Source organism: Mauremys mutica, chromosome 5, assembly GCF_020497125.1.
Source record: "Mauremys mutica isolate MM-2020 ecotype Southern chromosome 5, ASM2049712v1, whole genome shotgun sequence".
NCBI classification, from domain to species: Eukaryota; Metazoa; Chordata; order Testudines; family Geoemydidae; genus Mauremys; species Mauremys mutica.
The window spans coordinates 140,671,089-140,811,321 of record NC_059076.1 but is presented as its reverse complement, the minus strand read 5'-3'; the positions used below and the strand labels follow the sequence as shown (position 1 = coordinate 140,811,321).

Below are 140,233 nucleotides of genomic sequence, written 5' to 3'. Positions count from 1 at the left end.
CCCGCAGAGGTGTTGCGAGGATCAGTCAGCTCACAGAGTGCTTGGAAGACAAAAAGCGTTAACAATGATTCATGTTTTTTAAAACGTCTTTATAAACTGGATGACATTGCACCTTATGCTGGGACTGTGTCAGATTCCCCAGCGGAGTGGAATTGAACCAGGCCAGTACTTGGAGGGGAGATTCCCGCCCCCGCCCAGCCCAGGAAAAACCTAAATGCTGCAAGAAATCTTCTGAAGTATTTTGCAGTGTTGTAGTAGCCGTGTTGGTCCCAGGATATGATAGAAACAAGGCAGGAACTTCTGTTGGTGTAAGCCGGAAGAAGAGCTCTGTGTAGCTTCTTTGGGGCCGATAACAGATATTCCATCACCCACCTTGTCTCTGACATGAAGTCATATAAGAACATAAGCTCGGCCCAACTGGGTCAGAGCAATGGTCCATCTAACCCCACCACCCTTCACTCTCAGTCAGTCCTGAGATAATGCCCCTGGGTGCTGCTAGCTGCCAGAGATGTCATCTGCAGGAGGAGAGGTCATATCACGATGATGAGCGCGTATAGTCATTACAAACCTGCTGATCCTTTCCGTGAAGGGCGCGGTGTGAGTCTGCTGTCCCGTGCGAACGCCAGCTTGGGAAAGAACTCGGCGGTTTCCCTACCTTGAGCCCCACTAATGTTTCCAGTCAGTGTCAGCTTATGCTGCTCATCAAAATGAATCTCTTGTTGCTAAAAGGTGCCTGCTAGCTGGACTGCCAGCCCCATCTGTCCGTCTGTGTGTCACTGAGGCACCTGTCACCATGATACGTAAGCACTGTGGAGAGTGAATTTAAGTACAGAACAGGCACATGAGAGGCAGCAGCAGAGCAGATCTCCATTGTCAATGAGCATCAAAGGCTGGGGTGGGGGCAGGAAGAAGACTGAGAGGGCAGCTCTGTCTCCGTCGCCCCATTAGATCCCTTGCTCCTTTGCAGAGTCTGAGGAGCCAATAAACTCCAGGAATAAGGGAAATACGAAAGAAAGTGCTTTGAGGTTCTTGACTAGACAGAGCAAAGTACTCTAAGGTGTTAAGACAACATGGTGAGCATAGGAGTAGTATCAAAATATGCAACCCATGCTCTGGGGTCCCTAAGCCTCTGACTGCCAGGTGCTGGGACTGGGTGACAGGGCAGAGATCACTTGATAGTTGCCTTGTTCTATTCATTCCCTCTGGGGCACCTGGCATTGGCCACTGTCGGCAGACAGGACACTGGGCTAGATGGGCCATTGGTCTGACCCAGTCTGGCCGTTCTTCTGTAGATGGATGTCTGGGGATGGAGGAACTGATAGACAACTAGATGGGGATGTATGGGGATCGACAGGAGGGTGGTTATGAAACATGCCTTTGCACACCTGAAAAAGTCAAACCATCTGTACAGAAAACGTAAGAGCTGAAAATACACTATTGTCATTGCTCAGGCATTTTCTGTCCATTCTGGGAAAAGCATGGCAGGATCCCAGCTCTGCCAGCCAGGCACTTCAGGATCCTTCCTTCATTTGATGCCAAATAATAACATAACGAAAAAAATAAAAACCAGACACTGATGCCAAGCCAAGTTCTGCTCAGCTGCTGCTCTGGATTTCCTTCTGGGAAGAGGCCCAGGAACCTCTAGGACACATCCATGTGGCTCAAAGGTCAAGTGGTCATAATATCACCCACCATGAACCACATCGTGAAGGTAACACATGGAAAGAGGGTCGTGTCGCCCAGACCTCAGCTTGTTCCCAAGTAGAATCACCCAAAGGGGCAGGAGAGGACAGAGCCAGTGAAAGTGATGGACAGAAAACAGCGTGGGACTGATCAGTCTGGGCTTGAGATCTGGCGGGACTCAACTTGAACGGGAAAGTGGCAGCTCAAGGGAGTTGTGGGGGAGGGACAGGCTGGAGGAAAGATCTGAGTCCTGCGCGTACTTACCTGCGTATCCTGCTTGCCGTGGAGATGATAAATGCTGGGGCATGAGCCCAGGTCGGGGGACTGGAGCAGAGCTTCCAGAGCAAGCACATGTTTTAAAAGAGGTGTTACCAGAATGGCCAAACCCTCCATCTAGTCAGCTGGTCTGTCTCTGAGAACAGAGGCAGGCGTAAGCCCTCCTTGTGCAATAGGAAACGAAGGCCTGATCCCCATTGGAAAGACTCCCATTGACCTAGATGGGGCCCTTGTCTCCGGACCCCAGCTGAGGATCAGTTATGTATGTCCCCACGCATGAGGTGTGCGTTGGCCCTTGTCACCGTATCCTCCGGTTACGTCATTGCACGGGCTGTGCATATCAGCAGAGGGTCCTATTCGACTCGGGAGCTGGGATTCAAAGTGGATCTCTGTAGGTACCAGATCTACCCACTCCCCGGAGCGCTGCTGAGTTTGTATCTAGTGGGATTCACTGACATCACCAGTCATCCAAGCAGCCCAGTGGGTGGGTTGCAAATGGGGCAATGTAGAGATGGATGAACTAAGCAGCTCCACTGAGCTCAGGCGTTAGGGCAAATGCGTCTCAAGGGCGATTAACCCTGGTGCTTCTGGATGGGAGCCAACCTCCTACAAGGACCAGGGAGGAATTTCCCCCCTCTCACAGGGCATCACATTGAGCTGTTAACACAAGTGCATTGTGGGAGGGCAGGTGCCCTCTGAAGACTCCCGTGCTGGCTGTTCACAAGACCAGTGTTGTGTCTTTTGCTCTTTACACAGCACTACCACTAATCCAAGCGTGGTGGGGTCCAGAGAGCCATGTCTGCTGCACTCGCACCACGGGGAAGGCCTAGCAATGTAGACACACTGCAGTTCTGGCTGCTTTCTAAAATGTGTGAGAGCCCCCGCAGTGAGAGCCAGGAGAGGGCTCGCAAGCTATTGAAAGGCACGCTGCCCTATTCGTATGCACTGCAACAGGAGACCAGACTAGAGGAGAAAATGGTTTGACGTGATAAGGCAGGGAAGGGAGCACCGGAGTACGCGGGCCATTGAGCTGTAAGGCAGAAGGTCGGGTAGCCGAGCACATGGTCAGACTGAGTCTGGCAAACCAATATTCCTGCCATGCTGGACACTGGTTGGGCTGCCACCTGCAGGGCTGCCCCCGATGCCACCTGCACAGGTAACCGGCTTCTGAAAACTGCATCATTCGAGGCGGAGCCATCAAGGCTGAGGTCAAAGGGCGCGCTCTCCCGGCCTGCGAGAACAGGTTTCCCAGTACGGAGCCGTGCAGTGGGACGGCTGCCCCACTCCAGTAGAACAGGGGTTAAAAGCAGCCCTGGAGAGGGCGGCCGCTGGGAAAAGCAGTGAGAGCAGCTGAGGGAGTAGCTGGCCACAGGTGGGGCCAGCTCAATCAGAGCCCAGCTGGCCCTGATAAGAGGGCAGGGGGGCAGGACCTGGTAAAACCCCAGGCTGAGGCCTTGTCGACGGCCTACGAAGGTCCTGGGGTTACAGAGGTGCAGCCCGGGGTTAGGCAAAGGCGGCTGGTCCAACCCCCTTGCCAGTGATGAGTGGCCATGACGTCTGCCCCAGGGAGCGGGGGCTGGATGGTGACTGGCAGTAGCCACTGAGGCGAGGGGAGTTTAGAAGATTGGGGGTTCCCCTGGGAGGGGAGACCTAGAGCGTGGGGACTGCCGTGGGGGCAGAACCCCTAGGGCAAAGGGGCCCTGGGGTCCGGGAGGCACACAGGGCCTGAGGCAGGTGAGCCACTGGCCAGCAGAGGGTGCTCTGGAGCTGGAGTTGAGCTAATTCCCAAGGCGACCAGCAGGAGGTGCCATGCCGGTGAGTCCGCGGTCTGCTACAAGGCAGCAGCGGCTCCGCAATCCTGCAGGGCCAAGTTCTAAATAGATGACCCACGTCAGGCAGCCAAAACCCTGACAGCCTCTGGATTCGTGCTGGCCTGCAATCAAAGGGGTGCGTGTGCGCGTGTGCGCTTAATGCCGTGAGGTGTAGTAAGGTTCAAGTAATGTTTGTAAGGCTCCTCGAGGCCCTAACATGGAAGGCAGAGACGAGCCCAGTGGGGCAAGGCGTAGATTACTCAGGGGCAGGTTTTTTCATCACTTTGCCATTGCTTGCTGCTCAGGACTGGGCTAGAAAGTACCCTGGAGTCTGACGCCTCTCACACCAGCTTTATGCCTGGCTGTGACTCTACTGGCGTCAGCAGAGTTACGCCCGATTTACACCAGGGGAAGTGAGGGCAGCGGTACAGAGAAATGGAGAGCACCGCTCTCTGGGAATGTTACTTTAGCATCTAGAGCAGCGGTCCCCAGCCTTTTTGTCTGACGGGCGCCAGATGAAGGACCGTGGCAGCGGTCGAGCATCCGCCGAAATGCCGCTGAATTTCAGTGGCATTTCGGCGGCTGCTCGACCGCCGGCCAGAATGCGGGCGTGTTGGGGACCGCTGACCTAGAGGCTCCAATATGCTAGGTACTGCATATCGCAAGAGACAGTCCTTGCCCTGAAGCTCTTGCAGCCTGAACAGACAAGGTGGGAGAAAGGAAGGATTATTATCCCCATTTTACAGGTGGGGAAACTGAGGCACAGCATGATCTAGTGACTTGCCCGAGGTCACACAGGAAGTCTGTGGTAGAGGCACAAGACCGTCCAAACTACAGAGGGAACCAAGGCACAAAACTCAGCTTCAGAGCCAACCTCCCTCCCAATCCAGGTGCGTCTGGATCAGGGGATCTGTCCTGGCCCGATGCATTAGAAAGGCCAGGTGCAAAGATAGGATCAGGACCTGAACTTTCCCAGAGCTCTGGAGTGACAGTCTGGGGCCATCTCCAGCCAAAACCTTGGGAGACTTGTGACTTCCTCAGTCCTTTGGGCTGAGCTGCATCCAGAGCTTTGGGTTCAAAAGAACCTGAGATTCCCAGGGAAGCTCTGAGACTATAAACCCCTGGGAAACAAAACTGGGGCAAAGGCCTTGCAGAGAACCACTGATCTCCTTGCAGCCTGTCTATCAACCTCCAGATGGGCCCCCACTGCAAACTCCGAACCCAGATTTCAACTGCTGAGCTAGGTTTGGGGCTCTTTTTTAGAGGCTCACCTGGGCTCCACGCTGCACCCGTTTGAAATGGTGGGTCTGCTCTGTATAAATGGCAGTGCGGGGCTGGGTGGCGATTGTCTCAGTGAAGCCAGATCACACGTGTTTCATTTACAAGTAGAAAGATGGATTTTTTTCTAACAGCTGGGCCTGCAGCCTTCCCCCTGGCCGGGCTGCACAAAGCTCTTCCTAGCATGCTGGCCAGTATTCTCCTGGTTCACGTGTAGTCCTCCATCTGTCTGCATCCATCTGTTGTCTCTTGTCTTGTACTTAGCCTGTTAGCTCGTGGGGGCAGGGACCATCTTTTTCTTCTGGATTTGTACAGCACCTAGCGCAGTGGGGTCCTGGGCCATGACTACGGATCCAGACACTGTCATAATACAAATAATAACGTTTGGTTTTCTTCTAATGGCCATACCCACAAGCTGCCCCCTGGGATCTGAGATTCAAGCTGGTATCATTCCATCTCCCAGCTCGCCGCCAGGAATAGAGGTTCCACAGGCTAAACCCCGCCCCTCCGTCCTGTGCAGCCCCATTGTCCTCCTGCCCCCACCTGTGCACCTCCACTTGCCGTCATGGGGTTGCCCAGGCGTGGGTGCTGGGTACACAGCCTTGCTGGTGATGCACAAGTCCGGCTCCTCCTGTCTTTAACCGAGGTAGCTCCAGCAGGAGGAACAAGCAGCCAAAGCGCCAGCGGATCTGGCATCGCTGAGCCCAGGGAGCGGCTGAGTAAGAAGGTGCCATTTCTTTTTGAGAGCGAGAGCCACTTTTCACAGCTTCCGACAAAACCACAGTGACATTTCTGAAGTGCTAAACTAACTTGTCGCCCAGTCACTCCACTGTCACGGTGTATGATGTCACCAGAGCCCTGCCATGGGGCTACAGCCGGGCAGCTGGCGGGGGCGGCGCCGTGTGCCCTCGTGAATTACACTCCAGGCAGCTCCACCGCCTGGGCTTGGGGGAGAGGCTGACGTAGGTTTCTCCTTCGCTTCCCTTCCAGCAGCGTTTGCGAGTTCAGTGCCTGGATTTTCGGTTGCAGCCGGGGTTGGTTTGGCCAGTGGGGGAGGAAACAGCCCCCTTTTGGGTGAAGGGGTCTGAAATCTGACTAACCCATCCCCCCACATCCCCCCTCCCCACCTTTGCCGCGGGGCAGCCGGGGCCTGGGGCTCCCAGATGTGCAAGGCCTAGTGGGCAGGTTGTGACCTTTACAGAAATGGTGGCTATACATGTCAGAACTAATGGACTTGACGCTGCGAGAGGGGGGCAGGGGAGAGAGCGCATTCAGGAAGAGATCAGCACACGTGCGGCTCTCGTTGCTGGAGGAATTTCTGGGTCTGGTGCCTGGGCGCACGGAGCTAGGGGAAGGGGATGGGCGCACCCTGCAGTTCTTTGCTGAAGGAGCTCTCTGGAGCTCGCTTTAGTTCACTGGCGAAAGGGGAGCAGAGTCCAGCGTGACAGACCCACCGTGGGGATTTTCAAAGGAAAGCAGCCATCTCTCCTCCTGGAACAAATCTCTGCTCACCTAGCAATGTCACAGGTGTCACTAAACCGCACACCGCAGCCACCTGGCTCTTCATGGTGGTAACGGGGATAAATATCCCTGCTCCAAAAGCCTGGCCCCTGCATGCTTGAGCTAAAGGAGAACCTCCGCTGACAGTACAGAGCCTATGACACACAGCTGGCCAGTTCTGATTCCATCCGGTAGAGGGCAGTTTGCCATCTAGCTCGCTCTCTCTCTCTCACCCACACACATGTCAGTTCCCTACACATGTCATGGACCAGCCTTTTCACAGTGGGCTGGATGCTGAGTTCGGGGCATCTCTGTGGGCCGTGTGCAGACATATAATTCCAGGTCCTAGAACCCAGTCCTGGCTTTAGGATTTAGCCATGAAGCCAGTCATGGGGTTACACAGTCAGACAATTAAATAAGATAATGGCTCCCCTCTTACTTGAACTTCAATGACATCTCAAGGGGGGGCACCCCCAGAAATGGTTCAGGTGGTACGTCTGCCCCTCCCACTGCGGTTCAGGGAGGAGACCGGCAGCCGCCTCGCTGCAGTTAGGACTCTGGCTCAGATCCTTCGGCCCATGCAGTGCTAAAGAATCCCCCCACCCTGTCTTGGGGATGGGGGCGCCAGCTGCACTGACTACAGGAGGCCCCTTTGGACGGCTCTGAGGCTGCAGAGACCCAGCGAGCACTGCTTCCCCTCCCAGCCGTGCCCCAGACACTATCAACCGGCTAGAGAAGATTGCGCAAGAGCTTTTATTTGCATACCACAAAGACCAGGAGGCATTCAGTGAAATTGAAAGACGGTAGATTCAAAATTGATGAAAGGAAATATTTTTTCACACAGTGTGTAAGTCGCCTGTGGAACTCATTGCCACTGGATGCAGTTAAGGGCTTAGAAGCTAGACAGCCAGAATGTTTTCATAGTTAACACTCACCCAGATTTTGGAAGGGACAAACCCTCATATTTAAGGGGTTTAACTAATCTCTAATTTACTTTATCAGCTCTTTGAGGGACAAAGGTGTGTTTGTACAGCACCTAGCGCAGTGCGGTCCCAGCCCATGACTGGAGCTGCTAGGCACTACCACAATGTAAATACTCTTCATAGGAAGTAGGATGAGACCTTAATAGGGGGCAGATTATCTCACTGCTGCCTGCTGTGGGGTTCTTACACCCTGCTTCTGGTGCTAGCGACTGGCAGCGGCAGGAGACTGGACCAGTGACCCAAGGTTCAATCTACTCTGGCAGGTCCTAAGATTTACAGCTTTGACCTTTCGATAGCCTGGCTGCTGCCTTGATGTCCCCGGGGCCATCCCTGTCTTGCCTGATCCTGGGAACCAGCCTATTCCAAGTCCGTTTCTAATGCCGTGCTCTTTGCTCTGCAGCGTACCGGACGGTGTGCGGGGTCAACGGGCCGCTGGTGGTGCTGGACAATGTGAAGGTAACCGAAATGCATTCCCTGGTGCTTTATCCTATGCCAAACGACTGGGCAGCATGTCACTGCGTCAGCCTTACGCTTTCTCCCACATTCTGCTTTGGGCTCTCCCTCTCGCTCGCACACAGCCCTTGGCCCCCGCCTCTCCCGTGAGCGGCCCCGTTTTCTCCGTCTGGTCCCTCCTTAGTGGTACCGTAGGAACAGCACTGCTGTGCCGGCCCGTTGTGCCAAGTCATGTGCTTTCACTTTAACTACAGACACACACAACGCTCCGGGCTTGTTGTCGCCTCTCGGCTGAGGTGAAGAGAGAGTTTTCGGGGAGATCTGTTGTGTACAACCTGCAGGATCCTGAGGGGCTTAGGGTCTGTCCGTCAGGTAGTCCACCCCGGGGGGGTCATGTCCAAGCTGAGTTTGGCTTAACCTTATCTTCTCCTGAGGCAAATGCACTTGGAATCTCCTTCCTTCGAGGTTTTTAAGGTCAGGCTTGACAAAGCCCTGGCTGGGATGATTTAGTTGGAGATTGGTCCTGCTTTGAGCAGGGGGTGGGACTAGATACCTCCTGAGGTCTCTTCCAACCCTGAGATTCTATGATACGAGTCTAAGCCGGGGAGGGGAGCAGGAGATGTATTTGAGTTCCCCGGGGGAGGCATCTCTCTGTGCCCCCCATGCCAGTAAGGCCCTGACTTGGCCCATCTTGGAATGACTGAAACCCCCAGCCCAGGGCTCGGGGGCAAAGAGAGGCACCCACAAGCCGAACCCCTTCCCCCCTGGGTTTCCCCAGCCCCTAAGCCGCCCAAACTCCACATCCCACTCGTGGGCTGGGGTGGGAGAACGGGGACTGGGATTAGCTCTGCTGAGCCCTGATGCCTTCTCAACAGGCGCCTTCTCTCCCAGCCCCCACAGGCAGCGCCTGGCTCAGCGCATAGGAGCCATTCGCTGCCGCAAAGACACGGCGCCCGCCCAGCCGCGGCCTCGCGCAGAGAGCCCCAGACCTCAGCCGGGGAGAGGTTTCCGATCTGGCTGCCTCTGAGCTCAGCGGGATCAGGATCGGGCCCCCTGTGTGGCATTTCCCCTCCAATGCAAAGCGGGAGGGAAGCTGCCTCCGGGGTTTGTGCCCATAATGAACAGAGGCCTCCCTAGGGCCGTGTGATTGGCCTCCTCGTTACTGCTTCTCCTAATGACCCTGCCTGACAGGCTACGGGGCGAGGGCCCATTCAAGGGGCTCCCGGGGCCTGGCATGGTGAACCTCCCACTTAGCTTCTCCGGCTGGCCGAGGAGGGCCAGCAGCGCAATCGCCTGGAGCAGGGGGTTTGCCCCCGGTGCGGGGAGCAGTGAGTGCACAAGAATGAACCTGACCCCCTCGGGCCCCCAGCAGAGGACCAGGCTGCTGCCCAGCTGAGTGTGGGGGGGAAGGGTCTGGTTCCCCCCACGTCATCTCCCCCAGCCTCCCCTCACAGAAGCACGTGTCTCCCCTGGGCGTAAAGGGCCATAAGCGGGGCCTGATTTGAGCTGCGTTCAGTGAGCAAGGGGGAGCCAAGGTGGCTTGTAGCTCTGCAGCTCCTTGATTTCCCCCTTTGCAGCTGCTGGGAGTAGCCAGAGCGCAGGGACGCTCAGCCCATGCCCCTTACACCTGGGGCTGCCCGGGGGGTCTGGTGCAAACAGAGCTGCTGTGCTGGTGATTCCAGGGGGGCTCATGTGCAGCTGGATCCACGGGGTTGCTGGTCTTTCTGCCCCCGGGGAGTGGGCCATAGCAGAAGGAAGGATCGAGGCTCAGGTGCACGGCAGTGGGAGTCAGGCCATGTGTGTAGGAGTGGGAAGGGGACTCTGATTCTGATCTACATCTGGACTGGGCAGCTGGGCTGGGCCCCGGGAGGAGGGGTGGGGTTAGCTGGATTCTCCTTCTTGTGCAACAGAAACAGGATTATCTGCCTCGCTTCAGGTAGTGATGCCCTTCTTCCCCCCAACCCCCCGTCAAGCCCACAGCGACAGCTGGGTGGCACAGGTGTTGCTACTGGCAGAAGGGTGGGGGAAAGCTGTATGGTGGATTAAGGTCGAGGCATTACAAGCCTGTACCAAGGGTGCCAGCTCCTGGAGTCACGTGAACCAGGGGTGCAAAGGAAAGCTTGAAAACATGACCTAAGGGTAACTAATGCATCAACTTTATCCGCCTGAGTCTGCTGAGAGCCTGCACCAACAGCTCTGAGAAGTGGGAATTGCCCTATACATCTCAAGGGGGTGTTAACCCCAAGACCCACTGTTCAGCTCAGCAGTGGAGCCTTCAGGCAGCAGGGCCGGCTCCAGGGTTTTTGCCGCCCCAAGTGGCAGGGTTGGGGGGAGCCGCAATCGCGATCGGCGGCAGCTCCACCGCGCTGCTTTCTTCTTCGGCGGCAATTCGGCGGCAGATCCTTCCCTCTGAGAGGGGCCGAGGGACCCACCACCGAATTGCCGCCAAAGAGCCCGACGTGCTGCCCCTTCCTCTTGCCGCCCCAAGCACCTGCTTGCTGCGCTGGTGCCTGGAGCCAGCCCTGTCAGGCCGCACAGTGGGCCTGGGGCACTCACCCAAACATTTACACCCCTGACGGTTAGGGTGAGTCCTGGGCAGGCACCCTGCTACCTCTGCTCCTGTTCCCCTGAGGGTGGGTGGTGTGGGGGGGAATGAATCCCAGCTGTTGTCCCCGATGCTCCTGGGGGAAAAGGGCAGCTCTCTGGGAAGGGGTGGGCCCCCCTGCCACCACCACTTTAAGAGGGGACCAGAGACACTGGAGTCCTTGTGTCATGCCCAGGGCCCCCGAGTGGCTGAATCGGACCCTGCCCAGGTGCAGTGAGGGGAGGAGGAGAGCAGGGCATCTCTCAGGGCCCAGCGATGACACGGGACAGGGAGAGGGGCCCTGATCCTGCCAAACTCCCATGGGGTGGAGGTGCCTAAATGCCTTGGAGGACGTGGGCCTGAGATCCCGACGGGGGAAGGCAGCTGCAGGGCACGGGGGGTGGTGGATCTTGCAACTGGAGCCCATTTGGTGTGGCCGGATCAAGGGAACCAACAAGGGGAGCCCTGCAGTGCCTCCCCCCAGCAGCTGATCTGTGGTACGGGTTGCCCAGAAGCACCTGCTGCAGGTGGGCTGTAACCAGAGAGGTGGGATCTACGTGGGCCCTGGGTCTGAATTAACACTCATCAAGGGGCGGAGAGACGGCCTGTCCTGGCACAGCCAAAGCCCCTCTTGGGCCGGGCCGAGAACAAGGGAGCCGTACAGTCCTTTCGGAGCCCTCCCTGGATTCTGTCCCCTTCCCTTCTTGGCACATGCTGCCTGCTTAGAGCTCTCCCCGCTGGCTGGATGACATGATGCAGCCATGCTGGAAAGGAACCATGGTATGTGGCACAGACACATGCAAAATCACGCTTAGTTTGTGTTTGGCCAAATCCTATGCTAAGCAAATGGTGTGTGTGTTGGTGGCACACAGCTAAAAGGTGACACATTTTATAAGTCCTTATGTACAAATGCTAGAAGTCTATATACTAAGATGGAGGAACTCTAGTGCCTGGTATTAAATGAGACTATGGATATAATGGGCATCACAGAAACTTGGTGGGGGAGTAGCGCTGTATGTGAAAGAAAACAGAGAGTCAAATGTAGTACACATTTTAAATAAACCAAACTGTACCATAAAGTCTCGATGGATAGAAATGTAGTGCTTGAATAATAAGAATATAGCAGTAGGGATATACTACCAACCACCTGACCAGGATGGTAATGGTGACTGTGAAATGCTCAAGGAGAGGAGAGGCTATAAAAATAGAAAACTCAGTAGTAATGGGGGATTTCAGCTATCCCCATATTAACTGGGTACATGATCCCCGTATTAACTGGGTACAAGTCACCTCAAGATGGGATGCAGAGATAAAGTTTCTAGACACCATAACTAACTACTTCTTGGAGCAGCTAGTCCTGGAACCCACAAGGGGAGAGGCAGTTCTTGGTTTAGTCCTAAGTGGAGCACAGGATCAGGTTCACAAGGTGAATATACCTGAACTGTTTGATAACAGCAACCATGATATAATTAAATTTAACATCCTGGAGGGGAGGACACCAAAGAAGCCCAGCACAGTAGCTTTTAATTTCAGAAAGAGGAACTACAGAAAACTGAAGAGGTTCGTGAAACAGAAATTAAAAGGTACGGTGCCAAAAGTGAAATCCCCGCAAGCTGAATGGACACTTTTTAAAAACACTATAATAGAGGCTCAAATTAAATATACCCCAAATTAAAAAAATATAGTAACAGGACCAAAAACCTGCCCCCCTGGCTAAACAACAAAGGAAGAGAAGCAGGCAGAGGCCAAAAGGCCTCCTTTAAGCATTAGAAGTTGTATCCTACCAAGGAAAATAGAAAGGAGCCTAAACTCTGGCAAGTGAAAGGTAAACATACAGTGAGACAGGCCAAAAAGGAATTTGAAGAGCAACTAGCCAAAGACTCAAAGTAATGGCAAAAAAAAAAATGTTAAGTACATCAGAAGCAGGAAGCTGCCAAAGAACCAGTGGGGCCACTGGACCATTGAGATGCTAAAGCAGCACTCAAGGACGATAAGGCCATTGGGGAGAAACTAAATGAATTATTTGCATCGGTCTTCATGGTTGAGGCTGTGAGGGAGATTCCCAAACCTGAGCCAGTCTTTTTATGTGACAAAGCTGAGGAACTGTCCCAGATTGAGGTGTCATTGAGGAGATCCTGGAACAAATTGACAAACTAAACAGTAATCAGTCACCGGGACCAGATGGTTTTCACCCGAGAGTTTTGAAGGAACTCAAATGTGAAATTGCAGAACTACTAACTGTGGTATGTAACTGATCATTTGAATCACTTCTGTACCAGATGACTGGCGGATAGCTAATGTGATGCCAATCTTTAAAAAAGGTTCCAGAGCTGACCCTGGCAATTACAGGCCTGTAAGCCTCACATCAGTACCGGGAAAACGTACAGAGATGAACATGATTTGTTGGGGAATCTTTGAGGGAGTCAACAAACGTGTACAAGGATGATCTGATGGATATAGCGTACTTGGACTTTCAGAAAGCCTTTAACAAGGTTCCTCACCAAAGGTTCTTAAGCAAAGTAAGGAGCCATGGGTTAAGAGGGAAGGTTCTTTCATAGAAGATTAGGGCTGGAAGAGACCTCAGGAAGTCATCTAGTCCAGTGGTTTTCAAACTTTTTTTCTGGCGACCCAGTTGAAGAAAAGTGTTGATGCCCACGACCCAACGGAGCTGGCTATGAGGGGTTTGGGGTGTGGGAGGGGGCTCTGGGCTGGGGCAGGGGTTTGGGGTGTGCGAGGGGGATCAGGCTCTGGGCTGGGGGTGCAGGAAGGGGCTCTGGGTTTGGGAGGGGGCTCAGGGCTGGGGCAGGAGATTGGGACATGAGGTTGGGGCACAGTGTTACCTCAGGCGGCTCCTGGTCTGCGGCGCAGCAGGGGCGCTAAGGCAGGCTTCCTGCCTGTCCTGGCACCATGGACAGCGCTGCGCCCCAGAAGCGGCGAGCAGCAGGCCTGGCTCCTAGGCAGAGATGTGGAAGTGGCTCCGCGCGACCCCCACCTGCAGACACCTCCCCCCCAGCGAAGCCGGTGCTCAGGGCAGGGGCAGCACCCGGAGCCCCATGCCCTCTCCTCCCCCCGCCTAGGAGCTGGACCTGCTGCTGGCCACTTCTGGGGCGCAGCGCGGTGTCAGAACAGGTAGGGACTAGCCTGCTTTACCCGGGCAGCACCGCCGCCGGGACTTTTAACGGCCCGGGACTTTTAACGGCAGTGCTGACCAGAGCTGCCGCGACCCAGTGCCTGACTGTACCCAGTCCTGGGTCGCGACCCGCAGTTTGAAAACCACTGATCTAGTCCAACCCCCTGCTCAGAGCAGGAGCAGCCCCATCTAAATCATCCCAGCCAGAGCTCTGTCAAGCCTGACCTTAAAAACCTCTAAGGAAGGAGATTCCACCACCTCCCTAGGTAACCCATTCCAGTGCTTCACCACCCTCCTCGTGAAATAGTGTTTCCTAATATCCAACCTAGACCTCCCCCACTGCAACTTGAGACCATTGCTCCTTGTTCTGTCATCTGCCACCACTGAGAACAGCCGAGCTCCATCCTCTTTGGAACCCCCCTTCAGGTAGTTGAAAGCAGCTATCAAATCCCCCCTCACTCTTCTCTTCTGCAGACTAAACAATCCCAGTTCCCTCAGCCTCTCCTCGTAAGTCATGTGCCCCAGCCCCCTGATCATTTTCGTTGCCCTCCACTGGACTCTCTCCAATTTGTCCACATCCTTTCTGTAGCGGGGGGCCCAAAACTGGACGCAACACTCCAGGTGTGGCCTCACCAGCGCTGAATAGAGGGGAATAATCACCTCCCTCGCTCTGCTGGCAACGCTCCTACTAATGCAGCCCAATATGCCGTTGGCCTTCTTGGATCAGTCAGTAACTGGTTAAAAGATAGGAAACAAAGGGTTGGAATAAATGGTCTGTTTTCAGAAGGGAGAGAGGTAAACAGTGGTGTTCCCCCTAACGGCCATCCTGCAAAGCCAGCTAGATTTCTTTGCTTATAGAATTGCTTTCTCACGGGGTGTGTAGATATTCACCTCCACCTGTGATACCCAGTATGTAAAATGCCTGTATTTCCCCAACGCCAGAAAATCTGGCATGTCACCACGGGCTCTGAAAGAAATTCCTCCCCATTGACACCAGTGCCCAGAGGCAGTTCCATCCCTTGTGCGAACTGACTAGCTCTGTTGGGTGTAGCTCCTGTTACCGGGAGGTTTTAGTAGCCGGGGGAAATGCTGCTGCTTGGTTTGACAAAGTGACCTCTAGTGGACACGGATGTGCTCATCCTGCATTTTCAGGGCAGATTGAGCCTGGCTGAAAGCTCTGTGGACACGGATGGGCTGGAGTTGTGTGTCCACTCACACCAGGCCCCGGTATGCTCACCGTCTGCTCAGTTATGGGGGCCATGATCTTCCGGCTCGGGCGCGGGGCTGGGCGTTCAGCGTTCTGTGTTTGTCACCAATCTCGGTGCTTGCCTAGAGACCAGGGATCGAACTCCCCTGTCTCAATGAGTCACTGTTATTGTAACCCTGGTATCCAGGCCCTCGTCAGTGGCATTAGGGCAGCTCTCGAGTTAAAAGCGGCCAGCGCTGAAGCCAGGAAAGCTGCATTCCATAAGTAGCTGCCCCTGGCTCCAGAGGAAGGGTTATGCCTGGTAATAAATAAATGCTTTGTTGATCAATTGCAACATCCTGGGTCGTGGCGATAGCGCCTTTCACTCTGACACGTGCAGGATGGAAATGAATAAGATCAGTTAAAGAGCTGGGCCACGTGTTCGATTGTTTTAAAAGAAGGTTTTTACTGGAGATTTAAAGTCCAAAGTTCACAGGCGTAGATGCCCAGTGGCCGGGGAAACTGCACCGTCCTGGCTGAGGCTAAGCCAGCAGGCCGGTGGCTGGTGCGTGGAACAGGACTGCTGGAGGTTTGGCGAAATGCCCATCCCTTGGAACGTACACAATTCGGCAACTTTAGGGAAGGAAAGTGGGCCAATGCCAGAGCTTAGGAAGCAACGGAGGGTCTGGGGGGCGCCATAATGGGATATAGGCCCATCTGTGCTAGCTTTAATCTAGCTAGCATGGGTAGGGTGACCAGATGTCCCGATTTTATAGGGACAGTCCCGATTTTGGGGTCTTTTTCTTATATAGGTGCCCCCCGCCGACCCAATTTTTCATATTTGCTGTCTGGTCACCCTAAGCATGGCTAACAGCAGTAGGGAAGATACGGCAGCAGACTAGCAACCTGGGTACGTCCCCAGGCCCCCAGCAGCCTTGTGCTGTGTCAGCTGGCCCATGTTGAAGTCGGAGCCGCCACGTCTCTGCTATGATCGTTACCTGTGTTCGTTAGAGTCAAGCCTACCCGCACTACAGCCTTCACGGGCTATGTAGACGTGAGCCTTGGTTCTAATCCAAGCCAGGTCAGTAGAGAGTGACCATGGTGCATCTCCCTCCCTGCTGTAACTACATGGGGGTTAGTCTGGGGGATGTAGCTGTAGCCAGAAGGTGAACTACTCCCTTGCTCAAAGTGGGGGCTATCGGAGGGCAGGGCAGTGTGTGTGTGTGGGGGGGGGGGGTAGCTTGCCCTGCTCTGTGGCGAAGGAGAGGCTTTCCGATGTGGCAGCTTTCACCAGCCTGGCATTGACTGAAGGGCCATTTCAAAGTACCCAAGTGCAGACTATGATTCTGAGCCAATTTCCCTGCTACCTTTAGCTGTTTGGACATCTTACGCCCTAGAGTCTGAGCCCCGCCCCCACGAATGTGCATGAATTTATCCTTGCAGCACCCCCGTTAGGTAGGGACGCTCACGCTCTAAATAGACATGGGAGTGGTGTTAGCCCCACTTTACAGATGGGCAAACTGAGGCATGGGGGCATGAAGGGACTTGCCCAAGGTCCCCCAGTAGGTCAGTGGAAGAGCTGGGAACAGACCCCAGATCTCCGGCGTCCCAGTCTGGTGCCTTATCCATAGAAGTGATGAATACGAGGCGTGAGCATGAAGAAAGGATTAGAATGAAGAGAGACCTTTGTCCAGGCGGGGCAGGAGGGAGCTCCAGGCCTAGGGGCTGCATGGCAGGGACGCAGGGGCAGGATGCAAAGGGCAGAGTGGTGCAGGAGGTTTGGTCGGGAGCAGGGGAAGAGAACAGGATGAAATGAGCACGAAGGGGTGGGGGGAAGCCGAGGAGCCCTGTGAAAGTGTGGGACGAGGAATGGGAGGTAGGCACAGCATGGGCCGCTCATCTAGGGCAGTGCCCCGAGGCAGCGAGCACCCAGGCAGCGCTCCTGCTGCCAAAGGAACACACAGATATATTTCCGATTGTTCAGCTGGAAGCAGGGTCCGGGGGGCACCAGCCCAAGGGGTTACACCAAGGCCAGGCTCTCCCATTGACACTCCCACTGAGCTAGGGAGGGAGCCGGGCATTGCACAATGGTTGTACCAATGCGGGGAGCTGGCTGGAGTCTGGTTGTGTTGTGAAATTCAGCCGGGGCAGGATTTGCTTCCCACAGAATAGCGACAGCTCAGACATTAACCCCAGCCTTGCTTCTCTCTGCGCAGTTCGCCCAGTACGCCGAGATTGTCAACTTCACCCTCCCCAATGGCACCAGCAGGAGCGGGCAGGTCCTGGAAGTGGTGGGCTCTAAAGCTATCGTGCAGGTGAGTGCACAACGTGCAGCGGGTTCCTTGTCACCATGTTCACGGCACACACACACAGAGATCAGCTAAAACCAGGAAATCCTCTTGCTGGAAGCTTGCGATGTAACATGACTTTGGTTCTTCAAACCCAGAACCTTAACACACAAGAGCCAAAACCAGATAGAGACAAAGCAGGCTGCTCCCTAAGGAAGGATTCACCCACCTTGCTCTAAGCTGGCTCTTTGTTGAAGACTCAGCTTGCATGCCTTGCAGCGCCCCCTTGCAAACAGATCATGAAAATCTCTGAGACTCACTGGGATAGCTTATCATTTTAATACAGTCTCAACACACCACAACTACAACTCACCCGGCCCATTCTGCTGCTGAGCGTCCGTATTGATTTTCTGTAGGTTCCCTTTTCCAGTTCGGTTCCATATGAGTTTCACTCTTTGCAAAGCGCATTGTCAGAGTGACTGGATGGCTCAGGAAACTGAGAAGGATATCAGTGTATCTGTGTTATGGTAGCACCTCTAGGCCATAACCTAGATCAGGGCCCCATTTTGCTGGGCGCTGCACAAACCCATAGTGAAAAACCAGCCCTGCTCCAAGGAGCTTGTGAGCATGCAGGGGCCACAATGTGTCTCCACAGCCACTAGACACCGCGGCTGGCCCGTGCCAGCTGACTCGGGCTCCCGGTGCTCGGAATGTGGGGCTGTTTCATTGCAGTGTAGACATCTGGGCTCAGGCTGGAGCCCGAGCTCTGAGACCATCCCACCTTGCAGGATCCTAGAGCCCGGGCTCCACCTGGATCCCAGACATCTTTACTGCAATGAAACAGCCCCACCAGCCTGAGTCAGCTGCCATGGGCCAGCCCTGGGTTTCCATTGACGTGTAGACCTACTCTCAGTACTCCTCTCCTTTTACACACCCCCTCAGGAGCAGGGCCGTAAGAGCAGCTGCTGCAGAGATTGGATTGTGAGTGTCTTTGGGGAAGTCAGGCTCTGTACCCACAGTGGCACAAGAGTGGGTTGAACCCCCACGCGGGAGAAGGGAGGTGATTTTCTCTTCCCTTTTCTGCCACCGTCCACTGAATTTTCTTCCTCCCGCTGACCGCTAGCCCTGGAGGAGACATTGCCAACTGTATGGTGTGCTTGCAAAGTGCGTGTTATGGTGGCTGGTCCACCCAGAATCATAGAATATCAGGGTTGGAAGGGACCTCAGGAGATCATCTAGTCCAACCCCCTGCTCAAAGCAGGACCAATTCCCAGCTAAATCAGCCCAGCCAGGGCTTTGTCAAGCCTGACCTTAACAACCTCTAAGGAAGGAGATTCCACCACCTCCCTAGGGAACCCATCCCAGTGCTTCACCACCCGCCTAGTGAAATAGTGTTTCCTAATATCCAACCTAGACCTCCCCCACTGCAACTTGAGACTATTGCTCCTTGTTCTGTCATCTGCCACCACTAAGAACAGCCGAGCTCCATCCTCTGGAACCCCCTTTCGGGTAGTTGAAAGCAGCTATCAAATCCCTCCTCACTCTTCTCTTCTGCAGACTAAACAATCCCAGTTCCCTCAGCCTCTCCTCATAAGTCATGTGCCCCAGCCCCCTAATCATTTTTGTTGCCCTCTGCTGGACTCTCCAATTTTTCCACATCCTCCTTGTAGTGTGGGGCCCAAAACTGGACACAGTACTCCAGATGAGGCCTCACCAATGTCGAATAGAGGGGAATGATCCTGTCCCTCAATCTGCTGGCAATGCCCCTACTTATACAGCCCAAAATGCCGTTAGCCTTCTTGGCAGCGAGGGCACACTGCTGACTCATATCCAGCTTCTCAACCACTGTAACCCCCAGGTTCTTTTCTGCAGAACTGCTGCTTAGCCAGTCGGTCCCCAGCCTGTAGCAGTGCCTGGGATTCTTCCTTCCTAAGTGCAGGACTCTGCACTTGTCCTTGTTGAACCTCACCAGGTTTCTTTTGGCCCAATCCTCCAATTTGTCTAGGTCCCTCTGTATCCTATCCCTACCCTCCAGCTGTTCCCTGTTCTCCAGAAGAGACCAGCCTATTCCTGTGAGCAGGTAGCTGAATTGCTGCTTCATTCTAGTGGCAGAGGGCTTTGCTGTAACGGGCTGGGCCCTCAGTTCAAATCCTAGCAGCAGCACTTGTTAGTCCTCATTCCCACTACTAAACCATTCTGTCGTTCATTCTAATATGGGTAAATGTACATATCTACATCTGGGAATCAAGATACGGTCACACATACAGGAAGGGGGACTCTATCCTGGGAAGCAGCGACTTTGAAAAAGATTTGACAGTCGTGGTGGATAATCAGCTGAACAGGAGCTCCCGGGGTGACGCTGTGGCCAAAGGGCTAATGCGATCCTCGGATGCATAAACAGGGGAATCTCAAATAGGAGCGCGGAGGTTGTTTTTCCTCTGTATTTGGCACTGGTGTGACCACGGCTGGAATCCTGCGTCCAGTGCTGGTGTCCACAGTTCAAGAAGGATGTTGATAAATTGCAGAGGGTTCAGAGAAGAGCCATGAGACTGATCAGAGGGTTAGAAAACCTGCCTGGTAGCGAGAGACTCACAGAGCTCCATCTATTGAGCTTAGCAAAGAGAAGGTTAAGGGGAGACTGGATCACAGTCTATAAATAACAAATATTCAGTTACGGGCTCTTCAGGCCAGCAGAGGCAGGAATAACACAATCCAGTGGCTGGAAGTTGATGCTCAACAAATTCAGACTGGAAATAAGGGATAAATTTGTAATAAGGAGGGTAATTAACCATTGGAACAACCTACCCACGAGTTGTGGTGGGTTCTCCATCACTGGCAATTGTCAAATCAAGATGGGCTGTTTTTCTAAACTCGGCTCTAGGGATTATTTCGGGGCACTTCTCCGGCCTGGGCTATGCAGGGGTCAGACTAGAGGATCGCAGTGGTCCTGTCTGCCCTTGGAATCGATGTGTCTCTGACTGTTGGGTGGGGGGTCTGATTCCAGCTCCTTGTGACGAGGCAGCCACAACACACTCACAGAACCACCCTTGCAGCTGGCTCTCGGCGTACAAGCAGGCCGGCACTAAGGGGACGGGCAGGGTTTGAGGACTGTATGTAGCGCCTCTAGTTAACACTTCCTGTTATAACACCCCGTTGTCAGTGGCTTATAACTTTGCCAAACTGTAACCGTTGGGCTGGAATTTACCCTGCTGAGCGTCTGCCTCGGGCTGAAGTTATTTTCCGCCCAACAAAAATGGTTCCGCCTTTTCTCAGAACAAGACTAGGGAAAAATCGGCTGTTTTTGCCCATGTTAATAAAACTCTCAAGCATTTTGTTGGGAAGCTGTAGCCCCATCATGCTCTGGAGCAGGGACTTGGCATTTGGCTGCTGGGGCCAACACTTGCCCTGTCATTGCGCTTCCCATCTGCTGAGGGGCCAGGCACAGAACCCAAGAGCAGGAGACTGTGTGTCCTGTGCTCCCAACGGCCACCGCCCGGCTGGCCCCCAGGCAGCAAGGAGGAGATGACTCTGTCTGCTTGGAGAGGAGAGGAGTCTGGGGGCAGTGGAGGGAGGGCAGGTTGGACAAGGAGCCAGACAGGTGGTGGGTGAGACTGGGACAAAGACCCAGGTGGGCAGCATGGAGAAGAGAAGCCGAGGGTTTGAGGGCACTGGGACAAGAAGCCAAGGGGGTTGGGGACTGGCTGGGGTGTGCTGCTGGGCCATGGAACCAGTGAGCGTGGGGACATGGAGCCAAGGGGGCCAGGGAGCTGGGGGATATTGGGACAGGAATGAGGACTTGAGACGGGGGGTGGAACTGGGACAGTGGCCTGGAAGGGTCAGGCTACAGGAGTCAGGCCAGGCGGGCGCAGGGGCTGTGTAACCACTAGAGTAGATACTCCCCTCGGCCCTAGACTAGAACCCAGGATTCCTGAGTCTCAGTATCCCTCGTCTGCCAGCCCGTAGCAGTGAAACCCACTGGCAAAGTGTGTGTCTCATCCCCATCTACTGGTTGGTTCATGTTGGGGATGACAACCTACTAGTGCTGTCAGTTGCTCCGGGACAGAGGTCTGCGCTATGGAACTAACAGTTCGGACCCTTCCGGTCACCCATGTGGGTACCCGCCTAGTTCCACAAGCTGGCGCTCCTGTTTTGTCAGTTTGGTTTCTTCAAAAAGCTACGAAATACACACCAAAAACTATGTTAAAACGCACCGTTCAGGTGGCGAAGTCAAGCACTCAAAAGCTGGGAAATGCCAGAATGAGAGTTGCCTCTTCCAACCTGAATTTGGCCCCGTTGTGTGGGCACAGCCGGTCTGTTCCCTCTGCCTCACGTCATTTCCCCCTAAAATGTGCCTTTGGCCTGGCCCTGCTGGAGCTTTTCTCTCTCCAGTGACCCCTGCTGGAGGTCCCCGGAAATGCCAGTTTCAGGTCCCATGCCCCCTACTTCTCCGCCCAGTCAGCAAACTCTGCATTGTCAATCACCTGTTCACCCCTCACCCTCGCAACAACTGGCACAAAAGGTCTCGCCCTGTGAGATCCTTATCGTGGCCCTGATCCTGCACCCTCCATGTGGGTGGATTCTGTGGGTCTCCATGGGGGCACCAGGGCCCGTCCAAAATAGAAGTCACCGTTTTCTCTAAAAGCGTCCTGACCTTTTGTAATCTAACTCCCTGTCCCTTCCAATCAGCCCACCTTCCCTCCTGGCTTGCCCCTCTCTAATCATTAACGCCTTGAGCTCAACCTAGTGAAACTAGGCAGCTGCACAGTTGACCTGCCTGGGACCTCTGCCGGCGAGCTGCGAAACTTCACTCCTCCAATGCCGCAGAGACCTCGGCAGTGCCCTTCTAATCCTATTAGGGAGTCAGCCTCCAAAAACCTGAGTCTTTTGCAGAAGCGGCTTAGGAAGGGCCTGACCCACACACATGCACTGGGGTAGGGCAGCCTTTTCCTTTCTTCCCGGCTGCCGCAGCTGCAGCTGGATGAATGAGCCTGCTTGAATGTGCCACATTCTTTCACAGTCCGGTCTTTCCAAGGGGCCACACGGCTCTAATTAAAGCAGCGGTCGGGAGGTTAATTAATACAAATGGTGGCAAATATTATACCAATCAAAGTGCCTTTGGATTCCCTCCTCTGGTAGAGCACACTGCTCTGGTAGGATCTCGTTAGCGGGCTGGGAGAAAACACAGCCCTTAAAGCCCCTGACTGTTACCTCCACTGCATTAATGAGACTGGTTTATGCTTTCTTTATTCCGGCCTCTCCCTGACTCATTTTGGAATTGCAGGGATCTCCAGAGCTGCCTTCTTTGAGCAAATCTAGGTTTCAAAGCAATTTTAAAAGAACGATTTCTCATGTGGCAGGAGTTGGAATGGAAAATTGCAGTGATCTCTTAGCTAGCTAAAGAAATTGCATGTAAATACTGGTGTGTAATGTTTATATAATAGATGTGCGTGATATATAAATATGCCCCTGACCCTGAAGTTGGCTCTGCTCAAGAGAATCCCTCCACCCATGCCGAGTTCGTTGCAGAATCTGGGCTTGTGTGCCATATATGCTACTGAACTTCCCAGCAGGATAGCTGGTCTGATGATAACTCTTGAGACCCAGGAAATACAGCTCGTTATATGCGAGCAACACATGTGCCACTTTCTCCCATAGCGGCTGGTCGACTACTCAGCTGATGTTTCTTCATTTGTTCACATGGCAGAGGTCTGTACTGCAGCGAGCGCTGAGGATTCAGACCCCACTGGTGACCGGGTAACTGCACATTTAAATGCAGAGGGGAGCAGGATATTCTGATGCCTGCTTCCATTTCCTGTGTCTCAAACCACAACAGGGGCTGGCTTCCTGTCTGATTGCTAGGGGTTCGGTTTGTGTTGTACTGAAGACGCAGCTTGTTCACGCGCATGTGCGCACACGCGCACACACACACAACCAACAGATCCCTGGCTGAGGACTTTCACAGCTTGCAAGGGCCTGAGCTCTCTTCCCCCCTGCGAAGTCAAATCTGAAAGGTGGTGCCATGCTCCAGTTCTGCCTTGGCTCAAGAGCGCCACCCATTGAGACACAAACTCCACTTCCTGCAGCACCTGGACTTTTGCCGCAAGGTCTCTCATCCAATTGCTGACCCGGTCCTACCCTGCTTAGCTTGGGAGATGTAAGAATTCTAGCAGCAGCTAGAAAGCAAAGGACCACCGTGCGCTTCGTGCCCAGCACAGAGCTCTGTGCCCAGAGGCGAAGAAGCAGAGCACTACCCTGTCGCTTTGTGAAGGCAGGGCTGCTGAGCAGGGATGGACAGGTGACCTGCTTTTGAATCTACATAGTTACATTTAGGGGGCAGGTCCTGAGCTGGTGTAAATCAGACCAGCTCCACTGGTATCAGCTACACCAGTAGCTACGGCTCGGGCTCCTTCTGGAACAGTGACCCACCGGTCAGTGTGTGCGACCTGTCCGCCTCTGCATCTGATCTACACAGGAGATGAATCTGTTCCAGGAGTGCAGCTGGAGGGACGGGTTCTTTCGCTCATGTCATAGAGGGTTGTGTATTTAGCTCTGGAGGGCCCCACTTCAATCCCCACTGTTGGCCAAGATCACCAGGCCCAGATCCAGCCATGACTTAAAATCGACTGCAGTACTGATTACGTACCAGCTTTACAGAGTCATCCCTGTTCGACGGCCCCATCATTCTCCAGGCCAGCCGGGTCTGTGAGGGTACAGGAAAGGGACAGAAATCTCCCTGGGGTGGTCCTGCAGCCTGGAGGTTTTATGCCGTAAGACATGAGGGAGATTGTAGGTTTAAATGGAGGGGTAGCCAGGTGAGCACCAGTTCCCCAGATCCACGCGCTGCTGCTGCATTAAGGCCATAAACTGGGAGTTGTGCAGCTCTACGCCAGGCTAGAGAGGGGGCATGCTGAGACACATGCATACGGGGTCCAGTTACATTGTGGAGTAAAGGTTTGAGCCAAAGCCCATTGAAGTCAATGGAAAAACTCCCCTTGACAGGCTTTCGATCAGGTCCTAAAAGAGGAGTTTTCTTAATACCAAAGCTTCTTTCCTTCCTTCCTTCCCGGTCTCCCCCACCCCTCTCTCTGGTGCATCTTTTTAAACAGTGCAGATCACATAACATTATCTTCTAGATTCCCTTCCCCTCCGTTCATTTGAACTCGCCTGGCCCTCTCCTGCCATTTGCCGTTAATCCCCACTAATTGCCACTAATTCGATTCCTGTCCCCGGGTCTGTGCAGGTGTTTGAGGGAACATCTGGGATCGACGCCAAGAAGACATCCTGCGAGTTTACCGGGGACATCCTCCGGACACCTGTTTCCGAGGACATGCTAGGTAGGTCCATGAGAGCAGCTGAGAACGAATTTATCTCAATACATGGATCTCAGTGGGAAAAATAAACAGCAACAAGTTACTGCGCCTGCAACAAGGGGCTGCCAGAGCCTGTAGCCTGCTGCTGATTTTACATTTGCAACTTGTGATTTGTCTGCATAGAGATTCACTTTCCTTTGCACAATATTTACCCTTGTTTCACCTGCCCTGAGATAGGGGCTGCAGGTAGGGTGACCAGACATCCCGATATGTTTGGGACCATCCCAATATTAGGGGCTTGGTCTTATATATGCAACTATGCTCCCATCCCGAAAAAAAAGTGTCCCGATTTTTCACCCCTGCTCTCTGGTCACCCTAGTGGCAGGCGCTTTGGGAAATGGATTGAAAGGCTGGTCCGGTTCCACTGGAGCTGTTGGAAATGCTTCCTGACCTCTGCTGAAAAGCTGCTGGGTGACTTTTGATAGAAACCCTCAGTGAGTCTGAAAAGCCAAATTCCAAAGGCGCCAGAAGCAGCCAGTGAGTCTCTATTCAGGACCGGCCCCGCAAGCAGAGGGAAAAAGAAGCAGTAATGGAAACAGAGAAGGGAGGGGGGAGGAGAAGTGGGGGAGGTCACACCGTCTATAAAGGCTGGTAGGGGAAAGCGGAAGGCAAAAAACCTGAATTAATGCTGCCAACAGGTTTCTGCTGATGCCACACATGGGCCCAAGGTGACGGGCTGGGATCTGGGATCTGATCCCATGTTCAGGGGGTGTCTGGTGCCATTAGAGAGAGAGGGAATCTATCCCGGCCAGCAGTGACTCTGAAATAGACTTGGGATCATGCTGGCTAATGAACATGAGCACCCAGTGCAACCTTGTGGCCAAAAGAGCTAATGCAAACCTTGGGTGCATAAACAGGATTATTGAGTAGGAGCGGGGAGGTTATTTTACCTCTGTATTTGGCGCTGGTGCGACCCATGCTGGAATCCTGTGTCCAGTTCTGGTGCCCACAATTCAAGAACAATGTGGATAAATTGGGGAAGGCTCAGAGAAGAGCCACAAGAATGATTAAAGGACTAGAAAACCTGCTTTATAGCGATAGACTCAAGGAGCTCGATCTATTTAGTTTAACAAAGAGACGGTGAAGGGGTGACTTGATCACATGAGTACCTACAGGGGGAACGGAATTCACAAGTGGGCTCTTCAGTCTAGCAGAGAAAGGTCTGACACGATCCAACGGCTGGAATTGAAGCTAGAGAAATTCAGACTGGATATAAGGTGCAGAGATTTAACATTGAGGTTAATTAACTGCTGGCTCAACTTCCCAAGGGTTGTGGTGGATTCTCCATCACTGTCAATTTTTAAATCCGGGTCGGATGTTTTTTCTAAATGCTCTGCTTTGGTTCAGACAGGAATTAGTTCTCTGGCCTGTGCTGTGCAGGAGGTCAGACTAAAACAGTGATGCCTTCGAGCCTAGAATGGGCATTCTGGGGAGATTAGGCCTTGTGGTTATTATGCAGATTTCATGACTATCCCTAGGGCTAGTCCAGGCCCCCTTTGGGCTTGTGTTAATGCACTGGGCTGGGACTCAGGAGCTGTGAATTCGAGTTCCCAGTTTGTCACAGACTGCCTGGGTGACCTCTGGTAACATTTTTCTGTGCCTCAGCTCCCCATCTGTAAAGTGGGTATAATAAGCCTCTCTTTTCTTGTCTAGATGTCAACTCTTCAGAGCAGAGACTGTCTCATAGCAGGTGTATGGAACAATTTGTATAGTGGGGGTGCTGAGAGCCACTGAACCAAACTGTAAACGTGGTATATAATGGAGACCAGGGGGTGTGGCAGCCCCCCTAGTTCCAGCCCCTATGGTATGGACACAGTGGCCGATTAACACATGGGGCCCGTGCCTATGGCCCCGGTCAATTTAGGGCTCCTCACAGGAGCGCTGGAACCTGCGTAGAAGGGGCGGGGCCACTGGTGCTGAAATGGTGGCCCTGCCCCCTGCTCCCTCGAGGCCCTGCCCTGTGACCAGGCCAGAAGCCAGAGCCAGGTGGCGAGCAGGGTGCCCAAGAGCAGCCCCCACCCATGCCCCTGCCCCCTGGGTGCCACCCACGGCAGGTGGAAGGTCTGGGGCTTCCCACAGCAGCCCAGGCTCCCTGGGAAGCTCTTACCACAGCCCAGCTCCAGCTTCCAGCCTGGCCAGGGAGTGGGCCCTCAGGGGGAAGACGTAGGGTTGCCAGGCATCTGGTTTTCGACCAGAATGCCTGGTCAAAAAGGGACCTGGGTGACTCTGGTCGGCCTGCCCTAGCTCCACACGGCTCCCGGGAGTGGCCGCCAGGTAGTTGTGGCCCCTAGGTGCATGGGTGACCAGGGAGACTCCGCGTGCTGCCCCCGCCCTGAGGGCCGGCTCCGCAGCTCCCATTGGCTGGGAACTGTGACCAATGGGAGCTGCAGGGGCGATGCCTGTGGGCGCGAGGGCAGCGCATAGAGCCTCCCTGGCCACCCATGTGTCCAGGGGCTGCAGGAACCTGGCGGCCACTTCCTGGGAGCAGCGGTAAGTGCCACTGGGACCCCGCCCCCCAAGCCCTCTCCCACACTCCAACCCCTTGGCCCAGCCCAGAGCCCCCTCCCTCACCCCAAACTCTCATCTCCTGCCCCACTCCAGAGTCCACACTTCAAACCAGAGCCCTCTCCCCCTCACCCTCTCCCACACCCCAACCCTCTGCCCCAGCCCGGAGCCCTCTCCCATACCCTGAACCCCTTATCCCCAGCGAGCCCCACCCCAGAGCTCGCACCCCCAGCCAGAGCCCTCACCCCTTCACACACCCCAATCTCCTGCTCCAGCCCAGTGAAAGTGAGGGGAGGGTGGGGGAGAGCAAGCGACAGAGGGAGGGAGGATGGAGCAAGTGGGGGTGGGGCCTCAGAGAAGAGGTGGGGCCTCAGTGAAGGGGGGGCGCTGGGGGTGGGGCTGGGCTATTCGGTTTTGGGCAGTTAGAAAGTTGGCAACCCTAGGAAAAGAAGGAGGAGGGGATGTGGCTCCGTGGCGAGGGGAGTGTGGTTGGCCCAAATGTTGTTTGTGCCCAGGGCCCCAGTAAATCTTCATCCACCTCTGCGTGTACAGCGCCTGGCACAGTGGGCCCCTGAGCTCTACTTAGTGCCTCTCGGTGCTAACTGCAGGGTTACTAATGATGACTGGCCAGGTGTTTCTTTCATTTGAAACAGTTGCATTAATTCTGTTCCATAAACACCAGCCCGTAGCGCCTGAGCTGCAAGGGTTTTCAGAGAATCCCAGAATCGTAGGACGGGAAGGGACCTCGAGAGGTCATCTAGTCCAGTCCCTGCACTCGTCGTGGCAGGGCTAAGGATTATCTAGACCGTTTTCAATGAGCGAGGGTTTCCTTTGAAAAATGCAAACCTTCCCCTGCAACAGCCTTGGGCTAAGACCTGGAAATCAGGAAGTGAAGGTGACCGGTCTGGGTTTCATTGCTCACCGGGGGTGAAGGATAAAAAGCAGCTAAGCAGCCTCCGTGCTGAAAGGTGAATGTGATTTGTCCAAACGTCTCTCTGTGTTAATAACTCGGCTTGTTAGTAGTAACCCAGGAAAGGGCCTTTTACTACTGGGTTTTGGCCTCCATTTTCAAAGCGACTTCAATCGTTGGGTGGTGCCCAAGTTGAGACACCTTAAAGAGGCCTGATTTCCAGAGGACGGGCGCGTGGCCCTTGCTGCTAATCAGGCCTCTTTGAGGCGCACGGAGCGGGACACCCAAAACCCTAAGCCCCTTTTGAAAACGTAGGCCACTATTTTTATCCTGATGGCATCCCTGCGAGTGCTGCAAAGAGTGTGAAGCCTGTCCAGGCAGCGTACCTCTCCAGGCGGTCCGCACAAACCCGGTTCAGCCCTAATCTGCTCTGCTGGGACGTACTGATCAGGGGAATCGTACGTAAATCCCAGGTCGTTACAGTGCTGCGCTGAAACTCCCTTTGTCCCACCTTTCTCCAAGCCACTCACCCATATTCTCTGGGGGCAACACAGGAGGGGAAACAGTGTAGCAGCCACTGCACTGGCCATTGACCACCCAGAGATTCCCATACGGAGGGGAAGTCCTCAGGGAACTGGATGATCCAAGTTTCCAGTGGCTTTGCGCTGCCAGAGCAGTGCAGCCTCAGCAGAGTCCAGGATCCGGGCCAAGGCCAGTGCCTCGCTCGTCCTGAGAGTCCAGGAAGGAGAGAGGAGAATGGGAGAAGGGCCAGAGGAGGGATACAAAGGCAGGGGGGTCCGTGTAGACTGTGGAATCTAGGCAAGGAAGGGCTCTGTGTAGACTGAGATATGGCCACAGCCTGTACTGTCCCCTTGGGCGCACACCGCAAAGGAAGCGACGTGGTGCACTCTCCCCAGAGCCAGCTACCCAAGGAGCAAGGAGCTGTGGCTAAGGCAGGGAAAGCTTAGCCTGCGTCTTCAGGGGGAGCCCCCCCAGCAGGGCAGCCTCCCAGACGGTGAAGACGGTGGTGGGAGCAGCTTGACTGAAGAGGTTCAAGGGTGGGGAGGGAGACCTGGATTAGAGGGGGGAGAACCACCTTGCTGGGGGTTACATGTTGGTGTGAAGGGAGGAGTCCAGCCAGGGGTCAGGTTGGGTGACCCTCCCCATCCTTCCCCTGGGCTCCCATGACCCTCGTTAAGTTCTAGACCAGTGAACGAGGCGCTCCAGCGAACCGGCCTCAGCGCACAAGTGTTCTCCCAAGAGAGCGAGTGAACGTTCGCGCTCTGCGCCTCTTTCTCCTGAGCACGCTCCGCCGGTGCTCCCACACTGAAGCCCCATTATAGATCTGCTATCAGCCATTGCCGCACTGGGGAATCGATAGCACTGCGTCAGTGCTCCCCCGCTTCAGCCCTTTCTCCCCCGTACGCCGGCGATTACCCTATAGGACTCTCTTCCGGCCCTTTAAGAGGGCCGGGGAAAGCATTGTCCTTGTCACAGCAGATAAAGATCAATACTGAGATGGCGCTGGGAAGAGGGAGCCACTGACCATGAAAGGTCAGTAATCTTGGTATTCACTGCGCCTCTATTTGTCTTAGACACACAGCTGTTTAATTTAGCACCGAAGCAAAAGCAGAGGCGGAGCGGGGGGGTGAGCTGCTGAAGGAAACATCCAGTAAAACAAAGCACCTGGCTCATTAGGGCCCTTCGAAGTAGGAGGGGAGACCCCATTGATTTCAATGGGCTGTGGGTCAGGCATTGAGCAACCAGCTGACCGCTGCCTGTTGGATGGGCAGGTGTTGCATGCAAAATGGCTTCCATTTTCAACCAGCCCTGGGGAGAGCCCAGGCTCTGCGGGAGAGGGAGGATGGCTCAGTGGTTAGGATGCTGGCTAGGGACTCTGAAAACCTCGCTTTGATTCCTTACTCTGCTATGCTCTTCTGGTGTGACCTGGGGCACGTCCCATCTGGGGACGGGAGCCGCGTTAAGTGGACTAGCTGGGTCTGCAGCTTTTCTGAGCCTAGGAAACAAGCGCTGGAACCGGCGCGGTTCTCAGTGAAGGGTGCAAAGCCCAGCAGGGATGAGGGGGTGTCCCCGACACATGTTGTTTGCTTGCAGCAAGTTTACCAAGCAGTCCGGCTCTCTCTGTATTACTGACCTGTCCTCTGTGTTATTTACCACTCCCCAATCTTTGTGTGGTTAGCAAACCCTGTCAGTGATGACTTTGTTATCCTCCAGTCCATTGGCGAAAACGTTAAGTAGCGTTTATTTCCCTTTGCAGGTCGGGTTTTTAACGGTTCTGCAAAACCCATCGACAAAGGCCCAACTGTTATGGCCGAGGATTTTCTCGATATTAACGGTAAGCCCGATGCAAGAAATTAAGTTGGCAAGAGATGTTGAGCGCATGATCTAAGGGGCAGGGACCGTGTCTTCCTGTGTGTTGGGATGACAGTGAGTGGCTCTCCAGCTGTCAATCATAGCAGAGAGGCCAAGGAGAATAGGTCCATCGATGGCTATTAGACAAGATGGGCAGGGATGCAACCTCATGCTTCTGGGTGTCCCTAAACCTCTGACTGCCAGAAGCTGGGACTGGACGACGGGGGACAGATCACTCAATAACCGCACTGTTTTGTGCATTCTTTCTGAATAGGGTGACCAGCTGTCCCGTTTTTAAAGGGACTGTCCCATTTTTTGGGACTTTTTCTTATATAGGCGCCTATTACCCCCCACGCCCGTCACCAACGTTTTTTCACAGTTGCTATCTGGAAACCCTATTCTGAAGCACCTGGCATTGGCCACTGTCGGCAGACAGGATACTGGTCTAGATGGACCATTGGTCTGACCCAGTCTGGCTGTTCTTATGTTTGTACTTTGCAAAGGGGGGCAGGCAGATCCCAATTTTACAGGTGGGGAAACTGAGACTGAGACGGGCCATGACTCGACCAAGATTACAGAGCAAGTCAGTGGCAGATCCAAAGAACCCAGGTCTCCTGGCTACCAATGGCCAGACCCTAGTCCCTGGACTACTAAGCCAGCACTAAAGGTTTCAGATCACGTTAGCGAGAGGCTGCTGGGCTTGAATTTGACCAAGTTACCAAGGTTTTTTTATTCATAGGTAATAAATTCCAATGTGAACAGTTATTTTTGTGAACAAGTAACCATTGTACTTTGGTGTTTGCAATACAAACATTGCAGCACTGGGCTTGTGCATGAGACTCTGCAGGTGAAATTGTCTAGGGACTGACAAGAAGGACCAATTAAATGGACCAAGCTGTTTTAATTGCCCAAGCCAAGTGAAGGGTAAGAAGGGAACTGATGTCAGTGGGGAGATCTTCCTGGCCAGTGTGAGTTAGATGAGGCTCCAAAGAACAGTGTTGCCTCTTTGGTCCCGGGGGTTAGCCAACATCCGGGGCCTTGCTGGGCTGTTTCGGTGAGGATGAGAAATCGAAGCTTGGACTCGGGTATGTTCTTTGGTGAAGGGCTGTTTGTTTACAAAAACTGTACGCAGAGTCCTGCTTCCCAGAGCACAGTGGGAACAAACAGGAACAGGTTCCCTGCTCGGAAATCCCTGACTGCCCCTCCAGCCAGCTCTGTGCCCAAGAAGCTTTGTCTCTCTGTTTCCTCTCTGCATCACACTCACAACACCTCCCTCTGCCTCCAACACCCACAACCCGCAATCAATAGTCAATCAAAGAGTCAGCCTAGGGCGATTGTGGAATCTTAGTCACTGGAGGTTTTAAAGAGCAAGTTAGACAAACACTTGTCGGGGATGGTCTGACTCTAGATAATCCTTAGTCCTGCCCTGAGTGCAGGGGATTGGACTAGAAAGACTCGAGGGTCCTTCCAGGCCTATGATTCTATGAATATCCAGCCTCTGCCTTTGCAATCAGCGAAACCTCATTGAATCTAACGGGGTTAGCTCTGTGCTGCCATGCGGCCTGTTGCCTTGCACGGTTGCAGCTGTTTTTACTACGTAAAGGGGCTTGATTGTTCCGTCTGTTGAGTCAGGTGGAGAGCCTGGCACCACTGGCTTTAACAAGGTATGTGATTGTCTTTGGATCTAAGGGCTTGTCTACACTGAAATGCTGCAGCTGCACTGATGCAGCCCTTCAGGGAAGCCGCTACCTACGCCAATGGGCGAGGTTCTCCCGCTGTTGTAGGCGCTCCACCGCCCTGAGAGACGGTAGCTAAGTCCGCATGAGAATTCTCCCGTCGACCTAACGCTGTCTACAACAGGGGCTAGGTCGGTGTAACTGCGTCACTCTAGGGTGTGGATTTCTCACACCTCTAAGTGTAGTTATACCGACCTAATTTCCTGGTAGCCCAGGTCATAGACTCATCTGATAGCGACCATTGGCACATTTCAATGTAACAGTATGTTAGGTTTCTCAGTTCCATTCAGCAGTAGTAATCTGAGGTGGTGTTAGAGCCAGAAGCCCTTATGTAGCTTTTATTCAGGCAAAACCTCCTTCCGTGAAGCTGAGTGAGGTCTACACGACTTGGCCAATGAACCTCTAACAACAGCCGGCTCTTTACTACCTTCAGCTATGTGCTTGCAGCTCCCACTGACTTCACTAGCATAACCCACCGTGGAACAGCCCCCGATGGGCCCCCGGTTGAAATGACACCACTGTGTGGGTCATCTCTGGGGACTGAACCTGCGTCTAAAAGCACAAACCTCACTGCTTGATCTAAAAGGCCCAGTCTGTTAGTTCAGAGGCGGTAGCAGACTCATAACCTCTATATGGCCCAGCCACTGGGGAGATCTGGAACTGTGTCCTTCCTGCCATGGTTACATTTACATGGGTGTACCTGAGGGGGGGCGATGTCAGCCTCCAGGGGGCACATTTACACACATGGGCGTCTAAGTGATGCCTGTGTAATAACACACAGGCTGCCCCCAGGGACCTGGATTCCTGCCCACCTGACGGGACTGCTCAGTCACCTGATCACCCTCATGCAACCCCTGCCCTATAGATTTTAAGGGGCCATTGTCCAGGTCAGCAGACCCAGAACGACACTCATCTTTCTGGGCCCTTCTCTCTCTCTCTTTGGACTATTTTCCCCCTCTATGTGAGGTTTTTGTATTTTTTCATATCTAACAGTTCATTTCCCTATCCCCACAAAACCATCCAGGTCTCTTAAGTGACCCTACAATAACAAATCAGGTCCATGAGTGTCCCATGCAATAACCCCTTCCTGCCTTCTTGCTTCAGGTCAGCCTATCAACCCGCATGGTCGCATATACCCTGAGGAGATGATCCAGACTGGCATCTCGCCCATCGACGTCATGAACAGCATCGCCAGGGGGCAGAAGATCCCCATCTTCTCTGCTGCTGGACTTCCTCACAACGAGGTAGGACCTCGTCTTTCTGCCCATCCCTCCCTGTCCCCTTCTGCAGCAGGGGCGGCCAGGACACGTAGGGCGAGGGCGGACCCGTCGCTACTTTATGCTAACATCAGACGTGCTGGATGTTGGGTTCTCGTGGCATTGCAAGTGCTGGGACCACCGGGCCCCCGGTAACCATGGACGTTTCTTGCAGAGAGGGGTGGCTGGCCCGGGGGATTGGTAATGGTGGCCACAGTTTGAACCCCGTGTTCCTAGCTGGCCCAGTTCGCCCTTCCCAACAGCTGTCCTTCATTGGCTGGCTGTGAGATGCACCTCAAAGCCTCCTTTGCCAGCAGGCCAGCAAAGAACCCCCCAGCACCACTGAATCCCCCCCCCACCCCCGGCTGGCAGCCTCAACAGGGGTGCCAAAAACTGGGTGGGCCCTGAAGAGTGAACAAGACCTTAGAGAAGGTCCTTCTGAGTCAGAGCTGAGACCCCGGGCAGAGCCGTGTGTGTGTGAGAAGCCTGCCCTGGCTCTGCCTTGTGTGCTGCCTGCCCTGTGTGGCACCTGGCTGCACGCCCAGGCTGTCGCCATGACACCATCTACAATCCATCCATTCGTATTGCTGCTCTGCAGCAGGTTCTGCAGGCAGGGTGCTGGCCTGGCACTCAGGAGACCTTGGTTCTAGGCCCAGCTCCGACCTGCTGGGTGACATCCAGCAAGTGGCTTCTCCTTCCACCCTTGTCTCTCCTAGAATCATAGAATATCAGGGTTGGAAGGGACCTCAGGAGGTATCTAGTCCAACCCCCTGCTCAAAGCAGGACCAATCCCAACTAAATCATCCCAGCCAGGGCTTTGTCAAGCCAGGCCTTAAAAACCTCTAAGGAAGAAGATCCCACCACCTCCCTAGGTAACCCATTCCAGTGCTTCACCACCCTCTTAGTGAAAAAGTTTTTCCTAATATCCAACCTAAACCTCCCCCACTGTAACTTGAGCCCATTGCTCCTTGTTCTGTCATCTGGTACCACTGAGAACAGCCAAGCTCCATTCAATCAGGGAACAGAGCACATCATGTGACCCAGCTGGGCCTCCACACACCACAAGTAAGAAACAGCGAAAGCTCGGAGCAAACATTTTGTAAGTGTTGCACTGGCTGAAGGCCTGTGGTCCGAACGGTTCAGCAAGTCTTTAGGAAGAACAGGTGTGTTTGCAGGAATTATTTCCCAAACAGTTTCAGGCTCAGTACTAAGTGACTAATCTCTACAATGGACAGTTTGACCAGCTGTAAAAGCACAGTGTTTTCCTAAGGGAAGGCCTATGTAAGCAAGATACATCAGGAATTTTGGATTCAGTGCCCTACTCTGTGGGCAAGCCACTTCCCTGCTCTGTGCCTCAGTTTCCCCAACTGTAAAATGGGGTTAATGCTACCACACCTACTTTTATGAAACACCTTGAGGTGATAATAATATATAACAAATGGAAGAAAGGGGAAGTTGACAACAATCTATCAGTCAGAAGCTAGGACGTATAGAAAATTGATAAGGGAGGCATAGAGAAATCTATGGCCAGCAGAGTTAAGAACAACAAGAAGGAGTTTTTAAAGTATATTAGGGACAAAAAAATACACATGTAAACAGTAGAATTATCAATAATAATGCAGAAAAGGCAGACGTGTTCAAAATATTTCTGTTCTGCATTTGGAAAAAACAGATGATGTGATCTCATTATATGATGATGATAACTCTCTTTCCATTCCACTGGTATATCAGGAGGCTGTTACACAGCAGCTATTAAAGTCAGACACTTAAATCAGAAGGTCAGGATAATTTACATCCCAGAGTTTTAAAAGAGCTGGCTGAGGAGATCACTGGATCATTAATGTTCATTTTCAATAAGTGTTGGAACAGTGGAGAACTTTCAAAAGCTAATGTGGTGCCAATATTTTAACAGGGTAAACAGGATGACCCAGATAATTCTAGGCCTATCAGCCTGACATCAATCCTAGGCAAAATAATGGAGTAGCTGATATGGGACTCAATAAAAAATTAAAAGAGAGTAATATAATGAATGTCAATCAACATGGGTTTATGGGAAATAGATCCTACCAAACTAACTTGATATCTGTATTTGATTATATTACAAGTTTGGTTGATAAAGGTAACAGTTCTGACATTATGCACTTAGACTTCTGTAAGGCGCGTGACTTGGTATCGCACAACATTCTGATTAAAAACACTAGAATGATATAAAATGAACATGGCGCTTGTGAAATGGATTAAAAGCCAGCTAATGGAGAGGTCTCAAAATATAACTGTAACGGGGAAATCATCATCAAGCAGGTGTGTTTCTAGTGAGGTCCCACAGTCATCTAGGCTACACCATTTTAAACATTTTTATCAACGAGAAGAAAACATAAAATCATCACTGGTAAAGTTTGCAGATGACACAAAAATTGGGGTAGTGGGAAATAATGAAGACGAGATCAGTGAGTAATACAGAGCAATTTAGATTGTTTGGTAAACTGGGCACAGGTAAATGATATGCATTTTAATACAGCTGCATGCAGAAGAATGGCCATATTGGGTAAGACCAATGATCCAGCTAGCCCAGTATCCAGGCTTCAGACAGTGATCAATGCCAAATGCTTCAGAGAGAATGAACGGAACAAGGCAATTAGTGAGTGATCCATCCCCTATTGTCCACTCCCAGCTTCTGGCAGCCAGAAGTTAGGGACAGCCAGAGCATAGGGTTGCACCTCAGACAATCTTGACTAATAGCCATTGCTGGACCTATCCTCCAGGAATTTATCTAATTCTTTTTTGAGCCCAGTTATAGCTTTGGCCGTCACAACATCTCCTGGCAAGGAGTTCCGCAGGGTGACTACATCGTGTGAAGATGTACGTCCTTAGGTTCGTTTTAAACCTGTTGCCTGTTCATTTCATTGGGTGACCCCTGGTTCCTACAAATATATACCTCTAGGAACAAATAATTTAGGCTATACTTACATGATGGGGGACTCTATCCTGGGAAGCAGTGACTTGGAACAAGATTTGGGGATCGTGGTGGATAATCAGCTGAACAGGAGCTCCCAGTGTGATGCTGAGGCCAAAGGGCTAATGTGATCCTGGGATGCATAAATGGGAATCTTGAGTAAAAGAGGTTATTTGACCTCTGTATTTGGCACTAGTGTAACCACTGCTGCAATCCTGTGTCCCGGTCTGGTGCCCACAGTTCAAGAAGGATGTGGATAAATTGGAGAAGGGTTCAGAGAAGAGCTGCGAGAATGATGAAAGGATCAGAAAACTGCCTTATAGTGATGGGCCCAAGGAGCTCAGTCTATTTAGTGGAACAAAGAGAAGGTTAAAGGTGGAGTGATCACAGTCTATAAATACCTACATGGGGAACAAATATTTGATAATTGTCTCTTCAGTCTAGCAGACAAAGGTCTGACACGATCCAGCAGCTGGAAGCTGAAGCTAGACACATTCAGACGGGCAATACGGCGTGCATTTTGAACAGGAGAGTAATTAACCATTGGAACAATGTACCAGGTGTTGTGGTGGACTATCCATCGCTGGCAAATTTTAAATCAAGACTGGCAGTTTGTCTAAAAGCTCGGCTCTAGGGATTACTGTGGGGCCAGTCTCTGGCCTGGGCTAGGCAGGAGGTCAGACTAGATGATCACGATGGTCCCTTCTGGCCTTGGGATCTATGAGATTCCGCATGGAAGATGAAAGATGTTGTTTTTGTTTGTATCTCTCTGCACCTCCGGCACCAGTGCCCGCACTCATCGGCCAATCTCTAAAAACCAGACCTGGGTTTGGAAGGGCAGGGTCTCCTGAGCTCTATGCACTGAGCCCAGCAAGGCCATCAAAGCCAGTGAGAGCCGAAGCCGGGCTGCGCTAGAAACGTCAAGTGGAGTTTGTGCTGAAATGCCAAGCTGCATCAGCCCCGATCAGAACCACTCGGTCGTGAACTTTGATGAACTCGAAATATCAGGTTGATCTATAAATGCAACTGGTGCTGCTGCTTTGGCAACGAACCGGAGATCCGCGGCCCAAGAGGTAATCAACCAACTTCCTCCTCTGACAGCAGCCGCACACGCCAGCCAGAGCGAGACAGTGATGCAATCGGATGGAAAACCTGGCCTGACAGATCGGGAGTGACAGACGAAAGTTAATATAATAAAGTCAGGGCCCAGTGCAATGGATGCTGCGGCAGCGCAAGCCAGAGGTGGGGAGGGATCCAGGAGCAGAGCCGGCCGATAAAGGAGGGCAAGGAAATAGCTTCCACCTCAGCCCCTCTTTTTTGGAGATCAGGGGGCACTAGTAGGCCTGGGTCCCTGTTTTAAAGCCAGGCCTCCAATTGGTGCTACCATGATTCTGAAGCGGATTGAAAGGCAGAGTTAGTGGAGCAGATGCCCATGGTGGGTACTTACAGGAAGGATCAGGTTAGAGCATGAACTCTCATTACAGGGAGCGAGTTATAGGTCCTTCCCCACCCGCCATAACTGCCCTCTGCCCCCCATCCTCCATCACTTCCCTCTGCCTTCCCCCCACCCTCCATCCTCCATCACTGCCCCCCACCTTCCCCTCACACACCACCCAGTTCCCAACAAGGTCCCACCCCATTAGCAGAACAAGTATTATCAACCCGGTGCAGGGCATCGGCGAAGCTGCCGGCTGTCTGATGGGAAAGCAGCCCCCTGAGCCCTGGCCTGGACAAGGGCAGTGAGTGCAGGTCAGGCGGGCCGACTTGGTGGGGAGCGCCCTCCCTCCGTAATACACCTAATAGCAACAAAACTGTACAGCACCTGGCGTGTTGGGAACAGCACAGCCAGGTCTGAGCAGGGCTCTCCCCTCCTGCGTCACCGGCTCCCCAGGCTTTTCAGCTCGTGTTTCTAGCTGGAGCTCCTGCCTTTTTGGTACCAGCTGTTTAAATGCAGGCCGCAAGAGATGGGACAGGCCATGGAACTATACTCTTCTAGAGGCCAAGGCAGGCTCCTCCCTACGTCCATTCTCCAGGGCTTCGTCCAGCATCGGTTTCAACAGCCCAACCATCTATCCCTCTTCTGCAGCCTACTAGATCTCACTAGGGAATGGCAGCATGAAGGCCACTAGCTCGGCTCATGCTAGGGATTGAAGACAGGCCCTTCCCAGCTGGAAGTTCGAGTTGAGCAGAAAGCCAGGCTTCAGAGCCGGGGCTGCCGCAGACTCGTCTCCTCTGTGGATCAGGCACAGAGGCAGGCAGACACATGACCCCCACAGGCCTGTGGATAATTATTATTATTATTGATGTTATTTATTATTTGTACTGCCTGCAAACCCTAGTCATGGGCCAGGGCCTCACCGCGCCAGGCCCTCGCTGCGCCAGGTGCTGGACAAACACAGAAGAAAATGTTAGTCCCTGCCCTGAAGAGCTCACAGTGTAAGACAAGAGACAACAGATGGATACAGAGAGATGGTGGCGTACAAGGAAACAATCACAGAATCACAGGACTGGAAGGGACCTCGAGAGGTCTTCTAATCCAGTCCCCTGCACTCATGGCAGGACTAAGGATTATCTAGAGCATCCCTGACAGGGGTTTGTCTAACTTGTTTTTAAAAACCTTCAGTGACCGAGATTCCACAACCTCCCATGGCAATTTATTCCAGTGCTTAACCACCCTGACAGGAAGATTTTTCTAATGTCCAACCTAAACCTCCCTTGCTTCAGTTTAAGCCCATTGCTTCTTGTGCTACCTCAGAGGCAGTATTAGCCAGCAGGAAGGCCGGGGTCCCGTTTTTTGTACGTATTGCTGCAAAGGAGCATTTCGGGGTGGGGGGAGGGGGAGGGGGAGGAGGTTCAGGGCTGTTTACGAGGAACTCCTCCCCAGCACGTGGAGCAGCAGGGGAGGAAGCACCAAGGGGCTTCTCTGAAAATGTAACAAGTGGGTGCTGGTGACAGACATCAGGAGCCGTTTGGAGATGAGCTTCGACATCTCAGTAGTAGAGAGGTGGTAGGAAGGATGAGGATTGGCCAGGTGGGGCCCTGACTGTGAAAACAAGCAGCTGGTGTTGGATGCTAGAGAAGGGGGAGGCAGTGGAGGGAGGCAAAGACAGGGGTGACGTGGTCACAGTGCCAGGCTAGGAAAACCACTTTTGCCGCCATCCTCTGCGTGGAGCTGAGCGGGGCCAGGCTGCCGTTGTCCAGGCCAGAGAGAAGGCTGCTGCAGCAGTCAAAAGACGCCCGGCGATGGGAGTTCTGGCTGTGCGGAGGGACAGGAACGGCCGTATCATAGAGACACGGCACAGGCAGAATCAGCAAGGGTGAGCCGTAGCTGGAGGTGGGGACCTAGAGAGATGGCCGAGCCAAAGGGGGCGCCCGGTTCTGCACCTGAGTGACAGGCAGGACGGTGGTGGTGGTGTCCACGATGCTGGAGAACGGCAGTGCTTGGGAGGAGATTAGGATTCAGCCTCCATTTTCCTTTCCTTAGCAACATCCTGTGACTCAGCCCTCTTCTGTTACCTCCCTCAAATACTCCCAGAGGCAGTTTCCATGCTCCCCCTGGCTCTGTATTTGCTGTGGTTTGACCAAGCTTCAGTCTCCGTCAGCCAAATTCTTCGCTGGCGTAACGCGGCTGGCTTCCGTGGAGTTACGCCAGCATGCAGTTTGGCCCCCGGATCTGAGATGGGCCGGATCCAGAGCCCAAGTGAGCTGGCGGCCTGGGCGTCGGGCTCTGAGGCCGGGCTGAGGTGCCCGTCTCTGGGTCTGAGCCCTGCGTCTCTCCCCCGCCGCAGATCGCCGCACAGATCTGTAGACAGGCCGGCCTGGTGAAAAAGTCCAAGGATGTGATGGACTATCACGAAGACAACTTTGCCATCGTCTTCGCAGCCATGGGGGTGAGTCCAACCGGGGGCTGGTGGGGACGGCGCAGGCCTCCCAGCTCCGTGCAGGGCCTTGCCTCAGGCAGCAGGTCCCGGGGCGAAGGGCTGGGGACAGTCTCAGCAACACAGGCTGCTGGGAGGGTGTCTCACCAGCTGGGCCCCTTGCAGCCCCATGTAGCAAGGCTCTGAGGGTGCCCTGGACTAGGGGTTTGGGTCAAACCCAGAGCCAGGTGTCCAGACCTTGGCTGGGGACCTGGGGGTCACAGTCATCGTGCTGGGGCTGGGTTCGGAGACAAATCTGGGGAGCTCGGGCTCAGGGCTGAGTCTGGGGCTGAGCTTTGGGATCAGCCAGGGCCCTCGGGCAGGGGCATCCCTGCGGCCCAGGGTTTGGGGCTGAGCCCAGGCCAGCGGGTTCGGGGACAGCCCAGCCACTGGAGGGTCAGCACGAGCGTGGGAGGATCCGACGTCCTGCCTTGGTCTCAGGGCCAAGGGCTTTGAGAACTGCTCCTCGGCGGAGCGAGTGGTCAGTGGGGAAACAGGCTAAGCCCTGGAACTGCCTCCCGGCCCTCTCGGGCTGGACCCGGGGCCAGGGAGAATCCCCCCTGTAAAGAGCCGGGTGGTCGAGATCGGCAGCACTGTGCTCCCCCCTGCTGGACAGCTGTGTCCTTGCAACCTGCTCTGCTCCCCGGCCCCACACCGCTCCCTGCCCCTGGCACCGGCTGCTTCCTCCAGAGACGGTGCCCGGCGACCCAGCGCCACGCGGAGAGGTGCCCTGCAGCCAGGCCAGTGCCCCGAGGCGCTCCGTGCCACAGCAGCCTGCCCCATCCTGGCAGGCCCTTGTGCTGCGTCCCCAGGGCGACATGGGCCCAGAGGAGTAAGAGCAGAAAGGAATTAAAAGAGACAAGTTATACTGAAGAGGCTGGGGTGGGAACCAGAGTCTGGGACTCAGGACACCTGGGTTCTAGTCCCTGCTCTGACTCCCTGTGGGACTGTGGGTGAGTCCCTGCCCTCCCCTGGCCTCAGTTTCCCCATCGCTACAATGGGGACTGTTGTGTTGCTCAGCCCCGCCCCGCTGTGGATGTGATTGACAGGTGAACATGGAAACTGCCCGTTTCTTCAAGTCGGACTTCGAGGAGAACGGCTCCATGGAGAACGTGTGCCTCTTCCTGAACCTCGCCAATGACCCCACGTGAGTACAGCCCCTGCCTGCCATCAAGAGAACTGCACCAGATCAGGCCCCATTAACCATAACACGCCCAGCCCCCTGCCTTTTGTTCTGCACGTGTGCAGCGCCTAGAGCAACGGGGTGCAGTCCATGGCTGGGGTGCCTGAACACTACCGTAATACACCTAATAGCAACAAAACTGTACAGCACCTAGCGCAACGGGGTGAAGTCCATGGCTGGGCTCCTGGGCACTACCGTAATACACCTAATAGCAACAAAACTGTACAGCACCTAGCGCAACGGGATGCATCCATGGCTGGGGCTCCTGGGCACTACCGTAATACATCTAACAGCAATAAAACTGTACAGTGCCCAGCGCAACGGGATGCGTCCATGGCTGGGGCTCCTGGGCACTACCGTAATACAGCTAATAGCAATTAAGTCGTACAGCGCCAAGCACGATGGGGTCCTGGTCTATGTCAGGGTTGCCTGGGCCCTATTGTAGTACAAATAATTAAAGATACTGAGACCTGGGCGGCTACAGGCATCCTCGTCTTGGCTCTGATCTCCCTCACTGTGGTGTAAAGCTGGAGTAACCCTGTGGAAGTTGATGGAATTGCTCCGGTGTAAGTGAGAGGAGGATCAGAGCCACTGGGCCTAGTTATCTCTGGAGTAATTCTACTGAGGTCAGTAGGCCCAATCCCCCATTGCATTATGGGCCCAAATGCCACTCTGGAGAGGAGCTCCTCTCTTTGGGCGGAGCTCACACTCCTCTTCCGTACGGTTCATGCCACATGGGTGCTACAGATCGGGCAGCCCTCCTCCTGCATCAGGAGGAAACCACCGGTAACTAGAAGGTGCCTCCACTCCTGCCAGGGGCACCAGTCCTGCTGAGGGGCCAATCTAGCATTGACTCCAATGGGAGCAGAGCCTCGGCTCCCCTTGACTCCAGCTAGAGTGGATGCTGCCCGGCCCCTTGCAGATTTCAAGCCCTTTCGCAATGCCCATCCCCATTCCCCCTCATCCCTTTGCTGGGTGGGGCGGCTAGGACACATTGCAATGCAGCCTGGTGGCCAGTGGCGGAGAGGGAACACAGCCAAGGGTTGGCTCACCCAGATCAGGGTCCCTGCCATGCCAGGGGATGGCCCAGTTCCTACTGAGAGTGTAGCATACGGGCTGGTGTGCGTACGCGGCTGCCCTCTGCTAGATAGACTCAGCACTGCTCCCCGGCATGTCCTAGCCCAGCTGCGGCTCCCAGCAAGGGGAGCCTCATCTCCTAGCTCAGTGGGGAGGGGCTGGTTTGCGGGGCAGGAGGTTCTGGCCTCGCTCTGCATGGCCCAGGGGTGCAGCCGTGCCGTTCCAGCTCCCCGCCGGTGTGTGCCGATGCTGTCCGCAGGCTTGGGGTGCTCGCCATTGGGGGAAGGGGAACTACGAGGTGAGCGAGAGCGGGGCCATCTGATGCCCAGAGAGGATTGGCCCCCTGGTAACCTGGTCTCTCGGGGGAACGGCGTGGCTGTGGTGAACGCGCTTTCAGGGGACGTCCCAGACCAGCCTCCGCTACCGGCCGTCTCCTCCCGCAGGATCGAGCGCATCATCACCCCGCGCCTGGCGCTGACCACCGCCGAGTTCCTGGCCTACCAGTGCGAGAAGCATGTCCTGGTGATCCTGACCGACATGAGCTCCTACGCCGAGGCCCTGCGGGAGGTCAGTACGGCGACGCCTCCCATCCTGATGCCGCAGCTGGACTCAGGCCCCAGCCTTCCCAGGAGCTGGAGGCGCCTGTGAACGGGCCGCACTGGGTCCCACTGCCCAGGGAGGGCCAGACTGTCCCCGGCGATCAGCTCCCAGCAACTCCCACTGGGGCAGGTGAACAAGCAGCGGGAGCTGCCGGGAGCTGAGGCCTTCATCAAACCCAGTCGCTTCCTTTGAGCTCCTAAATGAGAGACAAATGCTTTGGAGACTCTGCTCCAAACGGGAAACTCAGGGGTGATGTGACCCTGTTCCCCTGCCTGTGTCAGGCTCCCGTCCACTCCCTTCCAGCTGCTCCCATCCCCCTCCCGACACACATCGTCACATACACCCGGGGGGGTGGGGGCTGGCAGGTTGGGGTGAACGCGGCCAACTCTCTCCCACAACCTTCTGGGACTCGCTTTCCTCACTACGCTCCTTCCTTCTGGCTCCTCGGGCCTCACCCCCCGGCTGCACCCGGCATCCAACGGCCGCAGGGTAACGTGCATTGCAGGGCGCTGGGGAAGGGGAAAGTGACTCCAGTCCACGCTTGCCTCTGTCCTGGGGCTACATTCGTGGTTCCCGTCGGGTGTCCTCCCTCGGGCCCTGAACCTGGAGATGGCTAATCTGAGCAAACCGCCTGGCTGGCAGCCCAGTGACCAGCCAGCGAGGGGTCCTAGGCAGTGCCAAGGGTTTTCGGAGGCATCGTGGCAAAGGCGAGTTTTCAGGAGGGGTTTGAAGGAGAACAGAGGTGGCTCTGTGGGTGTTGCTGGGGAGCTCCTCCCGAGCGCGAGGGGCGGCAGGGGGGAAACGCAAGGGGGCTGGTGTGAAAACTTGCCGGGTGGACGATGGTGGCGCACGCCCATCGGAGCCGAGCGCCCGCAGCGTGACGGCAAAGGAGAGGTAATGGAGCCTCAGAAGCGAGGACAAGCAGCTTGTGTGCGATGCGAACAGGCCGGGAGAGCAAAGCAAGGGGGGACGGGCTCAAAGCAGCTGGCTGGGAGACTGATCTTTGCAGCAGACCCCGAATGGGTCTGAGCGGGGCAAGATGGCGTTTGTCGAGGCCGGCGAGAAGGACGCTGCACGTGGGCAGTTTTACGGTGTGGCTGCAGGAAAGGCAGAGAGAATCAGCTGGGTTTATCCATTCACACTAACAGCCCGGGCTCAATAGCTCAATCAGTCGGGCCCTGTCCTGTTACCCCTGGAGGCCCTGGGCTCGGTCCCCACGCAGTGACCCTGCCAGGGGGCATCCACCAATGGAATGGCCCGAATGCAGGTTACACCGTGCCCCCGGGTCAGCGGGCTCCCTGTGGATGGGAGGCTTTTCAAAGCTCTGGCAGAGGTGCGACCCGCTGTCCTTTGAAACATCCATCTCCGCTGGGAGGGCGGTTTCCCTTCCCGGGGGGAGAGCTGAGCTTCAGGGGCTGGGTTTTATTTTGCCGGGGCATCTTCTCGCCCCAGAGCCATTTACCTGACCCAGTAAAACAGAGCACTCAGCGATTCACATGCACCCAGCCCCAGCGAGCGCTGCTGACCAGCCCTCTCCTGAGCGAACCCGGCACTGGGGGAAGGGGCCAGCCCGCTGGATCGCAGTGGGAGGAGGACAGCATGGGTTGTCCCTCAGGCAGAAAGAAACTGGGATGAACTAAGCGCAGGGGGAACCCAAAGGCAGGGCAGGAATGCGATCCGAGGTGCGGCAGGAGCGTGCCACTGGGCAGAGAGCTGTGGAGGGGGCAGGCTCACCAGGCCTGGGGGCGGAATCGCACAGGAGGGGCGCTGCTCAGTCACTGCCCCCAGCCGGGATCCACCAGAGGGGGGCGCTGCACCTACGGAACAGCCGGGCAAGGGGAGCATCCTGCTCCGTGTCACAGACCCGGTGATGGGGCCGAAGCTGGGACAGGTCTTCCCCACGCGGCCCCTCAGCGGATCCCAGGAGGGTGGGACCCACGACCGCTGTCCTGCAGCAGTCACTCTTGCTCCTCGCTCTTCCTCTTAGGTGTCGGCAGCCAGGGAGGAGGTGCCAGGCCGCAGGGGCTTCCCTGGCTACATGTACACCGACCTGGCCACCATCTACGAGCGCGCCGGGCGCGTGGAGGGGAGGAACGGCTCCATCACGCAGATCCCCATTCTAACCATGCCCAACGACGGTGAGCGGGCACACGGCGGGCCAGCCCACGGCCCCCCCAGCAGTCAGGCCACAGGGGGTGCCGGGGGCATCAGCACGTTGCTCAGTGATTTGCTGCTGCTGCATTAGCAGCCAGGATCCCAACCGGTGGCCATGACCCACACCTGATGGGGGGAGGGATCTCAGCAGGCGGCTGTGCCTGCGCACCCGATGGGGAGGATCCCAGCAAGCTGCTGTGCCCCCATGCTCTCCCCCACATTGATTTTGATCCCTGCAGAGATGTGGGGGTGTCGAACTCAGCTGATGCCCCAGGGAGCAGGGCGAGAGCCGGTCTCCTTCAGCACCCAAAACACCAGCTGTGGGCTAATGGACACCAGCCTTCGCTTCGGCTAGCAGTGGTAGATCCTTTATCCTCTCCGCGGCCCAGCCACCAGAGGGCAGCGCTGCTCACTGACTCCTGCCTGCTGCACACAGGTCTCCCAGGGCCCTCTGGGGGACCCGGGCTGCGGCTGCTTCTCTCCTGGCGGAGCCTGGCCCTCGAGCGTAGGAGAAGCAGGAAATGGAAAGAGGGAAGCTGCTGCCCAGGCATGACTTCCGCCCCCGCCTCCCAATTCCTTATCTGAGGTCCCACAAGTTCCCCTATTCGCAAGAATCACTCAGGCTGCGGCCCTCCCTGCCACCCCCCCCCTTCCCCCCTCCAGCCGTCAGCATCCTGTCAGGAGGGAGGGGATGGTGGCCGAATGCGGCTCCAAAGTCCTTTACACTGGGCAGCGCCCTGGGGAGCTGCCAGAAGGTGGAGCCCACGTGGGCTTTTCCTGGGATTGTTCCAGGGTGGTGTTCTCCCCTGAGCTGCAGCTCTGCCCCCCACAAGCCCTGCATCCCCTGGGGCCAGCAGGAGGCCAGGCTGTTTGCACTGGGGCCCTGCATCAGCACCGGGCCCCGATCCGGCTCCCTGATCACACGGTTTCATGGCAAGCACCGAATTGTCCATCCACGGTAACATATCTGTCAGCTGGGGGCTGAGCCGTCCAGTCAGGGAGAAGCGCTGCCATGTGACTGGCATCTGTAACAATCCGTCGGGAATGGAGACGGTCCAAGAGCTAATATTTGCGCCCGCTTCCCTACCTGCCAGGGCCGGCGTCCTGGCTGAGGGTGCCGGGTGGTCTTGTGGGTGGGGTGGTCCTGCCCAGGGCAATTCCCTCAGGCCGGGCATAGGCTGGCATCCAGGGCCTGGTGAAGTGAGCCACGCCAGCTGTCAGAGGGTGGGGTCCTTGCGGCGGGGGCCCTTGGCAGGCCTCACAGGCTACCATTGGCTCTGTCTTTTCCTTCCCAGACATCACCCACCCCATCCCCGACTTGACGGGCTTCATCACGGAAGGGCAGGTGTACGTGGACAGACAGCTCCATAACAGACAGGTTCGCCGCCCCCCGAATCCGAGAGCCCCTCCTTCCGCCCGTGTCTCGGGGTGGAGCAGCGGGCTCAGGCTCTGACCGCAGCCAGGGAAACCCACTGCCAAAGGGGACGACGCCAAGGCTGGAACCGCAGGGGCGCACGGAGCCGTGGCTTTGGGGGTGCTGACTGGCTAGCGAGGGAGCACATGATAAAGAGAGGCCAGATCTACTGCCCAGGGCACAAACCTGGGTGCCAGGAACTCCACCCTTCTAACGCCAGCTGGCCACTGGCCGCTCCTGTGAGCCTGGGCGAATGGCTGTAAAACGGGGCTCACAATCCCCATCTCCTGCCGGGGTTTCTTGGGGGGGTTCACTAGCGGGTGTCCGGCCGGCACTTACCACACCCGCCGCGCAGGGCGTGCTAAGGCCATCGTGTTCGTGTGCTTTCTGCCCCCACAGATCTACCCCCCCATAAATGTGCTGCCCTCCCTCTCCCGCCTGATGAAGTCGGCCATCGGGGAGGGCATGACTCGGAAGGACCACGGTGACGTGTCCAACCAGCTGGTAAGTGCAGCAGTAGGAATAATTTGCTACGTCAGCCCCACTCACTGAGGGATTCTCCATCCCGACCCCTCTCTCCTTCCCCTTCATACGGACAGCTGGAGGCTGCCCTCAGCCACACCGGCAGTGAACCAGGGTAAGTGCGCTGACGTCCCCAGAGGAAGTATGGTCCAGTGGTTAGGGTGATAGCTTGGGACCCTCAGGTCAATTCCCTGCTCTGCCCCAGACTTCCAGCATCCTAGGATCGGGTCACTGCCTCGGTTCCTTACATGCAAATTGAAGATAACAGCCCTGCCTGGGGGATAATGGATTTCTCCCCACGCGCCCCTGTTGCGAGTTCTCCGGCACCCCATTCACCGGCCCATCCTTTCGCTCGCACCCCCAGTACGCCTGCTACGCCATAGGCAAGGACGTGCAGGCCATGAAGGCCGTGGTCGGGGAGGAGGCGCTGTCGGCCGACGACCTGCTGTACCTGGAGTTCCTGCAGAAGTTTGAGAAGCAGTTCATCGCCCAGGGTAAGGAGCCCGGCTTCCAGCTCCACGCACGGGCGCCCAGCAGGCAGGCAGAGCCCACGCGTCTGCAGCAGGGCGGGGAAGGGCGCGGCTGAAGCAAGCCACTGTGTTTGCTACAGAGGACGGGCTCGGGGTCCCCGCTGGCAGTGCCTTGGCTCGCAGGCAGGCCTGGCGGCCCGGCGCCCCCCTTCCGCAGAGAGCCCACAACCGAGTGGTGCTCAGTGCAAAGACACCCGCGGTGGAGCCGATGTCGGGCTTTGCAGGCACCGCCTACGGCCAGCTCGGGACAGCAGGGCCTGAAAGCTCCCGTCATAAAAAACTGTGTAGCCCTAGTCTCCAGAATCCCATTGTCCAGCCTGCCCCAGGGCCCCCTGGCCATTCTCCAGTCTCTCCTGGGGCCCGGGGCCCCCTGGTTGTTCTCCGGCCTCTCCCAGGGGTGCCTGGCCGTTCTCCAGCTCCTCCTGAGGCCAGGGACTCCCTAGCCATTCTCCAGACCGTCCTGGGCCCCCCTGGCCATTCTCCAGACTGTCCTGGGGCCCCCTGGCCATTCTCCAGCCCCTCCCAGGGGCCTGGGTGTCCCTGGCCATTTTCTGGGACTTAGAGGGGTGTGAGGCTCTTTAGCCCTTTCGACCCTCCTGGTGCTCTCGTATCTCTAGCCGTTCTCCAGACCAGCTTGGGGTGCAAAGGTCCATATTCATTTCTAGCCCCTCCTGGGGCCTGGTTTAGGTGCCCACCCTTGGGCCCCAGGTGTCTGCAACCAGTCTCCCAACACGCCTCTGTCCCACTCGCCAGGCCCCTACGACAACAGAACCATCTTCGAATCGCTGGACATTGGCTGGCAGCTGCTCCGCATCTTCCCGAAGGAGCTGCTAAAGCGGATCCCCGAGAGCATCCTGGCCGAGTACTACCCGCGGGAGGCCAAAGCGCCAGGCCTGCAGCACCACGACACCGCCCTGTAACCGCCTGCTCCGCTGCGGGCCAGCCCCTCGCTCAGAGCCCAGTTACCAGCTCCTGTCACCCCCTTTGGGCCCCGCGGCGGGTGTATTTATGTCAAGGAACAGCCCCTGGTACTGATGAGATGGCTCTGCGGCTGGGTGGGCTGCGTGGTATTTACTCAGCCGGCAGCTAGTGTGCTCTGTGCTGTCACAGAGTTGCTGTCCCAGCACGCCCCCTTGTGGCTGGAGGTAGTGATGCCACAGATCTGCCTCAGTTTCCCCATGGCAATTTTTGGCCTGCTCTGGCTGTAAAGGTGACTGGCCCTCTGGCCCAGCCACTGGAAAGCATTCCACTTCCTTTGGGGGGTTGCTATTATTGGAAACCAAAGGTCTTTTCAGCCAACGAGGTCCAAATCAATACCCGAAAAGAGCCCTAGAGTGCCCCCCACCCCTGTCCTGGAGTGCCTGGGTCCCTCCCTCCCAGCTCTCCTCCCTGTGCTTCTGGCTCCAGTCTGCCCAGCACGGCCACAGCCCCTGTCCCCGCTTGGCCTTAAGCCACAGCAAAGCAGCCTGTTGTACCGCACAGTCCTGCCAGGAGTCCTTCTCATGGAGAGAGATCGCTTCCCACCACCTGCCCTGGGCCAGGAATCCCGGTTTGCGCCCCCTGGCCTCAGCAGCTCCAGGCCTGACCAGCCATCGCTATTTACAATGTACCATGGGCTGGGACCCGCAACGGCGAGCGGCTAATTAACCTTCAGTAAAAAAAATGTCGGGGGAAAAAATCTGTCTCTGGCTCTTTAATTGGGACATGAGGGACCCTGTTTGGAAACGACCCCCAGCCTTTAGGGGGTGTTGAAAAAGCGCCATCCCACCCGGGTGGTCGGCTCTCACCAGCTAACCCTGCATCCCCACTTTCCAGCTGATCACAGGGCGGTCGCACAGGTTTAACTACATCAGGTCTTAGCCCGAAGGCCGTGAAGCCAAGGCCTGGCAGAGGGTGTGGGTCGGAACGAGGAAGTTCCAGCCCGTCCCGGTCTCTGGAGTTCTGCCGAGTGACATCAGAAGTGAAGGGGAGGAAAACAGGCTCCAAAAGCTGCTGGCGCTGGTTGCTCTGGAGTCATACGAGAACTTGGGGATGTCCCGGGCAATTGTGTCCACCCTGACCTGGCGCACTGGCCGGTTCCTGAGCAAAGGAACAAACGCCGTGGTGTTAGAGAAGCCTGGTGGGGCACGTGGGGGGCACAACACATATTGACGACAGCTGATGGGTTCATTGCCTGAGGCAACATGCCACTGTGTGGGCCCTTCCCACTTGGAGCCCTGCTCCTGTGGGAAGCTGGAAGTGAGCAGCGTTTTGTACATGAGGGAACATCTCAGACCTGAGCTCCATCCACCAACAGAACGTTGCATGGCCTTGGATCTGAGCAGGGGAGACTTTCCTATAAACATTGGACATGTTCAGCACAGTCCCCACTGCTGGCCTCTCCCCAGACACAGCCGGGACCAGATACTCCCGGTCCACTTTCCCTTGCAGCTCCACACGCTGCGTCTCAGCCCAAGGACAGTTACAGTACTTAGACTGGGATGCTTCTGAGATCACTGTCGGTCCATGTGGGGCTTGCAGACGCTGCCGTGACTGACGGGGCCAGGGCAGGTGGACCTGGGAGCTGAGTGGCAGAGAAGCCCGGGCCACCTGGCACGGAGGAAGAAGAGGGCACCGTACGGCTCCTGAGGGTTTGGCCTAAGACTTTATGCTCTGAAACGAACACAGCACGTATAACCCGATGCAGGGAGGCTTCGGCGCAGGGAGGCTTATGCACAGACTATTTCAAGGGGAGACGGCTCAGAAGCTGGGTGGAGCCTGGGCTCCGCCAGCCGCTCGGCTGCTGTGGACTTGTGATGAAATCAAGCCCAGCACTAATGAGTGAGGTGCCCATTGCCAGTACTTAGTGTCAGGGAACAGGGCCTGCAGCAGAGCCCGTCTCCGGGCTACCGAACGAACACAGCTGGCCTGGAGTCAGCTGCCTGATGGGTGCACCGCCTGGCTGGCCGGTGGGAGGAGGCAGCAGACCGGCTTCTAAACCCAGCAGCAGCAGTTCAGTGGCTGCTCAAAGCGCTCACCCAGGGCTGTGATAGCTCCTGTGCTTGCCTTGGTCCAACCTTGCCCCGCCTTGTTGCCCTCTAGGTAACCTGGCTCTGGCCATCCGCCTCTGGCCCTGCCGCTGACCATGGGCTGCTATTCCTGACTAAAACAACCAGGAGTCCTTAGAGACTAGCATTTATTTGGGCATAAGCTTTCGAGGGCTAAACCCACTTCATGAGGGTATGGCTACACTGGCGATTTGCAGCGCTGGAAAGCCTCCACCAGCGCTGCAATTAGTAAGTGGCCACACCTGCAGGGCACTTCCAGCGCTGCAACTCCCTGGCTGCAGCGCTGGCCGTACACCTCACTCGGCATGGGGAATAAGGATTCCAGCGCTGGTGCTGCAGCGCTGGTCATCAAGTGTGGCCACACACCAGCGCTGTGATTGGCCTCCAGGGAATAAGGTGTATCCCAGAATGCTTTTATAAATTACTCTGTTTGTTTTGTTATGCAGCCTCTCTTTGTTTTGTTGTGAACGAGCTCCGATCAGAGCTCCGAACAGAGCTCCTGTTTGCTGTGATCATCTGTACCTGGCTGTAAACAATCAAATGAGAGGCAGGCAGGGAGAGTGAATGAAACAGAACCGATCGGAGCTCCGTTGAACTGCTAATCTAAAACAAACACTGATCACAGCAAACACCACAGGGAGTGAGTGAAACAGCGGGGGGGAGTCCGTGTTGGAGGCAGGCTGTATGCAATTAAGAGTTAAGACTAAGGGTTCATGAACATTTTGTGATTTTTCCAATCCAGGAAGCTAACACACAACAGTGTTGGCTCCAAAAATCCACTCTATCTTCCCCGCTCCCTGTCACAGTACACCACCCTCCACCCCCCTCTTTTGAAAAGCACGTTGTTGCACTTGAATGCTGGGATAGCTGCCCATAATGCAGCACTCCCAACAGCGCTGCTAATACTGCAAATGTGGCCACACACCAGCGCTGGTAGCTGTGAGTGTGGCCACACACCAGCGCTGCTCCTACACAGCTGGATGACCAGCGCTGCAAACTGTAAGTGTAGCCATACAGATGCACAGAGTGAAAAATACAGTAAGCAGAATATATAGCCTAGCACATGAAAAGATAGGAGTTGTCTTACCAAGTGTGGGGGTGGGGGTTCAGTGCTAATGAGCCAGTTCAATTAAGGTGGAAGTGGCCTATTCTCAATAGTTGACAAGAAGGGGTGAATACCAAGGGAGGGGAACTTACTTTTGTAGTGCTAATGAGGCTAATGCAATCAAAAGGTGGCCCATTTCCAAGAATTGATAAGAAGGTGTCAGTATCCGCAGAGGGAAAATTACTTTACTGACTCCTGCCCACGGCCTGATCTCGTACACCAAGGGAGAGCAATTTGCCCATGGATCAAACACATAATGTGAAGTTTTGCGGAGCACATTGCTATTATTAGCAGGTATTCAGCACTGACCTTGCAACATAGGAAGCCACAGAGTGGCTCAAATCCGAGTAACCCCTCTGTGGCAGTGGCTAGTATCAGGTATTGCAGAGGAAGGCATAAGAACCCAGCAGTAGCAGCTGAGGGATAATCTGCCCCCATGCCATGAAGGCTTCCTGTCATGATCCCTAATGTTAGAGACTGGCTTAAGCCCAGAAGAAGGAGGTTTTATGCCCCTGCAAAATGAGTTCACATTAGCTGTTACAACTGGCTGTTCGTTATATGCAAAATCCAGTCCCACTTTGAATCTTGCTAAATTCTAGGTTTCAGTTACATCCTGTGGCAGTGAGTTCCACCGGTGAATTGGCTGTTAGATGACAAAGCGCTTCTTTTTAGTTCCCGTTATCTGATGTAAAGGTCCTGTTTAGTCCCTGGAGTATCCCAGCTCTGGCTCCCCTATTCTAGTCATGAGCCTTAGCCGTGGGGAACCAGCTTGGCTCAAGAAGAACAGAGGGGGAAGGCTGTCTGGTATGAAGAACACCCTGGAGATGTACCAATTAAGGGCCAAAGTTATCCTTGATGTAACTCACTAAAGCCAGCACAGTTGCCCCAGGGATGAGTTTGATCCTGAGAGAGGAGTGATTGTGCAGCTCGCCGGGGGTGCAGAGGGAGAGATGCGATTGCTGTTACAACTAGATTCGATCTGAATTCCACTTGCCCCACTGCCCTTTCCCTGGAAATCCGAGCTCCCGAATGCACCGTGCGCCCCCGGGAGTCCTATGTTACGGCACCCCCTGCTGATTAACTAGCATGAACTCAGATTTCGGAGGATTTCCAGGGTTGGGGAGAGAAAAGGGGAGGGAAAGGGGACGTAGCCGCAGGAGACAGGAGCCACTTCCAGGCACTGGCAGCCCCAGGCGCTGCAGCGACAGTACAAATGGAGAGGGGTATGACCGGCTGCCTCCAACCACGGGCCACTGTCAGCTTGATATACTCTGCAGGGACCTTTCAGGGTCCATAAACCTAGTGAGGGCTTGTCAGCCCTGGACTGTCCTTGTGCCTGTGCAGTGCCTGGCGTAACGGGGTCCCAATCTCAGCTGGAGCCTCCAGGTGCTACTGAACTATAAAGAATACGATGAAGCCTGCCAGGGGCTGCTGTAGCCGTTGCATGGGTTAAACAAAACTGTAGCCACTCACTGGAATGTGAATTGTCAGACGGATGGACGATACCTTCGGCGAGTAAGAGAAACCCTAATGGCTTCTAAACTCTCCTAGGGATTGCCAGACTGGCTCAGCCCCAGACGCTGCGGAGGAAGGTGTGAGAACCATGCAGCAGCGGATGTGACATAATCTGACCCCACGGAGGGCTCATCCTGTTCTGTAATAATCAGATATTGGCTTAAGCCCTGAAGCAGGAGGTTTCATATCTCTACCATTATTTTAGTCAGCATTAACTATTCTACCTCTGGATGGTCTTGTTATCCATAGAAATGTCCAGTTTTCCTTTGAACTTTGTTAATTCCTTGGCCGCAACATCATCATGTGGCAGGGGGTTCCACGGGCTAATTACTCACTGTGTGAAAAACTTCTATCTGTTTTCAACTGCATTGTGTGTTTCCCCCTCCAACCCTCTGTATCTCTGAAACTCCTTGCTTGAAAAAACACAGACTATCCTCCAAAGCTGTCCTCTTGCGGGAGATGCCCAAAGAGACAAGTCAAGAGGAAACAGGTATTTTAGAAGAAGTTAGAAGTACAGGGGAGGGGAGAGGTGATGATGGCGCTGGCAGCGTAATGGACAGCTGGTTCAAATCTCTGTGCTGAGCTTCCTGGCGAGACTGCACAGTGAAACGGCAGGAAAAAAGGCCCATGCAATGATGGGCTGCCTCCACAGGGCATCCCATCATGGGCAAGGGAGGGAATACAGCTCTGATCCTGGAATATTCTTCTGGGCACCTCCTCCCCAGAAGGCGTTCAGAGAAGGGCCACAAAAATGGCCAGGGATCAGCTCACAAGGCAAGACCTGGATCTGCTCAGCGTGGCTCAGGGAGGGGCCGTAACAGCTGCATACAGGTATCTGAACTGTGTAAAGCCCCTGGAGGGGAACAGGTGACTGGGCTGGCACCGAGCGGGATCATGAGGAGCACTGAGGTGGGAGTAAGGAAAGTGCGTGTAGATTGGGCAAAACTTTGGAGGAAGTATCGCGGGCAATGATGTGGTGCTGGCTGCGCGAGGGGCTGGCTAAGGGACGCACTCGGATGAGGCCTGATTCATTCTTGTGATCACTTATGATTTGTTGTCCCCATTTGGTATTGGTGTAAAACGGGATCAGATCAGATCGGTGGGGCCCAGGTCTCATTTACACAAAGGCCCCGTCTCGATGCTCTGGCAGATTAAAGGGGCCGTAGAGCAGGTGTATTCACTTTAAAGCCACTTCAAGGCTAGCAGTGTAAACGGTCTAGGGGCTTGTCTGCGCCATTGACCGGAGTAGCTATTGCAGGGTAAATTATTCCACACTAGCGACGCTGGCATAGCTCCTGGAGTGGGTGCTCTGCTCTCTCTTTGGACTAGCGAGCCGTTTACATTCACTCCCCTGCCTTCCGCTGGAATAGCTTCCCCCTGCAGACGAGGCCTTAGTGAAAAACAGAATCTCTCCCACAGTATTTGGTGCCCCCTTTGCACCTTGAGATCACAAGGTTCAGGGCTCCTTTAGACCCTCATCATTCCTGCAAGTTGCTGGTGAAACAGCCCTGTCGTGTCACAGCAGCTGAGTCCCTGCATTGATATAATTGCTCCAGGTTGCATGCACCACTGCAGCTGCTGGTTCACAGGAAGAGGGAAGGTTTCGGTTCCCCATGTGGCTGAGGAATGGAATACGCCCAGCCTCCTGGGCAGATGGGGAAGGAGACCAGTCGACTCACATCAGAGGCAACAGGCAGCACCAGCGTGGCGACACAGCTCAGTCAGCTCGGATCAGAATGGATTGTGCTGACGACAGCATTAGCCAACTGCCAGGTAAGGGCCCCCCGCCTCTGAGTGCATGTGAGAACATGAGCTGCGAACCACTGAGCAGGTTCTTAGAAAAGGATCAGAGTATTTGTTAATGAGAATACACATGTGCAGTTGCACTTGCAAGTTACAAGGGTGATCCCATGCTCTGCGGCATCAGCTGATCATCAGCTGAGTCAAGGAGAAAGGTCTCCGCTGTGTGCCGCACAATGAGCCGTCTACTGGAAATGGCTCTCTTCCTACGAGACATCTGGCATTGGCCCCTGGCAGATTGGGCTGGCTAGTGGTCTGGTCCAGTGTGGGAGCTGCTGGTTGTATGGGGATCTTAACCCCACTGCAGTCTCATTGATGTCAGGGGAAGGGGTGAGGCTGGAGGAGTCTGACCAATCCATCTAGGTCTATCTGCATTGCTAAAGTAACCACACCTGTAGAATCCAGATAATAAGGACAAATGCAAAGTCCTCCACTTCGGAAGGAACAATCAGTTGCACACATACAAACTGGGCAATGACTGCCTAGGAAGGAGTCCTGCAGAGAGGGATCTGGGGGTCATAGTGAATCACAAGCTAAATATGAGTCAACAGTGTAACACGGTTGCAAAAAAAGCAAACATCATTCTGGGCTGTGTTAGCAGGAGTGTTGTAAGCAAGGCATGAGAAGTAATTCTTCCGCTCTGCTCTGCCGTGCATAAGTCTCAACCGGAGTGTTGTGTCTAGTTCTGGGCGCCACATCTCTGGACTTTCTCCACATCTTTCCTGAAAAGAGCAACAAAAATGATGAAAGGTCTAGAAAACAGGACCTAGGAGGGAAGATTGACAAAACTGGGTTTGTTTAGTCTGGAGAAGAGAAGACTGAGAGGGGACATGATAACAGTTTTCAAGTACATAAAAGGTTGTTACAAGGAGGAGGGTGATAAATTGTTCTTCTTAACCTCTGAGGACAGGGCAAGAAGCAATGGGCTTAAATTGCAGCAAGGGAGGTTTAGGTTGGACATCAGGAAAAACTTCCTAACTGTCAGGGTGGTTAAGCACTGGAATAAATTGCCTAGGGAGGTTGTGGAATCTCCATCACTAGAGATGTTTAAGAGCGGGTTGGATGAACATCTGTCAGGGATGGTCTAGATCAGTGGTCCCCAACCTTTTTGGCTGGCGGGCGCCAGCCGAAGGACCACTGCGGCGGTGGAGCACCCGCCGAAATGCTGCCGAATTTCGGCGGCATTTCAGCGGCATTTCGGCGGCGACGCCTCTCGATGACGTCGCTTGCCATCGACAAGTGACGTCATTGAGAGGCGTCCCCGCCGAAATTCAGGAGCGACGCCTCTCGATGACATCACTTGTCAGCGACAAGCGTTGTCATCTTTTGGAAAATCCCTTAAACATGTTGAAAGGAATACATGAAAACACACTTTATGTTAAAGGGCCTTGCTATACTGATGTTTCACAGTTAATGCCTGTAAACAGCGTTGCAACTTTTCACAGGGAAAAATACATTCCAGACCTGATGTGCTGTATGAAAGGGGAAACTGAGGCACACTACCATATTGCTTTCATGGCTAAATGCCAAGATTCCTGTACTATGAACAACCTCAATATCTACATTGGTTTAATGTTATTTGGGTTCAAAACATTGGCCAGAACTGGTATGGATAAAGTAGCTATTTTCTTTAGCTCTTGGCAAGATCACATGAAACATACAGGAACCATGCTGCAAAAGCTAACCAAGTTATACCTTGAGTTTGTAAAGAGATCCATTCATGTTATTGAACATGACTTTGATAAACCATTTCGGTTATACACTGGTACGGCCTCTAGCCCAACACTAGCTGTAGTGAGACAGACCCAAGGAAAGGGGGCTCTTGGGATGCAGTCAGCGATGTTTTGTCATCCCTTCCTGCATCAATTTTGCGTTGGGGGTGTGACGTTATTGATATAAATGGGGACCATATAGAACATGGGTTGCAACCAAGGTCCTGTAGTGGCTCCAAATCCTAAGTAAAGGGGGTCATATAAGGTGTCTAAGACCAGGTTCTGGGTTGCTGATTATAATTATGCTGTCTATATGTCTGTATCATTTTTAGTTGAAGTTATGAATGTTGGCTCTATGCTGTCTGTATTTCAAGTTTGTGCTGTGCTTCTGGGGGAAGCCTCCCAGACAAGCTGGTGTTAGCTCTGCCTAGCCTGTTTGATGGCCCATTAAGGACCATTAAGGACACAATGGACCCATGGAGAGAAGGCAGACACGCCTTGTGACTCAGCAAAGTATGCAGGGACTGGCCCATGTGACTCCAGGCTCCATCTTGCTGTAAATTTCCACAGTGAAGACAAAGAGATTCTTACACCTGGAAAAGTCTATATAAGGCTGATGCATCATCTCCATCTTGTCTTCAATCCTGCTTCTGACCTCTGGAAGGACTTTGCTACAAACTGAAGCTTTACAGAAGGGACTGAATGACCCATCCCAGCGGGGGATGTTCCAGAGACTCAATTTGAACCTGCAGTTTACTCCATCTCTGCTGCAAGCCTAAACTAAGAACTTTGCCATTACTGTATGTAATTGATTCCATTTAACCAATTCTACCTCTCATCTCTACCTTTTTCCCTTTGTAAATAAACCTTTAGATTTTAGATTCTAAAGGATTGGCAACAGCGTGATTTGTGGGTAAGATCTGATGTGTATATTGACCTGGGTCTGGGGCTTGGTCCTTTGGGATCGAGGGAACCTTTTTCTTTTATTGGGGTGTTGGTTTTCATAACCATTCATCCCCAGGACGAGTGCACTGGTGGTGATGCTGGGAGACTGGAGTGTCTAAGGAAATTGCTTGTGTGACTTGTGGTTAGCCAGTGGGGTGAGACCAAAGTCCTTTTTGTCTGGCTGGTTTGGTTGGCCTTAGAGGTGGAAAAACCCCAGCCTAGGGCTGTGACTGCCCTATTTGAGCAATTGGTCCTGATTTGGCACTCTCAGTTGGGTCCCGCCAGAATCGCTCCGTCACAGAGGCGTCCCCGCCGAAATTCAGGAGCGACGCCTCTCGATGACATCACTTGTCAGCGACAAGCGTTGTCATCAAGAGGCGTCCCCGCCAAAATGCCGCTGCAGCATTTCGGCGGGTGCTGTCCCGGGGGCCAGGATGCGGGTGCATTAAAATGCCCCCACGGGCGCCATGGCGCCCGCGGGCACTGCGTTGGGGACCCCTGGTCTTGATAATACTTAGTCCTGCTATGAGTGTAGGGGACTGGACTAGACGACCTCTCAAGGTCCCTTCCAGTCCTATGATTTTATGATTCTATAATTAATACTTTGCGGGGCTCCAGTATGCAGGGTTTTGGTGATGTGTGGGGGTCGTGGAGGGTGTTAGCCCAAGGTAGGCGAAAACCCTGCAATGCCAATGCAAAGTACAGGGGTGACCACATGAAATATACCAGTCGTGAGAACCACTATGCATAATAATGGGAGCCACTTAAATTAACCACTAGCTACTTCCTTATGTGACTAGATGGTGTGGGGCTTAACCCAAATCGCAGCCAAGCAGTGAGGCACAGCAGGGTAAGCATGAGGTATTAGCCGGAATCACTGTCAGGACTCAACCTGTAGGCTCCAGCAAGAATGATACTAATTGAGTCTCATTAACACGAAGGAATGGAGTACCTTTAAACACACCTCCATGCCCATGCAACCTAGATGGAGCTACTATAAGGTGGATGCAAAACTGGTTGGAAAAACCATTCCCACAGAATAGTTATCCATGGTTCACAGTCATGCTGGAAGGGCATAATGAGTGGGGTCCCACAGGGATCGGTTCTGGGTCCGGTTCTGTTCAATATGTTCATCAATGATTTTGATAATGGCATAGAGAGGACACTTATAAAGTTTGCAGACAATACCAAGCTGGGAGGGTTTGCAAGTGCTTTGGAGGATTAAATTCAAAATGATCTGGACAAACTGGAGAAATGGTCTGAAGTAAATAGGATGAAATTCAATAAGGACAAATGCAAAGTCCTCCACTTAGGAAGGAACAGTCAGTTGCACACATACAAACTGGGCAATGACTGTCTAGGAAGGAGCACTGAGGAAAGGGATCTGGGGGTCATAGTGGATCACAAGCTAAATATGAGTCAACAGGGTATCGCTGTTGCAAAAAAAGCAAACATCATTCCGGGATGTATTAGCAGGAGTGTTATAAGTAAGACACGAGAAGTAATTCTTCCACTCTACTCTGCGCTGATATGGCCTCAACTGGAGTATTGTGTCCAGTTCTGGGTGCCACATTTCAGGAAATATGTGGACAAACTGGAGAAAGTCCAGAGAAGAGCCACAAAAATGATGAAAGGTCTAGAAAACACGACCTATGAGGGAAGATTTTAAAAATTGGGTTTGTTTATTCTGGAAAAAAAGACTGAGAGGGGACATGATAACAGTTTTTGAGTACATAAAAGGTTGTTACAAGGAGGAGGGAGAAATTTTTTTTTTCTTAACCTCTTAGGCTAGGACAAGAAGCAATGGGCTTAAATTGCAGCAAGGGAGGTTTAGGTTGGACATTAGGAAAAACTTCCTAACTGTCAGGGTATTCAAGCACTGGAATAAATTGCCTAGGGAGGTTGTAGAATCTCCATCAGTGGAGATTTTTAAGAGCAGGTTAGACAAACACCAGTTAGGAATGGTCTAGATCAGTGGTTCCCAAACTTGTTTACCTGCCGCGTCCGCAGGTTCGGCCGATCGCAGCTCCCAGTGGCCACGGTTTGCTGCTCCAGGCCAATGGGAGCTGCTGGAAGCTGCGTGGGCCAAGGGACATACTGGCCGCCACTTCCAGCAGCTCCCATTGGCCTGGAGCAGCAAACCGCAGCCACTGGGAATCGCGATTGGCCGAACCTACAGACGCGGAAGGTAACCAAACCGGCCCGGCACGCCAAGGGCTTTCCCTGCACAAGCGGCGGAACAAGTTTGGGACCCACTGCTCTAGATAATACTTAGTTCTGCCATCAGTGGAGGGGACTGGACTAGATGACCTCTCAAGGGCCCTTCCAGTTCTATGATTCTATGTTATACAACTGTAATGACCTTGCTGGTGTTTGCATACCACTGCCCTCTGCAGGATGGAAGCTGAACTGCTTCACTGTGTGTCATGGGCCCTATACTGCTAGCAACTAATGGAGATTACCATTTTGCCCAGGTAGTGGGGGGCTTGGCGGATCAGAGCTCTGTCTCTGCTCTTGCTCTGAAGTTTGGCCTGGCTGTGGTATGGAGCCACATGGCAGCCCTGAACGGCCCCGGGTTTGTTACCCTATAGTCTGAACAGGAGGGCACTGGGAATCCAGCATATCCGGGCTGCCCAGTAATGTTCTGAAAGCTGCTTTCCAATTTTTCAGTAACCTTTTTGAAGTGTAGATAACCAGAATGGGACACAGTGTCCCAGTAACAGTCCCACTAATGCCATATACCAAGGCAATGCCACCTCCCTACTCCTACTTGATATTCCTCTGCTTATGCATCCAATGGTCATGTCCTCCCTCTTAGCTACTGCATGGCACGGGGAGTCCATGTTCCACTGGTCATCTGCCGCGGCCCCTAAGTCCTTTTCAGAATCACTGCAGTCCAGGATACAGTCCCCTGTCCTGTAAATGGGACCCACATTCTTTGCTCCTTCACATATGGCCTGGGTAGGCAGTAGCGGCCTATGAATTGCAGCACTTTTCACCTACGCCAGGATGGGTCAGAGTCACTGGGTCTGCTCTTTCTCATAGAGTGGGGGAGAGTGTTTCTTTGATGGGGAGTTCACCCCAGAATTCTATCCCTGGGGGCCCCAGCTACTGCGGTCCCCATTCCAAACCCCACCACCGGTGCCCCCAGCTTCCTGCATCGCATCAATCAGAGACGTTAAGAGATGGACAAGTCACGCGTGGTCTGTCTCCCCCGGATACTCCTCCAGCCCATGTCGGAGAGATAGCTCAGTGGTTTGAGCATTGGCCTGCTAAACCCAGGGTTGTGAGTTCAATCCTTGAGGGGGCCATTTAGGGAACTGGGGTAAAAATCTGTCTGGGGATTGGTCCTGCTCTGAGCAGGGGGTTGGACTAGATGACCTTCTTAGGTCCCTTCCAACCCTAATCTTCTGTGATTCTATGGATTGTTCCCTGCTAAACCCAGATAACACCGTACATGGAGCCTTCTTTCCTGGGCTCCCAGCTGCTTCCATTGGCCAGCGTGGCTCCCAGGGCTTCACTTCCTTGCACGCTTCTTTAAGCACTGCGGTCAAATCCTCGCAATGAGGAAAGGTGGTGTAGGGAGCTAGGGTGGCTTCCCTCTGGACCTGAGGGTAAAGAGCCGCTCTCTCAGCCTGAGGGGTGGGGCCAGACCAAGCTTACTCCACCCCCCGGAAGGGGAGGGGTGGAACAGGAAGTATAAAGGGCGGGGCTCTTAGCCCAGTCAGACCAGCACCAGGGAGGGAGGCAGATGCAGGTGCTGGCTGCTCCCTTCAGACCCTGCTGCTGAGCCAGGGGAGGCCCTGGACCAGGAGAAACCTGACCTGGAGGAAGGACTGGGGCTACCAGGGCTGCCCGCCACTGAGTACCTGGAGGAGCCTGAGGCGGAGCTGCCTGCCACCGAGTGTCGGGAGGCACTGGAGGAGCCTTAGGTGGAGGCAGAGCTGGAGCTGCCAGCAGCCGAGTAACCGGAGGAGCTGGAGGAGCCTGAGGTGGATGGGGAGCTGGAGCTGCCAGCAGCAGAGTACCCAGAGGAGCTGGAGGAGCCTGAGGCGGAGATGGGAGCTGGAGCTGCCAGCAGCCAAGTACCCGGAGGAGCTGGAGGAGCCTGAGGCACAGGGGGAACTGGAGCTGCCAGCAGCCGAATACCTGAAGGAGGTGGAGCTGGAGCTGCCAGCAGCCAAATACCCAGAGGAGCTGGAGGAGCCTGAGGCACAGGGGGAACTGGAGCTGCCAGCAGCCGAGTACCCGGAGGAACTGGAAGGACTGGAGAGACTCGGTCAAGGGGCTGGGTAGGAAGGGGCCCAGGGATAGAACTGCCCAGTGCAATGAGTCTGTTTGGTCAGCCTGTTGCAGAGGGACCCCCCTGACCCGGTGGCGGGACCCTCGCCCCGCCACTGTCCGGGCCCGGGGCTGGAATGCAGTGGAGTTGGGTGGGCCTGCGTTCCCCTACCCCGGCCAACCCACCTCGGGTAGCAAAATCCCGGTAGCGCTATAGACTCTTGCCAGCACTCCCCTGCCTAAGGGCCGCATAGACCTTTGCCGGCGTCCCTCCCTCCGCTAATTCCCTAGTGACAGACGGCCTGACACAGGCCGGCGAGCAGGACAGTAGCTACCCACCGCCCCCTAGGGCTCGTGGGGCCCACTGACACGGGTCACAGGTGGGTAAAGTGATGCAAAGCGCTCAGCACCGCCAGCCCCAACCACGCCACAGTCCTGAGTCAGGCCCCTAAAAACTCATGAGATTGGCTTGGCAAGCTGTCGTGCGTGGGCTCAGGGGGCGTGAGGACCAGCCTCAGGGCAGGCTGCTAAGAAGCAGGGAACAAACCCCAAACTGGCTGTGAGTTTTATACTTAGATTTCACTAACCAATTATCAAGTGTAAACTTCTCAGATGCTATAACAGCCTGAATATGGAGTCACAGACAGTCCCTTTGGGTGCTCTGATCTCTCTTGCCACCCAGGTGAGCTGCCTTTGTGACAGATAGTCCCTTACACCAAAGATCACAACAATATCCAGGTTACTCCCACTCCCAAAGGAACAGTCACTTACTCCAGATCAGTTGCACCTTAGATCTGACAACGTTTGTAGCCAATCCTACAATAAACTGTCTAAAGATTAAGTATCAGAGGGGTAGTCGTGTTAGTCTGGATCTGTAAAAGCAGCAAAGAGTCCTGTGGCACCTTATGGACTAACAGACGTATTGGAGCATGAGCTTTCATGTACCCAGAAGCCTCCTACTGCAAGACAAGCAAGAAAGAAACCAACAGAACTCCAGTGGCCATCACATACAGTCCCCAGCTAAAACCCCTCCAACGCATCATCAGGGATCTACAACCCGTCCTGGACAATGATCCCACACTTTCACAGGCCTTGGGTGGCAGGCCAGTCCTCGCCCACAGACAGCCTGCAGCATATTCTCACCAGTAACTACACACCGCACCATAGTAACTCTAACTCAGGAACCAATCCATGCAACAAACCTTGATGCCAACTCTGCCCACATATCTACACCAGCGACACCATCACAGGACATAACCAGATCAGCCACACCATCCCTGGCTCATTCACCTGCACATCTACCAATGTAATATACGCCATCATATGCCAGCAATGCCCCTCTGCTATGTACATCGGCCAAACTGGACAGTCCCTACGGAAAAGGATAAATGGACACAAATCAGATATCAGGAATGGCAATATACAAAAACCTGTAGGAGACACTTCAACCTCCCTGGCCACACAATATCAGATTTAAAGGTGGCCATCCTGCAGCAAAAAAACTTCAGGACCAGACTTCAAAGAGAAACTGTGAGCTTCAATTCATCTGCAAATTTGACAACATCAGCTCAGGATTAAACAAAGACTGAATGGCTAGCCAACTACAAAAGCAGTTTCTCCTCCCTTGGTGTTCACACCTCAACTACTAGAAGAGGGCCTCATCCTCCCTGACTGAACTAACAACCTCGTTATCTCCAGACTGATTCTTGCCTGCATATTTATACCTGCATCTGGAAATTTCCACTACATTCATCCGACGAAGTGGGTATTCGCCAATGAAAGCTTGTGCTCCAATACGTCTGTTAGTCTATAAGGTGCCACAGGACTCTTTGCTGCTGTCTAAAGATTAGTTAAGTAGGAAAAGGAAATTAGAGTTATTTACAAGGTTAAAGCAGGTAAATACAGATACACACATGAGTTCCGATCTTAAGTTTCAAAAAGTCATAGAAGTTTCTATAATAAGCAAGCTCTGTGTGTCTTTTAGGGCTAAACCAGGCCAAGAACTGGGGATCTTTTGCTTATGCTTAGTAATCCTTGCCCCTCAGAGTCCAAGCAGCATGAAAGCTAAGTTCCTCCTTGTCAGGGCTTTTTATTCCTTCCCCACATCTGCTTACAGCTGCAAATTCAGCTGTTGGGAGGAATTCACTCGCATGTCTCCTCTCCGTGGGGTGGAGAGCAAACAACAAAGTCTTTTATCCCCTGATGTTCCACAATAGCTCATCTGGTGTTGATGGGCCTCCTTTGAGGGACAGGAGACACCTCCTCCTGTTGGCCCCTAGTATTTCATGCTCGTTAATGCTCCTCTCCCATCTGGTGATTCGCAGTTACAGAGCAAACACTTAAATGTCACCTTATCACATGGGATACGGGTATTGTAAATGAGATTAATGCAGGCAGCAATTTACAAGCAGTCCATAAAGTCTGTATACCAAACACATTCTTATCATTCCAATCCCTATCTGAACAACACTAACACACAGCTGAGCCAGATTGGTTTCCAGCTACGTCAGTGTTCAGGTGAGACCTAGGGATCTTGGCATGACATGGCTTAAAAATCAAGAGACGTTTTTAAAAAACAATGAACGGTGGATTCTCACATGACTCCAGGAGCTGGGGCTTTAAGGAGAATACTAAGACTTGTGGTACAATCGCAGGAGTTGGCAATACTGTGGTATAAATGCATAAAGCTACCAGTGGTGGCTGCTTTTCTGGAGCAGATGACTTAGTCCCAGGAAATGGCCCTAAAAGGCACAAGGCACTCTCGACTCCCATAGATGTTGGGGTATTTGAGGGTGCTGGGTCCCTCCCGGGGGGTTGGAACACACATGGGGACCCTTCAGCTGAAGGCACTGCAGGCATGTAAGTGTGATGACCCACAGCTTGAATGCTGAGCGCTCCTGCAAAGGTTTCATGCTTCTTGCTGACTGTGGTAACTTCCTGCTCTGCTTTCTGTTCCCTGCAGCCATCCCGGAGTCTGACAGCGAGTCCTCTGAGGATGAAGAAGTGGCTACGGTACAGAGTTGTTTTCTGTTTTGTTTTTATTCCTCAAGCAGGGATTTTCCTACACCCCCCCTGAATTTCCCCAACCCCCCCCCCCCCAGTTTTGTGAACTAGTTACATGCAGTGTTGCCAATTTAGTGATTGTTTGGACATTTGAATTATAATTGAAACATTAATACACACTTTAAAAGCATATAAAGTGTATGATAAAATACGTGTATCTAAAAAAGTATAATAGATTTGAAAAGTATGAACATAGACTAGCTTCCGTATACAGCTGTTGTTTTTTATGACAATGTCAGTGGATTCATTCAGTCTAACTGAGCTCTCCCTGACAGCTAGTGATGAGCTGGGGGGAAAGGCTTCAGGACCAGATTGTATTTACATTCACACCTAATCTACCCAGGTATCCAGCACATAGAGCTGTGTTGCCCAAGTGATAGATTTTGGCTGGGGCTGGGTTACAAATCACTTGAATGCGGGGGGTAATGAAATGTCGTTGTTCTTATTGTATGAGTAAAGGGCAGTAGAGCTGTACTTAGCCTGTGCTGATTGAGGGCATCCAGAGAGAGGGTGGGGACAGGTGTTTCGCTTGATGGTCTGCCTGAGTCACAAGTACTATCTGACCTGCCCCTCTCCACTGTTTAAGCACAGAGCTGATTAGGCTCCATAGAGAGTCTTTTCTTCTGTTAAGTGACCACTGCACTGAAATCACTGATAATCAGGTCTAAGTGCTTAGACCTGCTGTGGGACAGTGTTCCTGTGGAAGAGACGGCCCAGTCTGCATCAGCAGCGAGGTTCCTCCACTGAGAGCTCAGCTGACATCAGTGAGAGCTAGTTGGAACCTCAAGAGACCGACTAGCAAAGGTCACAGTGGCAGGTGGCAGCAGAAGGTGACGGCGCAGGGCCATTGGCAACAGAGCGATGGAGTGAACGGTGGCACAATGAACAACAGTGGCCAGAGCAACAGTGAGCAGCTGGAGGAACGAGCAAGGTGCCTTCTTGTCCCCCACCTGGGAGATGAACTCATGTGAAAGCACCTCTGAACTCTGAGTCTCCACTGACCCAGGACAGCACCGGTGAGTATTAATAGGCTGTTAAGAATGCTGGAGACACAACACAGTTCATGCAAACAAACATGGCTGTGGCATCATACTTTCTATTTATGCAAGAGATACCACACACTACAAACTGAAGGCCAATGTTAAGTGCATTGTCACTTGTTCATCCTGAAGTTGAACACTGGTTCTGAACAAGACCAGCAAATGCTCACTATCTTTCTGCAAGAAACTCAACTGACTTGCTAGAAGCATGTGGTGCAACAGTGAAAGACACAACAGTTGAAAAAGTGAAGAACTCTTTCACCACATTAAAAAAAATTGCATATATGGCTGATGAATGCACTGATACAAATGGGCATCAAGTGTTAAGTCATTGTGTATGTTATCTTGATGTCAGTGGTAGGCCAGTAGATGCATTTCTAGATGTTCAAGTTATAGAAGACACATCGGCTGCATCTGTGAAAACACACATCTTAGAGTTAAATGCTTGTCACCTGGACCCCAAACAGATGGCTGCTTGTGCATTTGATGGAGCTGTAAACTTCTCTGGAAGACATGGTGGAGTACAAGCTTTGCTCGGAGAAAAGTGTAAGTCTAATCTCTCCTATACACACTACAGAGGCCATCTACTCTAACTAGCACTAGTACGAGCTGCAGAATCTTCAAAAGATATTTAAAAAGCTATAAAATTAATGTCTTCATTATGTTCTTTTTTCAGCAAGAGTCCAAAAAGACTGAATATCTTGGAAAATATAGAAGATACACTGGGACTGAAGTTCAAATTAGTCCAACCTGGGAAAACCCTCTGGCTTTCTCATGAGCAATCCCTGGTTGTTGTCTTAAAATTACTCCAGCTGTTATTACTGGCTTTGGAAAGCATCTACCAAGATGGGATGGATCTAAGTAGTGAGGCTGGTGGATTACTTTTGCTACTACATTCAGAGAAGACTATTGCCATTCTCTCTCTCGTAAGTCAACTGTTGAAACCACTTGGGTCATTAAACAATGTCATCCAGGCATCTGCTTCAACAGTAGAAGAGTCTTTGTCCAGCAATAGACGCTACATTTGGATCAATCAGAGAGCTATCCATTGAAAAAGTACTGGAAGAAGCAAAGACTTCAGGCCAGAAGTTGACTAATGAAGGCATTTATATTGAATCCTTAAGTGAAGAGGACCAGAAGTGTGTGTTAAGACAATTGAAAAAGTACACAGACTTGATTCTTAAAAATCTACAAGAGCGACTTCTAGATTCTACTCAACCTCTACGTAGCTTTTACAGATGCCTGTCCTATAAAACACCAACAGTTGAGTGGAGTGAGGCACTACCAGCAATGGGGCTGCCATGTGTTCAGGACAGAATAAAGAATTTGAACACAGAGTGGACTATCATACAATGAATGAATGAAGATTTGACTTCAACTTCTTTTTTATCAACACTAGTGTCTCGATGCGACCTTTATGCTATGTTTCCTGGGATGAAAGAAGTAGGAATTCATCTCTTGCTACTCCCAGTCACAACAGCTACAGTTGAGCGTTCTTTTACCTCATTGAATAGAATTTTGTGTTCTGAAAGAAGTCGTCTTCTGCTTGAGCATAACAATTGAAGGAATGGAAGTACTGGACACACGAGAAGCCACCAAAGATGAACGCATTGCATTCAAGGAGTTCATTAACAGAGTTGTGCAAAATTATGAGAAGAAACCAAGAAGGATGTAGATGTCGTGCTTCATAGAAGGCTTGAGTAGCCACCTTTTATTTGTGTGATAATTTTAAAACATGAGTTAAATCTAATAAAATGGTCATGAAACATTTTTCAGTTTTTACTATGGTGCCATACATCCCACCTTCACCCTCACGGTCTCATCCCTCATCGGCCCTGACCCCCTCCTGTAAATTCAAACACACACACACCCTAATTTCAGTTCCTGGGGAAAGCACTGTCCCCAAATCCACACGTTGGGCAGAGTTCACAAAGTGCTGGGCAGAGTGTCATCAGCCCCTGCCTTTGCGTTGCATGGCGGAATACAGGGGCCGTCTCTTGCTGGGTGTTCGTACGGAGCCTGGCACGAAGGGCATAATCTCTCTGGGCATAATCATTCTTAAATGGAGAGACTTATTATTTCAGCAGAGTCTCCATCTTCCCCAGAGGCCCCCCTTTCCACTCAAAGCCCTCCACCGGTGCAAATGGATCAGGACCAAAATAACTAACCCAGCCTGGCCCAGAGACGGTAGAGCCCAGGGGACCGATTATGGGCCAATAGTCCCTCTCTCATGGCCCTGTGCCATGGGGGGCATTGGACGAAACACAAAACCAACGTCCTGATCAGTCATGGTCAGTGAAAATGACTTAACTCCAGAGCAGCAGGTAGCCCACTAGTCTTGACCAAATCCTAACTCGGGTGACTAAGTTTCCTTCCTCAAAACCCCTGCAGTTTGAATACAGGATCCTTTGCTTCCTGTCCCAAACTGTAGCCTGGTGTTAAACAAAGGTGCCATACACCACCCCAGAGGTGGCTGCTTCTGAGTGGTGGGTGAAGTGCTTTGGAATCCTTTGGGACAAAAGGTGCTGTGTAAATGAAGTGTTGTCTCCTTGCTTCTGCCTGCAGCATGAGGCCCTCCTCCAGGAGAGGGATGAAGCTAAAGAGAAGCTGTCTGAGTTTGAGCAAGGTGAGTCCTGTTCCTTGGCCTCCCTCTTCTTCCTCTCCTTTCCCCCCAAAATTCCCAGGAGAGAGACACGGACATTTAGGAGGTGTGTAGTCTCCAGGGTCATTAAAGATCGCGGGATATGGAGGCTGGGAAGTAGATAGCGGGCCTGGTCTCCCAAAGCCAACCTCCCGCCTGTGCAGGCAATAGGGCAGCATGCTGTGAGCCAGGAGACGTGGGTTCTCTCCCTAGCTCTGCCACCAACCAGCTGGGTGCCTTTAGACAAGTCACATCCCCTGCCTGTACTGCACCCAGCACAACAGGGCTCTGAACTCAGTCAGGGCCTCTGGTGCTACTGTACCATGGTCAGAGTACTGGTTAAGCCAGGGCATGGGAGATTCTAACCCCCATGTTGTCCAGACCTGTTCCTCTCATCCGGCAGCCTGGGATGAGCAAAATCCTGGTTTGGTGAATCCATTTTTTCTGCCTACCAGACAAGCTGTGGATTAAAGCCATGGGGTGCACTTACTGCCCAGTGCATCCGACTTGAGGATGACGATGAAATCTGGCCTCCTGCCTGCAGTTCCTTGTGACCACCGGGGGACACCTGGGAAAACAGGCTGTTTGCCTGGCTGGCTGAGCCGTTCCACTCCTCCTGCAGCTCAATATCATGACTCATGTTTATTATAGCAGTGCCACCGGGCCAACCATGAGGAAGGCCCTTTGTGCCAGGCGCTGCACAAACACCCTGATGTGAAGGGCCCTGCCCCATAGAGCTGGCAGTCCCAGGGTATGTCTACACCAGTGCTGGAGCTGTAATTTCCAACTCAGGCAGACATATGGGCACCAGCTTTGTTCAAGCTCGTATGCTAAAAATAGCAGCCGAACGAGCAGAGGGACACACGAGCCCAGGGCCGGCTCCAGACACCAGCCGAGCCAGAGCCCTGCATGAGCCGCCTAAGTACAGATCTAGGGTTTCAGATGGGATCATATTTGGATGGCTAACCCGTCCCACCACTCACGCCACCCCATCTATACGGCTATTTTTAGCACTCTGACTCAATCAGAGCTAGCCTGGGTATGTCTGCTCAAGCTGAAGAGGACACCCCTGGCTTCAGTGTGTAGCCATATGTTAATAGACCAGACAGATAGCTTCCTCCCACCCTGCCCTTTGGGAGCAATGCACGGCCCACTCTGTGCACTGTGCGGCTACAGAATCGGGGCCCCTCCTGCATCACAGGGAGGGGAGGGGCCCAACAGCTGAGCTGCAAACACGTGCCCTGTGGTTGCACAGACAAGCGACCCTGTGGTGCTAGGAGCAGGAGTGCGTTCTAGTCAGGTTCCCTGCCCAGATACGTGGGACCTGTGCTGCTCCATCACCCCCCTTCGCTACCCTGGGATGGTGCGTTGCACAATACTGAGTGTCCCCAGTGGCTTTCCAACCTTGCCCACCTTTGCTCTGATCTCCCGCACCCTCTTCTTGAATAACCACGAGCTGCAGACGGGTCCTCGCCTGGGTAGCTGGGGGAGAGCTCAGCCCAGCCCCCAGCCCCTCTTCGCAGGAGCGTATTAGGGTGACCAGACGTCCCAATAAAATCGAGATCATCCCGATATTTAGGTGTTTTTCACATGACGCACAGTCAGCCTGTGGAACTCTTTGCCAGAGGATGTTGTGAAGGACAAAACTATAACAGGGTTCAAAAACAAACTAGATAAATTCATGGAGGACAGGTCCATCAATGGCTATTAGCCAGGATGGGCAGGGATGGTGTCCCTAGCCTCTGTTTGCCAGAAGCTGGGGATGGGCAACAGGGGATGGATCACTCGATGATTCCCTGCTCTGTTCATTCCCTCTGGGGCACCTGGCATTGGCCACTGTTGGCAGACAGGAGACTGGGCTAGATGGACCTTTGATTTGACCTACTCTGGCCATTCTTATGAGTTTATCTGGAGGTCAGCAGACCCCTTAGCCCAGCTTTTTCAATGTGAACAATCCAGTTTGACCCAGGCTCTGGGTCTCCAACTTTTGCTGACTTACATAAAATTGTTTATGAGGCAGAGCGGGGCTTGTGCACTGGGCCCTGGCACTGGCCACCGTCGGAAGACAGGATCCTGGGCTAGATGGACCTTTGGTCTGACCCAGTCTGGCCAGTTCTTATGTTTTTAGTACTGGGAAAATTCCATGAATGAGTGTGGGGCTGTAGTGATGAGGGCTAGAGCCAGACCCCCGGAGGCAGGCTGTGTGGAGGGAGCGCTCTGTTAAGAGCCCTGTGTTGAAGGTGGAGCGTGGTGCTTGAATCCTGCCTCTGCCAGCTTCCCCTTCTCATTCGCAGCTTCGCAGAGGCTGCTGGCGGAGCTCTCGGCGCTGGAGGTGGAGTATGAAATTGAAATATCGTGTCGCAAACAAGCCGAAGTCTACGCAGCCCAGGTAAGGCCCAGGGAGCTGCGAGGGCAGCGTTAGCCAGCTGCCAGTCTTTGCTCCCCAGCACGGGGCCAAAGCAGGCAGGGGAGGGGAAGCACCACTCAGCAGCAGTCACACCGCTCCTCAAAGTGACCCCTGCCTGCTTCCCGGGGCTGTCAGACCCAGTGCTAGGGCTGCTTGAAAACTGTCCAGCTAAACTGGGCTTTCCACAAGATGAAATGGTTTGAAAAGAGTGGGAAACAGAATCTTTTCGCTGAAAAACCAAGCACCCCCAACATTTATTTGGAAATGTTGCCATGGCACCTCATGGGAGCTGTAGCTCGGGTGCCTCATGTGCTCATTCTTGTCTATAGGCTGGGCTCCTCAGCTGGACTACATCTCCCATGATGCACCATGTCCCAGGACTCCCTGAGAGGGGAGATTATGTTGCATTGGGAGATGTAGTCTAACCAGGGAGCCTGGCCTATAGAGGCAAATGTGAACATGAGGCGACTGAACTACAGCTCCCATGAGGCACTGTGGCAGATTGCCAAATCTACATATTTTGGTTTGGCTGAGATCTTTCTGGAATTCAAATTTCTGCTGAATAGTTACAATTTTCCAAATTAAAATCCTCACCAAGAAAATGAAATTTTCTTAATTTTCATCAGTTTTCCTTGGGGAAATTTTACAACTAGCTGTATTTTATGATGCAATTATTATCACTGTCTGCAGTGTAAGCAGCATGGGACACCTGGTGAGGGGATAAAGGGAAACAGATGAGAGAAAAATTGTTGGTATTAAAATGCAGCCAGTTCAAAAGTGAGAGGGGGAAATATGTGTCACGAAATGCACAGTTGGCCTGTGGAACTCATTGCCACAAGAAATTATTGAGGCCAAGAGCTTAGCGGGATTCAGAAAGGGACTGGTCAGCTATGTGGATAAAGAGAACATCCAGAGTTGTCGTCATAATAAACACTAAAAATGTAACCATGGGTTTCAGAACAGGGTTGCATGGTATGAGGAGACAATAACTATAACATGCTAAAAAGAAACTTTCCTTTCCTGTGAAGCAGCTGGCGCTGACCACTGTCAGAGACAGTTTCCTGGGTTAGATGGTCCTTGTTCTGATCCAGTCTGGCCTATGCTCCCATTTCCTCTGGGTGTAAGAGCCGCTCCGGGTTCTATGTCCAGCAGCCTCCCTGCACTCTGCCTCAGTTCAAAGGGCTCTTGTCTGTTCTTCTTGTACCCCGGTGGGTAGGTGAACAGGGAGAACAAAAAGCTGAAGCGGATCAGCGTGGCACTGCTGCCCATGTTGAACCAGCTTCCCGAGGATGTGTTGAGTCTGGCCACTGAGGAAGACTCCCCCTCCGACCCAAGCCGAGATCCAGCGTATCCGTACCTGCAGCAGATCAAAGGTGAGTCACGTGCGTCTGCCCCAGGGTCCCGGACCGAGGCTTGGAAACAACCAGAGAAGAGGCTCTCCCCTAGGAATCCATTCCAGGTGCTTACACTGAGCCGGTGCTGGGATGGGGTTTGGGCATTTAGCTAGAGCTGTGGAGCAGAGCGGAAACCTCATGCTTTACCTGACTTTAGACGTAACAGTGCAGACACCTGGAGATCCATGCCTAGGGAGTGGTGTGAGGGGTATTCCAGGACTTAATTAATCTGAATCCAGTTTTTAAACTTGGACGCTAATATAAGGTCTTTCACTTTGCCGTTGAGACACCCAGATGCCAATTCGGAGCCTGTTATTGTTATAATTTATTGCTTGTATTACTGTAGTGCCTAAGACTGTAGCTCTCAACCTTTCCAGACGACTGTCCCCCTTTCAGGAGCCTGATTTGTCTTGTGTACCCCCAAGTTTCACCTCACTTTAAAACGACTTGCTCACAAAATCAGACATAAAAATACCGAAGTGTCCCAGCCACACTAGTACTGAACAATTGCTGGCTTTCTCATTTTTACCATCTAGTTATAAAATAAATCAATTGGAATATAAATCTTGTACTTACACGTCAGTGTAACGTATAGAGAGCAGTATAGACAAGTCATTGTCTGTCTGAAATCTTAGTTTGTACTGACTTCGCTGGTGCTTTTGATGTAGCCTGTTGTACAACTAGGCATATCTCTAGATGAGTTGATGTCCCCACTGGGAGAGCTCTGCCTGCCCCCGGGATAGGCACACCCTGGTTGAAAACCACTGGCCGACCTCGGCATGGGCCAGGACCCAGGTGCTGTTGTGTTAGGGTGGGGGGGGGTCTCAGGCCCGACACAGGATAAGTTAAGGACACCCATGTTCACTCTTACAACAATCAACCCTTCAGTGAGGTCTGGATTCCAGTGTCACGTTATGGCTGGCGACTCCGCCATTCAAATCTTTTTACCCTTTTACTAAAGACACAGAAAGAGAGAGGACAACAGTTAAAGCCCTTGAAACGTAAGACTTTGATTGTAACAATTTCCCTTATTCTCCGTCTAGAGAGGTTGTCATAGGAGGAACATCCGGTTTGACAGGCTTTTCTATGGCACAGACGGGCTGGCCCCATGAAGAGGGAGCAGACCCAGTCCACCTGTGCCTGGTTAACTGCTTTCTAAGGGGACTGGAGATATAAAGGGTCAGGCGGCAGCTGGGAAAGGAGACAGGAAGGAGCAGATGGAACTGGCAGAAAGGCCACAGAGCAGACGAGCTAGGTGCCTGGCTAGCTGCCAGCGTTCCCCCGGGGAGGAGTTATGGGGAGCAGCCGGGTGGAGAGCTGGGAAAGCTTAGGGCCAAGCGGTCAGCGGAGGGAGATCTGCCTGCTGATGTCCTTGAACCCAGGGCAATGGAAGGTCCAATAAGGGAATAATCCTGTGGTTGGGGAGAACCCAGGCGGGGCTAAGAACATAACCCAGCATGGGCAGAGCTTGGTTACTTCACATTTCTGTTAAGTCCTGGGTGGGTGGATGCTGCTTACTTTGTGCGTTTCATTTGGGCTTTGGGTTTGGGTAGGGGCCATCTGAGAACCCGCTACTCCAACTGAAGAGGGAGGCGGAAGAAGAGCCCGGCTTTGTATGATGGTGATGGTCTCTAGACTTTGACTTTGGAGGGGTTAGTTGGAAGCATTTGTGTTAATCAACTGGCCTGTAGCAAGGACATGATTGAACTAAAGAGCGAATATGGACTTTGAGGAACTTTATGATGGAGAAACTGAGGAAAGAGAAGGCATAAGAGATGACACATGAAGGATGGAGTGAGAGCAGGAACCTCGTCTACCATCCCACGAGCTGTTGAGGATTTAGCCAAAGCCGGTGGAGGAGGCGATCTCATCTGATTCGCTCTCTCTAGCCTGATCTCGTCAGGAGGCCTTGCAGGACCAGGACAATGAAAGCCCAGTGGTGTCGTGGTGCATCCTGGGAGATGGTGACAGTGGAAGCACTGATGATGAACAGCTGAAACACGTCAGATTTCAGCTAGTCACATGTTTCCCCAGCTCAGGGATTGTTCAGCTTGTTGCCATGCCAACCTGTGAGTTTGTCATGCACTGCACAGTCAACCTGTGGAACTTCTTGCCAGAGGATGTTGTGAAGTCCTGTGGGGGAGGGATAGCTCAGTGGTTTGAGCATTGGCCTGCTAAACCCAGGGTTGTGAGTTTAGTCTTTGAGGGGGCCACTTAGGGATCTGGGGCAAAAATCAGTACTTGGGCCTGCTAGTGAAGGCAGGGGGCTGGACTCAATGACCTTTCAGGGTCCCTTCCAGCTCTATGAGATAGGTATAGCTCCATATATTATAACAGGGTTCAAAAAAAGAACTAGATAAGTTCATGGAGAACAGGTCCCTCAATGGCTAGTGGCAGGGATGGTGTCCCCGGCCTCTGTTTGCCAGAAGCTGGGAATGGGCAACAGGGGCTGGATCACTTGATGATTCCCTGTTCTGTTCATTCCCTCTGGGGCACCTGGCACTGGCCACTGTTGGAAGACAGGATATTGGGCTAGATGGGCCTTTGGTTTGACCCACTCTGGCCATTCTTATGAGTTTACCTGGAGCTCAGCAGACCCCTTAGCCCAGCTTTTTCAATGTGAACAATCCAGTTTGACCCAGGTTCTGGGTCTCCAGCTTTTGCTGACTTACATACAATTGTTTACGAGGCGGAGCAGGACTTGTGTGCTGGGCCCTGACTCCGGTGGCCCAGTTGCTAAATCAGACTCCATTGGTGCACTTCAAGTAACCAAAGGGTTGAAATTCCAAGGGTAGAGGTGACCGAAAACCACAGCTGGGGATGCGTTTGGGCTAAGGGCATCTGTGCCTGTCTGACCCCAGGTAGGGGGCACTGAATGTGCCAGCCACACAGAGAATGGAGTACAAGGTACCTCGAGAGGCCAGGCTGAAATCCAACCACAGGCCGGTAGGAGCTGTATGCAGCTGCTGGCTGTTGGTCGCTTATGTGCAATGAGTTGGTGGGTCTCATTCCAGTTCCTGGCAGGCAGTCGGACACATCCCAAAACCCACCCTGGTGCTGGGGCACTGCTTAGAGAGGCTGAGGACAGCCTGGGCCATGGACACTGACTTCCCTTCCTGTCCGAGGGGGGTTTTCTCCAGGTCACCAATGGGTGTGCGTCCATTACCTTTCATTACCCACTGGGCATGGCCTGCAGTCGCCAGAGCTGCCAGGATGGCACCTTTCCCCTGGAACATGGAAATGCTTGGAGGAACCTAAGGCCTATCTCCCTACCGGGCACCGTTCATATGCCCCTCTCTCCCCCTGCCAGCCCTGCCCCCTTAAGCCCTGTGTGGCCCCACACGTCCTCTCCCTTCACAAAGTTCAGAGATGACTAGGATGACTTTGCTTTGGAGGCAGCATGCTCTAGTGGATAAAGCAATGACTTGGGTGCTTAGTGAGCTCGGGCAAGTCACCTCCCTGCTCTGTGCCTCAGTTTCCCACCTGTCAAACGGGGAGGGTGCTAGTGACCCAGCTTCCTGAGAGCGGGGGATGAAAAGCACACTAGGAGAGCTATGGTCTGAAGCACACGCCCTGCCCTAGACAGAGAGCAAGGGCCTGTAGACACAGAGCGGCTCTGGCCCTCCACTCAGGCCTGGCTGCCTTAGGCCCAGCGTCTGTTGCACGAAGCAAGGAGGGAGAAGCCGCCTCGTTTTATTTCCCTTCCTCTGGCTCCAGATTTGCAGGAAAAGGTTTCCAGGCTGCTGGGGGAGAAGAAGGAGCTCACCATCCAAGTGCAGGAGCTGCAGAGCCAGATCAGAGAGCTCGGGGACCAGGTACGGTGCCGACGCCGGACCCTCCTTGGCGCTCTGCTCTGCCGCGGTGCTCGCTGAGCTCGGCCACTGCTGCGCTCAGACCACCGCTCCCCTCGCTGGCGCCTCTCGTTACCTCGTGCTCCCCTGTCTGTCGCCGCCTGTTGTCTGTAGCCTGACGTGCTGATTGTAAGTTTGCGGGGCAGGGGCTGTCTCTTTGCACTGTGTCTGCACGGTGAGGTGCTCAGTGGTACCGTAATCCAAATCAATAATCAGTGCACAGGTGGTGGGCTGAGCTGCTGGCCCCCTCGCTATCTGGGGAATGCCCAGGCCTGGCTCCCCTTTCACTCACCCTGGGGTCAGTCCGGAATAGCTCCCCTGAGCTCAACGGGTTTGCACTGGTGTATGTCAGAAAATAAAGGCTGAATTCCTCCCTGGCCTTGGCTCAGAGCCCCAGGGGGCTGGGAGATTCCTCCTTTGTGTGTCCCCGATGCTGGGGCTGCCCAGGGCAACTCCCCTTCACCACAGTATAGAGCAGCCTGAGGGCTGCCCTGAATTGCACTCAGCTGCCCATGGCCTGTACGGGCCGCTGCTGCATTTGGGAATAGCCAGACTGCAGCAGAGCCCCGGCTCGCCCCTGGGGGTGACGCAGAGTCACCTACGCTGGCTCCATACCTGCTGGGGATCCCCCTCCACCAGGGCTAGTCCCCAGGGGCCAGGTCGAGCTGGCTGAAGGCCCCTTGATGCTGGCAGTTGCTCAGTCTAAGCCACTGGCTTTGGCCAGCACAAGCCAGCAGCAGACGCCTTTCACAGCGAGAACTTTTCTCCTCGGGGCGGAGTGATGGCTTCAGTATCACCGCTAACGGCAGAGGGTTTGACACAGACCCTCCCTGAGCCCCAGCCCCATAGAGCCCAGTACAGAGCTCACTCCATGCCACCCTCAGCCGAGTCAGCCTTCAGCCTGCCTTAGGAAGCTGGTGCAGTTACAGGCCTTCCCGGTGCCTGACTGTCCTCACAGCTCTTTGGCTGCAGATTCCCTGGATGTCTGAGCCAGGGAGGGAGGGGGGAGCCTGCCAGATCCAAAGGCCTCTCTGTGCACAGCCACCTGCCCTCCCTGGGGTGAACGCTGCCCTCCCATAGGTGCCGGGGTTGGATCAAGCCCGGGATCTGCTCAAGCCCACGGGCCACTGAGGTCAATGGGGCTGAGTTTGGTGCAAATAAAGAACCGGCTGCAAACACCGGGTGTCCCACGCAGGTGGAAGAGGAGCGAGCGGAGAGGCGGTCCCTGCAGGCCGCGATGGACCGGAGTCACAAGGCCCTGAAGCAGTACAAGCGAGGTGAGTCCGCTGCACAGTCGTGGACAGAACTGCTCCAGACTTCTCCGGGGCCGTGTTTTCAGTGAAACACTGGCCTTCCTGCCACACTCCCAAGTTTCCCAAACCGTTGTTTTTTTAATTTCCCTTTTGTTGTCCAGTGAAACTAACGATTGAAAACTTTAGCCATTTTCGTTTGTTTTTTTCCTTTGTTTTTCAGTTTAGCATTTTTCCTTTTTTCCTCCCCCTTTTCCATGGCGGGGGGGGGGGGGGGGGCGGGGGCCGGAAAACCAGAGAAACATGAAAAAACATAATCTCTCCCCCCCGCCCCAAAGGTGAATCAGAGCATTTTCAAAAATGAATATTTTCAGTGCGAGGTTTTCTCAAAGAAAAAAACCCACCTGGGAAGTGGGAGCTGGGCCTTTTGGAAACCGGTGGAATGAAAATCCAGTTCTGAATTTTCGACATGTTTCACGAACATTTGCCCCCATTTTCCAAGCCCAGGGCACCGAGCACGACTTGGGCCAGGTCCATCCCGGCTGATGAAGTTTCCTGTGGCCCTGCTCCCATGTGGGTTTTTTCCTTTCTGCATCCTGTCCCCTCTGCTTGCTCCTCGCGTCCCATTCGCCGGCTGGCTCATTCCCAGAGCTCGGCTGGAACTTGGGGGGCGGAGGGGTGGGATCAGTGGGTTTATTTTGATGAGTACCTAGACGTTTAGCTGTTGTGCTCCAAATACCTTCTCCAAAGCACCAGTGTGACTGATCCACACGTCCCATTGAGCACCTGATGAAAATCCATTGCTAGAACTCCTGTCTGAGCCCATCAAAGAACCTACCTATAGGACTTATCTTCTTCCCAAATTCAACCCGGCAAGGCCGATTTCAGTGCTAATCCCCTCATCGGATTAAAGAGCCTGTTAAAAAAAAAGGGTTTCGTTGTGTGGCCGGGTCCAGGGTTAAATCGAGGTAACCCTGCTAAATTCGACCTAAACTCATAGTGTAGACCAGGCCTTGGAGCAGGTCACTGTCAATCCAGTGAGGGCCGGGCAGCTGGACCAGGTCTGAGAGCTGCTGGTGTATTACTGATCCTGCAGTTCTTACTCAGGCAAAGCTCCCAATGACGGCGGTGGAATTTGTGCCGAGGGAGGAGGGCAGGATCAGACCCTCCTCACTGCCCCAGCCCATGCGGGTGCTGTGGCTCTAGAAGCCAAGGGTTGAATGTGCCCCCGGTGTCTCACGGAGCCGGCGATTGGTTGGTCGGTGCCGTGGCTGGTGCCCCGGAGACGCACGTGGGGAGAGGCTGAGCCACGGCTCCTCTCCCCCCGGGCAGTGTCCCAGATGGTCGCTCAGGAGTACAACGAGGCCGTGCAGCAGCTGGAGGTGGAGCAGGACCTGAGGCAGCATGCGGAGACCTTTGCCCACAAGGTACAGGATGGCACGGGGGCAGCGATCTCCTGTGCAGGGGCTGCTGCGAGGACCGAAGAGGGAGAGGAGGGAGGTGTGGGGGGTAGGAGGAAAGGATAACACCCCTTGGGTCCTACACCCAGCTCTGCTGATGCCCCTCAGTCCTGTCCTGCAGCCCCCCTGCTACCTCGGTCCTGGGCTCTCCTCCTCCACCCCCATCCCCACCGGGGCTCATGCCCCTCCGTCCTGTCCTGCAGCCCCCCTGCTCTCCCAGCCCTGGGCTCTCCTCCTCCACCCCCATCCCCACCGGGGCTCATGCCCCTCAGTCCTGTCCTGCAGCCCCCCTGCTACCTCGGTCCTGGGCTCGCCTCCTCCACCCCCCTCCCCAGCGGGGCTCATGTCCCTCCGTCCTGTCCTGCAGCCCCCCTGCTCTCCCAGCCCTGGGCTCCACCCCCTGCTCAAGCTGGCCCAGCGGGGCTGACAGAGACAGGCCCCGGCTCCCTCACCTGGAGCCAAGCTGGCCCGGCGGGGCTGACGGAGACAGGCCCCGGCTCCCTCACCTGGAGCCAAGCTGGCCTGGCGGGGCTAACGGAGACAGGCCCCGGCTCCCTGCTCCACAGTCGGGCTGGCCCGGCGGGGCTGACAGAGACAGGCCATGGCTCCCTGCCCCACAGTCGGGCTGGCCCGGCGGGGCTGACGGAAACAGGCCCCGGCTCCCTCACCTGGAGCCAAGCTGGCCTGGCGGGGCTAACGGAGACAGGCCCCGGCTCCCTGCTCCACAGTCGGGCTGGCCCGGCGGGGCTGACAGAGACAGGCCATGGCTCCCTGCCCCACAGTCGGGCTGGCCCGGCGGGGCTGACGGAAACAGGCCCCGGCTCCCTCACCTGGAGCCAAGCTGGCCCGGTGGGGCTGACGGAAACAGGCCCCGGCTCCCTCACCTGGAGCCAAGCTGGCCCGGCGGGGCTAACGGAGACAGGCCCCGACTCCCTGCCCCAGGGCTAACAGGAGTAAAAATACAAATTCCTGCCTCTCCAAGTGCCTGGCCCGTGTGCACTGAAGTTAGCGGAAGCCTCCTGTTGCCTGGAACGGGCCGCGGGGCCCAGCACCTTCCCCGCGTTCCTCTCCAAGTGCTTCCCAATGGAAGCACCTTACAGATGCAGAGCGCGCCCCGGAGAGGAGAAGAGACTTGCCCAGGGTCACCCGGCTGGTCAGTGGCAGAGCCGGGAACGGCGCCTGGTGACTGCTCCGTTCCAAAAGCAGCAGAGAGTCACCTCGTGTGCTGTGACGCCGGACACCCCTGGGGGGCAGAGCTGGGAGGGGCCGTGGGAACAGCGGCGTCGATGCAGGCGTTGAAGGACGGCTGGGTCACTCGGCCAGCGGGCTGAGTTCAGCAGCAGATACGGTGCCCACGAGCCCTCGACTGAACCCTCCCCGATCTCTTGGGCGCAGATGCTGGTGAAGCAGAAGGAAGCCAACAGGCAGAGCATGATCCTGCTCCAGAACGTGGGCCCCGATGCCCAGCTGCTCCAGGCCCTGGACGAGGTGGCCAGCCTGACTGGGATGCTGGAGGAAGCCAAGCGGGAGCACCAGGAACAGGTTAGGGACTGTCTCGGTAACCAGGGACGGCCTGGGCTAACCCCGGCGTTCGCTTGGATCATCCCCACCTGCGCCCCGTATCTGCTTACTGAGCTGTGGGGCTCCCCGTGACCCCCTCCCTATAGAGCAGCAGGGACCTTTGTATGGGCCCGTGAGACCCAGTGCTTGCTGCTCCATAGTGGAGGTGGCGTGTGTGGGGGGGGGGATCTGGCCATGAGCTCCCCCTCCCTGGAGAGCCCAGCTGCTCTCTGAAAGGCCTCGGCCATCAGGAGTATCCCGCTGCAGCTTGGGCGGTCCCGACACCCAGGAGTAGGGCTGGTTGTCAGCCCCTCCCTCTTCCCTTCTGGAGCCCTGTGGCTCCCGGGGCGGGGGTCAGGGCTAGCTGCTCCTCAAACCCTTCTCTCTGAGTGCTCCCCTCAGGGTCGGGCCCCGGGCTGCCACCTGCCCCAGGGTGGAGTCCTGCCCTTCTCCCACTCTCAGGCCAGGTCCCTGGGCTCCGGCCCTGTGTGCCCCCGTGGCTGCCCAGCAGGCGCCATGGGCTCCGGCCCTGGGAGTCTGCCCTTCGGAGCTGCCACCAGCAGGGACTACGGAGACCCAACAGCCTGTTACCCCAAGTGCTGCTGAATGGACACGGCCCAGCAGAAGGGTCAGCCCACATCTCTGTCACCCAGAGACTGGTGGGGCGGGGGTCTGCACTGCACTGTGAATCCAGGTCTGGGGGACCCCGGCTTGTGACTCCACCCTGCATTGTAAACCTGGGTAGGCAGTGGCCGGAGCCAGGCCTCACAGCCAGGCTAATGCGTCCACACTGCACTGCGCAGGCCTCCTGACTCAGATCTGTGGCTCGAGCTGTGTCCACACTGCAAAATGACAGGGCCTGGATCTGAGTCACAGCAGCCACCCCGCTAGCAAGGTCCTAGGACGAGGGTCCCGGGTGCTCGCTGACCCAAATCAGACTGAGGTGTGTGTGGACAGACGTGGGGCTTGGGCTCAAACCTGAGTCAGTCAGAGCCCGGCTTAGTGTGCAACATAGACACACCCAGGGAGGCCTAGCTTATCCCAGGCACCCTCAGCTGTGGGTATTGGGGATCAGTCTGTTCCTCAGGAGTCCCTGCCTCCCCCTCTGCCGCAGCATCTGGAGAGGGGCTGTTTATCCCCCACGCCCCGCAAAGTTCTTGGCTCCAGTCTTCCCCACTCGGATCCTCCCTGGGCCAAGCCGGACTCTCGAGCTCAGCCTGGTCGCAGGGAAAACGCTGGAGTGGTCCCATATGTCCTGCTCAGTGGGGCAATCCGGGCTAAGGGCCCCACTCCTGCATATGCCCAGGTCACCCCTGCTTGGCTGCCCCCTCCCTGTGTGGTCCTAGCGCAAACCACACAGACAGATGGAACGTGTAGTATTGTATGTTCCAGGCAGCCCCACGGGTGTCCTGAGTGACCTCTCCCCACGCAGCCAGGCCGTGGCCGCAGGCACGTGCCCTGGTGCTGGCGTGGCTCCCTGGGTGGAGGGCCAGGGAGCACAGCGTGGCTCTTGGGTGGCTGACTGGGGGACTCCTGGACTGGGACGAGGCCAGCGCTTCCAACCCTCCTGCCCCCTGCACTCCACTTCTCTTCTGCCCTCAGGTGAAGGGTCTGGAAGAGCAGCTGGAGGGGAGCCAGGAGGAGCTGGGCGCCGTGCGAGCAGCCCTGGCTGCAGCCGAAGCAGAGAAGCTGCAGCTGGGGGAGCAGCTGCACCAGGCGGAGGAGAGGAACGTGGTGTTGGAGGGGAAAGGTAGGTGCTCTCCTCACTGCTCCTGTGCTGGCCCCTCCACCTGGCGATTAGCACCCAGCCCCCCCTCGCTCCCTGCTGGGATCTGACGGACACTCCTGGCGAGGGGGCTGGCTGCACGAGAGCCATCCCTGCGGAGGCTCTCTCCACCCTCTGGTGTTACAGGGGACGTTACAGCTGCTGGACTCCAGCGCTGCTATTCAGAACCTCAGACCCTCCCCCGGCCCCCACGTCTCAGGCTGTGTGGACGAGACCCCAGCACTGGAGCTGGATTTCAAACCTCTCCAAGCTTCGGGGGCATGCGGATCCGATTGCGGGGGGGTGACTTGGGCCGATCTCTTTCCTAGCTCGACCCCCACAGCCTCCCCTCCCCTCCCATCACTGGGTCCTGCCTCCCCTCCCATTCCCCCATCGCCCAGCCCTGCTTCCCCCCCCCCGCCATTCCATGGCCCCCCACCTCCCTTCTCATGTACAGTCGCGTCACCTCCGTCCAGCCCTCACTCTCGGCCCCCAACAGATGTGGTGTATTTTTTAATGCAAATTAGCAGCTGGGAAGAGAACAGAGGAGCCAGCACCATGTGACCAGCCAGCTGTCCAAGGCGGGTTCTCCCCAGGACAGCATCTCGGGGGGAGGGAGACATAAGAACGGCCCTACTGGGTCAGCCCGCTGGGCCACTAGCCCAGGATCTGTGGCCCCACCGCGCTGACCGTATTCCTACCTGCATTCCCTTTCAGTGGCGGTGCTGGAAGAGAAACTGGAGAGGGCTGAAGCCCCGCCTTCTGAACCTGATTCGCCAGAAGTGGCTCCTCCCCCACCCCCACCCCCACCACCCCCACCTCCTCTGCCACTGCCAGCATCTTCCGCCCCCGTGGAGTAAGTGCCACCCACCCCCAGACCTTCCCCTACAGAGACCCCTGGCCCTAAGGGAGTCGTTCCTCTAGCGGGGCATCAGCAGCTGCCTGTCAGTCAGAGCCCAGCCACTGGGGGGGGACATGGCACACGCCTAGTCCATGCGTGGCGTATGCCTGTGCCAGTGTTTTCTGCAAACCGGCGGTTCTCAGCCTTTCTGGACTCAGGACCCATAGGTGACCCTAGATGGCTTTTCAGGAGCCACTCGATAGCTTTAGGGCAAAAGCCACCTGGGTTAGTAAATACGTCTTACCCATGATATACAGCATACGGGTTAATGTAAAGTGCTAATAAGTACCCGGGCATCCCATAGCCGGAGCTCCTGTCCTGCAGGGCTCTCTGGGTGTGACTCCCCACTCCAGGCCTTGCGACCGCCTGGTCCTGCGGGTTTGGTCCAGCCCCCGGCCGAGGACCGGCCAGCGTGGCATTGCAGCCCGGTGCATGGGGCCGGGGCGCCACTCGCTCCGGTTTGGCCCAGCCACTCTGCATCACCATGACAGGGGGGCGGCTGGGCCAAACCTGAGCCGTGCTGCAACCTCGTGCTCTGGGTCGCAACGCCCGGAGCGGGCAGCGGAGCCCAGCCAGCCCATTGGAGCCACAGGAGCTGCCTCTGCAGGGTGAAGACAGGGCAGGCTCTGCAACACACTCCTGGGGTCCCCAGGCAGGACCCACCCTGGATCTCCCCCCCACACCCCCCTCCTTTGACACATTCTGGCAACCCAATTTTGGGTCACGAGCCATGGGGTGAGAAACCTTGCTGTGAATGCCTCAGGGAGGCAGGGGGAGCCCAGCGGGGTAATGAATCGTACAGCCTCTGTCCTTCATGCTGCCTGGCTCCATCAGGTCAGCAGCCACTGGAGGTTCTGATGTTAGGTGGCTTGTGTGAAACAAGTTTGCTGGGTCTCAGCTCAGTTCCTCTCTACGTGGGTAGTCCGAGGGTAGAACGGACCACAGAGATGGGTCTCCCCATTGGCTGATCAGGGACCCCAGCCCCCTTGTACACAGCCAAGTGGGGGAGCCTGCCCTGCTACAGATTGCTGGGGCGGGAGGGGTCTTCCTCGGGGGCTGTAACCAGCACTAAATGCAATTTACATCTGCCCCCAGCCCTGTCTACTGCTCTCCCAGCCTCGGGTCCCACACGGCTTCCCTGTTCATTCACGCTCCTCCCCTGCACGATCCTGTGCCTGCCGACAGGGGAGACATGGAGTTACTGGGTGGGGGACAAAGGGCATACGGAGTTCTGGCAGGGGCATTGTCCAGCTGGGGGTGGGGTGCAGAGATCCGGGCCAAGGGGCGCATTGTGGGTGCTCCAGGGAACTGGCGGGGCATGGAGGGCTGGAAGAGGATGGGGGGATGGAGGGCTCGCTCAGGGGCATCAGAGGGTGTGGGGGTCTTGCCAAGGGGCAGTTGTGAAGGGGCTCTGAAGGGAGCACCAGGGACATGGACTTGAGTGGGGAATATGGGGAATATAGGTGGTGTGGGGGTCTGGACAGGCAGGGGGAGTCTGGGGCTCTGGCAGGGGGCACCAGGGATGTGTTGAGGATGAGGGGTTCTGGCCAAGGACTGGGGCATTTGGAAAGCCTGGCATAGGTCGGGTAGGGTGTTGGGGTTCTGGTGGGTCGGTGTATCAGGGCACAGGGCTCTGACAGGGGGTTGGTCACACTGGAGTCAGTCTGGGAGCTATAATTGTGGGGGCCTGGGACTCCCCTCCAGCGAGCCATGGCCTGTCTGTCGGCTGGAAGATCCAGGGACGCACAAGTGCTCCCTTGCCTTCTCCTCCTGCAGCGCTGGGTTACTCCTAAGCACCCTCCATTGGCCTCCACTCTCCCAGCAGCCCTCCAGCGCCTCCACTCCTGGGCTGCAGGAGGGGCCTGACACCCCTTAGAAACCAAGGACTGCAGCTGAGAGTCCTAGAAAACACCAGCTGGGGCCTCGTCTGTGACATGCTCCCGCCCTGGGGGCATCGTGTGCCAATTGCCTGTCAATTCCCAGGCTTTGAACCCTGTCCTGAGTGTCAAACCCGACCTGAGCTAGGGGCCAGAAAAGAAAACCAAAATGTTGCCATCTTTGAAGTGCTCTGGGACACCCTCTGCTCTGTGGTGATGGGGCCATACAATGACCTGGACAGACAGGAGACACTAGGGTTAACTCGGTCCTTTGCGGGATTTTCTGGAGAGACTCTCCCTCCCTGGTGCCTCTGTGATGCTCAGGGGGCTTCAGGGAGTTGGAGGGCTGGGAGAGGATGGTGGGGTTGGGATGGAGGCAGAGGAGCGGAGTGGGGCCGGGTGGGGCCCGGGGTGCTGTCCGTGGCAATGGATTCATACGTCTCTCTCCTTTTCAGTCCCCTTTTGGCGATCAAGCAAAGGAAGGGGATGCGACAACAGAAACCCAGTAAGCCAGCCCGGACCGCTGCCCGGCCCTGACTCGAGAGGCATCCCTCGTGGCGCTAACACCGAATCCCCTGGCGCTCCGCTGGCGTGGGGGCACGGCGCTCTCGAGTGTTCTCGGCCCTCGGGGCACTGGCCTCTCCGCACGGAGAGGGAGGTGATGGGGGTCGAGGCAGTTTATCATCCAGGCTGCCTCTCTGGAGGGCTATTGGCCTCTAGGCTGAAACCAGCCTGCTGCTGCAGGGATACAGCGCGTCACCGGCTTGGGGCATTTCAGGGGTGCTTGGGTGCTGGAGTGAACGTATTGAACGGGGCCAAGCTGGTCACAGCTGCTGAATGGGCAAGGTGGTTACAGTGCTGGCCTGAGACTCAGGTTTGATGCCCTGTGTGACCTTGGCCAAGTCACTGAGGCCCAGATCCTCCAAGGTATTTAGGCACCTCACTCTCATTGATTTTAACCATTGGGCCTTAGTCTCTTTGTGCCTCGGTTTCCCTACCTGTAATATGGATTGTGAGAATAAGTACATCAAGATTGTGAGGTGCTCAGATACTTGGGGAGGGGAGGCAGAGCATAGAATCATAGAATATCAGGGTTGGAAGGGACCTCAGGAGGTATCTAGTCCCACCCCCTGCTCAAAGCAGGACCAACCCCGACTAAATCAGATAAGTACCAGAGATAGATACAGATCCACGGGGGGACTAAACCAGTGTGGAAGGGAGTCTTCCCCCCTGCTCAAGCGCAGAGAGGCTACCAGAATACGCAGCTATACAGGAGAGCAGCTGGGCTTGTGCTTAAAGCTCGGATCCAGGAGTTCTGCCACTGGCTTGCTGTGTGTCCTTGGCCAAGTCCCTCCCACTCTCGGCTTCCCCCAGGTAAAAGAGGGCTGACAATGCCTGCGTCATTCTGAGGGAGGGTTGTGAGGCTGGGATGTGTGACGTGCTTAGAGATCCTCAGATGAGAGACACGCTAGAAGGACAAAGCGTTACATCGGAACTGCCAGAGTGGATCAGCTCTATGGCCCATCTCGCTCAGGATCCTGTCTCTGACAGGCACCAGCACCAAATCTTCAGAGAAGGGTGTAAAACCCACAGTACAGATATGGGATACTCTGCCTGCCTTCCCCCCACATGCACTAGGTCTCATCCTGGCCTCTAACTGAGATCAGCTTAAGTCCTGAAATACAACGTTTAATATCTCTTCCAAACTTTGTTATCCGTAGAACCATCCAACCCCCTCTCTGAATTTTACTAAGTTCTTAACCTCAACGGCATCTTGTGGCGATGAGTTCCACAGGTTAATTACACACTGTGTGAACAACTATTTCCTTTGCTAGTTCTGGCTGTGCCACCGCTCAGTTTCATCCAATGTCCCTTTGGTTCCTGTGTTCCTGCGATGTCATGTGGCCAGTCTGTGCCTCTCAGCAGGATCGCAGACCTCCTAGTGGGGCTCTGAACCACCCCCATTGCTGTTGGACATAGAGCGAGATTTAAACACTGGCTCCATTTTATTTTCCTTGATCTTTTACTCATCACACTCTTGGGATGCACTCCCCATAAAGTCACCTCGTCATCTACTGTTAGAAGTCTCCTTTGCCATGCTGCCTATAAAACACGGGGCAATGGCCAGGCTGCTGGAGTGCAGAGACCACTGCCTGTTGTACTGACCAGTGCTGAATCATGGTTTCCTTGTGCTCCCCATGTCTGTCTCTGTCTGTTGTCTCTTGTCTTATATTTAGAATGTCAGCTCTTTGGGGCAGGCACCATCTTTTTGTTCTGTGTTTGTACAGCACCTAGCGCACCGGGGGCCTGGGTCATGACCGGGACTCCCAGGTACTGCGGAAATACGAATAATACTGAGCTTCATTCTTCCTACGCCTGCAGGCGAACCTGCTACCGATGACGTAAAAGCTCGAGCGGTGGAGGAAATGATGGCCAGGATCAAGAGTGGGGTTGCCCTGAGACCAGCAAAGAAGGACAGGGCTGCGTTGTCCCAGGTAAACAGTGGCACTGGGGTGTAGGAAGGGAGGCTTTGGTCCCTGGCTTCCACCGGGGAGTGCAGCCCCCTGATATCAGTGGCGCTTGTAATAGCCAGTGTCACAGGGATGGCTGAGGCAGGGGAGTCAAGGAGACGGGTATTGGGCCTTTCGCCTTGGTTCCAATCGAGCCATGGATTCCAGGGGCAGTTGGCTGGCTCCAGGAGGGAAACAGAAGGATGGGACAGGGCCTTTCATCTGTAGGGCCCCAGATCCAGCCGGCCCGGGCTTGGGGACCAGGCTGTGGAGCCCTTCCCCTCTGGCACACCAGTCTGACTCCGGCACGGGGCAGATAGATGCCAAGGTTCTTTACCAGCTGATAAGTGCCCCTGTGATGTGAGGGGGTGGTTTCCCAGGGGAGGGGTGTCCATGTCACTGAATGCCAGCCCTAGCTGGCCGGCTTCTTTGGCAGCCTCGGGAACAAGGCGAAGGACCCCGGGCCATTGGGATATGAGCCCCGGGTGTGTCTGTGCTGGGGGAGGGAGAGCAGAATCCTCTCTCAAGAGATCTCCCCTCTCAGGATCGCTCACCAGCAGCCAGCAAACGCAAGAGCACCGTGATGGAGCTGCAAGGGATCCTGGTAAGCAGCTTTAGCCCTCAGCTTGCTGTGCAGAAAGGCACCGGTGCCTTTACATTTGCACCCAGGACAGGACAGGTGCAGAAAGCTGAGCACGGTGGGGCATGCAGGGCAGCCCCCCATCCTGCAGGAATGTGCCTTCATCAAGCTACTCCAGGACAGAGCCGTTCCCTTACTGAGTAGCAGGATGTGCATCACGCTTAAGCAGCTGCTCCTTCACCCCCCTTCCTTGCTCCTTTTTCCTCTGGGCCCTTATAATGCGCTCGCTCCGTGCAGAGAGCCTGATCGTTAACTTTACTCACATGCCGTGCCCCGCCTACCCCGGCTGCTCACCGCAGGGCCTTGAAGCTCTGCTCTAAGCGTGTGCAAATTGGGGAGCCTTTTTTTTGTTGTAAATGAACTCCCCCCCCCTTGGAAACTCTTGAGGTGAGTTTCAATTCCCCCCCTCCCCTTTAAAAAAAAATTAAATTAAAAATAAAAGCGTCTCTCCGCTTTGGAAGGTTCGATGTTTCCCCAGTACGACGTCTGAATGGATATTGAACGGCTCACGCTGGGAGGACCTGAAACATCCAGCTGTTTACTGCATGATCCCTGCCCTGTTCACATGTTGGGAGGGGGGGAAGAAAGCAAACTGGACAATTTTGCCATCACTTCATTTTCCTGGGTTTGGAAAATCCACAGAATCAGATTGACAGCAGAGTCTGGAGTGCCACTCACTGAGCTTTGACCCTGACTGTCTGCGAACCTGTCTCGCTAGACGGGCTGAGACTTGTATGTGGGGGTGTTTTCTGGCTTGAAAGCTTATCACAGTTACCGTGTGTGTCACTTACCTCTCTTGCAGCTGGATAATAGCCTGCTATTGCTGCGTTGGGCTACACTACAGAGTTAGGTTGACATAAGGCAGCTTATGTCAACCTAACTATGTCAGTGTCTACGCTACAGCCCTGCTCCTGCCGATGTAAGTTCCCTACTACACCAACATAGAACTCCCCCTCGAGGAGCGGTGTAGGGCTTGTGTTGGTGTAGTTAGAGTGACGCAGTGTCTGTGTAGACTCTGCATTACTTATACCACTATTAGCTGTCTTGTCAACTTCATGGCTCCAAAATTGCTAAGAAAGCCAGCTCCCGGCTCCCCAGCCGGCTGCTGCCGGGTCTCCACTGCAAGCCAGGCTGCCAGCCGGGCTCTTCACTGCCTGCTGGGAACCTTGCTGAGCCCCGGGGTCCCAGCTCCCTGCTGGGAACACAGCAGCTGACCCGCCTCCGGGGGCAGATTTCCCCACTGGAGATGAGAGGCCCCACGCGGCAGCTAGGCTCCTAGAGGGGATCTGCCTGGAGTGGAGAGCCCTGGCGCTCAGCCCCCCACACTGCCCCTCCTCAGTCAGTGGTCGTGCTCCTGGTGAGGATGCGCCCACCAGCGGGAGGGTAGTGTGGACATCAGCCACCACAGCAATTAGGCTGGAAGTTGACCTAAGTCGATTTCAGATTGTAGTCTAGATATGCCCCCCACACACAGTGGAGCTTCTCCATCAGCTCAAGGGGTTGAGGTCTGAGCAGGGGCCTTTTTTTTTTTTTTGGACAAATAGTTAATTCGAAGAAAAATGTAGCTTCGGGTGACTGGAAACTATTCTCAAACGTGACATAAATAGTTTCAGCCATGCCCAAAACAGTCAGAGGAGGAAGAGGAGGTCATGCAGCCCCTACACGCACACGGAGACTCAGCCTCTAACTTAGTGGTTAGCAAACTCGCATGGGGCATGCAGGTTCAAATCCCCTCTCTGCCACAAACCTGAAACAGGTGTTTCTGATTTGCTGAAAATTTTGCAAAATGTCAGATTCGGTTCCATCCATACCAATTTTTTTTTGAACTGCCACCAAACCGCAACGCTGGTTCCTTGCCAAACTCTAGCCCTAGGTTCAAACCTCACTGCTGGTCCACGCAGCCCTGCTGGGAAGTTCAGCCCCTCTAAGCAACTGGAGGCTCAGCCCCAGGGCATCCCTGAATGTGAACTGAGATGACTGCGCATGCAGCCACTGGGTGGGTGGGAACTGTGCTTCTCGGTGGCTGAGCCGTCCGCTAACGTGCGCCGGCTTCTCTCGTCAGGGCACGATGAAAAGGCCGGTCAGAAAACAGAGCTGGCGTAAACACAGCCAGAAGATCAATGACAACCAGCTGCAGTCCGTGCTGCAGAGACGGCGCAGGATGGTGGACTCTTCCACTCCCGCCCAGCCCTCGCCGCTGCGGGCCGAGCTCAGAAAAGAGGTGCAGAATCAAGGTGCAGTGACTCCTCCTCAGGTCTCTCAGATCCAATACAGGAAGCCATCCTGCTGCAATACCAGGTCCCAGCATGCTCCTCCACAGCCAGGGTAGCCTTCTGCTTAGTGGAGCACTGCATGCTGGGAGCCGTGGTTGGGGCAGGCCACACCTTGCTATTTGAGAGAGAGTTGACAGAGGCCACATTGTAGGTCTCTATGAGTATTTCTACCCAGCAATTAAACACCCACAGCCAGCCCATGTCAGCTGGCTCAGGCTAAGGGGCTGTTTAATTACTGGCGCTCTCCTGGGTTCTGTTTGCAGCTCTGCCACTGACTTGCTGTGCAGTCCCAGGCATGTCACTTTGCCTCTCTTTGTCTATCCATAAAATGGGATGATACTGACCAACCTTTATTTAGTGCTTGGAGATCTACTGATGCAAAATATTCTCATCAGTTCATTATTTGTTAGTTTTGCTTAACACTGTAAGTTTCAGATGAGGGATGAGTAAAGTCCTATTTCTGTGGCCAGTCTGTCATAACAGGGATGATTCAGCAGAGCAAATCAGGGCAAGATATTTGAGTGGCTGCTGATTTTAGCCACTGTTGGGAGGCAGGTTTGACAGCTGTGGAATCTCAGAATACATACGTGCTGGAACTATGCGTGCAGGGGGATGCTGCAGCACCCCTGGGCTTGAAGCGGATTCCATTAAATACAGGGTTTACAGTTTGGTTCAATGGCTCTCAGAACCCCACTATACAAATTGTTCCAGCCCCCCGTCAGAATAGCAGCATTCTGTGAAACACGGTCTTGTCACACAATATCTATGAGACTTTCTTATCTTCTAAGGTGACGGTGAAATTTGCAAAGCTGTGTCCAGCCCATGCTCTGAGGAGAATGTAGCTGTCGTCCAGTTAAGAGCGAGATCGGTGCACCTTCAGAAAAGCAGGCGACAGGCTCTCCTGAATGAAGCAGAGGACAAGCCGGCACAGAGAGAGACGACCTGAAAACCAGCCATCCTGTAAGAAACAGCCATGACAACCCACCTCATTGGGGTATTAGGAAGGGTTGGATCTGGGACCTCCAGCACTGAAGCACAGGCACCTCTCACTTGAGCTAAAGGAGTAACTCCACTAACAGGCAGCAGTAGTAGGTGGTTATCCTCCAGGTAGACCAGCCACGCGAGGCAGGGATGCCAGACATGCTGCACACATGTGTTACAACGGTCACTCTCTGTGCATTTCGTTCTGGTTAGTTTCAGTATTTTCCCCGGAGGCTAGCCTGTGCCTGTTACACCAAATCGTGACAGTTTCTGTGTGGTGGAAGGGCAGCCGGCCTCAATAATGGGTCCGCAAAGCACTCTGGAGTGCAAAGAGAGGGAGGCCAGCTAGGGCTGTCTGCAGCACCCCAGGCTCCAGGAACGTGGCAGAGCCCTGCCCCCACATGCTTCCAGTCTAACCATCAGCTCCCATGGAATTCAGTGAGCGCTTTGGCACTGACTCCAGTGGGCGCAGATCAGAGGCTGTGGATACAATCCAGAAAGGTGCTAAGCCCCCACAGCCCCAGGATAGGTGCTGGGAGATGCTGGTGCTCCTGGAGTTGGCCGTTTATTGGCTATGACCAAAAAGGGTGACATCATACAAAGGGTGAAAGGAGGGGTCATGAGAGGACAGGGGTTGGTTGCTACGGCAGAAGATCGTGAGTCGAGACTGATGTGGTCACTTCTCAATCGCTCCTCTGTGGGTGTGTGGGGACAACGTCCGGTATGGAGGCTGCCAGTCTGGGTCCTGACCCTGTGCCCTCTGAGGGCAATGTCAAAGCTCTCAGGGGCTTCAGTGGGCCAGGATCTGGCCCCAGAACTTTTCTTTGGCTCTGTGTCAGCCTTGAGCGTTGACTAGCACAGCAGCGCGACAGCCTGCTATAGCCCAGCCTTGCCTTTCCCCGCCAGTTACAGACGGTCGGCTGCCATCTGGGACTCCAGGGGTATCCCTGCCACAGGCAGCTGATGGTGTCCAGTGGGGTGGAATCAATGGGAATTGTGCTACTGAGGCCAGAGTTTCGTCCAGAGGATTCAGTTGGGACTTACATTTGTGGAAGTTTGGTGAAGTTACTGTGAATAAGCTACATCTCTGAAAGGGAAGATGGGTGTGTGGGTAAGGCTTTAGCACGGGACTCCGGAGTGCTGGGCTCTAGCACTGAGTGCACTGGTCTCTCTGTGCCTCAGTTTCCCATCCATAAAATAATCCTTCCTTTGCCTGTTTAATGGCAAGGTCTGTTTCTTATGACGTGTTGGTACAGTACAGTGGGGTCCCAATCTCCGCCTCCTGGCACTACCGCACTGCAAATGGACTCTCATGCTTTTGTTCTAATGTTCTAAACATGCCTCTCTTTCAGGTTGGACCACAAGACACTGCATGGCTGCCTGGTCTCACACCCTGCCGATGCTCCTTGCAGTACCTGCCCCACCTGTGTATCTTTCAGGCACGCAAACATTCAGATCCTGAGCACAGCCTGAGGATGCGGTTCTCCAGTCGAGCTTGTTAGCGCCAAGTGCAGCCAGATGCACAGCCTGCTTGTTACGCATACTAGCTTGCTCCACTTGCCTCGGTGGTTGCTGGGAGGTGCGGTCAGGAATCTTAACACTGACAAGCTTCATATTGTGGTCCTAGAGTGGATTTGTCATTGGCCAGTGGAATGTGGTTTTGTTGACAGTGGTTTGTAAAGATCGTCCATCCCTCCTCTTTCAAAGGCCAGACATAATTTCACACTCTTCCTGAGGACTGCTGGGCTGCAGATAAAGAAGGCTGCCGCTTTCGAGCCCATTCTTTTCTAACTGAGCTGCTCTGACAAGAATAGATCCAGCAGAACCGCGTCAGCTGCTGAGCTGAGCATCTTGGGGGATCTGAGTGTCCTTCTAAGAAGCCCCACATTTGAAATTTGAGCTCTGTACCTTTTAACTAGACAACCTGTTAGAGAAAGGGGCTAAAGAGACAGAAACTGAATTTGGATGTACTAAGTTCTGTGTCCACATTTCATCAACCAAGTATCAAATCTGAACTCCTCAAGGACTGTGACAGCCTTAACATGGAGTCACAGACAGTTCCCTTGGGCACTCCGGTCTGTCTTGCCACCCAGGCAAGCCTGCCTTTGTGATAGAAGGTCCCTTACACCAAAAATCACAACGATATTCAGATTACTCCCAGTCCAAAAGGACCAGTCACTTACCGCAGATCAACTGCACCTCAAATCTTATGCTTGTAGCCAATCCTATAACGAATTAAAGATGTATTAACTAAGAAAAAAGAAGTGAGAGTTATTTACAAGGCTAAAGCAGATAAACATACACACACACACGTGTTACAATCTGAGATTCCAAAAGGTAATAGAAGCAGCTGTAATATTCAAGCGCTACGTGTCCTTTAGGGCTATCCCTGGCCAAACAGTTGGGGATCCCTTGCTTATGCTTAGAAATCTTCACCCGTCAGAGTTCAAGCAGCATAGAGATATGGTTCCTTCTTGTCAGGGATCTTTATTCCTTTCCCCCAGAGTTCAAGGGTGATGGGACAAGTGCTTGTGCATGTCTCTTCCTCATGGGTGCTGGAGGAGCAATCAACAGAGTCTTTTGTCCACTGATGTTCCACAATGGCTTGTCTGGTGTCCATGGACCTTCTTTTGTTGAGCAGGAGATGATGCCTCTTGTGGTAAACCAGTATTTCACCCTTGGTAATGCCTCTCTACTGAGTCGGGGGGTCACAGTTTTAGAGCAAACGCATGTATAGTTACAGAGCAAACCCTTCTATATTGCCTTACAGCATGGGGCACAGCTGTTATAAGTCAGATTAATACATGCAGCAGCCTACCAGCATTTCATAAAGTCTAAACACATTTTTTTATAAATCTAGTACCTATGTTAACAATACCAACACATGGGTGAGTCAGACTGGCTTCAAGCTGTGCATTTGTCAGTGTTCAATGAGGCTTAGGGGCCTTGGCATGAGCTGGCATCTGGTCTGCCAGTGTCACAGAGAGCTCTTGCTATACCATGAATAAAAAGGTACATTGCGAGACCTCCCTAAAGTTTCAGTGGTGGTCCCACTGTGTCCTAAATCATCATGGGCTGGAAGTCATCCCAGAGTCCTATTTCACCTTGGTCACTTCAGCCCCCTTGCCTCTCATCTCACTTTCCTGCAGACAAGAAACTCCCGCTGCTCTGCTCAAGTTAAGATCTGCTCTGGGTCCCTTTCCTGGCTTCCCCATCAAGTTTACACCCCTCAGCCTCACACTCAGGAGCTGTCACGTGTCTGCTCATGAAGCAAGAAATTTGTGGCTCTTGTCTTTTCCCCCTTTCCATGGTCCCTGTACCTCCCCTTCCCTCTCATCATTCAAACAAACCCATCACCCCAGCCGCTGAAAACACACACCTCCTGTGAGGGCTTTGAGTGTTAACACCCTCCAGTACAGCAAGCAGATGTATCCACCAGAAGGTAGGCTGAATCTGCTGAATCTGGTATGGGAGGATCTCATTTTGGGCCATGAAAGACCCCTTAGTGTGTTAAGAAATGACAGAGCTTGCAATCGATTCAAAGAGATCACGCTATTTACCGTAACACAGAGACAGTTCGGGGGGAGGGGGTGACGTGATCACAATCTATAAGTACCTGCAGGGGAATCAAATATTTAAGACTGGGCTCTTCAGTCAAACAGAGACATTCATAGCACACTCCAATGGCTGGAGGTTGAAGCTAGACAAAGTGAGACTGGAAATAAGGGGTAAATGTTTAAAGGTGAGAGCAATTAACCATTGCAATAATTTACCAGGGATTCTCCAACATGGACCAGTTTAAATCAAGATTGGATGTTTTACTAAAACATCTACTCTAAGAATTATTGTGGGGCAGGTCTCTGGCCGGAGTTATACAGGAGGTCAGACGATGATCACAATAGTCCCTTCTGGCCTTGGAATCCATGAATGGGTCTTTGGGCCAGCGAAGGCTGATGGGCTGTGAAAGGAGATAAGAAAAAGCCGACATCCGAAGCTCTCCTCAGAGCAAGCCTGCAGCAGCAGGCAGCGATCAGTGTCTGACTGCAAACAGCCCGGGCAATGCCTGCCCTGAAGGCTGAGGGGCCTCTGCTCTTCCAGCCCTTAAACCAGAGTGGCACACGTTAGCCTTCCCCTAAGCCAGTGGTTCTCAACCAGGGGGGTACGTGTACCCCTGGGGGCAGGCAGAGCTCTTCCAGGGGGGACACCAACTCATCCAGAGAGTTGCCTAGTTGTACAACAGGCTACATCAAAAGCACTAGCGAAGTCAGTACAAACTACAATTTCATACAGACACTGGCATGTCTATACTGCTCTCTATACGATACACTGACATGTAAGTACAAGAGTTATAATCCAATTGATTTATTTTATAATCAGATGGCAAAACTGAGCCAGTAAAAGCAATTGTTCAGTACTAGTGCGGCTGGGACACTGCGGTATTTTGATGTCTGATTTTGTAAGGAAGCAGTTTTTAAGTGAGGTTAAATTTGGGGGTGCGCAAGACAAACCAGACTCCTGAAAAGGGGACAGGGGTCTAGAAAGGGTGAGGACACTGCCCTAAACTGTGGAACGTGACGTCCCAGCCAAGAGCAATGACCCTGCCCCATCACTGCACAGTTTCCTGCCCCTCTGCACTAGCATTAGCACACGGACCCCAACGCACTTACACTGTATGGTCACAAGCTCAGTGAGAAGCATAGTCACCCACAGACCTGTCCCCGTGGGACAAGGGGGGGCCCAGGGGGAGTGCACTCACCCACAGACCAGCCTCCCTTGGCAGAGGAGGGGGCTGGGGGAGTGTGGGCCCCCCCCAGACCAGCCCCCCAGGGGAGAGGAGCGGGGCAGGGGGGAGTGCAGATCCCCACAGACCGGCCCCGAAGGGAGAGGACGGGGCCGGGGAGGGAGTGCAGATCCCCACAGAGCAGCCCCCCCCAGGGGAGAGGAGGGGGGCGGGGGGGAGTGCAGATCCCCACAGAGCAGCCCCCCCCAGGGGAGAGGAGGGGGGCGGGGGGGAGTGCAGATCCCCACAGACCGGCCCCAAAGGGAGAGGAGGGGGCCGGGGGGGAGTGCGGCTGCTGAGCTCTTGCCGTCGGCCAAACAGTACGCAGCCCCCCCACCCCTTTATCAGCGGGGCGGCCCCCAGCCATGGCTCACTGGACTGGCTCCGCCCTCAGGTCAGTCCCGGGGAGCGCCCCGGATTTGGGGGAACGGCAGGCAGCGCTCCTGTGGAGCATGGTGCTGTTGCCATGGCAAGCAGCTGGGCTAGGAGGTTCAAGGGTGGGGCCATGGGGGCAGTGAGCGGGGTGGGGGGGTTAGGGTGCCAACTGTCTATTTGCAGAAAACCCAGCACCCTTGCCCCGCCCCTTGCCCCATCCCTTCTGAGGTCACACACCCCAGGTCGCTCGCTTTCCCCCGCCTCGCTCACTTGCTCATTTTCAGTGGGCTGGGGCAGGGGATTGGGGTGCCGGAGGGGGTGAGGGCTCTGGCTGGGGGTGCGAGCTCTGGGGTGGGACCGGAGATGAGGGGCTTGAGGTGCAGGAGGGGGCTCCAGGCTGAGGCAGAGGGTTGGGGCCCAATGGGGGGTGAGGGCTCCGGCTGGGGGTGCAGGCTCTGGGGTGGGGCTGGGGATGAAAGGTTTGGGGTGCAGGAGAGGCTGGGGCAGGGGCAGGGGGTTGGGCACCAGAGAGGGTGCGGGCATCTCTCTCCGGCTCCTAGGCACAGGGGCAGCCACATGGCTCTGCATGTTGCCCAGGCCGTCAGGCACCGCCCCCTCAGCTCCCATTGGCTGTGGTTCCTGGCCAATGGGAGCAGCTGAGCTGAGCTGGGGGTGGGGGTAGTGTGTAGAGCCCCCATGGCTGCCCCTGCACCTAGGAGCCGGAGGGAGATGCCGGCAGCTTCTCGGGAGCCACGTGGAGCTGGGTAGGGAGCCTTAGGGCGTTCCGGTCGAAAACCGGACACCTGGCTACCGGTGGGCTTGGGGGTGGGGCATTGGGGGAGGCTTTGGGGCTGGGGGGTCGAGAGTAGGGGGTTGAGGGCAGCTGGGGGGGTGTTTGGGGGTGTGAGTTGGAAATGGAGTGGCTGGAGGGTTGGGGTTTGTGTGTTTGGGAATCAGGGTAGCTGGTGGATTGGGGGTGTGAGTTCGGGAGGCAGCTGAGGGATTTGGGGGTCATGAGTAGGGGGTTAAAATCAGCTTGGGTTGTGGGTGTGGGAGTTGGGGTGGGGGGGCGGCTGGGTGTGTTGGGGATGGAGGTAGGTGGGGGTTGGGGAGTGGCTGTGTGTTTAGGGTGTGATGTGGGGATGGGGTGACTGGGGGATTGTATGTTGGGGATAGAGGTGGCTGAGGGGTTGGGTGGCACTGGAGATGTGGGCGGTTGGGGGTGTGATCTGGGGTGGTTCCTGGGGGTGTGAGTTGAGTAGTGGCTGTGGGTTTGGGAGTGTGAGTTGGGGATGGGATGGCTGGGGGGTGGCTGGGGGTTTGGGGAGGTGGGTTGGGGATTGGGTGGCTGGGGGTGTGAGCTGGGGGGTGGCTGTGGGTTTGGGGGGGTGAGTTGGGGATGGGGTGGTTGGGGGTTGTGTTCGGGATGGCAGTGGATGGGGGGGGGTTGCGTGCAGTGGGGGTTGGTTGAGGAGCTGGGGGACAGGCACTGTGAGGAAGCTGGAGATTTGAGTGAGTCGGGGATGGATGTGTGTAGGAGCTGATGAGTCACTGGGGTAGTTCTGGGTCTGAGATATGCCGGCTAGCCTGTGGGTGGGTCTGGGGACTGTGATTGTGTAAGTGTGTCCGTGGGGTTGTGTGTTTACATGTCACAAATAAAGTTTCCCCTCTGCCCACTTCCCGAAGATAACCATTCCCGCTGTGAGATATTTCATCCTCTGTGCTTCAGGTGTTGTGGGGTCAACAGACACCAAACCACCGTATTTTCTCATGTCATTATTTATATTGCGCTCACACCTCAATTGTGTCTGGCCCCTTTGCGCTAGGTGCTGTATAGCGAGCAAATGACAGGCTCTCACCAAGGAGCTTAAAACCTAAAAGACAAGACTCAGAAGACAGGTCAGCAAAGCCAGCTCCTGTGGAGCTTCAGCCATTCAGTACATGATGTGTGGGATAACAATGGACCATTCATTTCTCTTCAGACCACACAGGTGTGCAGCAGGGAGAGACCTCAGATCTTTAGGCTTCACAATGCAGAGCCCTATCGATATCTATGTGGGGTTTCCAGTCAATATAATAGTCTTCCCTTCCTGTCCCAAATTGTGTAGTGTTGCTGTGCATTGTTAAATCAGCTGCTGCCTTTCAGAGATGGCTGCATTTCCCCCTTCCACTGCCTCCACCGCCCTCTCCAGATGAAAGGTCCTCTCAGGGGAAAGGGGCCATCATCATCTCCCCTTTAGCCCCCTGGAAGAGGCCCCAAAAATTAATACATGGAATCATAGAAGATCGGGGTTGGAAGGGACCTCAGGAGGTATCTAGTCCAACCCCCTGCTCAAAGCAGGACCAACACCAACTAAATCAGCCCAGCCAGGCCAGGGCTTTGTCAAGCCTGACCTTAAAAAACCTCTAAGGATGGAGATTCCACCACCTCCCTAGGTAACCCATTCCAGTGCTTCACCACCCTCCTAGTGAAATAGTGTTTCCTAATATCCTGAGGACCTTTGCTCCTTGTTCAGCCCCAAGCCATTTTCCCCCAGGGTCTCTGGAAGCTGTGGCAATCGGAGGGTGAATCCCAAGTAACTGGAGAATGACTGGAAGCCAGAGCTATGGTTTTTCACTTGGGAGGAGACAACGTGCCCCTCCACTTAGTTAATTTTAAAAATTACTGAATTTCTAGTCACTTGGCACCTTTTTAAATTCAATTTAACTTGACGCAGGGCACTTTGAGGTTAGAAGAAAACCTCTGTTGCTTTGTGTGCATCCAATATGGAGCATAGCTGACCTTGCTGTCCAAAGGAACTGGCGGGCTGAAGCCAGCTTGTGTGGAGATTAACATGGAACATCTAAGGGACGATGACCTGCCCCTACTCATTAAGCTTAGCTCCGTGAGCACAATTCTAGGCCTTGCGCAGCAGTGAAGACGACGGTGGGCCAGACAGAGTGATGGGTCTGTGTGTCTGGTTCTCGTTTAGCGGCGCTCCCAGATCGGCCAGAGTCTGTAAGAAGTTGTATGGAGGAAAGTATGAGCATATGGCAGCCTCCGTGGGAAACCTGTACTGGCTCCAGGAATGTCTGCAGAAAGCTGAGTCGCCCAACCAAGCCGATATCAATGTAAATCCCGTTTGTTAAGTGACCGTCAGGCCGGTGACAGATGCCAGCCTGTTTGCTAACTGGGGAGACGGGCGTTCAGGCTCCCCTGGCCCATTCAGGCCTTGGTTTCTCCGCCAGAGTGACAACACGGGGCCCATTGTGATGGACAATTGTGATGCTGGTTTTGTGAGCTGGACACTTGTCTCTTAGCAACTGCTCTGAGACCCAGACTCATTGCAGCGTGGCACAGGGACTGAGCAGGGGAAGGGAGCCAGAAACTCCTGAGTTCTGTTTCCCCAGTAATACTCTCTGTGATCCTGGGCAAAACATTTGCCTTCTTTGTGTCTCTCAGTTCCTCCATCTGTAGAATTGGAATAATGCTTACCTACCCCACAGAGTTGTCGCAATTAATGTTTGCACAGCACTTGGAAGATATAACTAAAAAGGGTGTTTATAATCCAGTGATCTCAACCCCCCTTATAAAGATTAGAATAATTAGCCACATATTACAGATGGGGAAACTGAGGCACAATCACTTGCCCAAGTGAGTACAGTAAGTCAGTAGCAGAGCTGGGACGAGAACCCAGGTCACCTGATTCCACAGCCCGGGTGCAAGCCCTCTCACTGTTCTTACAACCCCACCAGACACACTTCAGAAGAGAGCTTCCAGCTTTGAACTAGCAACCTAGAGGCAAAAGGTTCTGTGTACTAATCCTTTGAATCAATGGTTCTTCACTTGTGCTCTGCAGAGAGGTGGCTGCTCACTGGGGCTCTGATCTAGCAAAGCATTCCCACTGAAGCCCCTTGCTTCCAGGCTTTTAAATTTGCTAAAAAAATCCAGGTTTTAATTTTCTTTAAAACAGCTAAAAAGTGCATAAATCCTTCATTCTTCCAGATGAACAACTGCTCTATGGCTGCCACAGGGATGTTATGGGCTCCAGTGGGAGCAGAGGTGGTCTGTACAGCTATGAGTGAGAGGGGCGGTATTCCCAAGATAGTCTCTGTTAAGATTTGATCTGCCTTTTAAGACACTCGCTGTGAGCCATGCAGGCCTCAGTCCCATCTTTTGTCCTGCTTCCAATTACATCAAGGAACTGTTATCTAATGGGAATTTATTCTGTGGCATCTGGGCGCTCAGCACCTCTGAAAAATCAGGCTAGCTGTTTAGGGCCGGATTTTTAAAGATATTTAGGCACCTCCAGATGGAGATGGGTGCTGCATGGGATTTTCAAAAGCTTCTAGGTGCCTCATGCCCATGAGACTCAGTGAGACTTAGTTTCAGAGTAGCAGGCGTGTTAGTCTGTACCTGCAAAAAGAACAGGGGTACTTGTGGCACCTTAGAGACTAACAAATCTATATGCTCAAATAAATGTATTAGTCTCTAAGGTGCCACAAGCACCCCTGTTCTTTTAGTGAGATTTAGGTGTCTCGGTGCTTTTGAAAATCCTACCATGCACCTCTGAAAGGCACCCAAATACCTTTAAAAATCTGTCCCTTTGTTTCCAATGGTAGACACCCACATTTGAAAATTGTATTCCCCAGAGCCCTGCCAAGCTGAACCCTACCTAGGGTGACCAGACAGCAAATGTGAAAAACTGGGACAGGGGGTCAGGGGTAATAGGAGCCTATACAAGAAAAAGCCCCCAAAATCAGGACTGTCCCTATAAAATCGGGACATCTGGTCACCCTAACCCTGCCATACCTGCTCAGAAATTCCCTATATGTGCAGATGAATTTTTTTCTACTGTTTACACAGTCAGCATGTCACAGAGTAGGGAAGTTAACAGACTCTTCTATCCAGCTGAAGCGAGGTGGCCAGCTCATAGAATGCCACATTCAACTCTGGGATCTTTATTGCCAGAAAAAATGTTATGTAAATTGGAGGGAATTTCAGAGAAAAAGCAACCTAAATAATTAAGGGGCTAGATGGATTGAGAATATGTAAATAACTGACTCTGTATAGCTAAGAGACAACTCAGAGAGGAACATAACTGTGTGTCTATCTTTGAAGGGTGTAATTGCCAAAGAGGCAGAGGAATTGTTTGGGTAACGCAGGGGCTATAAATAGGAGAAATGGAACGGCACTGAGACAGTCAGCCTAAATTCACCCATCAGGGAGGACTTCCTGACAATCAAACCTGTAGCCATTGAATTAAATCTCCAAAGAGAAGCCCCAGCACTTGAGACATAAACCAGGGACCGTCAATTATTTTTTTGTCAAGGCTCAAATTTCTTGGTCAAAAGGTGTAGTCAAGGTCCAGACTCCAGAGCAGATATTTTAAAAATAACAATAATGATAATAAGTAAATAAAAAGATTTTGGGGTTCATTCAAAAGCGTCTGGTGGTCCGGATTTGGCCGTGGTCCACCTGTTAACTACCCCTGCTCTAGACACTAGATTAGATGAGAAATACTAGCAAATAAACTGTAAGGAACCATCCAGCGCTGTCCAGGTTGCAGTGAGGTTAACATGGATTTCAGTGGGATTTGTGCTTGAAAACCAATGGCACGATACTGCCCCACAAGATGGACAATAGGAGTTACTAGTTGGGGGTTTCCATATGTAAGTGCTGTGGTCTTTTTGCCCAAAGGACAATGGAACCTCCTTGCCGTGGGAAGTATTCTTCCCGCCGTGCTCCTGCCTGCGAAGGAGAACGTAACTGACGGAGTTCTAGTCTTCATGGCAGCCACAGTGAATTAGCCAGAAAGATTCTCTGGTTTGTTTCATGCACGGCTTGATTGCAGTGTGCAATTCAGGCACTGCACGTCTAGTCGGGGCCTGATCGAAAGCCCGTTGCAGTCACTGGAAAGCTTTGCATTGACTTCAGTGGGCTTTGGATCAGGCCCCTAGTGCGAGATGTAATTTCATTGAGAGACGAGGTATCTGAGTGTGACTCTTTGAAGCCAAACGCTTGGAGCTTGAGCTCCAGATCACAGGCTTGCTTACGAACGGGCCCCTCCGACAGCACCGCTGAACGGAAGGAGCTGGGACTTAGCAGCCTTTTTGATCCGCGCTCATGCAGAATAAATGCAGAGTCATTTAGCTGAGAGCACAGTCCTATTAAGTGCTTCCTCCTTTGCCACCAAATGTTCCCACTGTGAAAATTAGGGCTGCTTTCACTGCACCAACGCAACGGTGACATGACCGCGGGAATCAACTGCACTCAGCCCAAGGCTGTGTTTGTCCTGAGCGTCTGGTGACAAATAAAACAATTCAGCTTCGCTCTTGGGATCTTTGCTTGTCAGCAGAAACCAGACAAAACAATACGACTGCTTCATGAAAGGGCCTGATCCTGCCAAGGGCTTCCTGTGAGATGCCGAGTGTCCTCAACTTCCCTTGACTGGAGCAAAAGGTGTTCAGCACCATACAGGATTGGGCCCTATTGTGAGAGGACAGATGTAGCCCCTGTTTCCGCTGAAGATATTGGAAAGATTCCAACTGACTTCGGAAGATCAGGATCACGCCCTTGATGATAATGCTCAAGAATCAATAACCATTCCCCGGCCTAACTGGCTGAATGTAAAACTTTTTAAAAGACACTATCAGGGTAGGGCCTGATCCTGAGAAATGCTAGGCACCTGTAATCCCCATTGAAATAAATGGGAATTGCAGGGCTCAGCTCCACTCAGGACCAGAGCCTTTGGTCCCCAATCCTGCAACTGGATCCACACAGCCGGATCTCTGCACCTGTACAAAGCCCAAGTGGGGATCCGCGTGAGTGCCCTGTTCTCCCTGACACAGGCCTGGTTGCAAAATTGGGACATTAGCTTGTGGTGACACAAATGAGTGAGAGTGGGTGGGTTTAAAAACCCTATGGAGAATAGAAATGTTTCAGGAAACAAAAAATATAGTGAGGGGGTATTTAAACATTTCCCTGCAGTGTGTCCTGCAAGTAAACGAATAGGCACTGAAGTGAAATTGACTGGACACAAGTAGAACTGATGGGTCTACTTTCACTGGCACAGAAAGATGAAAAGTAAATCTGGATTTGTATTTTGTCACTCTTTCCGGTTCAGTAAGCTACGGTATTTAAAGTAACACCTGAAAAGACAGGCATCTTAAATAATATAGAGTTTCATGTTGAGTATCTACCTTTAATCCTTTAGTAAAATGACATCTCTTCTTAATGTGTGTTTTCTCCATGCACCTGCCCCCCAAACTTGGCAACATTTCTGGGTGCTTCAAAAACAAGAGGAAATTTGGGTATTTTTAGGACTATTTTTGTAAACTACTGATTTCTAGGGTTAATACCCTGTATGTAGTGTCACACCTGTAATGAAATAATGCCTCTATACATGTCGTTGTGTAACACGTGGGCCTAGTACATGTGAGCATCATGCCCTCTAGTGGTTGTCCTGAGTAATTATAATAACCTTATACATCTTCACAATTAGAAGCAGTTTGGTGCAGGTGATAAAGATGTGTGTGTCGGTGTTGACAGTGGCCACTGAAAAGTATAAAGACACACACACACACACACACACACACACACACACATATCTAGTATGTCAATAAAACATTGGGATACAGACACTTGTTACATTTCAGATACCGTTTCTGTTGTAACCCTCCATTCTCAATTTCTTACAATCACTGGTCCTCAAAATAAATAAATAAATAAAAAACCTACACCACCACACCAAGAAGGTAGGAAAATATTATTAGCCCCCGGGGGAGAAACTGAGGCACAGGAAGACAGTGTGACTCTCCCAACGTCACAGAAGGAGTTACTGTCGGAGCCAAAATTAGAATCCAGGAGGAGCTTTTGTGCTCAGAACATTAGCCCCCACTTCTCTGGTATGAAAAGCATCCCCGTTAGAGTGGATTAGTTAGAGTACAAGTCTGAATTTAGAATTGTCCGTTGCCTCCTCCTCCCTGCTAGGGCTTCTCAGCCATCCATCTAGCAGCTCTACACGGCCGGCTGGAGTGCCTGAAACTGGTAGTCGAAAAGTTTGAGGTTGATGTGAACTTGGCCAGTCTGACAGGATGGACCCCCATTCACCTGGTGATGAACAAGGAGAGTGGCCCCAGGGCATTGGCGTGTTTGCAGTACCTCATTGGAAAGGGGGCAGACATCAATATGTGAGTGATGGCTTGAGACTCCCTAACTTTTTACCTCATCTGAATGGGGTTTTCCCTTTTAATTTGTGTGGCTTTAATGCCCTTTAAAGATGCTGGCTTGGCAGCCCTGGAGGCTGAAGTCCTGTGTTGATTCTCAGAATAGGTACAGCACAGGAAGTTGTAGTGTAAATTTCCAGCACACCATCATAAGGTACCTCAATCCTGACCTGAAGAGAGGAGCGAAAAGTTGAGTCTCCATAATCCATTCTTCCTTTGCTCTCTCTGCTGTATCTGCCACTGAGGAGGCCTATTTGGAAGGGGATTTCTATCAGCTAGGAACATTCAGTCACTTCCCATCCCGTGCAGGCCACCCAAAAAGTGATTTCCAGTCACTAGCAATGCAAGCCGCATTAAAACCAGAGCCTCTGTGTGAAAGGCACTCTGCCTCATTACCAAAGTCCTGAACCAGCCATCCACCTGGACTGAGTTGAGACTTGGAGCCACCAACTTGAAAAGAGTTTGGTTGTAATTAGAAGAGATTCGCCTGCAGGCCTGGCCAAAATTCTCCCTATCCAAACTCTGTTAAAAAAAATAAGGGGCTTGAAATCCTGTAGTGGTGGGGGATGGACTGGAGGGGACCTGTAGTTGTCTTTCATCACCGACCACCATAACTGGTTTGTTCTGTAATGCCACATGAAAGGAGATACTCTCTGAAGAACTCAGGGGCAGCCTCTCGGAAATCGGGACTAGAATTCGGAATGACAGTCTGTTTTTCAGTCAGAACCAGGGCGGAACGTCGCCACTTCACAAGGCAGCCAGTGAAGGACGCCTCAACTGCATCATTGAACTGGTCAAGGCTGGAGCTGATGTCCATGCCAAGGACGCAGAGGGGCAGCAGCCCATTGACCTCTGCAGGATATGGGCCCACAGGAGCTGTGCTAGGTGAGCGCTGCACACCAAATGATGGCTGATTCAGAGTTTCCAGCTACAATACTGGTTAATAGAATCATGAAATATCAGGGTTGGAAGAGACCTCAGGTCATCTAGTTCAACCCCCGTGCTCAAAGCAGGACCAACCTCATAAGAACGTACATAAGAACATAAGAATGGCCAGACTGGGTCAGACCAAAGGTCCATCCAGCCCAGTATCCTGTCTACCGACAGTGGCCAATGCCAGGTGCCCCAGAGGGAGTGAACCTAACAGACAATGATCAAGTGATCTCTCTCCTGCCATCCATCTCCATCCTCTGACAAACAGAGGCTAGGGACACCATTCCTTACCCATCCTGGCTAATAGCCATTAATGGACTTAACCTCCATGAATTTATCCAGTTCTCTTTTAAACCCTGTTACAGCCCTGGCCTTCACAACCTCCTCAGGCAAGGAGTTCCACAAGTTGACTGTGCGCTGCGTGAAGAACTTCCTTTTATTTGTTTTAAACTTGCTGCTTATTAATTTCATTTGGTGGCCCCTAGTTCTTGTATTATGGGAACAAGTAAATAACTTTTCCTTATTCACTTTCTCCACACCACTCATGATTTTATAGACCTCTATCATATCCCCCCTTAGTCTCCTCTTTTCCAAGCTGAAGAGTCCTGGCCTCTTTAATCTCTCCTCATATGGGACCCGTTCCAAACCCCTAATCAGTTTAGTTGCCCTTCTCTGAACCGTTTCGAATGCCAGTAGATCTTTTTTGAGATGAGGAGACCACTCCAACTAAATCACTCAAGGTGGGCCTGAAAAAACCTTAAAAAAACAGCTAAGGCGCAACCAGCTGTGGGTGTAACAACATGAACTGATAACCAACAGTGGGAAAATAAACACATTTGTAGTACGTACTTTAAACATGGGGGAACCTGCGGGAGGTGACAGTGGAGAAAAAACACTGGCTACAGCCCCACCAAGGCCACATCTACCCTAAAAAATGTACTTAAGATAGTTATGTCCAAGACTGACCACGAAGGGCTACAAAGGGATCTCACTAAACTAGGTGACTGGGCAACAAAATGGCAGGTAAAATTGAGTGTTGATAAGTGCAAAGTAACGCACATTGGAAAGAATAACCCCAACTGTACCTTCAAAATGATGGGTCTAAATTAGCTGTTACCACTTAAGAAATAGATCTTGGAGTCCCTGTGGATAGTTCTTTGGAAACATCCAATGTGCAGCAGCAGTCAAAGAAACGAACAGAATGTTAGGCACCATTCGGAAAGGGATAGATAATCAAACCGAAAATATTATAATGCCGCTGTGTAAATCCATGGTACTTTGAATATTGCATGCAGTTCTGGTTGCTCCATCTCCAAAAAGATCTATTTGAATTATACAGAGAAGGGCAACAAAAATGATTAGGGGTATGCAACAACTTCCATATGAGGCGAGATTAAAAAGACTGGGACTGTTCATTTTAGAAGAGAGATGACTAAAGGGGGATATGATAAAGGTCTATAAAATCATGAATGGTGTGGGGAAAGTTTTATTTACCCCTTCATGTAGCACGAGAACTAGGGATCATTCAATGAAATTAACAGGCAGCGGGATTAAGACAAACAGAAAGAAGTATTTCTTCACACAATGCGCCATTAACCTGTGGAACTCATTGCCAGGGGATGCTGTGAAGGCCAAAAATATAACTGGGTTCAAATATAAATTAGATAAGTTCATGGAGGACAAGTCTATCAACGTCTATTAGCCAAGATAGTCAGGGATGCAACCCCATGCCCTGGGTGTCCCTAAACCTCTGACTGTCAGATGCTGGGGCTGGACGGATGGATCACTCAATAACCACCCTGTTCTGTTCGTTCCCTATGATGCGTCTGGCACTAGCCACTATCAGAAGACAGGATACTGGGCTAGATAAACCTTTGGTCTGACCCACTATGACCATTCTTATGGCCTCTAAAGACAGGAGGTTGCCTGATAAGGGTGGACATGTTCCTTTGTAATTAAACCTTGCAAGACCCTTGTGACATAGGGTAGTATTGGATTAAGAGATTTTAAAGCCAGAAGGGATCATTTTGATCACCTAGTCTGACCTGTACAATGCAGGCTAGAGACTGCCACACAGTGGTTCCTTCATCTAGCTCATAAACATAGCACAGCTTTTCGAAATAAAACCAGCCTTGATGTAAACACAGCAAGGAATGGACAGTGGACTATGTCCCTAGGTAAACTGTTCCAATGGTTTCTTACCCTCGCTGTTAAAAATCAGTCTGTCTGTCTCGCTTCAACCATTGAGCATATGATGACATTTTCTACTAGATTAAAGGGCAGTCTGGCTTCAGGGGATAATATTACTGCTGTACTCAAATGTCCCAGCGGGACTAGGAAATGCTACCAAATGCATTTGATATAAGCCACCCTACAAGAAAATGCATGAGAGAGAAATATCCTTTTTTGAAACCAGACAAGGGGCAAATCTTTGCTTTACCCAAAGGAGACGCTCCAATGACTCCAACGGGACTAAGCCTTCGGGTAGGGCAGGCAGGGCTGGTCCTGTTCTAACAGCTTTGGGGTTTAGCGTTTTAGATTTGTTTGTGGTATTAAACCTCCACAGATGAAATTACTTAAAAGCTGACTGGTCTGTAATTCTCCAGGTTCCTGACTGATGCCATGTGGAAAATAGATAAGCGCAATTTTGCACGTGAAATGCACAAGCTGAACCAACTCAAAAGTAAATGTCAGCGCTCTGAACAAAACTTCTGGAAGATAGAGAAGGTAAGATCACCATGGCTGTAGCACCGGCACAGCCAGGGCCTCTCCTGACCATTTTTGGTTTCTAGTTAAAATAAAAGGTCTTTTGCTGGCCTTGTTGCCAACTAGCAACCTAAAAGGTCGTTGGGGTGGAAAAGACTATTCATGCCCAGCTAGTTCAGCCCCTCAGCAGCACTGGTCCCTGTGAGAACTTCTCCAGCGCTCCAGGAGTTCAAGCACTCAACTGTGAGGGCGCTACCCCTTGGCAAACTGTGCCCCAGCCCACTGAATCGGAGGGCAAGTCTGCACTACAAAATGGATCTCTCTCAGTTATGTCGGCGCACAGCCACCACAGTCATTAATTCCTTTTGCATGTCCACGCTACACTCCTGGTGTCGACAGTGCGCATCCTCGCCAGGAGCGCCTGCGCCCATTGAACTCCGCGTGGGGCATTGTGGGACGGCTTCCGAAAGGCAGCAACAGTTGACACAAGCAACCCAGTGTCCACACTGACGCTGCGTTGACATAACTACATCGACCTAAGCGCTCCACCTCTCGCGGAGGTGGAGTTAGGAAGGCGGTGTAGTGGGCGAGTTAAATCAGTGGGAGCGACATTTTAGTGTAGTCGCTTCCAGAGTTAGGTCCACGTAAGCTGCCGTATGGCGACCTAACAGTGTAGCGTAGACAAGGCCTAAGCTGGAAGAGACTTCTTAGGTCACCGCCAGTTTTACCATGTCCATTTCTAAATATGCTTCCTGCCCTTCTGCTGCCTAACAAATCTCATTGTCCGGAACCTTTTCCTGTTACTCAGTTGAAGTTTCCCCTTTCCTGATCTCATTCCATTGCTCCTCATTTTACCCATTCACTACTGGACTAATTCTTCCCCCTTTTTCGTTACACACGCCAAAGACTCACAAAACCAGCATTGCCTGCTCCCTCCTGAATCTTATGCCCGAGGGCCAGAAGGAGCGTGAGATATGCTTGTCTCGGTGTTCATATGTAGCTGAGGCTGCATCTCCCTGCAAGCTAGGGGCATGTGCTCCCTGCTACCACTAGTAGAATAGCAGTGTAGCCATGGGAGCGTGTGTAGTGGCAGTGGAGGCACAGCTTAGCCACGCTCCGTGCCCCCAGGTGGGTTCATACTCAGCACGGCGGAGATGCACTTCCACTGCCGCTACTCGTGCCACGCTGCTGTTTACTCGTGCGAGCTTGACGAGAGCTAGCAGGAGTGTGTGCACACGAGCAGGCGGGTAGAGTTCTCCTGAGACCAGGTGGCGCACTCTGCCTCAGGAGGGAGGAGGTAGCTTGCTTCATTCAGCCAGGATGCCTCAGTGCCCATTCAGCAGAAGCACGCACCGACTCCGTCCCATCCACTAGCCCAGGACTCCTTGACCCCTAGGGTGTCAGCAAGAATGCAGGAGTGGGATGAGCCACTGTGACACTAGCCAAACCCACCCTAGAACAGCCAACAGCTATTTCCACACACACATCTGGTTTCAGTCCATGGGCATTTTCCAATGAAAAAAGCATGTAGTCAAACAATTCCCCGTCAGCTCTACATAGCATGCAGGGGAGAGCTGCACTGTGGCTGCCCCTGCTCTGTAAGAATCCATGCCACATCAATTTGCATAGAGATGTCACCTGGCCTAGCTGAGAGTCAGAGTTGAGGATGAAAGTTAGTCATGGGCTTAATTGCGTTATGGGTGAATCATGCCTCCGGGGCCACAACCCACAAGCAAAGCTGCAGCTGCTGTTTGCTGACTACAGGCTAGCCTGGTTATAGGAATATACTGTCTAAATCTGTCCAGTCAGCTTAATATCAGAGAGATCTTCTGTCAAGGGGATGCTGTGCCTGTCAGGAAGCTGATGGACTCCGTTAGCTAACAGGTCTGTTCCACCATGGCTGCAGAGGTCTGGCTAGCTTTTCTGCCGCTTCTCAGGACTGTCGTTTACTCTGTACAACACCCAGCGCAAAGCATAGGTCCTTTGGTTATAGATTCATAGATTCCAAGGCTGGAAGGGACCACTGTGGTAGCCGGACCTAGTCAGACTACTGCGTAACACAGGCCAGAGAACTCCCCCAAAATAATTCCTAGAGCCAAGCTTTTTAGAAAAACATCCCATCTTGAAAAAGCAGCAAAGAGTCTTGTGGCACCTTATAGACTAACAGACGTTTTGGAGCATGAGCTTTCGTGGGTGAATACCCACTTCGTCGGATGCAGCATCCGACGAAGTGGGTATTCACCCACGAAAGCTCATGCTCCAAAACGTCTGTTAGTCAATAAGGTGACAAGACTCTCTGCTGCTTTTACAGATCCAGACTAACACGGCTACCCCTCTGATACTTGATCCCATCTTGATTTAAACATTGTCAGTGATAGAGGATCCACCGCAACCCCCAAATCTTTTTCAGTGTCACTGCTTCCCGGGTGATGGTCCCCCATCCTGTAAATATGGCTGACATACTTTGGTCCTAGATATATACATTTATATTTAGCTGTATGAAAAAGTGTATTGTTTGCTTGTGCCCAGTTTACCGAATTATCCAGATCGCACTAAATCAGTGATCTGTCCTCTCTATTTACCACTCCCCCAATTTGTATCATCTGCAAACTTTATTAATATGAGGATTTTATGTTTTCTTCCAAGTCATTGATAATAATGTTAAATAGCTTAGGGCCAAGAACCATCCCCATGGGACCTCAGTGGATACATATCCACTCAGTGACAATTCCCCATCTACAGTTACATTTTGAGATCGGTCACTTAGCCAGTTTTTAATCCATGTAATGTGTGCCATGTTCATTTTATAGAATTATAGGTTTTTAATGAAAATGGCATGCAATGTCAAGTCAAAGGCTTTACAGAAGTCTATTACATCAGCACTGTTACTTTTATCAACCAACTTATAATCTCATAAAGAAAATCAAGTTAGTTAGATAGGAGCTGTATTCTATAAACCCATGCTGATTTGCATTAATTACATTACTCTCCTTGAATTCTTTATTAATCAAATCCTGTATCAGCCACTCCATTATCTTGCTCAGGATCGATGTCAGGCTGACAGGCCTAAAATTACTTGAGTCGTCCCATTTACTCTTTCTAAAAATTGGCACAACATTCATGTTCTTCCAGTCTTCCCCTGTGCTCCAATACTTATTGAAAATCAACATTAACGGTCCGGCAAGCTCATCAACCAGCTCTTTTAAAACCCTTGGATGCAAGTTATCTGGACCTGCTGATATAAAAATGTCCAGCTTGAGTAGCTTCTGTTTAACATCCTCCAGATGGAATGGAAAGAGTGTTAACATCACCGTCTGATGAGACTACACCATCTGTTTTTCTTCCAAATACAGAACAGAAATATTTATTGAATGGCTTCTGCCTTTTCTGCATTATTATTGATAACTCTACCCTGTCCACCTAGTAATGGGCCAATTCCATGGTCAGGATTCTTTTTGTTCCTAGTATATTTCAAAAATGTACTTATTGTCCTTAACTCTGCTGGCAGTGGGGCAGCAGAACTAGTTGATGACATCAAGAAGGCAGAGGTGTTTAATGCCTGTTTGGCTTGAGTCTTCACTAAAAAGGTAACCGGTGACCAGATAATATGAACTGTGTTGACTAACAAGAGGGAAGAAACCCAGGCCAAAATAGGGAAAGAAGAGATTAAAGAATATTTAGATAAATTAGATGCATGAAAGTCAGCAGGGCCTGAAGAAATTCATCCTAGGGGACTTAAGGAACTAACTGAAGCAATCTCAGAGTCATTAGCAATGATCTTTGAGAACTCCTGGAGGACAGATGAAGACCCAGAGAACCTCCGGAGGTCCCTTCCAACCCTGAGATTCTATGAACTGGACAAGGGCAAACATGGCACTTATTTAAAGGGGGAACAAAGACGACCCAGAGGGATTGTAGACCAGTCAGTCTAACTTCAATACTTGAAACGATGCTAAACAAATGATTAACCAGTCATTCTGTAAGCACCTAGAGGATAATAGGGTTATAAGGAATAGCCAATAGGAATTTGTCAAGAACAAATCACGCCAAACAACCCTAATTTCCTCCTTTGACGGGGTCGCTGGCCTAGTGGATGGGAGAAGCAGTAGATGTGATACAGCTTGATTTTAGTCAGGCTTTTCACACATGATACTCTCATATGCAAACAAGGGAACTGTGGGCTAGATGAAATTACTGTAAGGCGGGCGCACAACTGGTTGAAAGACCAACTCAAAGAGCAGTTATCAGTGGTTCGCTGTCACACTAGGAAGGCATATTTAGTGGCATAATTTCATCAATGACTCAGTTAATGGAGTGGAGAGAACACTTACAAAATTTGTGGATGATCCCAAGACGGGAAGGTTGCAAGCACTTTGGAGGACAAGATTAGAGTTCAAAACGACCTTGACAAATTAGAAAATTTGACTGAACTCAACATGCTGAAATCCAATAAAGACCGTGCAAAGTACTTCATGTAGGAAGGAAAAATCGAACGCACAGCTACAAACTGGGGAATAAGGGGCTAGGTGGCAGCACTGCTGGAAAGAGTCTGGGGGTTAGAGTGGATCATAAATTGAACATGAGCCAACGGTGTGATGCAGTTGCAAAAAAGGCTGTCGTCATTCTGGGGGATGTTAACAGGAATGTTTTATTTGAGAGACAGGAGGTAATTGTCCCGCTCTACTCGGCACTGGTGAGGCCTCAGCTGGAGCCCTGTGTCCAGTTCTGGGTGTCACGCTTGAGAAAAGATAAATTGGAGAGTCCAGAGAGAGCAAGAAAAATGAAAGGTTTCGAAAACCTGACCGATGAGGAAAGGTTAAAAACACTGAGCATGTTTAGTCTTGAGGAAAGAAGAGTGGAAGGAATGGGGGGAACCTCGTAACAGTCTTCACGGTAAGGGCTGTTATAAAGCGGATGGTGATCAACTGTCCTCCACGTCCACTGCAACCACGATTTGGGGACTTCAATAACTCAGACATAGGTTAGGGGTTTGTTACAGGAGTGGGTGGGTGAGATTCTATGGCCTGCATTGTGCAGGAGGTCAGACTAGATGATCATAATGGTCCCTTCTGACCTTAGAGTCTATAAGATTATGAAGAGCTTTGATCTATAGAAGAAATAGGGGTTATGATGTTTATATTGCCAATGGCTTTTCAATGCTTTAAGCTGTTTGAAGGACCACAACAATCAGGGCCGGCTCCAGGGTTTTTGCCGCCCCAAGTGGCGGGGGGAAGCCACGGTTGTGATCAGCGGCAGCTCCACCGCTCCGCTTTCTTCTTCGGCGGCAATTCGGCGGCAGATCCTTCCCTCCGAGAGGGACCAAGGGACCTCCCGTCGAATTGCCCGACATGCCACCCCTTCCCCGTGACCGCCCCAAGCACCTGCTTGCTGGGCTGGTGCCTGGAGCCGGCCCTGACAACAATGCTAAGATCTCATCTCCTCATGGTATTTCCACCAGGCAGGAGAAAGACCCAGGCCATGATCTTTGGTTTGAGTCGCATCGGGTACCTTTTCTCATGGCATTTTGGACCTAGTGATGAGACATTAAAAACCTGTGAAAATGTAAATACAAATCAGTGAATCACAAAGCCCCGGCCCAGCCCTGCACCTCCACCTGCTGCCCTAGTGACATCCAAGTCATTTCCTTGGACTGCTCAGATCTGTTCATGAGTGTGACTCCCCTGATGCTAAAACCCTCTAGATCAGGAGTTGTCCTAGCCTCATTTGCGTAGGCAGCCAGAGGGAAGCCCTTAGAGCAGATCCTGCTGAGATATTTGCCTACTTTCACCGGGGCTGCCGTTGACTCTTTAGACACACTACTCATTTCGCCCCCCTGCAATGCATCGCCCCTAGGGTGGAACGCAGCAGCTGCTTCCGAGCACATGCTGACACGACCCGAGAGTTCAGGACAGGAATTGAACACTATGCCCCCAGGAAACCAGAGGGGGAATTTTTAGGTAGGCAAAATATTAACATGAGCTGGAATGTGGCCAGAACCCAGGACACTGAATTAACATTACAGCTAAGGAAGAAGGCAGCTGCAGCATCAGTGTCATTCAGCACTGATTCAGAGGAAAGACCTCCCCCTACCAAATCATGTTTAGAAAACACCTGCCAGGCATTCTGGCTCCTTAACACGTTTTAACCTAATATGGCCTGGACTGGACGACAAATGTTCTATCTAATGACACAGGACTGACTTAGTTCTGTGTGTGTTTATTACAGAGGGAGCAGGACTTGTTGAATACAGTGGCATTTTCTAACTGGCTTAGACTGAAGCAGCAACAGCAGTTGCCTGACTCTGCTAAAAGGATGCATTTGCCCGAGGACAGAGCGAAGCTGGATGCTGTCCCCAAGAAGGAAGTGGCTAAAATACCTCCTGGAGAAAAAAAAATCAGCGTACAGGCCAAGCGTGGGGCTCCGGTTAAAGGGGAACCTGCTCAGCCCCCCACTACGAAATCACAGCGAGCGTGGAATGGCAGCGTCAATCCATCCTCTCCTCTGGTGACAAACATATTCCGACCTACAACAGTCCGGCTGGGCACCAACCCTGAGGCCTGTGGGGATCACGACTTCAGCTCCTTCTTGTTTCTCTCCAAGGACTCGCACGGCCAGCCGGTGATCGAAATGGCTTACGATGGCAGACTCTCCCCCGTCCCCAACCTGCCCTATGAAGTGATCGAGAGGAGCCTGTTCCCCCACGCTCGGCCCAGCAGAGTAACGATGCCGCAGGGATTTAAACCCACACACATCTTCGATGTGAAAAGGAAGCGGCTCCCGAGCCTGGAGCACCGGTGGACGGACGAAATGGCTGTGAGCTTGCGGGAAACCCTGGACCCAGCATTCAGAGCTACGCTAAAGGATCACCTCTCTGCAATCAACCACAGCAGCTAGAACTTCCATCGGCAAAACCAGGGCTTCATCCTGCGAGGCGCTGAGCCCCCTCCAACTCCCACTGACGTCAGTGAGGAGCGGAGGGTGCTCAGCACCTCAATGGATCAGCCCTCATACGGATACCCTCCCCCACTTCCATGCTGCCTTTTTCTGACTCTTGGCTTTTGAATATTCCACTTAAAATGGCTTTGACTGGCATAACCCAGCTATGTGACTTCCTGAGCTGGAGCAGGTAAGGAGTCGGTATCACTAACACCCAAAGTGCCTTATGATCATAAGAGAACTAGCCAAGAAAACACTAGCTCAAAGATATCAGCCATTTAAACTAGGACATGCATTAAACCTACTGCTCTTCTGTGCTAAAGCCTGGTGTCCTTGCTCACCAATACAACTGAATTCCGGGTGTTTGGGGATTACCGGGCTGATGTCTCCAGAACCTCGCTTCTTCCACCAGACCAGTAACAATGCCACAGCAGCACAGAACCCGATGGGGAGGACAGGCCGCAGAGTGCCAAGGATTTGCTGCCCAACAAATTCTGAGCTCTCCTACAGAGCCCAAGACCCACATGCTCTCTGCTTCTTGGCACCACGCTGGCAGTGGGGTATGGGCCCTGGCTAAGCTTTCCCTCCCTGCTATAAAAAGATACATAGGCGGCAGGTTTGTATAATTTTTGGTGGGGCCCAAAATGGTGGTGCCCCCCCGCTCCCGCCCTGTAAGCCGATATAAAATGAAGCTACAACGCGTCAGTGCCACAAGATTACAAGGGTCAATTAAAAGTGGAAAGTCAGAAGCAGCACTTGCCTACTTCAATATACAGTATTATATTTTGTTGCACCTGTTGTGATGAAGTGGGAATGTTCTTAATATTTTCTCTGAATACTGTGTGGGTGCCTCAGTTTCCCCTGCAAGATGCCAACTGAAGGTGTTGGGGACAGAGAGATCAGGTGGCCTCCTTGTCCAGAAGAGACACAGAGGCCAGAGGAGGGAGTGTCAGTTTGGAGCTGGCTGGGGAAATGGGGAGAGACCCAGAACTTGGTTCTGGGCTTCCCACCCCCCAAGATGGACCTGACAGAGGGGTTCTGTTTTCTGTACCAACAAGCTCTGTTTAAACTGTGTTCCCGTCATCTAATAAACCTTCTGTTTTACTGTCTGGCTGAGAGTCACATCTGACTGCGGAGTTGGGGTGCAGGGCCCTCTGGTTGCCCCAGGACCAGCCTGGGCAGACTGTGGAAAGTGCATGATGTGGAAGGGCATGCTGAATGCTCTGAGGTCAGGCCCAGGAAGGTGTAAGCTTCTTGCCCTGGAGACAGTATGCTCCGAGAGAGGAGGCTCCCCCAGAGTCCTGACTGGCTTTGTATGGAGTTGTTCCAAAGCATCACAGCATCCCCTTCCACACCGTGCACTTCCCGGAAGTCCGCACAGGCACTGACACTCCCTCCTCCGGCCTTTGTCTCTTTTCCAGGCATTAGGAGGCCACCCGATCTCTCTGTTCTCCAACACCTTCAGTTGGCACCTTGCAGGGGAAACTGATTTGGGAGAAATGAAGTAAAAGCTGCCCAAACCGAGCTTGAGCACTCCTGAATTTTGAGGTGTTCAAATCTGGAAGGCAGGTGCTGGGGGTGGGAGAGGGCTGTGGGCTCCATGGGGGAGCATGGCAGCAACTATCTGGAGCTGCACGGAGCCAGACACGCTAGTCTGAGTGGCACAGTAAGCGGTTTGGGGGTTGGAGAAGGGGTAGGAGGTTCCGGGGGGCAGTCAAGGGACAAGGAGCAGGGGGGGTTGGATGGGGCAGAGGTTCAAAGGGGCAGTCAGGGGACAGGCAGCAATTGGATAGGCATGGGAGTCCAGGGGGTTTATCAGGGGACAGGTAGGGGGTGCGGTCCTGGGGGGGAAGTTGGGTGGGGTCTCAGGAGGGGGCAGTTGGGGACAAGGAGAAGGGAGGCTTAGATAGGGGCTGAGGTCCCAAGGGGCAGTTAGGGGCAGGGGTCTCGGGAGGGGGTAATCAGGGAACAAGGACCAGTGGTGCTTAGATAGGGGGTGGAGGTCCTGGGGGGCAGTTGGGGCAGGGGTCTGGGGAGGGGGCAATCAGCGGCCAGCGGCTGGAATTCAAAGGGCTCTGGGCAGCCGCGGCCGGGAATCAGAGGGCTCTGGGCTGCCCGCTGCGGCGGGGAGCCCAGAGCCCTTTAAATCTCAGCCGCGGCTGGGATTTAAAGGGTTCTGGGCTGCCTGCAACCGCGGGGAGCCCGCAGCCCTTAAAATCTCAGCCGTGGCTGGGATTTAAAAGGCTCTAGGGAGCCCAGAGCCTTTTAAATCCCAGCCGCGGCCGGGACTCAGAGGGCTCTGGGCTGCCCGCTGCGGCAGGGAGCCCAGAGCCTTTTAAATCCCAGCCACGGCTAGGATTTAAAGGGCTCTGGGCTGCCCACTGCGGCGGGGAGCCCAGAGCCTTTTAAATCCCAGCCGCGGCCGGGAATCAGAGGGCTCTGGGCTGCCCGCTGCGGCAGGGAGCCCAGAGCCTTTTAAATCCCAGCCACGGCCGGGAATCAGAGGGCTCTGGGCTGCCCGCTGCGGCGGGGAGCCCAGAGCCTTTTAAATCCCAGCCGCGGCGGGGAGCTCAGAGCCCTCTGATTCCCGGCCGCGGCTGGGATTTAAAAGGCTCTGGGCTCTCCACCGCAGCGGGCAGCCCAGAGCCCACAAAATCCCCGGCCGTGGCTGGGATTTAAAAGGCTCTGGGCTCCCCGCCGCAGCGGGCAGCCCAGAGCCCTCTGACTCCCGGCCGCGGCTGCGATTTAAAGGGCTCTGGGCTGCCGGCAGCGCAGAGCAGGGGAGAAACCTAGCTCCAAATATTGCTGGAGCAGAGCCCCTGTCTGTGAATATTCCTGGGGCTAAAGCCCCAGGAGCCCATATAAGTTGGCGCCCATGAAAAGATATGCTCAGATGCAGTTCACAGCAGGGGTAAAAGATCAGGCTGGATTGAACTGAAAACATGGCAGGCAAAGCCTATGCTGCTTTCCTTCGGAGTATCCATCGTGCCCATGGATTAAAGAGAGCCCTGATTTCTCTGCATTTCTTTGGTGTGTCAACCTCAGGTTTCATTTTCAAACGTCATTTCTAACCCTTCTGGTTGCCAGCTGTGAGCTGATGCGGTACTGCCTGCCAGAGGTGGCAAACAGTTTGAAGCAGAGCTGGCAGCTGCACCGTTTGTCCCCACACAGTATTAACTCTGAAACCTACCGCTCACATCTCTGCATTGTTAATCTTAAACATATTTGCAAAAACATCCAGCTGAGGTGCCTAATCCAGGGTTGTTTTTTTTACTACAGTGGCAGATATTAGGGGGACAATCATAGGATTGTAGGAGCGGAAGGGACCTTGAGGAGTCATGGCAGGACTAAGTACTATGTAGATCAGTGGTGGACCTGCGGCCTGTCAGGGTAATCCGCTGGCGGCCGCGAGAAGTTTTAAATTGACTGTCCGCAGGCATGGCCGCCCGTAGCTCCCAGTGGCCGCAGTTTTCCGTTCCCAGCCAATGGGAGCTGTGGAAAGCGGCACAGGCCGCAGGGACATGCTGGCCACCGCTTTCTGCAGCTCCCATTGGCCAGGAACGGCAAACCGCAGCCACTGGGAGCTATGGGCGGCCATGCCTGTGGATGGACAATGTTAACAAACTTCTCGCGGCCCACCAGCACATTACTCTGATGGGCCGGGTGCAGCCTGCAGGCCGAGATTGCCAACCCCTGATGCAGATCATCTCTGACAGGTGTTTGTCTAACCTGCTGATAAAACCTGCAATGGCAGAGATTCCACAACCTCCCTGGGCAATTTATTCTAGGATGCCAAAGTGAATAAAATTCAAGCACCACTGCACCTCCCAAAATATGTTATATCACCCCCCGCCCCACAGAAGGGAGGGGGAAAGAGGGAGATCCTACAGGACTACGCTCATGACTGTCCTGGTAACTATGATGGTATAATCAGGTCCTCACACAGGGTAGTTTTCACAGGGTAGACTGGACAGTTGGGCAAACACACTAGCCAGTTCTTGGCTTGTCAAAAAATTAGACAAGAGTCCCATCTTTCCCCCACCACGTACTTCACTGCAAGCTGAACCTAGCTTCTGCAGTAAGATCCCTACAGCAGCTTCATCCAAATTAAACATGGACGTTATTGAATAAATATGAAAAATAGTCAGCAAATTGGAGACGGGTAAACTGAGGCATAGAGTACGTGTCTTGCTCAAGCCCCCGAGTCAAAGTCAGAACCCGGGAGTTCTTCCTGCCGGGTCCAGCAGAGTCACTTCCTCCTTTTGCTCCTCAGTGTTTAAGCTCTGCATTCGGGTTGCAGGGCTGATCCATGCATCGTTTGTGCAGATTCAACCATATGAGTTAAGAGACAGAAACAACTGAATCAATGCAACTCCCAAGTGCGGATGCAGAATAAAGGGGTTTATCAGTACAGCTGGTTCTCGTAATCAGATCAGCACCTTTGTAGTGGTCTAACTCCATCCACTCTAAGAGCTTGCGCTGATGAAACTGAATCAGTTTCTAAACCAGTAGTTAAATCAGCCCAAGAGCTGTACAGCTCAATCTTAATTAATAACCTCAGCCTGCACTTCTCCACCCCTCTCCTCCTGCATTTTAGCTGTTTAGGGCCAGGTTTTGCAGGTGGATCCATGTGGACAGACCCTGTGCCCACATGAGCCCAGCTGAAGTCAATGGACCTTTACACATCATGCGAGTTCACCTGCTTGGATCCAGTTAACAGATTTTAAGGAACCATCAGATCACCTAATCTGACCTCCTAATAACTCGTGCTTGGCTGAAGCATCTTCCGGAAAGCCTGCCAAGCTGGATTTAGATATCAAGAGGTGGCGAATCCACCACTTCCCCTGAGATTTTATACTGAAGGTTATAATCACTTTCCCTTCCCCAGTTAGCACCTTATTTCCAATTGGAATTTGTCAGGCTTTAACTTCCAGGCATTGGTTCTTGTTCTGTCTTTCTCTGCTAGATTAACGAGCCTGTTTGTAACCAGTACTTTCTCCCCATGAAGGTACTTATACACGGCAGGGTCCTGGGCTGTGGTCAGAGCTCCAAGGTCCTCTGGTAATAAATAACTGTAATCAAGTCACCTCAATCTTTTTGATACACCCAACAGACGTGTTCCTTAAATCTCTTATCATAAGGCATTCGCTCCAGCCCTCAAGTCACGTGTGGCTCTTCCCGGCACCTCCTCCAGTTCTTCACCATGCTTTTAAAAGTGTGACAGAATCTGGGCCTTATATGTTTAGCTCTCTGACGCAGGGTCAGCGAAGTACTGTATAGATCATATTTGGTGCTATACAAATCATACAGCCATCACCCGTAGCCCTCTTACAAACAGGAGCATTGGACTGCTTCAGGGCTTGACAATTATGATTGTGGTGAAGTGTCGAGAGGGAGACAGCAAATTTCAGCTCCTTTGATCATAAGGCAAACTGCATCTAGAACCTTTATTAAAAGAGAGAATTGGTACTTGAACAGAAATCACGCTGCCATTAAATTAAGCATGAGAATGGCAGATATTGTCAGAGGATCCCCCAGTCAAAGCCTGCGGTTTCCAGGCTCTTCTCAATACACAGGATAGATTTCAAAAGCTCTCAGTGGCCCTCATCCAGAGCTGGCCCACGAGAGAAGAGATTCATGTCTCAAGGAATCTTCATAAACCCTTTCAAAATGATGCGTAGACGCTGCCTGGTGGCAGAACTCCCAGTTCCAAAGTGTGACACCACCTTAATGAAAACATCTCTATTCCCGGCACAACGGTTAAAGGTGACCAGCAAAGGGGCAAAAATGAGGTTGGGCCCTGGTTTTGCTTCTTTATTATACATAAAAAACACCTACAAGTTTTTCTCACTGAACATTCAGGGTTGCTCAGATTCTTCCCCGCCCAGAAGACTCTACGGGTGGCTGGAGAACTGGGTGGCATTGGAAACCTGATGGAGAAGGGAAGCAATCGTTATTCACAGCTCTGAACGCTGGCTCTCTGGTTTTGTCAGCACCAATTTAGCTCAACTGGCTAACACAGCAAGGAGAAGAGCTCTTTTTGAGGAAGCGTCAACATCCTTCAATGAAAAGTTTAGGAAGCCTACAAGCCACTTCTGAGCCCTCCAACAAGACTTCTAGCAAACCCAGCGAAAACAAACGTTGAAATGTCTTAGGTTAAAACAAACAGAAAAAAAAATTATATAAAAAAAAACCCTTTAGGCCACCTTTAATCATCATCACAAAGCAGCAAAAGAGGCACATGTCCCATTTTTATCCCTGGCCAGTCACCTTTAAGAGCCGCAGGAGCAGAGTGCATCAGTGCACAGACACCCTGTGGTCTTGGCCTCTGTGTCCGGATCACGGATACGCATGTTGTAACAAGCGCGCGAGCTGCGTCACCAGTTCTCTCCATCGCTGGCAAGCTTCCAGACAGAAATGTTTCGGAATTCAAGAGTTTGGTTATTTTTTGAAATCATGGCTGTATGCAAACCCCAGTTAGACACTGCGTGTGTTCCCCTCCTGCCCTCGGACAAACTACGCCCTACAAAGGCTTTTGGCTTTAAATAAGAACAGATGGCAATGCCTCACATCATGGTCTCTGAACACAATGCATCGTTCGCGGAGGCTGCCGCCCTCCTTAAACTCAATTTGAGCAGAACCACCTCCTTGTCAGCAAGTCCCAGGGGATGATCGGAGAGGTATAAAAAGGCAACCTCCTGCATTTGCACCACCAGAGGCGTCGAGCACGCGTGTTTGACACGGCAGCTGCCTCTGGCCGTTGCACAGATTATACGTTCCTAACAAAATCCCTTGGAGAGAAGTGGAGAGGGGGGGTTCGCTGCAGACCCAGGGACAGCGCTGACGTTCACATCCAGCTAGGGTCTTCCCTTCGGCTTCGTCACAGTTCATGCCGGCCGCGGGGGCGGGGTCAATACATCTTTTGTCGACTGGGCAGAATGGCCTCCTTGATGAAGGAGAAGATGATGAGGATGCCGGAGCGCTTACCCCTCTTCCCCTTGGTGAAGTAGTTCGATACCACGTCATCTGTGGAGACAGGGAGCGCGGGCCAATGAGATCAAACCCACCAAATACTGCACCACGAGCTCTCTGAAGAATCACTCGGTCTTGGGTAAAGAAGAGTCCCCTTTAAAGTCTCAGGCCTGGTCTACACTGGGGGCGTGGGGGGGGGGGGGCGCGCAGGACTTGACCTAAGATACGCAACTTCAGCTCTGAGAATAGCGTATCTTAGGTCAACTTACCTCGCATCACAGGGTCGACGGCCGCCGCTCCCCCGTCGACTCCGCTTCCACCTCTCGCCGCGGTGGAGTACAGGAGTCGATGGCAGAGCGATCGGGGATCGATTTATCGTGTCTACCCTAGATGTGATAAATCGAGCCCCGACAGATCGAGCACTTAGATAGCTTCTGCTGGACGCCCAAGTTTTGCCCAAGTGGAAGCAACAGCAGCTACTTGTTAGCTACCCGGGGGCATCTAATACAGCTGCGTTTCATACGATGGAATACTAATACCTGGCTCTTACAGAACTCCTCATCAGCAGATCTCAAAGCGCCCCACTGTCTTTAGTGCATTTATCCTCCCAACGCCCCCGTGAGGCAGCGAAATATCCCCACTTTACAGCTGGGGCACCCAGGCACAAGAGAAGCTAAGTGACTGGACAAGGTCACACGGGAAGTTTGTGAACACACCACTGAACCCACATCTCCCAAGTCCTAGGCTAGTGTCCTAACCACTGGGCAATCCTTCCTCATCTTTGACATGGGGGCCTAGTTCACAAAGACCACAAGGCCCCAGCAGGATTGCTGGCACTGCCAGACCACTCCTTAATAGGTTTTCTAAGTATATATCCTGCCCAGTTTTAAATGCCTTCCGCCCCACTATCCAGCCCTTCAGATCAAGTGGGATGTGTGGTCTCCACAAGTCACACCCTCTGGAGGGTAACAGCTAAGCATTTGCTCGAGCTGGTTCCAGAACATCAAATGCACTCACCTCCAGGCTGCACCGTAGAAGGTAGGACGTTCTCTCCGGCCGACAAGGACACAAAAAACGCAAAGGGAATTAACCACAAGCAGAACGTGAAGTAGGCAAGAACCTGCAGGTGAAACGTGAGAGGCAGTGAGACACCAAGCTACCATCAGATCACAACAGACTCACTGCAGCAGCTGCAGCTAACAATCCAGAAACGTCGGTTACCTAACCGCTAGGTTTCCACATGGACATTTCTCCTGGGGCAGAAGCCCACAAACTAGCAGCGTCTTGGTAGTCAAATCCAAGGATGGCAAAAATGGTGTTTCAGACATTTTAGCGAGTACGAAGGAAGGGGAAAAAAATGCTCTGAGTGCCAAACAGGCTGCATCCCATGGGCTCAGACAGAAACCTTTCCCTGCTTCTGTGTCATCTGATAGCCTGCCATGCTCTGGGAACTGAGGGGTGGGAGGCAGATATGGAGAAAGCTGAAGCAAGACCAGACTAGAAGATAACAGCTCTCCGAGGTGGAGCCTGGTTCTCCACTAGATCTCCACAATAACCCTCTGGCCATAACTAGCATGCACACATCTTTATTTAGCTGTGTAGAAACCACTAGCTTAAATTCAGGTCTTGTCTACCCCAGAATACTCTAGGATGTCTGGTGAACCGGGAGGTTTCATGCCTTTGTTTAGGCTGAGGAAGCACGAAATCCACATTTTCGGATCCTTCAGAGAATCCTCTGGCAAAAAACATCCCCCAAAGAACCCAAAAGTGAAGACTCGACATTCCTGATATGGGAAAAACAAGCAGAAAAAAATACTTGGAGAAGTCCTGAGAGAAAACACTGTCACGGCATCTTTAACAAGGGCCAACAAAGGAGGGGAAGCCCCCAGATTGGGGACAGCTGTTTTTTTCTCGGCAGGTCACCTCTGACCTCCCTTCTCTTCTCCTCGCCTCCCACCAGCACTCCACTCCACACAGCTCAAACGTCTACAAAGGCTTAAAGAGATGCTTCTCCCAAACCGTCTCTTACCTCGGAGAACGGGTAATACTCGTCAGCAAAGTACTGGAACGCTAAGTAGTGGTTCAATATAACAAGCACTGCCAAAGGAAAGGAGAGAATGAATTGCCAGATATAAAGCAATACCCATCACCCCACTTATTTTGCAGGCTCATTGAAGTGAGGCACCTTCCCTGACCATAGGCCCTGGAAAACAGTAGTATGAAAGCCATCAGAGATACAATCATACCGTTACTTTGTCCCCAGCAATGGATCCAACACAAAGTTAGTATCTTATTACCACCAGGATAACCCCTCTCGTCACAACACAAACATCTCTGATGACAAAGGAAGTGCAGTTCAAGTGGCCAGAGCAGAGAGCTAGGACATCTGAGTTCTTTGCCACTTATTGTGTGTGACAACGGTCACACTTCTCTGTTGGGGAATCCCAGGAGGAGGAGTCTAGCGTCCGTAAGGCTCTAGGACACACAACAGTTGAAGACAGTAATGTCCCACTACCGCTGCTGCACAAGGGGAGTTTTAAATGGGGCGGAATAGCAGGCCAAGTTGGAAGGTGGCCAGGAAAGAGGGTTTAACACCTCTAGCTCTTGCAAGAAGCGTCACTGGCTTTTTAAGAGCCAGGAGGAGTCAGAAATTGGTTTTATGTCTCGTTCAAAAGAGAGCATTGCCAACAGCACAGCGCCCCATAGCGCCACGCCTGGGCACTGCTCCAGAACTGACTCAGAGCAGCGACTCCACCTTCTGGAGCACCAAGACCACTTCCTACAGTCCCTTGGAGATCTCCTATGCAAGAACAGACCCGATCCCATCCTGCACACATGCAGCAATCTGAGAGGATCAAACCACCAGGGGGTTGGGCTTGTAGGACACCTGGAATGCCAAGCTCCGGATGACATGCCAGTGGAGAGCTGCTCTCCTTTTCAGGAAGCAGATAGACTCACATTAGACATTTAGAACTAAAGGGTTTTTTTTTTAATCATATACCCAGAGCTCTCTAGAACATACACAGGAACGCTGAGAGGTCACGTCAGGAGTCGTTTAAATAATTCAGTGCTACTGAAATCATTTAAATCTACCTAGCTGCTGACACACCAATGGTCCAGCTAGTCCAGTGTCTTACTTAAATGAAGCTTGTCCCAGCATAGCAGACAAGTACAACGAGGCAATATCAGAGCTGCAGCTTCATACTTGCAGTGTATGAAGTAAAGAATCCAACTAGGGTGCTGGTGTTGGAAGACCACAGCTCAGTACTGCCCCATTGTCCCCCAGTGGTCTCATCTCTGTCTAATGTCTCTTATAGTTTGTTGTGAGCTCCCTGGGACATGGACTGCCTTTCCCAGCAGCGCACAATGGGGCCCTGGTCTACGACTGGGGGTTCCTAGTGTGATGGTGTGTAGCAAGAACGATAACAGGGGCACACTACTGTTACAATCACTAACATATCACTACCGCTGCACAACTGCAATAACTGTGATACAAAGTACGTCACGTAAGGTATCAATGGAAAAGCTGCCATCTGCTAAGTAGGATGATCCTGTTTATATGCATGTAACATCTTTGCATCGGACGTTATGAATATTGGCGGTGTGTTTGTATCTCAGACATGTTGTGTTCGTGGGTGACTACCCCCAGCCCAATTTACATTCAGACTAGCCATCGCTGGTTAGTCAGACATGGAAAGGCATCAGCTCTTCAGAGACCCCTTCCTGGGGACACCTCAGAGTGGAGCCGATGGCTACCCCTCTGATTCAGCAAAGCACGTAAGGACATGTGAGCTAAGACTCCATCTTTTACAGTGACTTTCCATGCCCACGTGAGCCTGTGTTCCATATTCGCCAGGAACTTTCCATTCACAAGAGCCAAGCTAGAAATTGCAAGCTGTGCTATCACTGCTCTGTTTTCCTTCCTGTTTCTCATCTCTGGACTGTGATTTTTCTAAGGAAGCTTGGAACAAAGGACCGAATGACCCTCTACCTGTTGGGTGAACCAGAGAGAGTTATTACAAGCCAGCAAACTGAACATCACTGCTATGATCCTGAGTTAGAGACTCTGGAAATCACTTGTAATGTATACGACTCTTAACTATTTAACAACTCTCTTCTCTTCTTTTTATGTTACTAAACCTTTAGTTTTTAGTTACAAAAGGATTGGCATCAGTGAGAATTTTGGGGTAAGATCTGAGACAGATATTGACTTGGAGAAGTGGCTGATCCTTTGCGATTGGAAGAACTTTACATACAACGAATCTGGTTCTCAGAAACCTCATCGTAAAGACCAGCTGTCTGGGTGGGGATAAGGGCTGGATTGCCTAGGGGACTGTGTTTTAGCTTCTTGATAACCAGTGTGGTGTTACAGAAGCTCATTTTGTTACTGGTTTGGTGAATCTAATGTTAGAACAGCCACCAGTTTGGGATGCGTCTGCCCTCTCATTATCAGTCTGTCCTGAATTTGGCGTTCTCAGCTGTGACCCACACCAGGCCGGTCCGCACCTCGGTGCTATACTAATGCAAATAATAGATAATGAGAATTTGTTCAACTTTCTTTTTAGTTCAAGAACACGGTCAAGTGAAAAATCCTTTACCTGCATTACTAACAGCTAGACATTATTAGACTAAAATCATTTTAACCATCTGAATTCACCATTCCTCAGTGACTGTTTCCCTTTCCTTGTGCTTCACCCAGACTGGACAGGAAACTAACTGCTCAGTTTTGCTTTCTCCTGGGCTGGCAGGACAGTTGTTAATTAATCATACAGCTTGGCCCATCAACGGCATCTTTCACCTGAGCATCTCGAGGAGCCCCCAGGGGACAAAGAAATGTTACCACGCCCAGCTGGGGAGCCTGAGGAACAGAGGGCCAAGGACTTGCCCAAGATCACTCAGGAAGTCTGTAGCACTGCTGGGAATAGAACCCAGGAGGCTGTAAAGCTGGGGTACCCACAGCACAAGGAATGCTGAAATCCAAACCTTAACACCCACTGCTTTAAATCCAGCGAGCCGCGTCTTTTCCTGGCCGATGCTCTCAAATGATCTCAAATTCCCACATGAATTCCTGATCCCACATGGGGTGTATTTTCCTTCGAGTAGGAAAAATTACAGCGTGATGGGGTTTATACGATCTCTCCTGGCACTGCTGTAAGAGTACACGCACTATCCTGTATTCACCTTTAATCAAATACACCTCCCACAGAGCACCTGATGAGCACAGGGAATTCTGATCCTTAAGTACAGAGCAGCATCTCCTACAAGTGCAGTACTTACAGGCTGATAGCATGGTCTGGTGGGTAGAGCACACCCTCAGTTCTGGTTCCACCTGTCATTGCTGTGTAACTCTGGGCAAATTACTCCAGGAAGGAAGAACAGACTTGAACATAAGAACGTCCATACCAGGTCAGATCAAAGGTCCATCTAGCCCAGTGTCCTGTCTGCCGACAGTGGCCAATGCCAGGTGCCCCAGAGGGACTGAACAGAACAGGGAATCATCGAGTGATCCATCCCGTTGCCCATTCCCAGCTTCTGGCAAACAAAGGCTAGGGACACCATCCCTGCCCATCCTGGCTAATAGCCATTAATGGACCTGTCCTCCAGGAATTTATCTAGTTCTTTTTTGAACCTTGTTATAGTCTTGGCCTTCACAACATCCTCTGGTAAGGAGTTCCACATGCTGACTGTGGGTCGTGTGAAGAAATACTTCCTTTTGTTTGTTTTAAACCTGCTGTCTACTAATTTCATTGGGTGACCCCTAGTTCTTGTGTTATGAGAAGGAGTAAATAACACTTCCTTATTTACTTTCTCCAAACCAGTCATGATTTTATAGACCTCAATCACATCCCTCCTCTTAGTTGTCTCTTTTCCAAGCTGAAAAGTCTGAGTCTTATTAATCTCTCCTCATATGGCAGCCTTTCCATACCCCTAATAGTTTTTGTTGACCTTTTCTGACCTTTTCCTATTCCAATATATCTTTTTTGAGATGGGGCGACCACATCTGCATGCAGTATTCAAGATGTGGGGGTACCACAGATTTATATAGAGGCAACAGGATATTGTCTGTCTTATTATCTATCCCTTTCTTAATGGTGCCCAGCATTCTGTTCGCTTTTTTGTCTGCCGCCGCACACTGCGGGTAAGAGACAGGACTGAAAGCCAGTAGATCTGGGTTCTGTTCCCGGCTTTGCCATGGGCTATCCACCTCTGCCTGTGCTTTATAATCCCCAGATGCAAGGTGTTGAACTAAGCTCAACATACTCCATTAGCACAGCACTTGCCAATGCCACAGGATGTGTTGCAAAAGACTCAAATGTCTGGGACTAGCTGGCCCAGAGACACAGCTGAACCTGTGGTGGAGGTGGCAGAAGCTCCTGAGGTGGTCTCCCGCCGCCCTCTCAAATGCCTGTCCCCTCGCTGGCAAACCCCAGCGGCACACAATCCCCCTGCTCCCCAAAGGCAGCCAGACTCACCGCACGACAGTATAAAGTTTGGCGATGTCAGCATGATGAAAGGGAACGTCTGCAGCAGGCCGAAATAGACCAGGTTGGTGAAGAGGCCCACGCCCACCATGAAGCCAGGAAAGCGTTCAAAGAGGTACAGGCCTATGAGCACCGCTGTAGAGAACTGAAACAGAGAAATGCCCCAGCCCACAGTTAATCCAGCCTCTCTATCACGTACACCCCCTGGCAAGCAGAGGAGTTGCAAGTGCTCAGTTCATCCAAGGCTAGGCCCAGGGACAGCTGTGTGACCTGTGATTGCTCTACAACAAGCCTGTGGATATCTGGGTGACATTTGATGGCCTATTACATACAGATCTGGCCAGAGCTAATGGTCCGTTCTGGCCTTAAACTCTATGGGACTATGAATCTGTCTCCAGGACGTCTCGTGGCAACTTCAGATCACACTAAGTTTCAGCTGCTGCAAGTATCAGTGACCTTACGCTGCCGAGGGGACCTGCTGATGTTACCACCCCTCGCTGATCCCCACTTTGAAGGCCTTTTGGAGCAGCTCTCTAAATCGTCCCTCTCCCCTCTGACGTGCAGGCTCCGCTCCTCCATTTAAGAGGTCAGGATGCATGACTCAGCTGTCCCTTTCAGTCCTGCCCAAGGGGCTCAGCCAAGCAAAGGGAGTTTCTCTAGGGGCACCGTGCCTGAGAAGCACCTTCCCTGGAGGCAGGAGCCCTCTGCCACTCATCTGTAAGGCAGTATCTGCTGAGCAGCGAGGTCTACTGGATAGAGCACTGGACTGGGACCTCAGGAGACCTGTGTTCTAGTTCTGACTCTGCCGCTCGTCTACAGGAGACTTTAGGCAAGTCCTTTGCCCTCTCTGAGACTCGGATTCCCCATCTGTAAAATGGGGCTAATGACTGACCTCCTTTGCAAAGTGCTCTGAGATCTATGGATGAAACGGGTAGATCTGTCCCACCCTCGTCCCAATTTTTCACACTTGCTGTCTGGTCACCCTAGCTAGCCCATGTCTAAGTGGTCCTTCAAAGATAATCTAATCTACCTCCCCGCCACCGCAGGACTGTTATGAGCACAAACAGCCAGAGACTTACCCAGATCATGTATTTGATTATTCTGCTAGTAGCTACGGTGTATTCTTCTATTAGCTCCGCCAGATAGTAGAGGCCAGCGGCTAGAAGGGAAACAGAGGGGTTCTTTCAGGCTCAGACTCTCCCTGCAGCTCACAGCCAGAAGCTGCTCATGCCAACTAGACTGGTCATTTCGAGGGGATTTCGACCCCACAGATTCATAAACTCCAAAAGCACCAGAAGCCTTGTAGCCGTTTCCAAGACATTGTGGCCTGAACTTTCAGAGCCAGGCTCTAATTGGAGGGGCCTCCAGTTTTGGCTACCCAACTTGAGTAACCCTGGCCTGGTTTTCACGGGTGCTGGGCAGTTGACTTCATTTGAAAAATTGGATCTGCGTATCCAGGAAAAACAGTTCCACCATTACTGCCGGGCTTACCAAGTGACTTGGACCGGATGGGCTTGAAGTCGGTAATGATCAGCCCGTTGTGGGGTGATGGACAGATGCAGAACAGATGACAATCCCTGCCCCAAGAGCTTACAACCTAAAGGCGAGACGCACCAGATGGGTGAAACAATTTACAAGCAGAGCAACCCAAATAGGATTTTAAGCACAGACTAGGTGTGCCTGCGATTTGCAGCGAATCAACACCAATGATCATAGTTACAGCTGCTCTTGCAGTTTCAAATGGAGGTTCTTCAGACCCCATCTAAACTGTTGGGTGATGTCATTGGGCACTGTTAAACAGCTGCCTGCCTTCCACTCCAGAGGTGGATGCATTTCAGTGATGGGGGAGGCATGATCCAGGGTGGATAAAAATCAATATTTAAAAAATATATTTTTTTTTTATTTAAATCGAATTTTTTGACAAAATGCTTTTTGAAGAAAAAACCTATCTAAAGATAGTTTTAATTAAGATACATTATAGCTCAAAGATATCTCCTCATGGAACAGGGATTATAAATTCTAATTCTATAGTATGAGACAATATATTCATGTCATGTTTAAGAAAAGTTTTGTAAATAAGTTCCAATGGTTCATGGATTAGGGACCCAATTTTATGGGGTTCCAGGGGCTTCTGTATAGATTATTTAGGTTAATCTTTCTACCAACCCAATGGGACTCAGTGCTCAGTCTAGAAGATACCATCAGAGATGCTTAGTTTTGCAGTTCTCAAACTGTGGATTTGTTTCTCCAGAGATAACATACTTGTTAACAGCAAAAATGTTTTAAATAAATAAATATACAGAGGTGAGAAATAACAGACCTCAACCCTATTGTCCCTCTGCAAATTTGTGTACACAGAGTCACTCCCTTACCTCTCCCTAGAAGTGCAAAGTTTCAAAAAGTTCAATGAATAGAAGATTGTTGGGGGCGGACTACATCTGGACAAGGAGGAGTCTGGAGATAAATGTGAGAAGGGAGGGACAGGCAGGAGAAACAAAAGTGAAACTGTTTGAGCAGCATATTCCAGAAGTCTTGAGCTCTTTCTGAGTGTAGCCCTCATTGATTTGAGATCTACATACCACCCTCTCACTAGAAGGGAAAACCTATAATGGCAGCAGGCCATAAAAAACACCCTGTCTGGGAATAAGAACCATTCAAGAAATATGTTTGCTGATGATGTTTTAAAGAAAGTCACACCAGTGAACTGGTGGAAGTCACTTAAGCACTTGGATTCAGACACTGCTGAAGTGATAATCTCACTTTTAACGGCAGTAGCTGCTTCTGCCAGAAATTGAGAAATCGTTTGGATCTGAAAAAGCCAGAAAGCTTGTTTTTCTTTTCCAGATTATGAACAAACAGGAAAATGAAGGTGAAGACGACTGTGTTAGCTGCAGAAGCCAATATTTTAAGTTTCTCATGTTGACTGGCTGACAAAGTTGATTTTTTGTTTTTTAAAATATTTAATTTAACTATTTTAGTTAAAAACAATTTTAACAAAAACAAATCTGATTTTAAAGAACTTGAATTAACTTGTTTTGTTAAAATATTGTATGTTTGCTGATGAAGACAAATCCAGATTACATAACGTCGTTGTTTTAGTTAAATAAATCAATTTAAATGTCTGTCTGGTGATGTTCTCCTCCTAATAAAACATGGCAAGAAAATCCTCCAAATATTAATGATTAACCTGTTGAATTGGAGATATTTATGAAGTCATTGGGAGGAGAACTATCTGCTTCAATTACCTTTGGTAAAAGAAATAACCAATCATTCATTTTCCGATATAGCTGTAAAACTAATCTGAAAAGTTTTCAAAATAAATCACTGTTTACAAATGTACAGTGTGTCCCTTCTAAAAATGAAACCTACATCGATCTCTGAGTTGTGAAGAATATGTATTAAAGTTGTAACAAGCAACAAGAATGCATTTCTATGTAGGAAACCGTGATTAAATTGAGTCTTCCTGACTAGTGATTTAAATCAAACCCACCCTGGCATGATCCCTAAACTCTTTCAGATGAGAGGTCCTAGAGAGCATTAGTGTCATGATTTAATGTGGTCGCAGTCACGGGCCACAATCCGAACGGGGCCCACTTACGGCAGGCACAGGACAAACACAAGCAGAAAAGGTCTCTGCTCCAGAGAGCTTACACTCTATGAGGCACAAATCTGGGGCCAACACATCAGATAATCACAGAGATGAGAGATGGAAACAGCCCCTTGTATCAGCCAGTTCCACCTTGACCAGGGCAGGGCTGGTCCCAGCAATAAAATTCCTGTTGCTTTGTCCAGTCTTCTGCATCCTGTATTTTTGCTGGTTCTGTTAGCGACCCTGTGGCCTGTTGCTATTTTTCAGCTCCCCTTTGAACCAGGCAGCGGTTTGCAGACAAAGCTGCAGCTGGAAGAAAAGCACATCCCGGGGCCCTCAGAGATGGGAAGCGAGATTGTTCCTGTCTCGGGACGGCCTTGGGAAACGTCTGTTCTAACACTGTGGCTGCCTGGAATTCGCTCCGAGTTGCCCCCTTGGGTTTCACTTGAGTTGGGTGAAGGTGCCACAGTATTCTTGCCAGCAAGTTAAAGAAGTCTGGGCTGGATGAATGGACGGTAAGGTGGATAGAAAACTGGCTAGATGGTCGGGCTCAGCGGGTAGTGATCAATGGTTCCATGTCTAGTTGGCAGCCGGTATCAAGTGGAGTGCCCCAAGGGTCGGTGCTGGGGCCGGTTTTGTTCAATATCTTCATTAACGATCTGGAGGATGGTGTGGACTGCACCCTTAGCAAGTTTGCAGATGACACTAAACTGGGAGGAGTGGTTGATACGCTGGAGGGTAGGGCTAGGATACAGAGGGACCTACACAAATTAGAGAATTGGGCTAAAAGAAATATGATGAGGTTCAACAAGGACAAGTGCAGAGTCCTGCACTTAGGACAGAAGAATCCCATGCACTGCTACAGACTAGGGACCGAATGGCTGGGCAGCAGTTCTGCAGAAAGGGACCTAGGGGTTACGGTGGACGAAAAGCTGAATATGAGTCAACAGTGTGCCCTTGTTGCCAAGAAGGCTAATGGCATTTTGGGTTATATAAGTAGGGGCATTTCCAGCAGATCGAGGGATGTGATCATTCCACTCTATTCAGCACTGGTGAGGCCTCATGTGGAGTACTGTGTCCAGTTTTGGGCCCCACACTACAAGAAGGATGTGGATAAATTGGAGAGAGTCCAGCGAAGGGCAACAAAAATGATTAGGGGGCTGGAGCACATGACTTATGAGGCTGAGGGAACTGAGATTGTTTAGCCTGCAGAAGAGAAGAATGAGGGGGGATTTGATAGCTGCTTTCAACTACCTGAAAGGGGGTTCCAAAGAGGATGGATCTGGACTGTTCTCAGTGGTGGCAGATGACAGAACAAGGAGCAATGGTCTCAAGTTGCAGTGGGAAAGGTCTAGGCTGGATATTAGGAAGCACTATTTCACTAGGAGAGTGGTGAAGCACTGGAATGGGTTACCCTAGGGAGGTGGTGGAATCTCCTTCCTTAGAGGTTTTTAAGGCCCGGCTTGACAAAGCCCTGGCTGGGATGATTTAGTTGGGGTTGGTCCTGCTTTGAGCAGGGGGTTGGACTAGATACCTCCTGAGGTCCCTTCCAACCCTGAGATTCTATGCCAAGCCCTGAACACAGGAGCGGCTGCAGCACCAGTACAGTGAGCACAGGGTAGGTGCCCCATCGCACTGTCTGCCAACCTGCCGCGCGGCTGGCACGGGCACCCACCCAGCCGGCGAGAGAGCGTTTACTCTGCACGGCTCAGAGGGGTGCAGCCAGAGGCACAGGGGGTCGTGATGGGGGAGCTGCCCTCACGGGACAGGAGCAATCACCCCAAAGGCAGGGCACAGTGCAGGCGACCTGGAACCGGGTCGGACACTGCCCTGACCACCTGCAGGGAACAGGCTGGGCACCCTATTCCCCCTCCTCCCCCCGCTGCACCTACCCTGGTCCCCCATCCCCCCCTACCCAGCACCACACCCCCAGAACAAAGGCAGCCCCAGGCCTGAGACATCTACAGCCCCCCACAAAGCGCATCCGACTCGCCCCCATCTCTGCACCCCCCCCCCAGGGAGTCCTCGGTTAAGTCCTCTGGTGCCAGGGGGAACAGGAGGGAGATGGGGGGCCGGTCCGGTCCCAGAGGGGATCAGGTGGTCGGGGGGGTGGGGGTGGGACGGGGGGGAAGGAACAGGCAGGCCGCTCGGGGGGGGGGGGGGGGGAGGTCTGGGCCCGGTGGCGGGCAGGGCTCTCACCGATGGCCAGGGAGGGGCCGGTCGGGGGGGGGGGGCACGGACCGGGGGGGGGTTCGGGCTCTCACAGATGGCCAGGGAGGGATGGGGGGGGCACAGACCGATGGGGGGGTTCGGGCCTGGGGGGGTTTACGGGCAATCACCGATGGCCAGGGAGGGGCGGGGGGGGCCACGGGCCGGTGGGCGGGTGCCGGGGAGGTCCGGGCTCTCACCGATGGCCAGGGAGGGGCGGGGGGGGGCACGGGCACTCACCGATCGCCAGGGAGGGGCGGGGGGGGGCACGGACCGGTGGGGGGGTCCCGGGGGGGGGCAGGGGGGATCTGGGCTCTCACCGATGGCCAGGGAGAGGCGGGGGGGGCACGAGCCGGGGTGGGTCCCGGGGGGGTCCGGGCTCTCACCGATTGCCAGGGAGGGGCGGGGGGCACGGGCCGGTGGGGGGGCACGGGCCGGTGGAGGGGTCCCGGGGGGTCCGGGCTCTCACCGATGGCCAGGGAGGGGCGGGGGCCCCGGGCCGGTGGGGGGGCACGGGCCGGTGGAGGGGTCCCGGGGGGTCCGGGCTCTCACCGATGGCCAGGGAGGGGCGGGGGGGCACGGGCCGGTGGGGGGTCCGGGGGGGTCCGGGCTCTCACCGATGGCCAGGGAGGGGCGGGGGGGCACGGGCCGGTGGAGGGGTCCCGGGGGGTCCGGGCTCTCACCGATCGCCAGGGAGGGGCGGGGGGGGGGCACGGGCCGGTGGGCGGGTCCCGGGCTCTCACCGATCGCCAGGGAGGGGCCGGGGGGGGGCACGGGCCGGTGGGAGGGTCCGGGGGGGTCTCTCACCGATCGCCAGGAAGGGGTGGGGGGCACGGGCCGGTGGGGGGGGGGTCCGGGCTCTCACCGATCGCCAGGGGAGGGATGGGGGGCTCGGACCGGGGGGGGGCTCGGACCGGGGGGGGCTCTCACCGATCGCCAGGGTGACCAGCGCCACCTGGATGAGCAGCGAGAACCAGCTCAGCGCGTAGATGAACCACATGGCGCCGGGCGGGCAGCGATCGCGGCCCCTCGCTCCGCCGCTCCGGGCCCAGGCCGCCGCTTTCCGTCCGCGTCCGGCCGCTGCGGGGAGGGGGCGGCGCGGCCAACGCGGCGATGGAGCGGCCCGGCCCGGCCCACAGCGGCCCCCGCCGGCCCGGGGGAGACAGCGCAGGAGAGAGACCGGCCCGGCCCCCTTGGCCGGGCTCCCCCCCGGTCCTCCCCCCGCCCCGATCCCCCCCACGGCCGGGCCCCCCCTCCCCGATCCCCCCCTTGGCCGGGCTCCCCAATACCCCGATACAACCGGACAGGGACCCCCACCTTGATACCCACCATGGCCGGGTTCCCCCCCACCCCCCGATATCCCCGTGCAGGGCCTCCCACCCCCCGATCCCCCCACGGCCGGGCTCCCCCCACCCTGATACCCCCGGCAGGGACCCTCACCCACAGATCCCCCCACGGCCGGGCTCCTCCTCACCCCTGATACCCTCCCTTGGCCAGGCTCCCCCCGCCCTGATCCCCCCACGGCCAGGCTCCTCCCAGCCCCCGATACCCCTGGCCAGGGCCCAGCCCCCCACCCTGATACCCCCCCACAGCCGGGCTCCCCAACACCCTGATACCTCACCACGGCTGGGCTCCCCCACTCCCCGATACCCCCACAGCAGGGCCCCCAACACCCCGATACCCCGGGCAGGGCCTACCCCCAATCCCCCCTGTTGCCGGGCTCCCCCTCACCCCCAGATCCCCCCATGGCCAGGCTCCCCAACACCCCGATCCCCCTGGGTCCAGCCCCCACCCCGATCCCCCACAGCCGGGTTCCCCAACATCCCAATACCCCCGGGCAGGGCGCAGCCCCCCACCCCGATACCCCTGGGCAGGGCCCCCCAACACCCCGATACCCCTGAGGCAGGGCCCCCTCACACTCTAACCCCCAAACTGGAGCAGGCCCTACACAGCATGATCCTACCATCCGCTGCCTTGTCAGTGATGTGGGGCTGGGGACCCTTGTCAGGCTGGTTTTCTGGGGAGCACCCAGGCTTGTTCCCCACCGTTGGGAGCTCCCCGTTGCAGGCCAGGGCACTGGCTCTGTGTCTGGTGCAGCCCTGGGACTGGGCCAGGGGTTGGGTTTCCAGGCAGTCTGGGCAGTACCCCCCCTTCTGGTGCCATCTGTGGCTGCTATTCGCTCGCTGGGCTCCTCCTTCCCTGGGTCGCTGGCACTGTCCTGTCCCAGCCCCTGCCCTGCTCAAGCCCTGCCTGGCTCTCCACTCCTCGGGGGGTTCCTGCCGCCACCACCACACTTCCTTCAAACCTCCCCTCAGTCTCCAATTGCCCAGCTCCCAGTCCCAATGCCACTGTCCACCATACAGCCGCCAACCGGCCTCCCCATCCAACCACCCAACTCCCACCTGGCACTCCCATCCCAACGCCAACGGCCCAATTCCAGCCATCTCACCCAACCCTCAATTCCAGCTGCTGCTTTCAGAGGCCCCTCCTCCCATTCTGACTCCCCGGGTCCAGCAGCCATTCCCAGAGAAGATGAATGTTGTGGTGGTGAAGGCACTGACATAACAGAACCAGAAATGTCGGGCTGGAAGGGACCTCCAGGGGTAATCTAGTCCACCCCCCCTGCGCTGAGGCAGGAGCAAGTAAACCTGGACCATCGCTGACAGGTGTTTGTCCAACCTTAAAAACTTTGTGATAGGGATTCCACAACCTCCTTTGGATGCTTGTTCCAGAGCTTATCTACCCCTAGAGTTACAAAGCTTTTCCTGCTATCTAACCTACATCTCCCTTGCTGCAGATCACACCCATGACTTCTTGTCCTACCTTCCGTGGACATGGAGAGCAATTGATCAACGTCCTCTTTATAACGGCTCTCAAGACTTTGAAGACTTTTATCTCGTCGTCCCCCCCCCCCCCCCGTCTTCTTTTCTCAAGACGACACATCCAGTTTTTTTAACCTTTCCTCCCAGGTGAGGTTTTCTAAATCTTGTCTCATTTTGGTTGCTCTTCTCTGGACTCTCTCCAATTTGGCCACACGTTTCATAAAGAGTGGCCCACAGAACTGGACACTGTACTCCAGCTGAGGCCTCCCCAGTGCCGAGTGGAGCAGGACAGTTACCTGCAATGTTTTACATACAACACTCCTGGTAACACCCCTTGGAATATCAGTCTTTTTGGTCCATGCATTTCAATAGGAGCTTTGCCCAAATGAAGCATTTAGGAAACAGTGAGAATGGGCTTTGGAAGTCGGCTCATTATCAGGGAGCCCAGAAATCCGTTTGCCACGGAAAAATGCGGAATTTGTGTTTTCACAGAGAATCTTTTGTTTTTACATTTTGTGAAAAAATAAAAATATACAGAGGAAAACCGTTGATCGGCTCTGTTTGGGACCAGGGCCAGGTCAGATCACCAAAAATTGGGATAATCAGGGGAATTGGCAAAGAGCTTTCTAGCCCTTGTTTTAAGATGGAGGGCCCAGACTTGGGTGGTCAGCCCCGGGCAGCCAGGTCTGACCACTGGAGCCCCAGTCACCCGGAGCCGAGCACCTGAGCCCAGCCACTGTCAGCCCCAGGTGGCTGGTGGTTCGGTTAATACGAAGAGCTGGATAATGGAGGCTCAGATAAACAGGGTCCTACTGTCCAGAATACGGGCGTAGAAGTATTTGGTATAAGTAAGAAATACAAACGGCAATTCTATTAATTGTATTTTAGTATAACGATTGGTAAACGTCAAACTTGCTTACAAATTGTAAATATATCAATAAAACATTGTGTGCAATTGATACTTATGTGTATTGTGGCTAGGGAAACTAACATTCAGCGCTTCATTTTAACTGCATAAAAACATGGATTTTAAAAATTTTTTATCAGAGAATTTTGGGGGTTTTATCTCTGAAAACTAGGATCCTTGCTCATCATTAACAGCGCTGTGAGCAGACTGTGCCACCTGGTGGTCAAGAGAGTGATTGCAATAGCCCCTGAATAAACCTTATATGACTTGCTCCTACTGCCCCAGTGGATGGGGCACAGGACTGGGACTCAGGACTCCTGGGTTCTGCTTCTATCTCCGCCACTGAGCGGCAGTGGGACTGTGGACACGTCACTACCCTGGCTGTGAAACTGAGCGGATGATACCGACACCTCTGGACAGGGCTTTGGGATAGATGGGGAGTGAGGCACCTTCTAGGGCTGCCAAGGTCCATTTTCTGGGACATGTCCCTAAACTCATCCCCTTAGGTTTAAGGATCTCCCTGGGTCCCACTCAGCTCTGGGGCATTTCCTCTGATTTCTGTGCAGTTACAGCAGGCATGAATTTGGCCCACCACCAGGAAAAAACACCCGATGAGCCCATTTATGTTAGCTTAAAATCATATTTAATGGCAATATCTTTGCTAGCGAAGGATACGCAGAGCTCCATATTTCTGGATCCTGGGCTAAGGAGACAGACATGACTTAAAGGAGTGATCAGTGCTTCAGTAGCTCCTAGTCTCCATGTAGGACTCCGTATTTTAGGATTCCTGGGGTCTCTTCTGAGCTTGTCACTGTTACTATAGGGGAGTGACTCCCCCACTCTGGGCCACTGTCTGCTGGACATAATGAGGCTTCTCTCCTTCTCCGGGGTGTTGTGAGGATTAATCCCTCGCAGGAAATGTTTCGAAGGTGCTTGGAGATTCTTAGGCCCAGCTCCTCGAAGGTGCTTAGGCGCCTAACTCCCCTGGATTTCAATTCCGAAGGTGTTTGGGTGCCTCGCTCCGACTGAAGGGATGCGCATGGGCAGCCTGAACTGTGCATTTGCTGGTTTTCAGCCGGTTGAGTTTTGCTCACCTCAGCATTGGGCAAGGGGCCACCTGCCATCAAGCAAGCTTAATTCTGCGTTAACATCAGCTTTTGCCATGGAAGGTCCTAGTTCTCTGAACCGGAAGGAGAAGTTGTTGGTAGGAGTTAATAGTCATTTAAGCAGTTGCACATATCATGTCCTGCAATCTGCATGCCAAGCCAGCCAACACCCTCTCCCCCCCTCACACACACATCAACTGGGCCCCACCAGCCCTGCTTCGGCACATCTCCCCAACTATCACCTGGGGGCAGCCGGCGGCCAGGGGCTACTCAGGCCGGCCAGTGGCCAGGGCTGGCTGGCAGCCAGGGCCACTTAGGAAAAGGAGCCTGGCGGGTAACGCACACTGACACAGCATAGCATTTTGTCCCCCTCTGCTGGCCAGTCCATGCATTGCGGGTTTATGAGTCCGCTGCCGCTGTTGGACGCTGGAGTACTTGTCAATCCAGGGGTCCCGGCGTCAATCCGGGCGTCAATGCCAAGCGGCGGCTGCCATGTGTGTGGGGAGCAGTGGATTCCAC

At 53.1% G+C, this 140,233-nt stretch overlaps 4 protein-coding genes across 5 annotated transcripts in view; 3 read left to right on the top strand and 1 right to left on the bottom strand.

The window, feature by feature from the left end:
- Positions 1-49,337, top strand: part of ATP6V1B1 (ATPase H+ transporting V1 subunit B1) — a 75,547-nt gene extending 26,210 nt beyond the window's left edge. Inside the window, exons 2-14 of the mRNA XM_045019023.1 lie at positions 7,932-7,987; positions 17,101-17,199; positions 24,413-24,506; positions 30,236-30,313; positions 33,171-33,310; positions 40,064-40,165; positions 41,242-41,339; positions 42,896-43,019; positions 45,040-45,190; positions 46,502-46,584; positions 47,020-47,124; positions 47,507-47,636; positions 48,426-49,337. Of these exons, the coding sequence (XP_044874958.1) occupies positions 7,932-7,987; positions 17,101-17,199; positions 24,413-24,506; positions 30,236-30,313; positions 33,171-33,310; positions 40,064-40,165; positions 41,242-41,339; positions 42,896-43,019; positions 45,040-45,190; positions 46,502-46,584; positions 47,020-47,124; positions 47,507-47,636; positions 48,426-48,592 (1,427 nt within the window). The 3' untranslated portion in view covers positions 48,593-49,337. The remainder of the gene's footprint in view (positions 1-7,931; positions 7,988-17,100; positions 17,200-24,412; positions 24,507-30,235; positions 30,314-33,170; positions 33,311-40,063; positions 40,166-41,241; positions 41,340-42,895; positions 43,020-45,039; positions 45,191-46,501; positions 46,585-47,019; positions 47,125-47,506; positions 47,637-48,425) is intronic.
- Positions 49,338-55,009: 5,672 nt separating this feature from the next.
- LOC123370734 (shootin-1-like) lies at positions 55,010-93,925 on the top strand. Of its 2 annotated transcripts, none has more exons than XM_045017492.1 (17): positions 55,010-55,112; positions 65,040-65,089; positions 68,746-68,806; positions 71,116-71,210; positions 72,445-72,601; positions 76,340-76,437; positions 77,669-77,750; positions 79,056-79,150; positions 80,579-80,725; positions 82,346-82,493; positions 83,226-83,364; positions 85,742-85,791; positions 87,669-87,781; positions 88,341-88,400; positions 90,499-90,670; positions 91,498-91,669; positions 93,043-93,925. In XM_045017492.1, the coding sequence occupies exons 1-16, from the start codon at positions 55,076-55,078 to the stop codon at positions 91,653-91,655; spliced, it is 1,662 nt and encodes a 553-aa protein (XP_044873427.1). In that variant the 5' UTR covers positions 55,010-55,075; the 3' UTR covers positions 91,656-91,669; positions 93,043-93,925. The 2 variants fall into 2 exon arrangements, 1 of the variants encoding a protein (XP_044873427.1); XR_006579521.1 differs by having other exon boundaries at positions 90,499-90,657.
- A 4,800-nt stretch (positions 93,926-98,725) lies between these two features.
- On the top strand, positions 98,726-115,712 carry ANKRD53 (ankyrin repeat domain 53). Its single transcript, XM_045019686.1, has 6 exons — positions 98,726-98,744; positions 99,818-99,956; positions 104,818-105,017; positions 105,774-105,938; positions 108,593-108,713; positions 114,918-115,712. The coding sequence occupies exons 2-6, from the start codon at positions 99,876-99,878 to the stop codon at positions 115,584-115,586; spliced, it is 1,236 nt and encodes a 411-aa protein (XP_044875621.1). The 5' UTR covers positions 98,726-98,744; positions 99,818-99,875; the 3' UTR covers positions 115,587-115,712.
- Positions 115,713-121,048: 5,336 nt separating this feature from the next.
- Positions 121,049-135,967, bottom strand: TEX261 (testis expressed 261). Its single transcript, XM_045019448.1, has 6 exons — positions 135,810-135,967; positions 130,162-130,241; positions 129,074-129,227; positions 124,630-124,697; positions 123,618-123,720; positions 121,049-122,654 (listed from the first exon to the last, which is right to left on the bottom strand). Exons 1-6 carry the CDS (start codon positions 135,877-135,879, stop codon positions 122,539-122,541), a joined length of 591 nt encoding a protein of 196 aa, XP_044875383.1. The 5' UTR covers positions 135,880-135,967; the 3' UTR covers positions 121,049-122,538.
- Positions 135,968-140,233: the final 4,266 nt, after the last annotated feature.

Coding starts and splice junctions, on each gene's coding strand:
- TEX261 (XM_045019448.1), bottom strand. CDS start 135,879: ATGTGGTTCATCTACGCGCTGAGCTGGTTCTCGCTGCTCATCCAGGTG. Junction 123,721..124,629: donor AGTATTACCCGTTCTCCGAG/GTAAGAGACGGT, acceptor TTTCACCTGCAG/GTTCTTGCCTACTTCACGTT. Junction 122,655..123,617: donor TTCTACGGTGCAGCCTGGAG/GTGAGTGCATTT, acceptor CTGTCTCCACAG/ATGACGTGGTATCGAACTAC.
- LOC123370734 (XM_045017492.1), top strand. CDS start 55,076: ATGGATTGTGCTGACGACAGCATTAGCCAACTGCCAG. Junction 77,751..79,055: donor CCTGAAGCAGTACAAGCGAG/GTGAGTCCGCTG, acceptor CCCCCCGGGCAG/TGTCCCAGATGGTCGCTCAG. Junction 88,401..90,498: donor TGGAGCTGCAAGGGATCCTG/GTAAGCAGCTTT, acceptor TTCTCTCGTCAG/GGCACGATGAAAAGGCCGGT.
- ANKRD53 (XM_045019686.1), top strand. CDS start 99,876: ATGGCAGCCTCCGTGGGAAACCTGTACTGGCTCCAGGAATGTCTGCAG. Junction 105,018..105,773: donor AAGGGGGCAGACATCAATAT/GTGAGTGATGGC, acceptor TCTGTTTTTCAG/TCAGAACCAGGGCGGAACGT. Junction 105,939..108,592: donor GCCCACAGGAGCTGTGCTAG/GTGAGCGCTGCA, acceptor GTAATTCTCCAG/GTTCCTGACTGATGCCATGT.